General features: G+C 43.3%; 5 protein-coding genes and 1 long non-coding RNA gene across 9 annotated transcripts; 3 read left to right on the forward strand and 3 right to left on the reverse strand.

Moving 5' to 3' along the window:
* The first annotated feature begins 11,695 nt into the window (after positions 1-11,695).
* Positions 11,696-42,686, forward strand: prickle1a (prickle homolog 1a). 2 transcript variants are annotated; one of them, XM_080761607.1, is made up of 8 exons: positions 11,696-12,032; positions 32,251-32,451; positions 35,410-35,523; positions 36,664-36,801; positions 38,625-38,828; positions 39,050-39,236; positions 39,362-40,246; positions 40,448-42,686. In XM_080761607.1, exons 2-8 carry the CDS (start codon positions 32,266-32,268, stop codon positions 41,404-41,406), a joined length of 2,673 nt encoding a protein of 890 aa, XP_080617733.1. In that variant the 5' UTR covers positions 11,696-12,032; positions 32,251-32,265; the 3' UTR covers positions 41,407-42,686. The 2 variants fall into 2 exon arrangements, with proteins under 2 accessions (XP_080617733.1, XP_080617734.1); XM_080761608.1 differs by lacking the exon at positions 11,696-12,032 and adding an exon at positions 26,176-26,369.
* Positions 42,687-42,754: 68 nt separating this feature from the next.
* On the reverse strand, positions 42,755-84,362 carry LOC308314476 (uncharacterized protein; the record flags this gene model as incomplete). The annotated part of the gene is made up of 10 exons (XM_080762107.1): positions 42,755-44,127; positions 59,706-59,846; positions 60,833-60,909; positions 67,772-67,807; positions 69,100-69,275; positions 71,088-71,207; positions 77,451-77,530; positions 78,806-79,027; positions 79,969-80,042; positions 82,064-84,362. 10 exons carry the CDS (start codon positions 84,360-84,362, stop codon positions 43,912-43,914), a joined length of 3,441 nt encoding a protein of 1,146 aa, XP_080618233.1. The 3' UTR covers positions 42,755-43,911.
* On the reverse strand, positions 46,058-51,064 carry LOC308313832 (Golgi-specific brefeldin A-resistance guanine nucleotide exchange factor 1-like; the record flags this gene model as incomplete). Its single annotated transcript, XM_080761161.1, has 1 exon — positions 46,058-51,064. The coding sequence occupies one exon, from the start codon at positions 51,062-51,064 to the stop codon at positions 46,058-46,060; it is 5,007 nt and encodes a 1,668-aa protein (XP_080617287.1).
* Positions 84,363-85,764: 1,402 nt separating the features above from the next.
* LOC308314403 lies at positions 85,765-88,238 on the reverse strand. The gene is made up of 3 exons (XR_013963973.1): positions 88,098-88,238; positions 86,022-86,092; positions 85,765-85,786 (listed from the first exon to the last, which is right to left on the reverse strand). It is a non-coding gene; the product is annotated as an uncharacterized lncRNA (long non-coding RNA).
* A 664-nt stretch (positions 88,239-88,902) lies between these two features.
* LOC308314402 (YY1-associated factor 2-like) lies at positions 88,903-94,859 on the forward strand. Its single transcript, XM_080762030.1, has 4 exons — positions 88,903-89,051; positions 89,767-89,892; positions 93,550-93,702; positions 93,844-94,859. Exons 1-4 carry the CDS (start codon positions 89,026-89,028, stop codon positions 94,121-94,123), a joined length of 585 nt encoding a protein of 194 aa, XP_080618156.1. The 5' UTR covers positions 88,903-89,025; the 3' UTR covers positions 94,124-94,859.
* A 1,226-nt stretch (positions 94,860-96,085) lies between these two features.
* Positions 96,086-107,710, forward strand: gxylt1a (glucoside xylosyltransferase 1a). 3 transcript variants are annotated; one of them, XR_013963934.1, is made up of 9 exons: positions 96,086-96,393; positions 96,822-96,914; positions 98,127-98,310; positions 98,499-98,630; positions 98,942-99,193; positions 100,613-100,736; positions 101,612-101,784; positions 105,390-106,367; positions 107,059-107,710. XR_013963934.1 is itself a non-coding variant. In XM_080761460.1 (8 exons), exons 1-8 carry the CDS (start codon positions 96,170-96,172, stop codon positions 105,546-105,548), a joined length of 1,341 nt encoding a protein of 446 aa, XP_080617586.1. In that variant the 5' UTR covers positions 96,086-96,169; the 3' UTR covers positions 105,549-106,617. The 3 variants fall into 3 exon arrangements, 2 of the variants coding, with proteins under 2 accessions (XP_080617586.1, XP_080617587.1); XM_080761460.1 differs by lacking the exon at positions 107,059-107,710 and having other exon boundaries at positions 105,390-106,617; XM_080761461.1 differs by lacking the exons at positions 96,822-96,914; positions 107,059-107,710 and having other exon boundaries at positions 105,390-106,617.
* Positions 107,711-144,179: the final 36,469 nt, after the last annotated feature.

Raw genomic sequence — 144,179 nt, forward strand, 5'->3', positions numbered from 1 at the left:
AACAATTGGAGAGGGGTGGGGCAGAGAAAGGCCCTTATTATTTGATTCCCTCACTGAAAAACAGCACCACACGTCGTTAAAACCATTAGCTACACACAGACAGCATTATATAGATCACCACTCAATGTAGTTGCCCTTAAATATGTTGAGGAATAACGTTTGGCTTGTTTTATTTGTTTAAACATCAGCGTTTAAGCATTCGTTTATTGGTGTGTGCCAATAAAAAAGTGGAAATAGTATTTGTCTTTATTTATTTTTTATTTTGGATGCGGTACCTTTTCTGGATTTTTTTCAATTCCAACTTTTGATGTACAGTATACTGGATTTCCGGTCAACCATTGTTGATGCGCAACCTCTTTTTCTTATTTAGTTAAAAATCTACTTTTCGGTCTGGAGACTGGGTTGGGTTAACGGCTTGACTCCACTCACTTTTTGGGGTTTTCCTTTGGGCAAAAGTAGTACCTACTACCTTATTCTGGTATCACATCTGTCATAGTTACAACTTCCAAGTGAGCTAAGGCGATACCAAAAGATGATGTGAAACCACTTCAGAATATAGAATGGCCAGAGAGAATCGTCACTAGTGTCATTGCATCGTTCACAACACAACACAATCCATTGAAACTTAACTGCTTGAACCTAAGTGTTCATATTCTGGGGGGGGGGGGGGGCAAGTCTAGAGGTTTTAAGTGGTTAAACTAGGTTGTAAAATGTGAAATTAATGAATAAATATATAGGAGCTGCATGGCCTATTTTCTTGCCTAAAGTGTTATCAGTTTTTGTTGGACGAGGTGAAATTGATTGTTTCCAGACAAGACTCCACTGTTTCTTAGACTTGGCAGAGGGTTGGATGTCGCTATGACAACACAGCTACATTGAAGGGCTACTCTCTGCAGTTTAAAACAAAGTAGATTGAGCCGGTACCATGCAGTGCAAAAGAGCCATAACTTTCTCACAAGTCTTCTCATCACTCCTTCACTTTCCATACCTTGTCTCATTTCCAAGGGCCTGTTTTGCAGTGGTGGACAGTAAGTAGTACATTTGCTTGAGTACTCACAACAGCGCACAACAGCTCACGTTTCACAATTTCAATACAGCGAAGCATTGATATTATATATTTTTTTACTTTTTTCTCTCCAAGTACTATTTTAACTCAAACGTTTAACTGAACAACTTTCCCTTGTAGTTGAGTAATATCTGACCCTGTATCTATACAAGTACTTTGTCCACCACTGCTGTTGTGTCATTTCCAGAGTTTACGTGTGCCTCTCCCTAGACACGACAATCTGTCGACACTGTGCCGCCCTCCGTAGGATGGCAGCGATCCTGTATTATTATCATTCGAGACAAACATGCATGGAGAAAAAATAAATGAAAAAAAAGAGAACACGAGGACCACAGCTACGGTACACCAGGTTCACATTAGGACTGCCATGTCAGACAAATCCCCCGACCCGGCTCAGCGCTTGGTCGGTGAAATAAAACAAAAGGCGAACGGCGAGTCTGAGCACGGATGGGTCCGCTGATAAAGATCTGTTAATGCTGCATTTCCACAGGCCACGAGTTGAAGGAGGGGAGGGGAATGGTGGGGGATGGGGGGGGGGGGGGGCCCGCTGGGGGGTGGAGAGAGAGAGAAATAGAGGGGGGGGGGGGGGGTTTCAAGGTTGCTGGGAGGGGGGGGGGGGGGGGGGTATACAGACCCGGGGCCCCACGTTTTCCAAAATGCACTGGAGCTCACGCTGGGAAGTGACCAACGAGCTCCTCCGATGGAAAACACCCTGCAACGCAGGTCGCCTGGCCAAGAATGCAGGGAATGGGGCAGATTCCTCTAAAGAGCCATTACCTCCTCCAGACTGCCTTGGATCCACCCCCACCCGGCACTCTGCAAACCACCACACACACACACACACACACACACACACACAGAGGTACACACACACACACACACAACCCAGCAGCCTGTATCGCTAAGGTGCAGACGGAGCTTTCCTGGCCAAAGCCAAGGCGGATGATCCCCGGAACACTAATGTACAGAGGACGAGACAAGGCCTTGCATGCACAACATCCCTCCTTGCTGATACAAGAAAACAGTTCGTGCTGGGCCATAAATAGAGTTATTCTGCTTTTCTTTATATTTCCGCCCCAAGTTTTTTTTTATTTCCCTCTAACCCTTTGCAAATCTGTAAAAAGTTAACGCGTGGTGCGTTTCAGTGACGACAAGAAGTGCTGGTGGTGACCTCATTTTGTTAATGTATTTTCTGTGGCGGAACAAAGCTGTTGATGGTATTCTACTGAAGCATTGTGACCGGGCGCTGAATTCTACAGGAGCACATTAAATTACAGCCTAGTGCCGCTGAAAGCTGCATAGAGAATAGAGATCGAGTCTGAAGATGTTCAGCAGACACTATTATGAGGGAAACAGACAGCATGTTGGTCATCTGCCACAAAAGACTCCTATATATATGTGTAAAATAAAGAGAGGATAGAACTGCAGAGGGATTGCAAATCCAAGGATGGAATGTCCTTCAAACGGCTTCCAAAAACAAAACTTGGGAGACTATATTTCTTTCACAGATCCACCAGGGAGAGAGGTGGAGGATGAGACTGTTGTTCTGCCATCTCTCTGGATTTGTGGCTGGCGTAATAACGATTTCCCAGCAGTACACTTATGTGTGACACACGGCACTACAGATGAACGTCAGTCTCCTTCAGGTATAGTCTTTACAAGAGTATGACCACAGTGAGAGAAATCCTTCAAGAGGTGTCGGTTCAAGTTCCTCATCTGGGTAGCATGAGGAATCTTTTAATAGCGGCGTGGGCTGTGTGGTCTGTGCTATCCACGGGCAACAGAAGGCCAGGCAAGGGGAATGCACTGCATGGGTATAAAGGAGCTCCACTCGAGTCACTGTTGGGGGAATTCACGGAATGGGAATGACAGGCAGACACGAAAATGGAAAAATAAAAACTGTAACCAGCAAACGGACTCTGGACGAGTCTGGAGCCTCTGACGGTTTATGCCTGTGCAGGAAAAAAACATTTTGAGGGGTATGAAAAATTCAGCAGGGAAGCCGGTCTATGTGCGAATGAAAGTGACACCACCAGCTAGTGAAGAAGTGAAAACAAGCTGTTGATAAACATCTGTTTGGTGACAAGGGCCAGGTAGATCTACACTGCAGGGGGAGGCTACATATTTATCTTTCCGCCCAGCTCCCTGGATTCCCTGCCCGGGGGCCTTCCAGTCTCCCCCTTTGAGGGTGCCTGACTGGGATATAGGAGAGCATTGTGTGGGAAATGCTCCCTCGGACCCCCAAATATAAACACATATACCCAGCCAGAAATCACCAGCTGAAAGACTCCCAACTTGACAAAAGATCAAAGTTGTGCCAGTTTTTACCACTTTCAACATGGCCTCCCCTATTTTGGTCATGTCAAAAATGTAAAGAAAATTATTTAGTTTTTTATTTCATAGGGGGGAAAAAATAGCAGATCTACAAGTGTGTAGCTAGTAGTTATTAGTATGTTACAGTCAGACTGAAAAAACAGTCAGATTGCAAATGTATGCTTGTTTTCTTCGAGTTCACCTCCCGGTGTCACCTCCATCGGTGAAAACGAGTGCACATTTTTCATTCTGACTGGTTACTTCTTAGGAGGAATCCATCCATCCATCGGAAATGGGATGGATGGTTGACTTATTAACTAAGCTACCTGATTTATCATGCTGTACAGATGACAGGGGAGGAATTACTTGCAAGCTAGTAAATCAAATACACAGTAAATCAAACACACAGTAAGCTCACAGTCACCATACAGATCTGCTATTTTCGCTGAATGTTTGCCCCAGAATAGGGACACTGAGATTGGGTTTATGTTATTTCTCAACTCATATTTCAAGAGTACAGCTCTCGCATTTAAATGTGTGCTGGGAAGTGCTGTTGAAGTGTGACTGCAGGCAGCATTTACAGTAGGATACCAGGAAAAGTCATTACAGTTGAACTGTTGAAAGAAACTACTTAAGCGAACGCATGAGAGACAAGAGGAGAAGACAGGAACCAGCGTGAAATGTACTCGGTAGTATTCAGTAGGTAGAGCGCCAATACAGGCAGGTTTAGGGGTTCAACTTCCATTGGGACTAGTATACCCACTACCCAGACCAACAAAAATAATGATTCCATGCACTCATGCTGCTGTAGCACACTTTAGATAAAAGCCTAATGGAGAGGTAAAGTGCCTAGAAGCTCATTTTGGCGCTCTGATGTGTTCATTATGGCCTTAGATATGATCTGCTGGGAGCCAATCTGTGTTATTTGGAAATGAGCAATTTAACCACTTTAAGCCCAATATAGTTCGTTGTATGAAGAATAACAAAATAGCAGCTCTACAAATTCAAAGCGTGTCACAATAACAGGTTTTTTTTATGTTTTTGAATATATTTACATAGACAAGACTTTTATTTATCCTACATGCAGTTTTCAAGGCAGTACCGTACCGCAGTATGACAAAGAAGAAAAGAGAGGTGGACAACTACGAATTTGTTCAAAAGTAAAACTAAAAGTGTATATTTTGTATAACATACAGGGATTAGTTAAAGTGGTTAAATACATCGAAAAAGAAAGAAAAAAAATGATATTATGCTTTCCAAAAAACAGTGCTTTTGACAACCGTTTTTATCAAACAGATTATGTCAACTGGATCCTGCTGCCTCAGTGCTGGCTCGGATCCAAACCTATAGTACACAATGTCCAGAAGCCATATAAGCAAATGGAAATAACAATTGAAACCCTGCAACAAAAAAAAAGGGGGGGGGGGGGGTGTAATTGGACAGAAATGGAGACAAACCAAACATGACATGACCACTAACAGTTGGACAGAAACCCAAGAACGGACACTATACCTCTGACTTTGATATAGCTAGAATAGTATAGCCGACTAAAATGATCCCATAATTAGCATGCTGTGAGGAAACAAGCCTTCTGTTGTTCTAGTAGCTGTCTGAAGTTATTTTTGGGGGGCGACGCTAGACCAAGGCCCAATTATAGACAACAAAGGCCAAAATGCTACAGTATCAATTATAATGGCCTGGTATTCACAGCATGCTGAACCAACAAGCCAAACAATACCAATAGCTTATTGTTATGGACATTCCTAACCCTGGGGGCCTATGGTCAGACTGGCAGTCCAATAATGCCCATATCCTGTTTTTGGCCCATCCCGATTGGAATCAGATTATGTTGTATCAAGTGTGAAAACAAATAAACTAGAAAGATGCAATCCTGCGAAATTGCGAGTGTAGTTGCTATGGCCACTATTATAGGCAAAAGTGTGACAAGAGTTTCACTGAGTTGGGTATGTCACCAATGCCAAATACTGTCCAATCAGATGAGGGCAAAGTGCACAAAAGCCTTGGGAAGAACTCGCTGGCCAATTGGAGGGGAGAATAGAAAGATTTAAATGTGTTTAAACAGCGATGGAGTGCAACAACAATAATCTGCTTACCACACTAATAAACAAATAAATAAATAAGTGAGTGGCGCTCTCATTATCATACATCATCGGCCTATCACTTTTGGCGTTCTCACTTTTCTGTCCTCACTTTTTATCCTCACTTTTTAAGTCCTCACAGACACAAAGCTGGGCATGGCGCCCCACAAAAACATGGAAAAAGATTTTTGTGAATCAGATTGAACCCCGTTTGAAATGTTGATTCAAATCTGATTTCTATGTGTCTCAGTGTGGACACTTACATAAAAACATTACTCACGCCTACAGTACCCCTTGGAGGGTATGTCGCTAACGCTATGTTGCTGGGATGCCAGAAACGCCACTGGTGAGCAACACCACCAAGCAGTGTCGGATGAAATCACATTTCAAATCACATCGGAATGTGGTTCAAATCTGATTCACACAAACCTGTTTCCATGTGTGTTTGTGCCTGTTCAGACTTAATTAAAATTCAAATTATAGTAATAATTATAAAAACAATGATCTGACTCCAATCTGGATAGGAATCAGATTTGGGCTGCCAGTCAGTCTGAACAAAGCCTATTAACTGCTTTTGCCATGTGCGATTCTACAGAAACAGCGGAGAACCAACAATTGGGGAACTAACTGGCTCACTGTATCTCGCCTGTTGCATTAGCTTGTTTGTTTTAGTAATGCGATCCCATTTGTCATTCTGTCTGTGACGAGAACAAAACGAGTCAACCGGGCTGAATGGCTCAGGCCCTTGTGTGGCTCAAGCACAGTCAGCAGGCTCTAATTGGTGGCCAGTGTTTGAGTATGGAGAACGGAGAGAGGCCCAAATGCCTGGTTGTGATGTGATGTATCCCCGCCTCTGCCTTCAGCTAGCCTGTTGTTTGTTTGTCTTCCTGCCTCTGTTTGGACTAGAGATTTCCTGTGCACACTCAACGCAATGAGATCCTCTGTGCGGCAAACGAATCCCTCTCAATTATGTTTGAATGTGTCTCAACATGGGTTTATTTTCTCTCTTTCTCTCTCTGTGTTTGTTTTGTTTACCAGGTGAGCAGTGTACCATGAACACAGCTGTTTACAGCGTCCCCAAATGTAACTGTTGGCCAGTAGAATTGTCGGTCATTATGCGTTTAAGAACAGGTTGAGGTCTTAATTGCTGAAAAACAATAATTTCCCCAGAGACAAGTACAAATCTAAGCTCCTACCTTCCATATGAACATATCGCAAAGTGGTCCAGACTAGCATATCATATGAACTACAATAATACAAATAGGCTAGAGCATCTGAAAACATGTGTATTGGCTCTGTAACTCGTGTTCATTCATGGACCAAAGCAAATATACAGCCACATGTAAAAAGCATATAGCAAACACAGTACTTCGAGGTAGAGAAGGCTGTGTTGATGAACATGCTAACGTAACGGCTATTATTCTCACACACAATTCTCACTCCATAACTATGTCCATGTTGGCCGAATTAGAGCTTGTCCGATATGCGTTTCTCAAGGTCAACGCCGACTCTGATCATTTCAGACTGCATGGATCTGAGGTTGAGACCCTTCACAATATGTGAAAGGTTCATTTAAGAAATGTGGTCAAGTGGTTTGCGAGATTAGCCCCAGACAGCCAGACAGACACTATGTATTCTAGACAGCTCACTGCATAAAAATGCGAGTCTGCCATATCAGCATCCATAGCCGCCGATTCCAATAAAATTGCAATATCTGCTTGACATATTGGTCAATTCGATGTATAGGACGGCCTCCAGGCCAATGACTATTCACCAAATGGTGAATGACATGTTTACATGTCATGGCAATAAAGTCTTCTGATTCTGATTCTGATTCATACGGTCTGTATGTGTAACGCCAATGTCTTCCCCCTTGGGGTGAGATATTAGGCTGTTGGTCATCAGGCAGCTCCATCCACTTGCATGGAGCTCGTGAAGTCTCGCCATAGACGAGACTTCATGCTTTACGGCTGGAACACAGCAACGGCGTTACTATGGAGTAAAGTGTGTGTAGTACACATATACTGTTGACATTATGAAGAGAGGATAAAAATATTTCGAGCGATGGAAATAAGCGAATTAGCACTAAAACCCAACGCCCCATTGAGGGCTTATGGTGGGGTAGGGAAAATAGCCAATAATGCATTTTTGCCCACAATAACATCTGGACCACTTTGGTGTGGACCTAACAAGTAACTACAACTAAAGTTAAGAAAGCCTTCTAGCACGAAATTCTCCTTTAAGTATGCCTGGTTTTCAGGTGGGTGGTGAATGGTGATCTACCTGAACTGAAGCCTCGCCCACAGCTGTTGTTGTATGAATACGTATGATAAAGGGTTAGGGGTTAGGGATGGGGAGGATATTGTGGTGTATTTTGATTGGGCCTTTTGACTCAAAGGTTTTCAGCTGAAAGAAGAAACCAAAAATACACAGGGAAGACATATTTCAATATTCTAATGACACCTGGGGGTCTATTAGAGTAATGTTAACTCCAGAGAACACACAGAACAGAAAGTACAAAAATCATGGCATCTTTAAACCAATCTCAATGTGCGGTCCAGGACCATCCCCCAGCAGGGGTCCTTGGGGGCCAAATTAAGAGTTGTTTCAATTTTGCTGTAATTCAATTCACTTGACATTATTACTGTGATTATTCTAATACGGTAGGTTTCAATATTGCCACTATGAATCTATTTATGTAAAATGATTTAATTTAAAGCACACACAGTAAGAAAGAATCAGGGTATGATCCAATGAAAGTCAGTTGGGGGATCCATGGCATGAACAAGTTTGTAAAGCCCTGGCTTAAATACAGCTTTATGACACATATGATCCATGCATTCCTTGAAGAAGATGTGTAATTAATGCAATTTCTATTCTTGGGTACAGCTGGCAGAGAAATGGAACGAAAGAGTCAGGACTAATTCTTAATCAGTTTTCATCAAGCATGTACAACAAAGTATAAATTGGGCTTTGGGAAGGTTGAAGACAGACTTGGTTTCAGTGTCATCAGTACCTATCAGCAGGCCTATACGTACAGTACATGGCAGGGTACTATAGTGTGCTGTACAATATGGGCCCATTCAGTCAGACACATTAGGAAAGACAAAAACAAGTCTTACAAATTACAATTTAGGCATTTAGCAGATGGTCTTATCCACAGAGACTTACAAAGTGCAATCTTCCTCCAATAATTAGAGAAGATTTTCTAAAGAGCTTCCACTGCGGGGGTCACCCTAAGCTTCCCAGTCTGGTTTAGAGGGATTAAAGCTTTAACCAACACATTCACCACCGCTCTGCCACAGGAACCGATGAGCACAGCGCAGCACCGTGGGGAACGACGTGAATGAATGCAAATGAGACACATTTACCGACTGACCCATGGCCTCATACCGAGCACCCAGCAGTTTAAATTGATTGAGATTACATTGGATATGTAGTTAGTGGTCAGCATTAAGTCACAGGACTTTTAATCGTGGAAAAATTACACACCACATGGCATGAGGCAAAGATACTCTGGAAAGCTGGAAAGTATGCCGAGCATCTTTATGGTCCAGAGCAATGTAAGTGATGCCGGTGAAAGCTTTTTTACAACGCCGCCATAAATATCCCATTAGATAAGCTAGAGATAAGCATTAGAGAGACGCAAGATAACAGTTTAACATTCTGGTTGAGCCTGCTGTAAAGCATTGTGGTCCCAGTAAATAATCTCTGGTCCAACCCGACATGATATCTATCCGTTTGAGCATTATATCTGACCAAGTTGAAGCCCAGAAAACATACAACTCCATTCAACTGTAAAACACTCCTCTTCTCAGATGTTGTGAGTGAGTGCACTGCGCAAACTAGAGATAACATTGACAGAGTGCCTATTCGGCCCATTTCCTTCTATATACATGTACAGTACTGTATCTCATTTATTTGACATACAAAGCAGGCCCATGTTAAATAAAGTATGGACAGTATTTTAAAGTTACATTATTGTACTATTCTGTGACTTAAATCTATATTGCCCTGGTGTAATAAATGTCACTCATCATCTAATCAAATGGTTCATCAGCCGATTAACCATTTAAGAGCTATATACTTCTTCGTACAACAAATAGCTAAATAGCCGATCTACAAGCTCACAACACGAACACATTGCAAAGCAACACATTTTGAGCTTGTAGATCTGATCTATTTAGTTGGGTTTTTTTATACTGAAATGTTGACAAGTTGCCTCTAATGACATTCCCAAAATAAAAACGGTACGATATTTGCACTACTACTAACACTACTTAGCCGACGACTGATAGAAACAGCAAGTGAGCAAGTTTGATTGAAGTGCGATGCCAAGGAAAGGCTCACGTCCATCTGGTCCATATGAAATGTGCAAGAGGAGCGCGGTCCCCCGCTGAACTCTATATGACTACGCAGACACTGATTGACAGGCCCTCGCCCGTTAAGCCTGGTTCCACTTAAGATCCATTCACATTGACAGATCTATGCGATGGTCACTGGGTCGTAACCCGGGTCAGCCTAGATATGTAGTGTCTGCTCCATCGTGGGGCGAAGTATATGGATCAGAGGTCATGCTATTAAACTGACACATTTGTCATATTCACGTCGCATGCTTTTTTGATTCCATGATGTCGCATTTGAGAAAAGGCTATGGAATTTCAAAGACCCTTTAGTGATTTTAACTTCAAAACTAAAGGTTTCAAGGTAGATTGAGTTGTTTTGGGGCATAGCATCAGACCCACACTTTAAGTCATGATGTCATGAAAGGGTGTCACTGGGTCAAGAGCTCTACGGCTGAAAGATTATCTTGTTTACAAGTTAGAACCCTTACCCAGCTTTGATGCCCATTTCAGAGGTTAATATGCACCCCAAAACAAATTGTAATGAATTCTAGTTGTCACTAGAAGGGCCAGAACAAATATCACATTACTGTAGTTACTAATGCACGGTATTTCCAAACAAAGCTTCATGTCCTACCTGGGATTCAAACCGTCGGTCTCATGCGTGGGAGATCAAATTTCTTCCGCTCTTTCGAGAGATAATCCCAGCGCACCTAGACAGGGGAGATATTGCATATCGTCACTGTCGGGTGAAAAATCCAAAACGGTTCATTTTCAGGATTCAAATTCAAAACAGCAAAATAGCAGATCTTAAGCTTAAAATGTGTCCCTTCGCACTGCATTTCAAGCTTGCAGATCTGCTACTTTTGATACTTTACACTTTATTTAGTATGACAATGTAGTATAATCATGTAGCCTAAGCCTAAAAAAATTAGTTTCTGCCCGACAGCAACGATAACTGAGCTTAGTACTACTTGGCCTACACCAGGATATTATTTCTCGATGGAAGAGTAGGGAGACCACCTCCAAACACTGCAAATCATGTACTAGTTATTGTATTAACACACTCTCTCTTAAAATAAATAATGCTTTATTCATTCAAATAAGTTCCCAAGCAGCTTCAAAGGCTGACTTCTAAAGAGAAATACAGATCAGTTTGACTTCCTTTACCTTTTGTATTATACTGTATGATGTTAAGATACTGATTTGTGGGTTGTTGACATTCTTTCTAAAACAATATATTTGTCTTCACCAATAGATAGCTGAGCAATAGCCTCCTTTCAGTGTGCGTGTATAGTTTCATGGCCCACTGTAAATAGGAGTACTGTTACAGTGCCTGTATGAGGGAACATAAAGCATATTGTCACAATTTCACCTCGGTTGTAAGGGGGACAAATAAGGCTGTGAAAAGACTGATCATGTTTCTATAGCTAGTGACAAATTGCAGCTGGGAGATAAAGGAGGGACAGGGGAAATCAAGCTATGTGCATCAAAATATGTGGTACCATATGCGCTCGTGGATCTGCTATATTAAGAAAGAAAGAAAAAATGAATAATAGTGGAAACTTTTTTGTTTTGACATGCCCAAAATATATGCCAGGTTGAAAGTGGTTAAAATGCACCCTCTTCTTGCTGGGGTTATGTGGGGAGATTTCTGTTGATTCGTGTTTAGGCTTATTATTCACTGACATAAGTGGTGACATTACCCCCTTGTCCTTAAAAAAATCCCCTCTGAAAACAAGAGTTAAGACAGAATTTCTCCAATGTTTTGGAGACTCGACTGTCTCTGTGGGATTGGTGGGGGTTGGTTGTTTAAGCCAATAGGCAGGGAGCTGCACTAATGTCATTTCACTGTGGCGAGGCTTGTGGAGCCTATTGCGCACAGGACGCCGCAGAATTATTCTGAGATGCTGCTGCTGTGACATTAGTTGTAGTATAGGTGAACTCAAAAACTAGTGTGTTCGGGGCTTAGAGTACTCTAAGGTTCGGGGTCGTCCATCTCCAAATGCGGCCAAAACCAACGCTTTTAAAGGCAAGCTGTCTGTATTATTATAACCAGGCACAGCGCAGCGGTGCGCGCACATTCTGTTCTGTGGACTTTTCCTCTCGTATGCCAATGAGACGCAGCGTCAACTGTTCCCCTCAGTTCAGGAATATTGGTTCTGGTCTGGATATCCCGTGCGGCACTACGCCTGAATAGCCTACTTTAGGGTGAGTTTAACTTCGTCAGTTTTATTGTTTTGTTATGTCATTGTGGTTTTCAAGTGCTCTTTTGACAGCTTTATTTTACGGCATTAGGTGACGTCTATGTTGGGAGTTGGGACAGCTTCCAATTAAGTTCCAAGTAAAGTGCTCCCATGATTTTATGTTGGACTTCTATGGCGGAGCTGTTGGGAGTTCGTTTCGACAGCCTGATCATCCTCTGTCGTTTAATTATGTGTATTAATATTCTGTAGTAGTAGCGGAGTGTGTCGCTTCTCGACCAGAACAAATCTATAAAGTTGGGTTGGAGATCTGTCGGTAGAACTGAAGTTACTACGGAGTAGGCAATGAAAGTGGCTTTGGCGTTTAGGCGCTGCACAATCAACTCGGTAACCCGCTATCCAGCGCTCACACTGCGCTTTTACGCAAGGCATTATACGCATACATGTCCAAAAGACAGCCGGAACTTTTACTTTCGTTGCTGAAACAGCAAAAAGGGGAAAAAAGCAACTTTAAAGCAACTGACTAAGACGTGGTGGGACGTGTGCAGCCCCCTGGGGCTCCCAGATGTATGGACTCAGCTGTCGCCTGTCACTTTGGTGACAACTGGTCGGCGCTCTGACTGTCTGTCCGTGTCCGCACACTGGCACACACCACCCCATTCCCGTCTGCTCTCACTCTATCTGGGGGCGAGAGACACGAGTCACGTTGAGTGAGCCAGCAAGAATGTGTGAGAAGTCAGTTCATCCATGCTGAGTTTCACACTTTCCCCATGGTTTATCCGTACTGGATATGAAGCTGTGCGGGGTGGACTGCTGTGTGTGGAGTTCTGTTAGAGTTTTATTAGGGTCCCCATTAGCTGGTGCATTATTGCATTATCAGCAGCTAATCTTCCACACAGAACATAAAATGACATTACAGGACAATGAAATCAAATAAAATACAAAATATTTGATAACAATTTCCTCATCCACTTTCTGATTCCCCATTTTCTTGGAAGAGAAACAAAAAACAAAAAGCATATCTACCTCAGTTACATATTAGCCTTCCATTCTCTTAGAGTAGAAACAAAAGTAGGGATAACAATTCAAAATATAATCCTAATCATGACTGCTGTGTGTTAAAATCATAGACGGTTAAAATGTATGACGCAGCGGAGCTTTGCACTTTTTGACGTAATAAATACTGTACACGTACAGTAGGCTACACTCACTGACTGTTGTAGTAGGCTACACGACAATATTCCCTCCCAGCACAGGACAGCAAAGCAAACTGTAGGCTACATTGGTGCTTTAACGTGTATCAGAGTAGACACTTGGCATTAGCAGCACTGCAGAGAGCAATATGGCACAAAGTTAGCCTGGCTTGAAATCTGTCACTGTAGCCACAGCTGGGGGGCTGATCCCAGTTCAGCCCTGACTCTATCAGTCAGCACGGCAGGGAGGGGTAGGGGCTCTCAGTGGGGTCCAGGCCATGGAACCTCAGGGCTCATTGATTGAGGAGGGGCTTCCAGCAACTCTGACAGATTTAACCAAATGGGCCCTTACGTCTGTAACTCTCTAGACTCTGAGAGTGTACACAAAAGGAATGAAATTGAATACTTTGCGCACACACACTGACGGGACGGGGTTCCTCGTAAGTTATTAGGAGGTTTTTTATCAGGGGTTTACTATCGTCCTAATGAGGGCTTAATTTGTCTAATAATTGCCAGCTGAGTGAATGTGCCACCGTGTGGAAGTCAAAGACATTTTTGCCTAATTAATCCAAATAAAGGCAGTTCGGGAATTGAAATTCTAACAAGATTTCCTAAATTGCATGACTAGCTAAATGCCCGCCCCAAACACATAGTGAGGACATTTACAAACCTGTGGTGAGGAGTTAACGACGGTTTAGCACAGGTTGGCACCGTTGGCTAGCTACAAGCCTATAGAATTTCTGATACTACTTTTTTTAATCAAGTTGTATATTTCCATGCCAGGAGAAATGTGTTGAACTCGGCTTCTGCGTGCGTGCGTGTGTGTTTAGGGAAATAGTGGTCACTGGTTGGGAACTTGGGAGGAAGGGGAGGGTGCAGAAATCAAGGAGTTGGTGTCCCCTAGTGGTTGGAGTGGAGAACTGCTACAGCTGAGGATTCAATGGTGGCATTTGGCTGTAACAATGACTTGACTTGTACTAAATGTTCATCCAAAAACAATGTAAGCTACACCCCAAAGATTCCCTGTGATAGGCTTGGCCAAGGACAGTAATAGCACAGCGTAAGCACTTTTCCTTTCAAAAGGGCTGCTGTATCAACATGAGTAGGTTGAATGAAGTAATTTTTTGGTCTGATCTCTTATCTCATATATTGAATACCGGTAGTAGCAAATATGGCTTTCATTGAACGTGTTATTGTAGGCCTATGTAACATTTCCTCCAAAAACATATTCAACATATGTGCTTATTTAAATGTTTATTAGATGATCTAGAAGGCAGGCATGCTGTGTGTGTGTGTGTGTGTGTGTGTGTGTGTGTGTGTGTGTGTGTGTGTGTGTGTGTGTGTGTGTGTGGGGCGGGGGGGGGGGATCTCGAGCAAGGCTTACATTTAATGCTCTGCTGTGAGAGAGGGTAAATCCCCTGTTGTGAATATTAAGTTATTTATAGCCAAAATGATTTACAACTGGCCCAAAGAAGTCTTCTGGAGGAGCGCCAAATGTCACACAGTGTTTGTGCCTTCTGTCTTGTGTCCAAAGGCATTAAAGCAAATCAAAAGTCACAATGAATTGAATCTAAAGCTTTTCATATATAGGCCTATATTTTGTTACAGTTTCATGAGTCCAAGAAGGAAACAAAACCATTCCCTTGGACAGCACAGGAAATGTATAATGTGCACACATTATACATTTCCCTTTGGCATTGGCCATTGGTAGGGCCTACATAAAGATCTAAAAGAGTGTAAAAGCAGACCCGTAAGGCTTTAACCGGTGCCAGTTCAATAAATAAGAAGAATGTTGATGGTTTAGTTTAGTTTAGTACCAAAGCGCATTGAGATCTGAGTAGGATTTGGAGTGGCAGATGGGTCTGCTTATTCTTATGAGCACCTCATAATGTACTGCTCAGCTCCAGACAGTGACAACCCCCTCATAATATTAGCCACATGATGTCACTGAACATGCATCCACCTCCATGAACGTGCTGCAGTTCCACTTTTGGCCAGTAGGTATAGTGGCAGCTTCAATGTTGGCCAGCCCTTCTGGGGGCCTGAGGAAACCCTGTGCAGTGCGGGTTTAACATTGAGCACTTCCGCATTTTGGGCACCAAATTTTGGTGCGGAGCAGTCCGCCCTCTATCCTTTATAACTCTATGGTCTGGGCACAGCGGGTTCGAGTCTCGATCCCGACGACCTTTGCTGCGTGTCCCCCCCACCCCACCCCTCCATCTCTCCCCATTTCCTGTCAGACTACTGTGTACCTATCAATAAAGGCATAAACCCCACGCCCCACCCCACCCCCCAAAACATTGCAGATCTACAATCTCACGACTCGTGTTGAAAGGCGTTGTGATCACTATTTTCACAATTTGTATATCATTTGACAATTTGGCTGATGTTTTTATATACCGGTATATAGTTTGTTGATGCAGTAAATGGTCACTTCACTGTTATCTGGGGAACGCCCCCCAACATCATGTGAGGACCCACAGGTTGAGAACCACTGCACTACACAGTATGACCTGGATCTGGAGACAAATCACAGACACAAAGCCATGCAGTCTCAGACTGTGCGTGTGCGCGTGTGTGTGTGTGTGTGTGTGTGTGTGTGTGTGTGTGTGTGTGTGTGTGTGTGTGTGTGTGTGTGTGTGTGCGCGAGCGTGTGTGTGTGTTTACCAGAGTGTAAATGAGTACAATATAAGTCCTATAGTGCCAGTGTGTGTATATGTTTCCTGCATACCGTCCCGGTGAAATGTCCACAGAGGCCGTGTTTGTGCAGGGCCCAGAATGAATCACCCTCGCGTCCGCGTAAATCGCCTGCAAGCCAAACACTCTGGCAGCCTTTTATCCCCAGACGTGGTCCAGCTAGCCGCAGTGGGGCTAAAAGCGGCACGGGACAGGGCCCTGTGTTGTGAGGAGCTGTCAGGATAAACCAGTCTTTCATGGCTCTGGACAGGGAGATGTGGCATGGAGTAAGGCCTGCCATAGACAAACTCCAGAGCGCAGAACCCATTTGACTGTAAACTGTTTGTGGTAGGTTGGCAGGCGGTCGTATGAAATGTGGCTTGTTTAAACGCCGGTGGTCCTCGCGTCCGTGGTCATTCTCGGCCTGTGTAAATGGATGGTGGCCTGCCTCGGTCATTTTTAGGTGACTGCTTGCGGTTTGTCAAGGGTGGGAGAAGCGTGGCCACACCACCACTGACGTACTGTAGCCTTGTGTGGTGGAGAGATCATAACTTTATGTCTGCTGTGCAGTAAAGGAATAACCCCCCCACACCATCTTCCTCTGTAAAACTAAACTGCAATGCCTGCAAGTCAGTGGGGCTCTGCCTCGAGCGATGTGCACATTGAATCCACATGCTAAGCATTATTCTAAAGTGATTAAAGGTAGTTAGTGATTTAGCGCTTCCAGGCACAACTCTGTTTATTAGGAGTTGCAGGATGATGTTAGAGGAGGAAAAAACAAGACTTGGCACAAGAGCCCAGAGTTTGAATTCCCCAGCAGATCTTTGCTAACCACACATTACTGCCATCAGACCTCCACGATGATAAAAGTCATATTCATGCAGCGCACATGTTTCATTATCACTCCAATGAGAATCAGCTCTCTCAAGGAATACTGTATAATAACAACCACGGTGCAGAGCTGTGAAACTGGTCATTATCAACATGCTTGCCTTTGATAAAGGGGTATAACAGATAACCAGTAACTGCTTACTAGCGAACGTAGCCGATTTACAAGCTCATAACGCGTCGCACTGCAACACTTTGTGAGCTTGTAGATCTGCTATTTGCCTATTTCCATTTTGTTTTCTACTTTTTGGGGGGGTTCCACCTGAAAAATGTTGAAACACCAACATAGGGACGGACACTAGGGTTAATGTGGTCAAACCTCGGTGATGGAGAGTTCTGGAAAGTTTTTCTGACCCAGCCTGACACAGACAGGCGTGTCGACGACAGGCAGGTCTGTTTTTCACCGCGCCTCCCTCTGCTACACAGGGATCCACCTAAAAGCAATCACAGCATCCACCGGAGCGACATGCAAAAGAAAACACATTACCCCCAGATAGTCATTAAAGAGCGCAGCTCATTTCCCCGGCGCACAACAGGGGATTCGGTTAGAGCTTTCCGGACCCCCGGCTGGAAGTATGCAAAACACCCCTCCTCCACCCCAAACCCACCCCCACCTCCACCCGCACCCAAACCCTTCCTGTGGTTCTTGTTCCCCGAGCCACGGTGGCATTGTCAGAGAGGGGTGGAGTCAGCCAAAATGTGAAAAAAGGGTCAGAGGGATTTAAAAATGGCCTCTGCTGCTGGACACAGGGTTTTGTATTGACAACAAGGTATTTCCTGATTCTCTCAGAGAGGTCACAGGGGCGAGGGCCTGCTGCTGTTGAATGTCTCCTGCTAGAACTTGTAACATACAGTATATATCTTCTTTTATCCAATCACAGTTCAAGTTTTCTCATAATCCCATTTGAGTAGTGAGTGTAGGCTGCTACTCTGTACCTAATAAGGAATCTAAAAGTAACGTAACAAATTAAGCCCTATACAACAAAGAGAGAGGAGAGACTCGGTATGGGTAAACTGAGGTGAACTGGATTTCAGAATATGCTGTAGTGTAGTAGTGTGGGATCTGCATTCTCTCTATCCCTATCTGCACCTCCCTCTGTGATTAAATCTGGAATTCACATGCCTCTGCTAGCTGTCACATCAGGTTTCCTCGGCTCTCCATGCCTAGTTCCAGCCTTCCAATCACTGGAAAAGTTAAGTCAGCTTTTTTTGCCTAAATTAGTTAGAATCACATGGTTAACTTCAGTCAAAGTATTGCGTGTTTTGTCATCAATGAAACAGACCATCTGTCCATGCTGCTTACCTTCCCTGCTTGGGCCTGGGGATGGGAGATAACAGCACGAGATACCGGGCCCGGCAGACTTGTGTTTAGATTTCCCCTACGCTCCCAATGTTTTTCCATCTGGTGCGCCTCCCCATGCACAGGATATATGCTGCGTCATTGATTGGAAGTGACTGTACATGAGAGTGAATGAAGGTATGGTGCAGGTGGGTCAATATTGACAGAGGTTAACTAAGGACAAGCTCTAGTGGAGCAGCCAGCATGGCCACCAGGCCCCGCGATGATGGCACCCCCCGCCGAGCTGACAAAGAGGTCCGTTTGGTCAGAACGACGGTCCGGCTACGGAAGACACAAGGGGGGCACACTTTTTGTTTGCTGTGCTCACGCTCCTCTTCCTGTTAGGAACTGGGTTCTAAAGGAAAACAAGAGAGGCAGGCCCACCAGATGTGTGTGTGTGTATACACTGTATGTATGTGTCTGTGTGCATGTGTGGATCGGTGTTTGTGTTTGTCTGTACACCCGTCCGCAGGCAAACACAACCTCGGCCAATCAGGGAGATCTGCAGATGTTTCATGATGTGGGGAATGAAAAAGGACAGCCGTACCAGATGGAAGGAAATGCAACTATTTTCCATTTAAAAGGAGCAAAGGAAAGGATTAAAACTCTTAAGCACACGCGTGTGTGCTTATACACGCACGCACGCACGTACACACACGAGCGCGCACACACACACACACACACACACACACACAGAGCTTGTATCCCATCTTTTGTCACATGCTCTCTCCCATTCCATGCCAGCTCAGGAAGTCAGATGAAATCATTTAGCTGTCATTAGCACCAACAGAGATGCTGACTGAGGTGGACACATTAGACTAGGTCTGCATGGTCTGCTGGCTGCTGAGAATAAACCTTGTTCTGGACATTTGTTTCCTTAATCTGCGGGGTGATAAGACAACGAGGGGTGTTCTGCTTTCCATTCCACACATACGTGTGCCTACACACACACTGACACACACACACACACACACACACACACACACACACACACACACACACACACACAGATCCCAGGGTACTAATGAGGCAAGCCTGGTCTGTGTACGCCTGGGTCTCGTATCCTGACTGACGCTTCCACGCGCTTCAGTGGAATCTAACCAGGCCCCGACAACCAGACGCGAGCAGCCACACACACACACACACACACACACACACACACACACACACACACACACACACACACACACAAATGGTTGACCTATATGTTCCAGAACTGCTGTTGCTTTACCACTGTATAGATTCTCTCTCTCTCTCTCTCTCTCTCTCTGTCTGTCCGGGGCAACAAGAGCCAAACAACCCCAGCCAAACAAGTGTCCAGCTCTGCTTGTGCTCAGTCAGCCAGCACTAAGTGTCCAGTGAGACGTCTCAGTCAGACTTGGGTTAAATAAAAGGAAGGCAGTGACTGACTGACCTATAGTTGTTCCTCCTGCAGTGTAGTGTTCTCACTGTTCTGTGTCTGCCTTCTAGGAGGAGGTACAAAAAAAGATTAGGGACCGCTTTCTTTGGCCCCTGGTGGGAAACATTTTCTTTAGTATTTTAGAGATATTTGTCAGGGCTCTGCTTGAAACCGGAACAATTCAAGCTGGGATGTGTGGTCAGTGGGCACCGTATCTTTGGTAGCAGCCAGGACCACTGGGCCTCTGTTTCAATTCCTTTCTTTTACAGTTTTGTTTTATTGTCACCTTAATGACCGAGGCTAAATTGTGTCTAATTAAGAAAGGCTGGAAAGAAGCATCCCCACTTCCACGGTCGCCAGAGTTCTCTCTGTGCGGCGGCGCTGGAGCATGTGCTTAATTAGAGCGCTCTAAAGAAGACTGTAACGAAGTGCTTCTCCAGGAATGTTAATCATTAGTGGGATCCTGACTGAGCAGCTCCATAACTGTTCCAGAGTATTGTCAGATTCCACGGTTTGCCTTTTGAAGCCCCTCAACTTGAGGAAAACGCTTCCATGTGTGGGAATTGCCAGTCCCCCCCCCTCTCTCTCTCTCTATCTCTCTCTTCCTCTCTCTCTCTCTCTCTCTGTTTTACTGCATCCTCCTCTTCTTCTGCAACGACTTGCTCCGAGCACTCACGCCCGAGTAGCGCCCGTTGCAAAATGGGGGGCGGTCCCACTCCTGCCTCGTTTTTAGCTCGGGGCTAGAAATGCACAGGAAGATCGTTCTGAGAGGGGGATAAACTGTTGAACTCGAAGGAAACTTTCAGAGGAAGGCGCAGATGTGTGGGGTTGCAAAGGGTTTGCCAAGCAGAGGTCATACGCTGAAGTTCGGCACGGTGTCAAAGGTTATAGTGTTGAGGGTGCTTCACCTTGTGAACTTGGATGCTGTGGCAATGTGGTGTTTCAACAGGAGCGCAACAGGCACATGCAATCCAGTCACACCTTTTTGAGTGCTGCAACCACTCCAAGGAACAGCAATGTCCCTGTGTCCCTATGTCCGTCCCTATGTTTAGGGTACCAACAGGGGGTACTGTTGCACCACTCACTTCAGACTCACTTAAGATTTTCCAATGGGTCGATTTGGTTCCATTTGTACACTTTCAGGCCCCTTTTCCACCGAGATTGAACTGGTTCATTTATTTTTCCCCGCCTAATAGTAAAGCAGTTGAGAGTGTTTCCACTGAAAATGAATTGGTTCAGAACCTTAAAAGTTGGTTCGGAAATCGGAACTGGAACCAAAAAAATGGCAAATAGCAAGATGCAATGTGAAAAAGTAAATAATAAGAAAAAAGAAAATAAAAAGTTCAAAATGCATAACATGTCGTTACAGCATGATGGGTAGGTTGTTTAGTAGGGTTTTACTTTTATACAACTACAATTCAATTTACAATCCAAACATTTTATGTCCTTTATAATAGCAACAATGTCCGAACTGCATCTCGTGTTCAATCTGGTGCACAGTCTGTTTCAAATAACTTTATTGACGTCACAAACCAGTGGGTGTCCTGCCCAACATCAGGGTCTAAATTTCTCAAAGGAAGAGTAGAGAGAAACCACCTCCAATGACTGCACTTCATATGCTATAGTTATATTGTATTAACAAATTCTAAGATACAGACTAAGACTAGTTCAAATATAATTTTAATTACTGAAAGACTTTAGAATGTGTCTATCATCTTGAGCCTTCCCAGTTTGTAGAAAGGAGTCCACACGTTTGTCAGTCCAAACACTTCAGTGCGAGTGTGTAGTGTAATGGGGTATAGCACATTCATCCTGGGTCAGGTCTGTGTGTAGACTGCCACAAGGCTTTTGTGGGAGTTATAGTGTCCTCAAATAAAGGGGCTTCCTCCCTGTAACAGCCCCAGGAGCTGTGTCGCTCCACTTCCCATTGTTCCCCAATGAGGTCCTGCTTTTACAAGTGGGTGAGAGGGTGTCAAATTGAGGGTGAAATACGATGACCTGTCCCCCATCCGACATCATCTCAGCCATGTTTGGGGAAGCAGTGCTCTTGTGTTGTCTGAAGACACATAACATCCAGTGGGATGCTGACACACAGTGATTGTTTAACTGAGATGCGTCATGTATGACTGATTCATGCAATGTGTTAGGGGCCGGGGCTGCTGCTTGGATACTGTGCATGTCTTAAGTTACATTATCCATGCAGGAGGACACAATGGACTCAAATCGAGTCAAATAGAGAAGATTGCATAAGCATAATGGTAGTAGAACAGTAAGTAAAGTAGATTAATTTCATATCTCAATTCTGCGCGATTGGGAATTCCCGTGCTAACATCACCTTCTGAACAAAGTCCTATTTATTTGTATAACATAACACAATTAGAGGTTGTAATCCAATATTAAAGCCCAGAGAATTAGATCATTGTTTGCACTTTGAATGACCGTGGCAAGATACTTTCCAATGACCCTATAATAGTGTGTTTTAAGGTTTGCTTTGGAAATATATTATATTGCTGCCATTGTGTAGGAAGCAAGTATGGATTTCAGTCTCGCTTGAAAAGTTCTGATGATGGAGCCAAAATCCAGTAAACCGTATGATCGCTATAGCGTCCCTGTTCTGGTGGACATTCAGTGAAAACATTCAATGACGAATGATGATGTACAAGCTCACATAACACGTGTTGTGGTGCGACGCGTTCTGAGCTGGTAGATGGGCTATTTTCAGAGATTTGATGTAGTGGGGGAAAAGAGGAGAGCACCAGACCCCTGGGGGTCGATCTCCTGACCAATGAAGTATAATAGAGTTTACGTGGTTAACCATTCAATATGATGAAAATAATTGAATCGGTCCATATACATTTTCAGGGCTTGAAGAGGTCTAGTGCCAAGTGTAAATAACTTCCCCTTAATTTTCATAGTTTCTGACAAAGCACGTTGAATGTGTTTTGTCAGAAACTGGGCATGGGTCTGTGCTCTGCCCTCAGCTGTCTCCGGTGTGTCAGTGTGAAACAGTAAAAGGGGTTATGTGAGGGTTATAGGCTAACAAGCCCCACGGTCTGACCCGTTTCTTTTTTTCTTTTTTTTCTCTCTCTCTCTCAGCTCCAATCTAACTAAGTCAATATCAATGCACTGACTGCTCCACCAGTTGACCTTTTACTCCTTCTTTCAAGGTGTAAAAGGGATTGTTATTACAGTAGAGTGATAGGCCTTTATTGGCCATTATAACTGAGGCTTTTGTTTGGCCTGTGTTCTGCTAATACCCGCTGGCAGGTCATTTAAGCCTTGAGACAGGCCTCCTTTTTATGATAAGGTAGCTCACACACACACCAGTGTGTGCTATTCTCAACAATGGCCCTCAATGACAGTAAATTGCTACAGACTGTTTAGAGCCTGACCTTCCCTGAGCACCCTTTGCTGCCACTATTTACAGCATGTCTTAGGGCCTAGATTCGACTAATGCATGCAAAGGTTCATTAACCATGTGAAAGTTTTTGCACCTCTATTTTTGGGATGTGAATAAAATTGTATTTATTTAATTAGATTTTCAAAAGAAAATCTTTTCAAAATGTCATCTACAAGCTCATATGTTGCAATGCGACGTGTTGTGAGCTTGTATAGAGGGTATGCGTGTGACATCATCATCATGGCAGAAACTACTTTCTGGCTTTGACAGCACATACATCCAAACAGAAAGGTCCTATTTGATTGCATTAAATGACTTTAAACGACATTAAATTACCCTCTATAGGCTATTGTTGGCTACCATCCCAGTAATCTGCACAGTAGAGTATTTCCTGACCGCATGCGATATCATGGCTTGCTTGGTCATGGTTTCGTTTACGCTTTCAAGGACGAGTTTGGACCAGAGAGGAATGCAGCTTGATCGTCTGCTTGTTTGCTTAGATGAGGACCATCCCTGTCCTGTCATTGTCAGGGCATGCTGGCCCACAGAGTACCTAGCGGCTAGTGCTGCTGCTGGGTGTGTTTTTATAGCGGAGAGAAGGTGTAGACCAGGTGTGAGGTGCTGTTCAGGTCGTTGGAGCTATGACAGGGGGAATGGGCCATAAAGCTCTGTAAGGGCCAGATATTTACGGTTCATCTGGTGCTCTCTAAAGCCACTAGGGTCAGGGATGCACGGATTGTCCAACTTTATATTTCTCAACTATCTGAGGCTGAGGCGCACCTTGAACTGTGAAACCAGAGAGGCTCCCGCTACTACTAACAATAGACTGGTACAGTGTCAAAAGAAGAGTTACAGGATGTCATAGTCTTTGTTCTCTCCGTGTGGACATTCATGTGTTCTTTCTGGGTGTAGCAGAGAAAATTATGCCGAGACTAAGTAAATGGTTGGATGCTTGAGTGATGCAAGAAGGTTTTCATTCATGTAGTTGAAGTTTAGCAAACAATAGGCCCTTGCCAAAGGCTGTTTTAGGATGTGGATTGTCTGTCTGTGGGTTTCGCAGATGGAAGTGGAAGTTGTTGATTCCGTTGGAACATGGAACGTTTCCTGTGTGACCGCTGGTTATTCAAACGTTCTTATTCTTAAGTCACAATGCACGTCGTCTCTTTGAACTTACACAACCTGCTAGTCAACTTTTATCCACTCAACTAACTGTGAATGGAGGGTGAATTCAATTTCCCTCCATTCATCCCCAATTCAATTGGGAGCTACAAATGTGTCCTCATTAAGCAGTCCTGAACACAACAAGGAATCATTATGAGTACGGTTGGTTACAGTCATGCTGGCTTTGCCAGGTTGGCTTTCCAACTTTTGATAGTAAGTTAATTTTTCACCATCACATTATATTTGTTGTATGCCCCCCCAGGCAGGATGCCCACAGTTGTCCCACCCCTTTAAGACTTGCTAATAGAGTGGGCCACTGAGTCTTTTGGACCAGCACAAAAGGGTTGTGGTTTGTACTGGGATCTGTTGTGAAGGGGCCTTCCTGCTCTGGCCTTGGTTGCTACTTGCTACAAAGTCTTTGTCCACAGTCTACTCTACACAAACACACGCATGTACCAAAGCACACGCACGTGCGCACGCACAAGCACATGGATCATAGAAGGCTAGAAGCTACTGAGGTCATTTCCACCAAATTAAACATCTGCTGAAGTGTTAATAAAGGAAGCGGTTCTTCTAACCATTTAACAGATTCCCGGTTTCCTAGTAAAATGTTGTACTTTCCTCAACAGACGCGATGTGCATAAACCCTCTATACTACAGCCAAACTTAGAACTGAAAAGGTTAAGCTTGACTTTTCTCCGAGACACATTCTCAGGGACTCTATAAACAGGTCCCTTGGGGATAAGGAGAAAGTAACACTGTGACATTGTAACTATAAGCCCGCCACAAAGCAAGCTAAAGGTGCAACTGTCCAGAGTTTGACCCCTGCACAGAACATATCATAATAAACTAAGTGTTATTTTAATTGTGGTGAAAATCAGTACAGTTTGGCAGTTGAAAACTGGGACATTTTAGTGTTTTACAGACATTTCCGGCCAAAGCCGGGACGTCTGGTCACCGCACTCCATAAACAGGTCCTTGGGGACTAACAGGGAGAAAGTAACACTTTGACATTGTAACTAAGCCCACCACAAAACAAGCAAAAAGGTGCAACTGTCCAGAGTTTGACCCGAATTGGTCGCGTTTTTGTTTTCTGAGGCAACAGGAAGGGCCTCACCTTCTGACATTCCTTGGGAGTTGAAGGAGAGGGGAAGGTCAACTCACTGACCACTGACCACTGGGTGACTACACCGTGAAATCCAGAGTGTTCATTTAACTCGGAGATAAATTTGCACTTGACATGATCCAGGTATTGGTGGTGGAGCTAATCTGGCGTGTCAACGAATATTATGTATTGTATGTTGTTCCATGTTTCCAATAAATGTGCACAGATGTTCAGGCTATTATTTGCAAGTTGTTGGGACGCTACGCTATACATGCACCGTGTCAGAGAGAGGCACTTGAGATCAGCTGAGATCAGAGTTCAAAGCTTTTACCCGTCAGGCAGCTGCCGACACAGTTTCCTAGTGGAAGGAACTGCTTTGCATAGATATTTTGTCTGATTTCCATACGCAAAACAGCCTGTAGATTGCACAGATAGCTGGTGTCTTTGGAACAGACCTGGGGGCTTGTTTGAAACTGTTGATAGCATGATAGGAACAAACAATAATCATATTTAAGTTCGATGGTCACATCGTTGAGCAGTGGATAGAGAGGAATGTCATATGAAGGCTGTTGTGGATACAGAGGTGGTCAATGTGGTAAAAGCAAGATGTGGCATCGCTCATGTGGTCCTTAAAGCACTTAAGCGCAGTTCCTGCATCCTCCAGTCTTACTGATGGTTCTCATTTTGGGACTCTGTTTGAAGTGCGAGGGGAGGATCTCAAGAGAGGAGACGCCTTGCCCTGCCTTGTCCTGCCCTGACTGGCTGGGCTGAGGTTAATGGGCTGGACTGGGAGTTTGGGGTGGGAGGGTGTGAGAGAGAGAGAGAGGGGTGGAATAACCAGCCATCTGGTTGTGGGCTCCTCCACACAGTCCACACAGCACACACACACACTCACACACACACTCACTCACACACCCTCTCAGACACTCTCCCACGCACTTAGACTGACACACACACACACACATCCTTGGTTTGTTACAGTCTGGGCTTTGATATGGGAGGCAGTTGTGCCCAGAGATCTGCTAGAGGAGCCCGTGTTCTGCCATTCTGGACTTAGAGAGAAAAGGATAAGGCAGGCTGAGAGACATGGAGCCAGGAGCCTGGAACACAATCTAGGACTGGCTATCTGGTGGTGATAAGACCCCGTTTTCAGATCGCCTCAGGAGACCCCCCCTGCACGGAGGTAAGACCACCGAGAGAACAGGGGAGCTGGTTAAGGGAAATGTACTGTAGTCTGGTTTCCAGGCAGTGGAATGTCACTTAAGATGTGGATGTGTTGTCAATTAATTGACTGAACTGTCCTTTGATACTAAATTAATGAGCATGCTGCAGATTCGTTTTTTCAGGTTAACTTGTTATTATTTTGTATATGAATCTTTGATAATGTAGAATGTCCCTAGTCTAGAGGTTTCTAACAGGGGTAAGGGTATTCATCAGGAGTTATGCGATTCAAGTAAAGACTGCCATATCATTAGTAAAGCATTAGATGGAACTCTCTGCACTGCAGTTCAGCTTCTGAACCAGACTTGGCTCAAAACCAGTTCTTCAAAAGCTTTTTTCTTGTAGCCCTTTCTGAGATGGACTGAAGTGAAGGGTGCCACTACTAACTACAAAAGAGCTGATTTAAGATCACCTCTACAGCCTGACCACAGATGTGCTGTGCTGTGTGTGTGCGTGCGCGTGTGCGTGTGTGTGTGCTTTCAATGCAGTGGGATACAGACTATACTATTTGATGTCAGCTATGTGACAGCCCGGCAACATGTGTCGGGGTGCAGGTTAGGACAGTGAGTGCAAGGAGGTGGTCTCTCTCTCTCTCTCTCTCTCTCTCTCTCTCTCTCTCTCTATGTAGCTCTCTGTATGTCACTCTCCCATCCATTTGGTGTTGGATAAACACCCTCCCATATAGCACCTCAACACATAAGCATAAGCTCTTGTATGTTTCTGTTGTCAGCAATTAAATTGCACTGGCATTGTTGTCGTCATGCTGTCAAACCATTTGTTCTGGAAAGGAACCATGAATGAATGACGTGGTACTTTAGTTTTAGGATTTCACATTTCGCTAGACTTCTGGATTAAATCAATGAAGTTCAAGGTGTAATAAATACTGATTTACTGTGGTTATTTCACATGAGGCAGTTTAGTCACAAAGTGTCGCTCGGATCTAATCTGCTTTGTCACATGATGACGTATCTAGAATGCACTCTACAATAATTATTTGCACGGGGTATAAACATGCCGTATTGCAAAAGGCTGATAAATTGACTACGAGTTAGAATTTACTGTGTATTTCTTAAGCTGAGAAATATCTTCTTTTTTTGAAGTATACAGAGCTCTGAAAAGTGCAGACTTTGAACAGAATATCTTGTTTTCTCTTCAAGTAGAGCCTATCCTACACGGGCCAGGCTAGTGTGAGCCAAGTAAAACATGTTGGGCTGGTCCGGACTGACAGAGAGCACTGTGTTGGCCTGCGTGCATGTCCATCAACCATTTCCTAGTGGAATAGAGACAGTAATTCAGACCAGGAGCTGCTTATTTTTCCTGTTCGCGTCTCAAGGGCTGTTAATCCATGGCTCCAATGTCTGGATTTGTAAGAGGGCTCTGGTTATAAGTCTGGTCAAATACGCTTTAAAAATGTCACTGTACCAGGCAAGAGGCCTGGTACAGTGTTGAATGACCTCACAAACAGGACAAAATCAGTAAACATCACATTTTCTTTGGACAGTCAACACGAAATGGTTTTGTTAATTTGCTTCAATTCTTTTTCAAGTAAGTATAAAATAGGGCTTGTTATGCACTCTCTTTTTCAAATACAGGACAACAGAAAATAATTTGAGCGTAAGTTAGCCTTAGAGAACTATATGTTTATTATATATTTAGCACATGACCTCTTCATATTGCACATAAGCTGGTGAATCCTTGCGGCTCATCAATTGATATCGGTTCATCTATCCATTAAACCACTTGAAACCTATTCTATAGTATCCCTATTCTGGGCAACAAAAAAAATACATTTGGCCAAAAATAGGTGAACATTCAGCAAAAAGCTGCTGGTCTATTTTTGGTAGAGAAATGTATTGTAGATTGATAAAAGGAGGGGGCTTAGGCTAGTATAGACACAGGGGTGGCTCCAGCCAACAACGTGTAGGTTTTTCTTTGTAAAGCAGATCCACATGCCTTGTTGATCTTTGATCCATCGATACTTGACGTACAATTTCCTTTCTTTTGTAGAGCCATATGAACATTTTCATTGCCACGCCAGTTATCTCATTATTGTGGTCTTCATCTGATATCAACCCCCGTCATCTCTGCTGAGTCGGCTCCTTCATTCCTCTTAACTCTATGCCCCCTCCCCCCCCATCCACCCCCCTGCCCCCCTCCCCCGTCCCTCTGGCTGTCTGTGGGCAGATCAGTCAGATATGCAGGCTACAGAGAGCTCCCAAAGCCATGTTAACAAGCACCTTTACAAAAGAGAGAGGGGTTGTTAAACATTCAGTACCGCAGGGGTTAGGCCAGTGTGTGGGTGGAGGAGGGCGGAGATGGGGGGGGGGGGGGGGGGGGGGGGGGGGTTGTGCGGCAGAGGCAGTTAATACGCTAAAGTAAAACATTGGTCCCTTGTTGCAGAAGCAGAACTTTGAAAAAGCCAGAGAAAAAGAAAAAAAAGTGACGAGTCACAATGTGGCCGGTGGTGAGTCAATATTCATACCGTGGTTAAGTTAGTTGTATATGAATGGTTCTGGCACCCAGGAGGTTAAGGAAGTTGACTTTGAGGAAATGACCCGGTGCACATGTGGAGGGGGAAATTAGCATACTAGCAGATGTGTGTGTGTGAATATATATGTGTGTGTGTGAGTGAGTGAGACAGAGAGAGATTGAGCAGTGGTTTATATCCTGTATTCTACTTTGTAGATTTGGCTCCAAATCGAGCCAGGCATTCCTCTGAGTCAGGTTTGGCGGGTGTGTGACATCATCGAGGAGACTTGGCCGACATGTGAAAGTGAACATCTTTATAGCAAATGTAGCGCACGTGGCCTGCCTGATATATACTGTGAAGTGGAGAAGTCAGTGGTGGAGTCAGTCTCTTGGCTCCTCCTGACTGAACCTGCCTATAGTTATCTATAGCTATCTCTCCCATGTGAAACCGCCCTCAAAACAAGGCCACATTTTTGCTGGGTTATTTCGGTTTCCCATTTGCAAGTCAATGGATGTGAATAGAACGGTGTCTAATTTCTCGCCCCTCTTGCTCATCTGAAGACAGGTTATCTGGCTTTGCGGGCTTTTAAGTGTCATGAATGTGTAGATAACAGACCACATCTTCCAAGAGGAAGAAGACCCAGAGAGAGAGAGATAAACAGGCTCCTGATGGAACAAGCCCTTAGTTGATTCACACACAAAGGTGCCTTTGTTTCGGGCATCACAGGCCTTTTAATGGGAGGTGTCATAAGCCAACGCGCCTGACTTAACGCTTTGTGGGCAACAACGCATTCATGAGTCACTGAGCGGCCCCAGAGAGTTGCCTCCGCCGCTATCCATCACGCCGGTGTCCCGAGGAACTCAACGAGAGAGAGTTGGCAGGCTGTGCTTGAGAGGACACCAGTTGTCATGAGATATGGTGCCGGGCGGGCGTGCAGCCTGCCTTGTCCTTGAGGGATATGAGTAGGTATGAATAGCTGGTGTCTGGCCTGCCATGCCATGTTGTTGTGTGTGGTGCTTGGTAGTTAATCATTCCACAGGGGGGGCTACTCATGCTGCGTGCTATACTACAGTATCTCTGAAAGAGTTGTCGCTTAATGAGAAACAGGGTGCTGAAACGTACAGCTGACACCCCCCGGTCACTGGCCTTGGCCAGGGTGTTTGTGTGTGTGTGTACTCCTTAGTATACGTAGTGGACTGTGTCCCTATTCCGGGCATGTCATGTCATAATAGGCAAACATTCTGCGGAAATAGGCAGACTTTTGACGAAAATAGACTCACAACGCATTGCAATGTGATACAACACTTTGTGAGCTTGTAGATCAGCCCAATCAATTCATTGAGAATGAATGGGAATGCATGGTTTTAGCTATACATCTTTAAATGTATCACCACAGTATCGTGTCGTTCACACAATAGTGTGTGCTTGCATGCATTATGCGCGTCCATGTGTCCTTCGGTGTAAATGAACACATTCCCTCTATGCGAGCATGGGAGCCGTGCATGTATTACATTCCAGGGGATAGCGCAGCTTTTCAGGAGCCTCTACTGTCCTGCGTTCTTCAAAGGCTGCAGTCAAGTGTGGTGGGTTTTCTCAGCTGTCTCCCCACAGCCCTGTGCGCCCTCACTGGCCATTGGGGGGTGGGTGGGGGTAGGGTGAAAAGGCCAGGCTTCTGGTCACTAGCTGGGCTCCCATTTGATCTCAGTCAGAGCCCCTGGTCCATGAGAGATGACCACAACTGGACACGCATTCATCGTGACTTTTTGAACCAAACACTTGCCATCTATTTGAATGAAGAAGCTTAGAAGACACAGTCAGGAGTGTTTTGGATGACTGTCCCTCAGGGACAGAAGTTTATTTTAGATTAGACAGGCCCTGAACACATCCAAAGGGCTCCCTTTTTCTTGCCCAAGCCAGTGATGCCACGTTGCAGACGAGGTGTACGCATACTTAAAATGACATGGTATATGTCCAATCCTACTGTATGTGTCCTAGCTCTTGGACGGTGATCTGATGATGTGACAGGCATGTCACATTGCCTTTTCATTAAACACAGCCTAATTGCTCCCTGTAATCTTTGTCAAGTGTGTGAATGTTGCACAAAAACATGCTGTTTGTGTGTGGGCCCCATCTAACGTACGTAGGTCAGCACTGTGCCAGACCCGCCGGTCTTTGATCTCTCTCTGCCACATTTCCATCCCCCCATTCTGCTGTCAGTGTCCAGCAGAGTGTGAGTCGACCCCATCCGTCCACCCGTTCCGTTCGTGCCTCAATCCATAGCCTCCCTCCCTCCCTCCCTCCTTCACCTGTTTGGCATTGGTCTATCTGTCCAGAAGATGAAAGGATGATCAGACATTCGGCTGCGACAGGTTGGAAAACAAACAGAAAGAGAAGAGAGGGGAGATGAAGGGAGGGAGCAGGCTTGTGGACATTCCCCATATGGCTGTCTTATCCACAGGGTGTATGTTTTCCCTGTGGCCTGGCCCGTGTTTACACAGAGCTCCGGCTCCGATGATCAAGCCGTCATCATTTCCCACGTGTTCCGAGGCCCTCCAGGGAGACCCCTGCGTAGCACCTCGGTGGAATAAAAAATGATTGCTCACCCGGACATGTGCGGTGCAGAAAAGGTGAAACCTTGAAGCGATGACTGGCCAACGTCTGGCGTTGACTCTCTCGCGTGTCGAGAGGGAAACCAAATTACAGCATGCGGAAAGAATGCAGCGTCTATTCCATCATAGCCCGAGACGTTGCACATAAATCTGTGCGTTTCTGCATTTACTGTATAATCATGAGTGGTAAGCTGCTTGTTATTTGTCACTAAAACAAGTCCAGACTTCACCTCGAGAAGCTTCTGGAATTTCCTAATGGCCCTTAAAAACCCTCAGCTAAAGCCACTTGAAGGGGACAGATGGGTGACATCTCGCCACAGTGGCAGGGAAAGGGTTACAGTTCCCATTATGAGTGTCTTTAAATGGGAGAGTGGTCACTGGGGACCCCAGAAAGGCTTGCTCAGATACCGTAACGGGACGGGTGCACAGGAGGGGCTCTGCCCACATGAAATATGTGGGCAGAGCTGGTGGTGTGATTCAGCTGGTGGTGATGGGAAGGCAGCCAGTAGAAATGCATGAGACAGCGTGACGATAGCACCGTGCGGGAGATTAGTCTTGTGTAATCATTCGTTAGCTCTTTTTTCCCCTCCTCCCTGTATGCTGCTAACTATGCCTCCTCGGCTCCTCAGGTCTCTGTCCATTCATTCTCGCCTGCCTTTCCATTCCTATCTGCCCTTCCTCGCGATGATGCATTTTGTTCATTGTCTTTTCCCCCCTGTGTCTCCCTTCCTCTCTCTCTCTCCTCGTCCTTCCCCTCCATCCAGTAAAAGGAGCGTCAGATGAGCCTGGACGGTGTGACCGTGGCAGCAGCAGGTTACCAAGGTGGGGCGCGCCAGCGCGACGCGGCAATGGAGAAAGTCAACAAGCTGACCTTCGGTTTCCAGCGCAGCTCCACCTCCGATGATGACTCGGGCTGCGCCCTGGAGGAGTATGCCTGGGTCCCACCTGGACTCAGACCTGAACAGGTGAGTCAGACCACACGTGACGCGGTTCTATGATCTAGGTCAGTGTTCAGTGTTTCCCCACACATAGGCATGACCCCATTTGGAGTCGCGGGCCAGGTTTCTTTTTATGGGTTACGATGGGTAAATAACCAGTTTTTCGAAACCTTTCCTACAACAAATGTTTAAAAATAATTTTCAGAAAAGTACAAAGAAAATCTAAAAGTGTTTTAAAAAGTTAAAAAAGTTTAGAAAACACTTGATCTAGGTGTTTTCCAGGCAAACTGTGACACCTCTTTGTGTAGCAGCTAGATAATGTTGTGCAGGTCAGCTCAGTTGTATGTTTTTAAATGAATATTAAAAAGTGATACCAATATATAAGAACTTAAAACGTATACTATGTTACATTACAGTATATTGATCCAAGGTGGAACACAATCGATAGAAATGATCTGAAAATTCCCACCCAGCTGACTGTATAACAAGTGATCCACAAAGGGTTGAGAATGAAATTGAGAACCATTAGTATTAGACTGTTCTTTGGTTTTTCTGTGCTTTTACGAATAGTTAAACAAACTACATATTGCTGCAATTAATTGGAGGAGCTACAGTGAAGCTATGGTGGTGTATATACTACTCCTGATTGAGGATAAAAACAGCCATGACCTGATTCTAACTCCCCACTTCCCTGGCCCAGATAAAGGCTATGTAGCACATTCATGAATAACATCCCAACTACAAGCCTCTGTATAGTGGAAGGTATGGAAGAGGTGGCCCACTGGCCAGCGTACTTCGTAAAAGTCTTGATCTTAAAAAGAAAAAAAAAGAAAGAAAGAAAAAAAGTTTTTTTTGTCAGAGGGCAGATTTGTCGGGCTTTCTCCAACAGCCACTTAAAGGCAGGATGTGTGTATCTTTTATTTACACACTGTGGTGTGGTGAAGTCTGTTTGTGATTATCAGAAATCTGCCAGATGCCAGATGAGACCTCAGTGGATGGAGCCTGCTGTTGCGGGCAGTATAGGACTTTTTAACCACAAGTGTGACAAATAGCGACAAAAATAGTCAACCTACAAGCTTTACAACGCAATGACGATGCAAAGAGCTGTGAGCTTGAAGACTAGATATTTTCCCTTAATGATCACCTGCTTTCTCCGAATTGTCACCTATTTTAGCCAAACCTTCGCCTATTATGACATGGCGAAGAGAGGAACGACATGGTTAACATGCCCTCTCACGCAACCCCTACCCCCTTTTATCTGAAAACGAAAAGGAAGGGTTGGCAACATTTTTACTCCTTCTTCAAGATTTTAACAACCCTTGAGACCCTGACGAAGGCCCCGACTGAAACACGAGTCCAATAAAAACGGCATCTGGAACTTTTTGTTTTCATGTTGTTTCTCCTGGGTCTGCACCTCGCAGGGACATATTTGGCATGCATCACTTTTTCCCTCTTTAGTATTCTTCTCTCTCTCTCTAATTCTGCCCTTCAATTTTCACTCCTTATCTCTCTATCCCGGACTCTCTTTCCTCCTTACCACGGTCCAACAACACACATGGAAGCAATGAGTGGCTGATGGGTACAACAAGAAGGGGGTACCCAGCAACAGAGAGCCCTAAAGTCCCCAAATACGCAGTGCCCTTTTGTGTGGGAAGGTGTGGGTAAACTGTAGTGACTTTACTGCAGCCGTTGCCCTGAATGGACTATGCATGATGGGGTGATCATTACAGTGGAGAAACACACAGAGCTGTGGGCGAGAGCTGACTGCTTCCCCAGACAGCCCCCCCCCCCAGGAGGGAGGCTGCATGAGGGGGCAATAGCAACATGGAAATGTGCATAATTTACGGTGGTGACAAAAGTTAGTTTGATTGTCAGGGTAAATTGAGGAGACCCCCGCCCCCCCCCCTTCACACACACACACACACACACACACACACACACACACACACACACACACACACACACACACACACACACACACACACACACACACACACACACACACACACACACACACACACACACACACACACACACACAGAAATCTTCCCATATACAGAAGAAGCCTCTTCATCCAGCCCACCATAATGACCCCCTCCCTCATAAAGTGAGCCCTCGTTTAGCCCTCAGGGGTCAAAGTGCCACAGAGATACTTTGTCTGGTCCATATATAGAATATGACAAGGCCTTCCTTCTCCACTGGCCCACATGGAGCCCATTCGGACCTATAATAAAAGAGTATTCACATACTCATTTTAGATGGATCAATGTAGATTTAATTAAAAAAACACACAGATTTAATTAAAAAATAATAATCACACGGTACCGTATATACCACAGTAGCCTATATACGGGGGACTTTCTGGGGATTTCTGGTAGTAATAATTTCACCGTGAAACAAAGCTCATTGGGGGTTTAAAAGCTCAAAGAGAAGAAAAATGTGATTCCACTAGTCGTAGTCGATCTAGTTCTCACATACGTTGTGGACAGAGCTGATCCAGAACGTGTCTCATCTAGTTCTCACATACGTTGTGGACAGAGCTGATCCAGAACGTGTCTCATCACCCTTCCTCTCCTGGGAAAAGACAGGTTCACAAATCCCGGTTGGATTGTTGCCTATCATAAGAATAATAGCATCGCTGCTGTTACCACAAGCAAACCTTGTTTCTCAAAACAAAACAGTTGAAGTTTAATGGCCTTGTATAGGCGATAAATGGGCCTAGGGCCCATAACAACTGTTTTGACTGTAGACCCTAAGAGGTCATGAAACATACTATAGTACTATAGAAACATACTATAGTATACAAGCGTACAACGTTCAGTTTAAGTAAAACTCCAGTTCGTGTATCAGCAGCAGCAATATGGATTTTGTTGACAGGCTTAAGAAACACACCCAGACTCAACTTTAAAGCTTATGGCCCATTTAGATCTCACTGTTCCAATGCCTAATGATTTCCTTTCCTCCTTCATCTTGTGCTTCCTCCAGGTCCAGTTATATTTCTCCTGTCTGCCTGAGGACAAGGTTCCCTACGTCAACAGTCCAGGAGAGAAGTACAGAATCAAACAGCTTCTTTATCAACTGCCGCCGCATGATAATGAGGTACGTATTCTGCGTTCACATGCACATTATCTAAACATAAATGTGTGTCCAATCCATGCATTCATGATTATAAGTGCATGGCCGTGTGCGCACACGCGTGTCCCTGCGTAATTATATTCATGTTTGTGTGCATAATGCAATGTCTTGAGTATCATAAAATTCCCCCAGCAGGCCCTCTAATTAAAGCCAGCATTAGAACAAAGCATCCCAGCAGTCAGCGCCCATTTTCCCACCACGACCCCTGCTGCTGTTCCCTCCTTCATGTTGTTTGAGTAGCTGTGTCCGTCCTCTGCCTGCTAAAGCCCACAGAGTTGTTAACAACCTTGCCGTACATTTCGCCCGCCGCCACCCATCGCACTCTGTGAGGCACTTGGCATTCACGTTGACGTCACACCCCGGGGGATTTTTTGTTCGGCAATTTTGCAGCCTTGTAGCGCGGGGGCACAATGTGACTTTTGACTTGATGATTTTATGATGTTTGCCGGGAGGGGGGGAAGGGGGGGGCGCCCACCAGCAGGATTCCTGTCATAGTGGTGGGTTTTTTATGGGGACAGCTCCGCGGGAGAGAGGGACGCAGGTTGAATGGGTCTTTATGTGATGCCCACCACCACCGCAGTGGTAGCGACCACCGCATGCCTCAGTGTCCTTTGTGTGCCCGTCCCCTTGATTTCACTCCAAACACAGGGCCTTATTTGTGTAAACGTCTGCTTTCCTCCTTGTTAAGGGTTTTGGGAGACATCAGGCCGCAAAAAAAGGGCCGTTGTAAAAAATTAGGTTCTCAATCTAGAGGCTGTGGGCGGGGGTGTGGAGGCAGGGGGTAGGAAGGCCACACAGGGGTCAACGTGTTACCTTTGTTCCAAAACGTTCTGGTATGCACTCTGCCCTCTCCCATACTTAACTCACTTTATAGCTTCTTTTGATGAGCGACAGTCATGGCTATTAGATCCACTGCCTGATATTTGCATTAGGGTAAAAGTCAAAGGGATATTCCAACCAAAATGTCATCTCAATGGACAACGGCCATAAAAGACTGTGTCAGTGTGAGGCCCCTTTTTAAAACACAAGAAGCTCTCATTTATTGGTGCGTGAATTAAAATGGCCTTTTGGTGACTAACCCTTCTGTACTTCTCCTTACTGTAGGTGCGTTACTGCCAGTCCCTCAGCGAGGAGGAGAAGAAAGAGCTGCACATGTTCAGTGTTCAGAGGAAGAAGGAGGCCCTGGGGAGAGGAACGCTCAAACTTCTGCCCCGCAATCTCCTCCACAGTGTCTGCGAGCATGTAAGACCCGCCGCTCTTTACTCAAAACTTCACAAGCGACACAGAACGTCAAAATGCCTAATAGGAGTATAGGCTTAATTTAGACACCTGAGTAGTACCAGTGGTGAATAAAGTACTCAACCCCTGTACTTGAGTCAAAGTCAAAGTAATAATAAAAAATAAATAAATCACAACCGTGTGAAGTGAGGGTGCTCTTGTCCTCATACATCATCACATTCCAGCCCATCACAATTTGTGTCCTCACTTTTCCATCCTCACTTTTTATCCTCAATACGTACTTTGCTCAGCCAATCAAATCATCGCTATGGGGTACAATTACCACACAAAGCTGGGCCCCTCAAAAAGAAGGAAAGAAAGTACCCAAAAATACAAATACACAAGTTAGATACTCAAAACATTTACCATAGTACAGTCCTCAACTAAATTCAGGGACACGGGAAGGCATTTATAGCAAGGGGGGCTGAGTTGGGAGGGGGGACATGGCATAAAAAAAATTATTTAGCACATAGCACAGCATGAACACACACACATACTACAAAGACAGTTGTTGGATTTTACAGTTGCTTGTATTGGAAATTAAAGAGCCTGTGCAATATGCGAATCACAGCGGCTAGATAGACGCATTCAGTCACACGCACAGGCGCACACACAAACACACACACACACACACACACACACACACACACACACACACACACACACACACACACACACACACACACACACACACACACACACACACACACACACACACACACACCCCATTTCTGCAGCAGGAGCACTGCAGCAATAAAGAATAATGTATGTCTTACCTAAATTTGGGAGAATGTGCCTTCCCTTTCCCCATGAATCCAACCAGGTAATAGTTTATTCAAAGAGTTTTCAACTGCACTCTCCTCTCTAGCTCAAATGTGAACAGAAGTGCAACCATTAACAGGTTCCTGTGTGGACGCAGTACCTGTTACAAAGGTTCCTACTATGGGTCTCTAAGCAGCAGACACCCATATTACTCAAAACAAACACCTATCTGGTTAAATACATTATTGTTGTAATAGAGTGTGTGTGTGTGTGTGTGTGTGTGTGTGTGTGTGTGTGTGTGTGTGTGTGTGTGTGTGTGTGTGTGTGTGTGTGTGTGTGTGCGTGTGTGCGCGTGTGTATATACACTTAAAAAATAAATAAACACACACACACACACACACACACACCGAGTGCTCCTGACTAAATCTGCACACTGACGCTGGGATTTAGACGTGTTCTATATAACCACAGTATGTAAAACATCTACTCTGCTTACAGAGCCCAGTATCAGCCATGCAAATAAAACAGATTTGCCACCAATGCATGCAGGCCTCTCTCTCTCTATTACTGTTGTGCAGTGGCTTGGGACAGTGTCTCTGTTTCCGTTTAATATTATGAATTACAACATCAGTCAGCGTGCCCAGGAGTGAACCTTCTCAAAACATAGCTGCACATCTGCAGCTTTCTGCTACCCCTCCATTCGTCTTGTCCAGCTGTTTTTGTTCCTCTCTAGTCTATACAAATGGACAGCTTTAATAACATAAGCCCTGATTCATACATGATCCTGTCCTACAATGGTATCGATGGTGAACATACAGTAGGCAGTCTACAAGTTCACTATGCATCACGATATTGGAAACTTCAACTTCAATTCAAAACATTTCAGAATTTTGATCACAAATAAGGATATAGGGCTTCTAGAGGACTGAGTCTCATTCTACTTTCATCATGGTGTGTTTTTTGCTGCTAGTATTGTGTGTGCCACATTCTCATAATTCTGCGCCATCTACATTTGCATATTGCAGTGCGGTGAGAACATCAACGGGGGAGAAATGGCGGTGTTTGCGTCCCGGGCCGGCACCAGGCTCTGCTGGCACCCAGCATGCTTTGCCTGCTCCACCTGCAGTGAGCTCCTGGTGGATCTGATTTACTTCTTCCAGGAAGGGAAGATCCACTGTGGAAGACACCACGCCGAGCTCCTCAAACCACGCTGCTCTGCCTGCGATGAGGTGAGACCTGGCAACATCTACTGTACTGCATGGGACTCTTAGTGGTCTGTGACATAATCACATGTGGTCCATGGGAAGATGTTTTAAAATATATTTAACACACGCACGCATTTAATTATTAGTCTTCCTGTTGAATGTTACTCCCTGATAAGTCATTGAACGACCATAATAAAAGATAGATGAAAGCATCTGAACGGGTATGTGTGTGTGATCGTTTGCAGATAATCTTTGCTGACGAGTGCACGGAGGCCGAAGGCCGTCACTGGCACATGAAGCACTTTGCCTGTTTCGAATGCGAGACCATCCTGGGCGGCCAGCGTTACATCATGAAGGACGGCAGGCCGTACTGCTGCGGCTGCTTCGAGTCGCTCTACGCAGAGTACTGCGAGGCCTGTGGAGAACACATAGGTAAGACCAGTGGCTCTCAATCTTTGTTAATTTAACTCTACGAGTGTATAAATGGACACATGGTTGTTTACTAGAAACGTTCATTAAGAATATGTATTTAACACCCTAATGTTGTTTTGCTCCAGGTGTGGACCATGCCCAGATGACCTATGACGGCCTCCACTGGCACGCCACAGAGAGCTGCTTCAGCTGTGCCCAGTGCAAGAGCTCCCTGCTGGGCTGTCCCTTCCTGCCGCGCCAGGGCCGCATCTACTGCTCCAAGACCTGCAGCCTGGGAGAGGACGTCCAGGCCTCCGACTCCTCCGACTCTGCCTTCCAGTCGGCGCGCTCCCGCGAGTCCCGCCGCAGCGTGCGCATGGGCAAGAGCAGCCGCTCGGCCGACCAGTGCCGCCAGTCGCTCCTCTTCTCGCCCTCCGTCAACTACAAGTCCCTCGGCTTCAGCGGGAACGCAGACGACACTCTGACCAACAAGCTGGCCCACATGGGCCTGTCCGACGAGCGCTTCTGGAGGGGTCGCACCGAGGAGACGGAGGCCCCCGAGGACCGGGAGGAGGAGTGGGCCGAGCACGATGACTACATGACCCAGCTTCTGCTCAAGTTCGGCGAGCACGGCGTCTTCCAACAGGCCGACGACACCCGACCCACCGACCTCTGGATATCCGAGACGGACGTCAAGACGAAGCAGGATTCTACCAAGGCTGGGGGTAGTGGGAGTGGAGGAGGGGGAGGGAAGGGCAGCCAGAGTCTGGCCAGTAAGAAGTACCAGGCGGACATGTACTGGGCTCAGTCTCAGGACGGGCTTGGGGACTCGGCCTACGGCAGCCACCCGGGGCCTGCCAGCAGCAGAAAGATCCAGGAGTTGGAGCTGGAGCACGGGGCGGGAGTGGGCTTCCAGGGAGAGGGGCAGCAGTGGTACAGCGACTCCCTGGAGTGCATCGCAGGCGAGCTCAGGAAAACGGATCAGAGCGTCCGAGATTCCATGGATTCCCTGGCTCTCTCCAATATCACTGGTGGGTACTATTAACAAACAATGACATCAGACTAAAGTGATTTCAATAGTAAAAAAAAAAGTGGTAGATGAAAATGGTCTGACAATAAAGCTCCAGACACTTACTTATTTAAATTACAGATCTACAGCAGACCTATGATATAGATTCCATAGAGGTTGTTGTGCAAACTGTACCTCATTGTCACTGTCATTACTTTCTCAGGGGCCTCGGTCGATGGGGACAGTAAAGATGGGCCGTTCATGTACTCCCTGCAAAACCTCCAGGAGCTGGAGACGGAGGACTGTGATAAGACCAGCAACATGGGAACCCTCAACTCTTCCATGCTACACAGAAGTGCCAGCTCCCTGAAGAGCCTCATATCTGAGCAGGAAGAGGAGGTGGAGGAGAATGTCCCAGAGGAAGAGGAGGAGGTTCCTCTCCCTGAGGAGAGATCCAAACCCCCTCATCTCCCATCACTGAGGAGGACCCGTTCGCAGTCCAGGCCACAGCAGGTCAAGTTCTCAGACGACGTGGTGGACAACAGTGGTGGTGGTGGTGGTGGTTACGGCGATCTGCTGGTGCGCCAGCCCCCGATGAGCGAACGGACTCGGCGGAGGGTGTATAATTTCGAAGACCAAGAGCAGGACGTTCACTCTGGACGCCAGCATCACCAGCATCACCACCATCACCACCGGAAGCGCCGAAGCAGCCGCAAGTCTCGCTCAGATAATGCTCTTCACCTCGTGCCCAAAGAGAGGGCGGCCCGCATGTACCACAGGGAGGAGCACAGAGGCCACGGCCACGCCCCTGGTGCCAAGGGACCGCAGCAGCAGCAGCAGCAGCAGCAGCAGCAGGCCTTCTACGGCCAACCGCCCCCCCATGGACACCCCAACTCCCGCACAGCCGCAGGCTACGGCCTCCAGGGCCCGGCCATGGACAGGTTTCTTGAGCTGTGCGATGACGATGACTGGTGCTCCACCTGTTCCTCCTCCTCCTCTGACTCAGAGGAGGAAGGCTTCTTCCTGGGTCAGCCCATACCCCAGCCCAGGTCCCATAGACACTACTACACAGATGACCTGCCCAGCCCCTTGGCAGGAATCCCCTCTGCCTATGGCGGCGGCCCACGGACTAAATCCAAAAAGAAGAAAGGTCACAAGGGGAAGAACTGCATCATTTCATAAGACTCTCCATCCCTTTTTAAAAGCCTTATAATTTATACTCTGTCGTACGACGGTGACACTTACCGGAAAGAACTGGTCGTCAAGCTCGCTAGCTCGGTTATTTTCGGCACGCGAGTATGAATTAAGCTTAAATCCGTTTTGTATAATGCTTTGGGACAGCTTCTCCGGTTCCAGAAGCCACTGTTTGTATTACCAAAACACCCTGCTTGCTAATAAATGCATCAACTCCTGCCAGTTGGAAGTACTGTACATGCCAACACAGCACTCAATTTAACCACATAAACCCTGGCCTCCCTATTTTGGGTGCATCATTATAGACAAACAATTCTAATTGTTTTTTGAACATTGTAGAAATGTTTTCAAAAATGTTCAAAGTTTTCCGAAGTAGCTATATATAAAGTATATAGGGGCTTAAAGGGACACTTCACCCCTTTTGCAACCGGATCTTATTTTAATGATAAGAAATACTTTCCTGGGCTTTTTATGTGGGTAGATATTCTAGTATTTCAAAATGTTCATGATGTCATGGACACTTATTTGGAAATACTAAAATATCTAGACCCCCAGGAAAACCCCCAGGAAAGTGTTTAAACATCATTAAAATAAGGTTGCAAAAGGGGTGAAGTGTCCCTTTAAGTGGTGGTTAACAACCCATTGTCAGGAGAAGCAAAATGCTTTTTTCTGATTCTGCATCATGTGCTTCTCTAATGTTACAAAATACCAATGTACTGTAGTAGCAAATACCATAATTCAGAGTAAAACCTATTTATGAAGCATAATTTAGATAGTTATTTAACATTTGCAGATATTACTGTATATATTGTAGAGTTCAAAAAAACCAAATGGTTATTTTTATACCCCTCCCGAGGAACGCCATGGACATGAAACTGTTGGCAGTTGTTTACATAACCTTTCATTTCACCAGGGTGCTAAATATTAAATGATATATAGTTTGACCTGGGCTTTTTTATTTGTTTCTTGGTTAAAGGTTTCTGCAGTCCTAACAGAAAAGGAACAGTGTATGCATTAAGCCCCATTTATACTACCGTCATACTGCTGTGTCGCAGACTGACAACAGCAAATCTACAAATTCACAGCACATCTGCGCCTGGTTGTGAGCTTATAGATCTGTTTTAGGTTTGCGACGCCATTCGTACGATGGAGAATAAATTAAGCATTATTACAGCACCTGGTTGAGCGGGCTTATTTATAGCTCATGTTTTATTGTAAACTAATCATTGTAATCTGTATAAATGTACAAACTGGAATATAAGGCTCAGATTGATAATTGTAATAAAAAAATATATAATGATGTGCCGTTTGTTTCTTTCTAAAGGAATTTCACTCATTACAATGAATCATTTTTATTTTCAACAACATGTAAGAACATTTAAACAGACAAAATAAAACCAATGCAATTTATATATAAAATAGACGTAAAACATTCAAAATCCCTGTGTTAGACAGTATTACTGGTGCTTATAAGATGCATATAATTATGCAGATACTGCGCTGGACTTCTTTGTACCACCACAATTCTCAAACCATCTCTGATCATATGACTACATGAGATTAACCATCTTTTTGGAATTCTGTGATAACTGTTGAATCTTTCAAATTGATTCTGTGGGTTTCTAATGATAAAAACTAATAAAACACCCACAATATCATGCCACTGTCAAAAATGTAGATTACAGCTTTACATTTGAGCTGTTGAAATGTTTGAGTTTATTTAATACAGTAACTATTGTAATTCTCCTCCCAAAACCCTGTAATATCATTGAATCTTAAACTCAATCAATTAATTCAAGCATAATGGAATAAGACAATATTGAAGGATAGTGGTGAGCGCAGAAATACTATCTTGAAACATGTGAAATGTCTGTTGTTACAAGAGAATTCCTTATACAAGATATTGGAAAAGGAGTGAAATCCTAGAGAGCCGTTAACACCAAGCACAATAACTACAGTATGACGGTGACTATAAATACGGTATGTCATTGTTTGGATGTTTCCCATGTTTGGACATCTGGGATGCAATCAGTCTCACTCGCCCTCGGAATCAGTGACAGTTTTGTTATTATAAACGGAGTGGAGGAGATGAATGGCTAACGCTAGCTGTAGTAGGCTAGCTTAGTAGCTGGCATTACCTCAGGTATGCCTGCAACAATCTCACCCCATTGTAATTAATATCCTATTGCATGTGTAGTTCAAGCACCACAGAGGCAAAGAGCTCTTTCACTCTCTCTTCCTCTGACAGTGTGTGGGTTCTGACTGGCCAGCGCAGCGTGTGTTTGGTGCCACTGTTCAGTGATTACAGAACGTTATCACTCATCAGTTTCCACCACCCAACGGTGTTACTCACCAAAGAGAAGGAGAACAGATCTTTTTCAGCAAGATGGTATTGTAAGCCAAGCTTTTATTCCCAGATGTGTGGCCTGGCCCAGTCTCTGCTTAACACAGAGATGATCTCAGAAGGTTGTGTGGCCTGGTCCAGTCTCTGCTTTATACAGAGATGACCTCAGACGGCTGTATGGCCTGGTCAAGCTCCATAGCCTGGTCCAGCTCCTTGATGAAGTGACTGAGGTCATCTAGACATCGCTGCTTTATCTCCAGAAGGTTCTCTTCCAGCGGGGCCGTCAGCATCTGCTCCAAAGCTGGCTCCTTGTCTGTCAACATCTTCACCACCGTGCCAAACGTCTCGCAGTCCTGCCTGTACAGCTGTACAATGCAAGAGGCAAAATAAATAAATACAAGGTTACCCACATAACGTAACATTAATCAAGATAAATTGAAACTCACGTATCCATGCAAAGAATGAAGGAAATTTTACCCCCATTGGCCTGAATACAATACTACGTTTTAGACTATTGACATTCAATGTTTTTTTTCCCCACAAATGATTCTTGAAAAATGGGTGTTGTCTTATAATCAGAGTCGTCTTATATTCGGGACAATGCGGTATATTACATTTATTTTTACAGCATGGCTTTTGAAAGTGGTAACTGTCTATAAGAGTCTGCCTGGAGCTAATCTCACTGTACACTGTCACTAGGCTAGTCAGTGGGGTTCAGATTTCATTTGGACACATGATGTAATCGGCTGGACTCTACCAAGAATCATTAGAATTAAAATCCAAATATGCAGTATAAAAATCACACCTGTGTCATCCAATAAGAAAATGTATATACTTCATGAATTAATGTATCAACTTGATGTTATATTCTTATTGTGATACAATGTTTAAAAAGCTCATCTTTTCACACACACACACACACACACACACACACACACACACATATATATATATATATATATATACGGTATATATACACACACACATCACATAAATTCTGTTCTGTTCTTACATGATCATGGTGAAGCCCCGAGCTGAATTAAAACAGTTGCACTGTGTTTAGAAAAGCCGATTTGCTCGTCCACATTTGACGTAAATTATCCTTTCATTGTCATTGGCATTTAATGTGACACGAGTTAAGGACAAAAAACTATATGTATATAGGAGGGGCTAGCACCCCTCAAAAATCACACCCCACAAAATCACAATCAGCAGTGTCAATTCCTTGTGCTTATTGTGTTTAATTGTCTAGTCAAAGAAGTTATTAGATTTGCTCGAGTGAGGCTGTGTTGGAGCTACTGGACACAAAACAATACAGCCGCTGTATCAAATATAAATAAGCTATATTTCAAGGCAGCAACGTGTGTCGCTCTGGGCCATAGTGTAAATCACTGGGCATAATGTTGAATGGGTAATGGATCTCTTAAAGGCTGATTGTTTTAATAATTGTAACGCCAAACCACACCTATGCATAATGTAAGGGGTAATGGAGGTGTTTTAGGGACTTAGGCTGTGGCACAAGATAACAAGTTTTACAGGGCCACACCTCTCACACAATACTAAATCCCCAAATTAAGGAAAAAGGGCCCCTGCCGCAAGATGGAGCGTGTTGTATATGGCACAGATTTCTTTTATTGGCATTAAAATGACGAATTAAACGTATGAATAGTGCAGGTAGAAGGCACAATCCACTGTTAATTAGGGTGGCCATAAGAGGGTTAATGTTTGTTTAAAGTAGTAGTAATGGCCTATTCAAAAGCTTTCTAAAAACTTGAATTTTTTCCAAAACAAAACTAAAAAAGGAAAGTACAGTAGTTTTCAGGGAACAGATTTCCTCAACTTGTATCCTGTCAATTTCACATAGTGTGTGTGTGGTGTGGGACAATTTTGACAAAACAGATGAAAATATTTTAAGAAAAAAAAACGCCTAGTGGCAAGTGGCAACGCTTCTAATATGATGACACCAATTATGAGGACATCACCCCAGTGTGTCTGATGTCAGTGCCAAGAAGAGAGTCCGATAGGAAAGAACACATCCTTCCCCCGGCAGCAGTAAAAACAAAGTCTCCATTCAGATTCAGAGTTCAGACTGGACAAACTCCATAACTAAAGTACTGAGGGGTTTACAGTTACACATACTACAGCTACACAGACAATATATAGCCCTTATGCAGTTGTGAATGGTGTAGGATTTCAGCACATTATTGAATGAATATGAACTAATTATAATAACTACCTTTGTAGTAGTGACCTTACAGAAAAACCAAGCCCAAAGTTGCGTATCATAAGTGGCAACTATGAGAGTGGTGCGCTGGGGAATATCCCTGCCGTGTCCATTACCAGCAACATGTTCTTCAATGACTCTGGAATGGACTCTAACAGTAGGTCGCTGGAACTAGGATGCATGTACTTGACCATGAAGTCCAGGATGGTGAGCCACAGGTTAGCAAAGTTGGGCCGGGACAACAAGGGTGACAGATGCCGCAGGAACACCTTTGACAGGAGGGTACACGCTCTCATTCTGGTCTCCTCCATTCCGCCAACGTCAGCTGGACTAATGTTGTCAAGGAGCTTAGTCAGCAGGGGGAACAGCACCTCGTTGAAGCAGGATTCCCATTGGGTAGCGTCTAGCATCTGCAGATCATGCAGCAGGGCTCTCTCAAGGTAGTTGAGAGCCTGCATACGGACCTGACATCTAGAATCACAGCACAGCCAGACGATGCCTTGCAGCAGTGGACACCAGCAGCTGGTCCATAAGGTTTGGGAGTCTGGCTCGATCTTTTGGATTTCAGATCTGCCTGCAGATTCATGGTGGCCATGTTCCTCTGCCCGGGAGCTGTAGATACTAGCGGCACGAGTGTGCAGCGTCTGCATCAGGTCTAACAGTTGTAATGACACCGTGTGGTAGCCGGCTGGTTCCTCATCGTCACTGTGGGAGTGCGAAGAACACTGGCTAGGTGCACGGCTGCCACCCCACAGCGTGCCTCCACAATCCTTCTCCCACCAACCAGCTTTTTTCTTGAGCGCTTCGGAAGAGTTCTGTCTCTTCTTGTCATTGTAACCTCCAATACTGCTGGCTTCCACAAACATGCGGACAGCCTTGACACAAAGCTCGAAGTTATCAGGGGTGATGTGGGCAGCGTCGTGGACAATAAAGGACAGTGTCTCCACACACTTCATGAAGGATTTTATGTCGTGCTGACCCAGCTCCTGATCTAGTGTTAGACTGTACTGATTGACCAGTGGGTGGTTCATGAGAGCCTTGGTGCTCGCTGCTTGGCCTTGGCCCGTAGCGACGTCAAGGACATCTTTAGAAACAACCAGACACCCACTGCTCTCAACATCCATGTCAGTAGTAGAGTGAGAAATTCTGGAATGGCTGTGCTCGGTGTATACTTCAGAATCAGAGGAACAGCCACGGTCCGGAGACTTCAGACAGGAGTGGTGGGATGACAACTCACCATCGTCTGTAGTGGTGGAGGTCAGCTGGGAGGAGGCTAGAGGTTTGACCCCAACTCCAATACACTCCAGCAAGGAGAACAGAGTGTACCAGTCATCTGTACAGTGAATGCTGGCAGCATTGGTCTTGAGAAGTTCGTGAAGGCCATAGGCCACCTCCCGTCTCACCCGTGACAGGACATGGGGCTTCATCCTCAGCAGGAGACGCAGTGAAAGGAGCACCTGAGACCTGATGTCTTCTTGTCGTAGCAGACAAGTGGCCAGTCTGAGCAGTCCCACCACAGCCCTCTCTACCAGGAAACAGCTCTCGTTAGCACAGACGCAGAGGTGGCAGAGGTGATCCTGCACGGTCTTCCATACACACAACACGCGGTCCCTGTTCTCCAGAACGATGCGTAGCAGCATCTCCAGGCAGAAGGAAGCATCCTCTTCATCATAGTTCTCATCAGGGCTGACTGAGATCAGAGCCTTCACCAGTTCCTGTAGTGACTCCACCTGTAGGCCTTTACTTTCTGTGATCAACGTCTCTGGGTCACATTGCCTGATGCAGAGGATGGCGGCTTGCGTGGCTTCCAGATCCTCTGTGGAGGGTGCTGCCTGACCAGACTGCTCCGCTCCACTCAGAGTCAGCCAGTTGACAAAACTCAGCACTGCGGATTGACTGTGGTGAAAGGGCATTTCCTCTCTCTTCAGAGAAACCTTTCCATTTGGCGCCACAAAATCTTCTGCCTCAACCATGGCTTTGGGCAGCAGCTCAGCTCTGAAGAGCTGCAGCATGCAGTCAATGATGTTTTTCCATCCGTGCCTGAGAACCCCACCATGGCAACGGACCAGGTGGAACACAGTCTTTGCTGCTACCTGGGCCTTTCCATTACTTCCAAACACTGACAGTGGGTTCTCCACAGACCACTCACTGCAGAAAGTAGTGAACTTGCAGAGGGCGATGATCAGACTGTCAAACACATCGCTGAAGCCATAGTGAGCAGATATCACGGCACATTTCTTGAAACCATCAACAGACTTCTGGATAATGGTGTCATCCAAGCTCTTGTCGAAGACATGGTAGAGGGCAGCGATGGTGGGTCCCCAGGTCACAGTGAACAGGTCATGGTCATAGCTGCTGACTGGGACATGAAGGAAAATGCCCTCCGGTGTGGCACTGCGGTGGAGGAGCACGCGCCACACATAGTTGTCCTTCACCAGGCCAGTCTGCTCATCCGGCATCACAATCTCTTCATTCTTGATAGCATAGTAGATGTCCTCCAACATGTCTTGGTCAAAATCCTTGTTCCCATTCACTCCTTTCAGATTGTTCTTAAATTGCTCTACCGTCATGGGAATGTGCTGCTTGCGGACGTTGTGGTTGTGCTGATCAGTGTTCAGCATGATAACACCATATGCCAGGGTGAAACCAGCATCGTTTGTCATGAAGAGAGAACCATTCACTTTATGCCAGTTGTCAGTGAAGGTTTCCAGAAGCCCGTGGATTAATGGAGCCTCTCCCGGCAGCCTGAAGGCTTCCAAGTAGAGACGCAGAGCCTCATCAATACGCAGCCCTTGGAAGGCAAATGTGCTGACAAAGCTGACCAGAAGGTCCTTATTCTCACGATCACTGATGAACTCCCCGATCATCTTCTTGTCGAGTCGTAGGTTCTCTCGAAGCCACAGGGCCACCTGGTTATTGTCCATGGGATTATGGAGGAGGCCTTTCTCCTGCAGGAACTGGATACCCATTTTAGGTTTCTGGTTAAACTGCTCTGTCCCAGAGATCAGCAAATTCTTCTTGCTTTTAATGTTGTTCAACTCTTGTGAATCTGGGAGACATGAAGAGAATCTTTGAGGTTTTGTCGGTGCTCTCTTTCCAGCAGTATCAGTCTCTTCCTGGTCATGTCTGCCCAGTCTCATCTTCTCATCATCCATCAAGTGTCTACTGGTTGGCGGACACAATACAGCACTCCCAGCTTCTGGAGCATTCTGCCAGTTGGCATTGTACCCCAATACAGTAGTGTCTGTTGCTGTATATTTGGTGTTATGAGTTAAACCCTCCCATTCTGCGAGTGCTACTTCTGATTGGTCCTGCAGAATGGTACTGTTGAGCACCTTGGTTTGGCAGTGGGCTTCAAGGCTGTCAATCACAATCAGCAGAGCCTCTAGAGAGAGGAGCTGTGTGGTATAGAGCTGACCAGACACTGGAAAGGCATTCTTAGATAGCATATTGATGAGGTCCTCAAACAGGTTGGAACAGTAGAAGTCACAGTCATAGTTAATGTAGAGCTCTGTCACAAAGTTGGGGATCCTCCACAGCTGCAACAGGGCCTCCAGTGCCATCTCCTTCATCTCATAAGGCGTCTTTATGTCCTCTGACATTATGATGTCCATCAGCTTCTTCAGGTACATCTCAAGCTGAAATTTGAGATGTACTCTCATGCCCTCAAAAAGCAGGAAGCAAACACGCAATGAGGCAGGATACAGGTTAATGCGCTCCACGCTCAGCATCTGGAAGAGGTGTCTGCAGAGCTCATCTTTGATCAGTCCTAGGAATGACTGGTAGTTGGCCATGTCTGCAGACTCCAAGGCCACAGTCAGCAGCTGTAGGCCTATGTCTATCATGGTGGGGGTGTTGTGGCGGTCGTGGGGGTTAGTCAGTGAAATTAGGAAGCTGAAGACCTCCCACAGGCACGGTAAGCCGTATGGCACGAGGGATGCTCCATCCCTGGGATTCATGTAGTCCATGTCATGTACAGAACTGCTGTCCGACTGCTCTGTGTCCTCCCGGACTTCAGGGATTGATTCTACTGATGCTGAACTGACAAGTTCCACCTGCTTGCCCTTAGACTGTGCCTTCAGCCTGGTGGTCGAGCTGCTCTGTTCTAGGTCCATCAGGTCTTCCCTGGATGTGTCCCTGGAGCATGTGTCCAGGTCACTCTCTGTAGTGGAGGGACAGGAGATAGAGGAGCCAACGCTGTCTGAGCGCCGCCTCCAGGTGGGAGATGGCGTGGAGGAGCCTTGGTATATTAATGGGACCCCATCAGAGAGTTGAGAGTTGTTGTTGTGGAGAAATGTGGGTTGAGTTTGCTCCATCTGACATGCGGTGTATTTGACCGTGTGATGAGGAACCCGCAGTAAGCGTCTGTACTTCCTCCCCTTGGAGGACTCACTCATCCAAGCGGAACGGAACTTCATGTTGGCACCCACAAAACTCTTGGTCTCCTCTTTGAACTGGGGTAGTCTGGAGAACAGTAGTTGGACCATGTCCACCAGTGTGTGCTCTGCAGACTTCCTCAAGAGCCGGCTGAGACGCATCTCAAAACAGATGCGTAAACAAGACCGCATGATCCCACAAACTGACTCATTGGTCAGGTGGACTCCAACTGGCGTCAGCAGTAATGTCCCGAGGACCTGTAAGATTTTCATAAGGACTACTTCATCGCTGGCTGAATCTGTTCCATGAAACCTGGCACGTGTGACAGCGTCCGCCATGTTCTCAATGGCCTCTGCCGCTGCCTCATGGTTGACGTCTATAAGGCCATAGGACATAAACTTGTTGACAGAGGTGAGGGCGAGGCCTGCGATGGGTCCAGTGGTATCCGCCAACCGCAACACTTCCAGGAAGGGTCTCAGGAACACGTTGGGCTCCACATCAGACAACCCCTTTATGTTGTTGAGTATCTCTTGGAGTTGCCTGAAACTATTAAGTAATGGGTCCTGTTCTTCACCCGATGGAGTGTGGGTATTCCATCTAGAGGTTCTCTTGATGGCACCAACTACTGCACTAATCTCACCTTTGACAACATAGATGTTCTTTTCCACACTCCTGCTTCCTGTGCATGTTGTGAGCACCATTTCCAAGATGGCGGCAGATAATGCTAAGCTAGCGTGACAGCTAGAAAATAGCAGATCAGTGAATGTTCAATGTTCAATTCACAATGATAGATTAGTTCTCAGACATCCCGGTTCATGGAATCCACTGGCTTCAAACACTACTGATTCAATAACTCACAAAATGATCCAAAAATGTGAGAGCAAATTCATCGAATACATGAACCAGCTGTGCTGTGAATCTGGGATTGGTAAGCAAACTGACTTGGAAAAGCTCAAAGTACTTGGAGGCCACTCATTGATGTCAGTCATCTGTGACGTCAGTATTATCTCAGTGCTTATCTCCTTATTTGGGCAAATCTGTTCAAACAACAAAACTTTAACACACAGACTAGGCTGATGCCCATTAGAAGGGAAGGGGTTTTTGAAGCAAAAGGTGTCAAGTGTGAGTTGTGGATGAAAAATAATCGCTATCCTGTAACGAAAGTCCAGACTCCACTCGCATGAATGGAAATGCAATTTCAAGGGGAGTGGTTACCCCGATACCCCGGCCAAAAAAAACTTTTACGTTGCTATTTTGATGACCGAAAAAGTCGATAAGAGCAAATCATAAAATCCCCATTGGAGATCAAAAGGTCAGAGGTCTTTTGACGAATGAAGCTCTGATTTCTAGCATATTCCCTAATTTCGTGGAAAACTGCTAAAAATAAGGGGTCTACAACCTTTGGGCTTGACCGCTGATAATTTAAGCATTTTTCAATAATTTTAATATTATTCCAAATATGAATTAAATGTATCATAATTATGCTGAATATGATTAGCTGTAAAACGGGTTATGGCTTTGAAAATTAAATGCCAAACAGGTTTTCCATTTCAATATGATCATAAAATGGAGCATTTTAATCTTTAATGTGGGAAATGATAATGCTATATGTGGTGGAGTGACATTTTCATTTTCAAGTTCACATAGGCTAATTTTAGTCCCCAAAATACGGCACTGCAACTACAGTACATATTGCAGCCTTTGCAATACACATATGCCTCTCTCATATAACGCAATATGACTATAGTGCTCAGTCCTAGAAAATGCATACATCAAGAGCCCAAAGAGGTCAAAGTGATCACTTTCCAAACGCCCTTCAAGACTCGCTCTCATTCCAACACTTAAATGTGAACTTTGCGAACTCACTCCTGGCAAGTAGGTGTATTTCCATTAAACAGGTGTGAGTGTGTGTGCGAGCCCATGCAAGTGTGCGTTTGTCTGAAAAGAAAAGGGGAGAGAAAAGGGAGCCAAGGTGTCAGAGTATGTTAGCAGGGACTGCAAAGTTCTTTCACACCATAATGTAACAAGCTCTGAGGTCCCGCTTAGGTTTTACTGCTTGGCAGAAACGGCTGTTAACCCCTTTATTAGTGTCCCAGGTGCACGCTCACTAGGCCTTTATCACCTGGGGCCAGCAAGGCCCCTATGTGGGACCGTGATCTGATCCCTCCCCCCTAGAGGGCACGGTCGTCTGGCCCGGCTTTCACACCACCCTATCAAATGGCCCTATAGTCAAAGAGCAGTCTGGGACAGCAGGGTTCTCCATTCATTTGATCCTGACACTATTGGGGCTGTTGATTGTTGTCTTAGCAATGATTCTAGTGATTACTTTTTCAATAAATTGAATAATCAGGAAGTGTTTATTTATTACATTTTTTAATACATCAACAAATCAACGTGAAACCACGCTCTATTTTATACTTTGTTCATAAAATGGTTAAATGTGTAGATGGCTCAAATAGCCGATTTACAAACTCACCACACGTCATAAAAAGTTTTTTAAAGAAAGAAAGGAAAAAACAATGTAAACGTTTCCCTCGGGTAGCAAAGACTACTACTTACTACAGTAGAGAGAGGTCTGACTTACTTCTGCAATGGTGTGATTTAAACAATTTGTACTGGGATTCTTTAGAGGCTAGAATAGTGTCATGTTGTGATGACCCCATAGCTACTTTAGGAATGTGGGATGGAGATGCTCTTTTCCTCTACAATCAAGAGAAGTGGCACATGATCCTATTTCATTCTGTCGGACATTAACAAGAAGAGTTAGCAGCTTTGCTATGTTTGAAGACCTTTAAGAACCCTGCTGCCTGTCGGCCCACATCAGTGTCTGGGCTGGGGCAGGATGTGAGGTTAACCATACCACTAAAACAGGCTAAATTCCAGCAGCCTGTCAGTGTAATGGGCAACTTTAAAAACCACAAAATTTGTTACCTCGACATCATGTGTATTCAGGCTAACACACGACCGTGTACCCATGGTTATTTGTACTAATCGCAGGACAAATCAAAAGCCTGTTAATTTACGGTTATAACAAAAATGCATAAATCGACGACTTATGCATATGGTTTTCATAAATGGTGTTTCTTTATAATGTAATGAATTATATTTGTTAAGTGTGCAAGTGTTGAGCATGTGGAAACAGAAAAGGACAGAGGAGGGCAGAGGAACAACACAAGACTAGTACAATATGTACGTAGCTGTAATTTTAGTTTAACACAGGACACAACCCAGAAGCTATTCTCCAGTATATGAAACAGGAAAATAGCCAGGACAACTATGAAGGTATTAAGGTCAATGGGAAAAGGTCAGTGTTAGAGGGACAATCACTTGACATTCAACTTGGAATAATAAGGGTGGAAACAGATCGCGATATGGGAACATGCTCCACCTCAGCTATCCATCTCCCAGGAGTCTAGCACATTACGCATGCACGCACGCACGGACGCACGCACACACACCAGATTCAGAGACTGTCCTGAAAGTTTGACACCACTTGGAGTGTGTGTGTGCATGCATGCGCGTCCAGCTTTAAACTTGGTGTGCACGTCGCTGATGACCCGAGGGGGAGCCGTGACCAGCGTCAGTTTAACAGACTTCAGACACTGCACGAGTAGAAGGTTGGTCCGATCAGCGGATCTCCCAAAAAAATCAATAAAACCACAACTAAAACCACACCCATATGGATGGGTATGGAGTATGCTGGCCTCCATATTTGGGCATGTGAACTGGGCACGGAACTCCATAGATGGGCATAAAAGGGACACAGACAGCCACAGAATCTCCATATATGGGCTTAAATCAGACACAGAAAAAGGCGCCATTGAGGGGGCACAAAACAGCACCCGAGCGCTGTTCATGGAGCACTGGAATGCTGCATGAATAGCACTCTGAAATACATTGTTTTCAACGAGGGCCGGCGCAAATATCAGCAATTGTATGTGTGCATGACAGCTGTTTTAAAGTATTGTACAGTGACAAGTGACAACTAAAGTCTCTGTAATGTTTATGTTGTACCATTACCAAAAACAATCAAGGGATTTAAGATCATTAAAGCTTTGCTGTTGCCTGAGTCCAGTGCATTGTGCCAACGTCCGGTCCAGGACTTGTCACACTTCGCCTAGCACTTTGGCAATTTAAAAATAGTCCTCCTGGTGGTGCTATAACAGGCCGTTTGGGACAGAGGTTCATCGTTTGCATCCAGGGAGTGCGTGTGCAAAATTTGGCATCAACCGGGTTAACGGTGCCAGAGATTAGCTGGTAACAGACAGACGGACGGACGGACGGACACACACACGGACGGAGTGCAAAACATAATTTCTCCCCATGCCTTCGGCCTGGTGGAGACAATGAGGGTGGTAGGCCTGCCATGTTACAATTTAGCACCTTTCAATGTGGGAGTCAATCGATTTCTGCATTGATTTGAAGGTAAATGCAGAGATGCATGTTTGCACATAAATGTGTCTGTAAGAGTAGCAGTAGGGGTGATGGGTGGGTGGTTGTATTGGGTCGTTCTTGTGCGTACTATCTGATAAAATCCTAACAGGCACCGTGACATGAGCGTGTGTGACTGGGACCGGTAAGGTGAAGTGAAACTCCACGCTCCACTATACTGCCCCGGGAGAGAAGATGAGGGGGTCTCCATTTTCTGCCCTACCTGCTACTTAAAAGTAAATTAAAATAACTGTAGTGCCTCACTGCCTCTAGTCCTCAGATGTCTCAAGACTTCTTTCTAAATGAAAATAAAAGGCTTTACAAAAAACTATAACTGAAACTAACTCAAATCTATTTAGTCTGTAGGCTGATCCCTCTACGCTCCCACACAGAGGTGCAGAGTCTACCGAAGGCAGCGCTTCCATGGGGTATCCTGTGCAGGACCTCCTCATCAATGGTGGCCGCGCGTGACAGGGTGCTACCTAGGTACAGTAGGTACGCAAACTTTGCCAGCCTTGAGATGTTCAACATTTACAGTAATGAGGGGCTCAGTGTACTGGGCACCAGGAGCAGGTTGGTGCATCACCTCTGTCTTCTTGGTACTGTCTGTGCATGCTGCGGCAAAGTTATCCATGCTCTGTTGCATTTACAGCTGGTTTGAGGCATTCCATGCACAATAATGGTGGTTATAATGAAATAGCCACTCTATTGTTAAGTTAATGTGTGAATTACTTCGAAACTCAACCTCAAGACAATAGCCTCCCCATAACATGAAAAGGGCTATTTTAACTGGTCTACATTCTTGCATAACTTCTTTCTCATGGACGGCATACACCACTGGATTGTATACGATATTCATGCCTGGACAAAGCGCACCGCATCAAAATAATGCAAAACCCTCACTGTACAACACAGGGGAGGAAAGTGAGAAGACGAAAAACATGATCGCGAGAACCTTGACAGAAATATCTCCGACTGTGGGAGATGTTTGGACTCAGCCTGATGCTTTAATGTCTGCAGATGTCATGTCAAGCAAATCCACTGCCCCACATAATCATAGTGTTCAACACGGACCGCAAGGAAGCTCCAGACTCATGACTCGTGTGTGTGTGTGTGAGTGAGCCCAGGGTCAGTTTCTTCCAACAACACAGACTGCCTTTTGTGCTCATACAAAAACAAGTAATCTCTCTTCCCCCTCCCCAAGAGTGTAAAGATGGACACAAAATGGTCCATCTTTTACACCGTCAAGAGTTAAATTAACCACTTTCAACCTGGCATCCCTAAAATATAGGGCTTATGTTGATAACGTTTGGGCAACAGATAATGGACGTTTTATATTTCACATTCTAGTCATATCTAAACTTTTCTTTTCATACAATTACCTGGAAATGACTGAAACTTCAGACTAAAGGTAGCACAACAGACACACTGTTGTACTTGGTACAATATTGATCTGTACTATAATAAATGAACATTGTTAAATGTAAATCAGACATATTTGCAATGCTCCGACTGGAAGCCTCTCTACTGTAAAAGAAAATGTGTATTGTTGTTTTGTTTCTTTATAGGAGTTGAGTTTACCACGTTGCACTTCCTCCACTCCTGACATCACAAAACCACTCAACTGAATGTTGGGGGAGGGGCAGATGTAGCTGTTTTTCAAACATTTATGAAACAAATTTCTCGTTTCTGACAAATTAGAACATAATACCGTCTCCTCACATTCTTTGAATATCCCCGCCTATTGCCCCACCTTTAACCCATTTTGGGCGGGAACCCCTTTTAGTATTAGCATTGTGTTATGCTTTAGCTATTGAAAAATAGCAGATCTACAAGCCACCGAGTGGCGCGCTACGAGCTTGTAGGTCCGCTTTTTCAGAAAACTGTTTTTAGAAACTGATCTCAGGTCAGAATGGGTTAACACTCAACATGTTGTACATGCAACATGTCAGGTGTTTTTTTTAGGCTATATTGGATGTGTTTCTCGCCTCCGTTTAACATTGAGCTGTGGGTGACTCTCCATGCCTTCTTCTGAGTGTAAACTTGTCCCGTCGGAAAACATTTCGCCCAACTCTGAGCATAATTGTGGCGGAAGGAAAATTGGTTCCAGGTTTGAAGATGTGAGAGGAAACATGGGCTAAACGAGACAAAAAGTATGCGGTGTATGTCCCATAACCCAAGCACCACTCCAATCACTTACAATTGATTATGTTTGCCATCTTTCAAAACAAAACCTTGTCTAAGCTTTTTCCAGGCTACAGGCTGCGCTGACACTGATTACATTTTCACCTCATTATGTCCTATATACACTGGTTTATACACTTTGAAGCTTCAAAGAGAAAGAGGAAAAAGGGACTTGGTAACAAACAATGAACTCAAATTAAGTGATTTCCCTCGACTGTAGTGGAAAGACTGCATGCAAGCCATCATGAGTGCACAAATACTGTATATCCACAGGAGTATTTGCTCCACATTTATTATAATACCAAGGAATCTAGGAAGGAGTGTGTCCTAACACTGCTATTCTTAGAGAACTCCTCCCTTGTTACTTAAACAGGAAGGGTGCATTTGACCTGAGCGAGCTCTGTATGTTGTGAGGAAAGGTTGTGGGAAGGTTCTGCCTAAGTTCACCTCCCAGCAGCAGGAGGGTCTGATCCAAAAGCCTGATACTAAAGGGCCACACATGACGGGACCGGGCCCTGGAGAGACATCATCACCGAGGGCCTGAAAGAGTCGGCCGCTGCCCAGATCGGATGTTTGTGGAGGTCTAGGTTATAAGGGTCGATACAGGGAGTGTGCTTTGTGTGTTGGGATATGGTCTGGGAGCTGGGGGGGATTATACATACGACTCTAACATGATCATTTAGTGGGGCTCTGTTCAAATGAGCACTGATGCAGGCAGGGGTCCTGCGTAATAAGGGAAGTGCGGTAATGACTTGAGGGCTGGTACACATTAGAGGATATTAAAAGAGCCATTTTAATCACTCAGGCTGCAAAGCGGAGCTCTCTGTGAGAGGGGGTCTAATAGCTGAAATGGATATGTTTCATTTGCACTGATTGAGATGATGAATGGACTTATCTGAAATCACTCCCAGGCATTAGCCATGTTCAATAGCTTGTTTTAGGTTATAAAATATTGTACATTGTAGTTTTTTTTTTTTTTTTATAAAGACAATAGCACACAATGAAGGGAGAGGAAAAGAGGGCAGAGAGAGGGAATAACATGCAACACAAATCTTGAGTTGGAATCAAACCCATGACATTGCAATTATATGGCGTGCAACTGGTTCGAATTTTCTATATTTTTCCCCCTACATAAACATTTATAACAAATCAGATGTTAAAATGGTAACACGTGGCACCAAACAAACGAAGGAAGTGGGATTTTGATGAAAAAGAAGCAATATAAACCAACTAGTTTGTAATCAGTTGTGCAATTACGGCAATATTTCAAGTAATCCAAATTTACTGTGTCAAAGCATAATTTCTGTTTGGGTTCTTATTCTCCTTTATAACACTGAAAAAACAGACGGAAATTATGTATTACGCCAAGCCTCGTGTCTGCCCACTGACACAGTGAACTCAGTTGGTGAAGAAAAGCACACTCCCAACATACGCTCAAAGAAGAGTCCAAATCCTAACTAAGAAGGAGTCGTGTGTATCTGGCCTTTGACGCACCGTGTTAGCGGTAAAGCACTCATTTAACCCATTCTGGGCATAGGAACCCCTGTTGGTGTTTTAAGCATTTTGTTATACTTTAGCTATTTTTGAAAAATCGTGAAAATGCGGCACAAATCTTTGAATATATATTCTTTCAGAGCGAACGTTTTTAACTCAAATATTTGCTTCTGCGGGGTCCTTGAAACAATATATTTTGAGATGGGGGGGTCGGCGGCCAATTATTATCATTTTCGGGATCCTTGACATGAAATATGGAGCACCACTGATACAGAAACATGAGGTATTTCAGAAAACTGTACCCAACTAAATGGGTACAGATCCAAGCAGTCCCTCAGCAGTGGACCGGAGCCATGGCTCTACAGCCTTGGTGGATTGCAGACCCTGTGCCATTGGTGGATTGCAGACCCTGTGCCAGCTCCTGCCCAACGTCAACCCTACTGCTCGGCCCCGTCAGCCTGACCCTCCACGACAGTGATGGATCAGTGCGCATGTAGCCGAGCCTTGGGGAAGATGTTACAGTAAAGGCACACTACAGGCTGGTGCCTCCAACCGCGTCTGTAATCTGGTTAGGAATGGCAGGGTAAGCATGTGTGTGTGTGTGTGTGTGTGTGTGCTAATGCCAAGAGTTGTACGTATACCACACTGTGGGTGGGCCGCATGCATCCTGCAGGGCAATTCCTGCCCTGCTTTAACGGGAACAGATAAGTGGTACTGTGGCATACTACAGTGAAGGGGAGGGAAGGGAAGAGCAGACCCAAATGCTAGGCCGTGTGGCTCAGTACGACCTGAGGTGCAGCGGTGCTTAGGGCTTTTTCTGCAGACTCATCCTCCTTCTCACCACCCAATAAAGAAACTAGACTAAGTCAAAAACTAGAAATACAGTATATGGCTTGCTGGACCATGTGTGAAATGGTGGTGGGCTTTTAAATATGCACGTTCGAGACTGCAAAATAATATGTGCCTTTGTGTGCTCTCTCACATTGGCTGAATCTCTTTGCCTATCTCTCAGGCTCCTCTACAGAGGCTTTATGATATTGCAGTTTTCCAAAACTATATGACAATAATTGTTTTGCGATTATGAAAAAAAAAAAAAAAAAAAATCTAATTATAAAATTATTTGAATGATTGAGATAAACAGTAGGAAAGCCAAACGAGACCAGTTGCAATATGGCACAGTCAAAAACACTCACTGCAAAAAGAGTACAGTCAGACGGTTGCAAAACCAATTACCTTCTCAATTTCAAACGCTTTAGCTGTTATGGCCTTGGCTCTACGGGCCTTTAAGTCTTCCTTGGGTGTCAGCTTCGGCTCCGTGCTGCCCACCACCATCACGTCCTTCTCCGATTCTTTTACACATGCGGGGAGTTCCTCCTGACAGGCCAAAGGTTAAAGTGTAAGGGTCAGAGAGCTTCAAACGTCTTTACTGTCACTAGTGTTGTGTTAAATGCTTCATCATGCATGCAGCAGGTCAACAGTAAACATTAGAGCTCTGATTATATATACAAAGGACAAAAAAAGGAAAAACGGCGGCAGTGAATGACACCTCCTTTCGATGGGAATTTACATTTACCTCCCCTTGTGTTTTTTTGGCCAAACAATACCTTTTATAGGTGTGGTGGGGGGCTCAGAGTGTTCCCACTAAGGAAAGTAGGCTTTCTAACACAACCCACTTTTGTATTGGTGAGTAGCAAAAAAGTTATTTTTATTTACGCTAAAGACGAGAGGCTGGTCTGCATTTATGCGAGCCCCGGAAGTCATCGGTAATGCAACGGCATTAGAGCTATGGACCAGAGCTGGGTTGAACCAGATAATGCCCCTCCCCCTTTCTTTGTTTGTTTGTGAATTAGGTAGGCCGGTAGGGTAAGTGATATTTGTTTTGGTCAAAACAAGTTTTGTTTTTTTGTTAAAAGGTTAAAGCACTGTATTCTGATCATATTCATTGCTATAGACTGGTGTGTTTGTTCAGTTAGTTCGAGTCGCCCTGTCTCTCCAGCTTTTTAATAAACAGAAAATACATTTCCAGGTGGGTTGCACATTTGAGAGTACATTTATCTGCTTCAATTTGAGATCTTTCCAGTTCCAATATTGTCTGCTCATTTCTCAGTGTCATCACTTCCAACTTCACTTATCCTGTACGAGTTCTCTCTCCTGATTGGATAAAATCGGTATCAGATATACAAGCTGCAAGCGAGTTTGTGCATCTGCTATTTTTGAGGGAGGAGGAGGGGGGGGGGGTCAATGACAAAAAGAAAAGTTCAGTTGGGGGTCCCCAGACAAATAGCATAACTGCTGTAATGAAGCATGAAGCATTGATGCTGGTGAAGAACAATGCGTTCAGAAAGAGAGCCTGGTCTCACCTGAACGGGCATGGAGCTGTGTGGAGACCCGGCAGCTGAACCACTGGGAGTATGACTAGCTGGCACTCTGGGGTTTTCTGTAGAGAGAGTCACAAACACAGACAGTCACCCACAGATGTTTATGGTGAACAGAGGCATTTTGAACAAGGGGGAAACATTTTTGTTTGTGTGCAATCCTAATAAGGAACACATCAGTGCCGCCCGCCCACGGCATTGTTTTATTTTAGTGTGTCCTATAGGAAAAACACATTAAGGAACAATCATTTATTATCTGCTGGGAGCCACCAAGCAATTATTTACTCGCCGCTTGTACAGTGAACAATGGAGAGGACAAGATGCTATGAGGCTGTTTAAGTTTACTCGTTCACTGGAGTCTACCGCACAATGGTGGTAGACGTTCAGCTGCTACTAAATTGAAGTACTGTACTCTGTTGGCTCCGATATGTCTATAAAAAAAAAAAAAAATATATATATATATATATATATATATATATATATATATATATTGCAAGGCTGCAGATGTTTGTTTTTATTTCAGGGATCTCCCATGGTGATTAGCCTGACTGAGCCTTGGTGAAATTAAAAACACTTGCCGAGTTGTGATTTTGTTTTTAACCAATAACAGTGCTGTCAGGTTGTGAGACACTCCAGTGAAACTTTCCACAGCCAAAATGTGTGCAGTACAATTGTATACAATCTAGATTAAAAAGGTAATTCAAATCTAGGCCAAATGAAAACATCACACACACACTTGGCACCTCACACATGGCCTACTCATTGGCAGGCCTTGAGTCAAGAGCGCAAACTTTTCAAGCCGTTTGTTTGCCTGGTAGTGAATCTGATCAAATATACATGTAAATGTAGCCTAGGGTATATTCACTACTATGCTTGCCAGGCTGCCACACACCTTATCTGTGGCAAAAGATCAAGATGCGTAATCCAAATGATTAATGGAAAATTGACTGCAGCAGATGGTCATGAATTGCAAATCAATGATGAGCAGAGAACCGTGAAACCCATGAAAGATTATAGGAACAGACATTTATAGCTTATGCAATACAGGGCCCATATTAAGACCCAATGTGTAATGAAGCTAGAAAATGGAGATCTGCCTGACTGCTGATAGCTAAAGAAGACGATTGTCAATTTAGTTTATGGCTTTGTTCTATTAAACAAATATTTTATCATTCAAGTACTTAACACATAATACAGCATGTGACAAGTTGGCATTTGCCTGCCCCCCTCCCCCCCCCCCCCCCACACACACACACACAAATACACACAAACACCTGAGGCTAGTCAATCTGAGGTAGCACCACAAACAGACAGCTGTTCAATAGGGCAAACACTGCAGTCTGCATGCATTTCTTATCGGACACACAGGGCATGCCGTGCTGCCAGTCTGCTTGCACTGAGCCATGACGGATGACTGCTCCAAATGCCTCGTGTACTTCCACAATTGTCAGGTTTCTTAGCAGAGGTTGTAAAAAGGACATACATATGGCAGTCATGAACGAGAATGTCAAGGTTGACGTATGCATTGGATAACATTTCATCCTGTCGAAAAAATGTACAGTATTATCCAAACCCTATTATATGTTGTTCAGTGGAGATATGTCCTCCTTTTTTCCTTACTCCTTATGCCTAAACTGTATTGGCATTTTTTACTATTTTAATGCCAAATGTACAAGCTTGTGTCGATGCAGATCGGCTATTTTCACTAACTTAAAATGTTTTTCAAAATCGTAAAAGAGTAAGGGCATGAGATAGGGTCCCACATCTCTTTGCAGAAACGGCCAATCTACAAGCTCACAATGTGTCACAATCACAAGCCAGTTTCTATTCTTTTTTTCACCCATTATGACATGCACAGAATGGAGAATAGGGAGGGTTAGGTTCATGCTGTTAATAGTACATCTAGGTTTATATTAGATAGGATATTGTACATGTATTGTTATGAACATTCAGTCACTCTCATGTAAAATGTATTCTTTATCATCATTACCAAGTGTAGTTTGTGTTGGACAAATTTTGTGTCCCAGATGGAGTGGGGGGGGGGGGGGACTCCACTTTCTCAACATTGAATTGCGTCTTCACAGGGAGGTAGTTTACAACTATAAAGCACTTTACCATAGAAACATGTCACCATGTACAATTCAACATATTTACACATTCAGACCGTACGATGTGTGGGAACGTCATAACTAATCCAACCAACGTATCCAAAGGACACGTCCTAGCTCATTTTCATTGATATCAAACGAGAGATTTTTTTTTATTTTTTTTTGCTTCGCACATCCGCGGTCCCGTTCACTTCCCCGTTTACCTCTGCAGAAAGAATCCCTCGTATCTCCTAATCTAGGGAGCTCTCCGTTGTTATGATCAGATGGATACTAATATACTGATCTACTTCATTTCTGACTTCTGCCTGCCTCTCGTTCAAAATATGAACGCGAGGGATTATTCAGCGATTTTTATCGCAAATATGTGCCAGTTTTTACAGAGCTTTACAGAGTAAAAGCGGTTTTGAAAGAAATCTCGGTGCTGATTGCGTTAACAGTGATTCATCCCTGATCAGACCCCACTAATGCGGAGATGCAGGCATGCAAGTCACCAATTTGACTTTTACCAGCAGTCTAGAACAGAGGTTTTCAACCAGTGGTCCGGGGACCACCTGTGGTCCTAGAGGGGGTTCCAGGTGGTCCCCAGCTAAATGATGGAGAGTTGGTAACCAAATGGACCCTTATTAGATATTTAACTCTTGAGAGCGTAAAAGCTCTCAACAGTTAAATTATTGTTAAACATCTTACTTAATTTCCAAGTCTACACAATTAGAGAATGTAATTGTTATTTTGATCAATGTTTCCCCGTTATCTCTCCTATGGTACCACCTCAAATACAGCATGCATGGAATTGTGAACAAAATATTATCCAACGACAATAAAGTATTTTCGTTTTGGGTCTGAGAGACTAAATGTCATCAAATGGTGGTCCGTGGCTCAAATGGGTCTGAGAGACTAAATGTCATCAAATGGTGGTCCATGGCTCAAATGGGTCTGAGAGACTAAATGTCATCAAATGGTGGTCCGTGGCTCAAATGGAGAATAAAGAATAGACCTTGATATGAAAAAGGTCTAGAACAGTGGTCCTTTTAGGATGAGGTTAATGGTTTCAATTCAAATGTAATGAATAACATTACTGTGCTTCTTTTAGGTTTTGCACAGTTGACAGTTTCATATATTTAGGGGGGGATTGACTCTCTCCATTCAGGAAATGCAGTGAGTTGTGGAATGAAATTAAGCATTTTTTGGGGTCTTGTTTTTTTTTAACTCCATTTTGCAATCGGTGGGTAGTAGCCAGAGGCTATGGCTATTGGGGGTCCTTGACATGGAAACTTGCGAAGCCCTGCTCTAGATAGAACATGTGAAAGACTTACAGAACAGAAAAAAGCTTACAAACTGACTGATTGTGGAGACATCTGTTCCGTCAGTGAGCACGCTACTTTCACACCAAGGAAAGGTCAGACCTTGAATCCGAAGCCAAAGCACCATAATAAAAACCAAGGCTATCCTTTTCCCAGCAAGTGTGCTGCTTGAGTGTAATTAGCATCTTAACATGTTCCAGCACATCCTGGGCTCTCGCAGTGCACGAGTCTCACAGCAGATGCTTTGTTTAGGATGTTGGATTCTTTGAAACTTTGCTGACATTGTCTTTCAAGCTCCAAGGCATACTTACAGCATAATGCATAGCTCACAAGTTCACAACGTGTCACAGCGTTATTTTCAGTGTGCTACTAATGCAGCGTTCACACCAAAGGAAGCTAGAAAAAAAAAGCAAGCTAAAGATTTTTCAGAAAGTGGGCGTGTACAAGGTACCTGTCAGTCAAATGGCCTGGACTGGTCTTGAGACGAGAAAGAAAATAGGCAGTCCGAGCAGGCGCACATTTTAAAGTCTAAAATGTAAAATAGCGGCTGTAGAGGAGAAATAATTATATATTTAGTTATATCACAACACAACCTATTGATGGATAAATAAATAATATAATCTTGGTAAACATGCTTGTAAATAACCGAACGAGACGACGGACCGGTCTCGATCCTCCCTCGTCTACCCCGTCTCATGTGCTCATCTTGGCCTCTGCTCCACTCCGCTGTCCTCTCCCCCGCGACCGAAACCCTCCGAGCGCAGTTGAAGCACCGAGATCGATTAAATGATATCTTTTTTAAATAGCGGCTCTTTATGTAATGTTAATGTTGATTTAGCAAGAGCATACCATATTTAGGGAAAGAAATACAATTGTATATATCCAGCACGTCGTGGAAGCAAGAGAGAGAGAGAGAGATTGAGATATTGTTTAGGCTATTTAACATTAACAATAATAGTTAATAGGGCTATTAACACACACACACACACACACACACACACACTCGTAACGGGATTGTTGTCCATCTATCCATAAATCTAGTCATCTACTGTCTTTCAACTTTTGCTATGAGATAAAGTTTTGTTTCATCGATACATGAACGCAATAAACCAATTGAAATGATTCCCTCAAAAAAATATTATCCATCTATGCGATATCGATACAGTCTACAGAACGCAGCAAACCAATCACCAAACAGTGACATTTCCGCGGGCAACATATTGCATAAATAGAGGGGGTTTAAACCCTCATGTCATAGCGACACCATGGATCTTCGGATGAGACGTTGGAGGCTCCTGATAATAATTGCCGCCTTGGAGGAGGAAGAAGTGCGGGAACATCACCCCTGGTGTGCCTCAGTGTCCTCAGTTTAGGTCGGATCAGGGATGTTCACATATAATCATACAACTGATATAAAGGCTATTAATTATTTTTTAAAGGTATGATTGACGGTGCCAAAGTTTCAACATGTACAGCTAGCTACCAGCCTACCACTGACTGATCGCACACGCATACACACACGTGCATGCATGCGACGTGCATACGACCGACAGAGCGAGCTGCTCATCCCCTCCCCTCTTTCTGGGGAGAGTTTGGGGGAAAAGCCAGGGGGTCAGACAGGAAAAAAAAAACGGTTTTAACTATATAGTTTAGTTCTTTGTCTATCTATCTATATCTGCTAATTTATAAACCGTGTGTGTGTGTTTAGTCCACGGTCAGTGATGGCGTTTAGTGGTCAGTCCATGTTTAGCTCTGGTGAGAACCGGGGGGGTCCAACTGTAGGGCACTTCTCCCCAGCTACTATGCCATTCCACTGGGAGAGAACTGGGTCGCAAGTGACTGAACACAACCAGGTTTCACCACTTCGACAACTTGTTGCTCATATAAACTTTTCTTTCTTTCCATAAGCTAAACTCCGCCTCCTCAAACCACGCTGTGCTCTGATTGGCTAGAAGCAGCTTCTAGAAGCTCGAAGCCAGAACGCAGCTTTTAAAAGCTGCGTAAAAGTTTTCAGCACGCAAAAAGAAATCACTAAGTGGTGCAACTCCCCTCTCCACCCTCCTATCTCTCTCTCTCTCTGTTTCTGGCACAGTAGCCAACAGCGCCCCTACTGGTACTCATACCACTGGTGCTCATTAACGTCACATACATAGGTGAACGTCACATACAACGTCACGGACATTGCTGTTCCTTGGAGTGGTTGCACCACTCAAAAATAAGCTATTCATTCCAAGCTTCAAAACGAAAACGCTGGTATGCATAGAGATAACATGGGAGCACGAAGCAAGAAGCTGCTTCTAGCTTCCTTGGTGTGAACGCGGCTTAAGTCATCCTTTAATACGAAAACTGATGACTGTCTGTAATTGTTTGGCATAGGCTCTGACAGTTGAGGACATGAATTGGGCTCGATGCACAGCCAGAAAGAAATTGGGCCTCTTCCTTTTACTCCCTTCACAGGTATACTAATTAAGGCTCTGTTCCATTTAGTGTAGTCAAACTTTTTTATTATCAAGGACCCCCATAACTCTGAGAGTGTACAAAGGGAAAGGAACCAGTACTCTCAGAGTTACACAACCGTAAGGGGGCATTTGTAACCCATTCAACGAACCATGAGGGTCCCTGGACCACAATTGAGACCCACTGGTCTGGTGTAGCAGTGTCTTTCCAGTGAGCCAAGCAAACATGCACAATATCAGCACCCTGAATCTGTTTGGTCAGAATGCAAACAGAGCCTTAATTAGCATCATCGGTAACACCTGTGAAGGAAGTGAGGAAGAGGCCACATTTCTTTCCAATATCGCTGCAGTGCACAGAGCCTGATTGTCTGATATCCCCTTTTCACTGATGCCATTTTCTGCTTAGACCAGAAGAAATGCATAGTGCTACTGTAGCAATTCCACACTTAAGACATGCTTCCTCAGCTTTCTCAGGTCGCAGCCAATCACAGCGAGTCAGAGTTCAGGAACACACTATCTACTGTGGAAGTAGACCAAATGGCCGGGAACATTACCAGTATTGTTAAAAATTGAGAAAGGGTGGAATTGCAGCATAAAGAAAATGGAACTGGAAATCCATTTGGCCAATGACGTCATTTCAAATACAACGTTTCACCACCATTGACGTCTAGATGTAATTTGTCGTTTTCAGTGTTTACGAGGGCGCTCTTCCGCAACCTGTGAGTTAATCTACGGTTCCGGATCAGAGGACAACAGGAAAAAGTAGTATATAATATATTCTTTTGAGACATTCTGTGATTACACAGTTATAGAACAAAATATTCTGTGGGTCTTGAAAGATTAGTCAAAAAAGAAATAAATAAAACGCTGGCAGTGGTTGCAGACTCCAGTTGGTGAGTTAATATGTTAAAAGGGCATGCATGAGTATGTTTCTACTGGAAAATAGGAGCACAGTAATTATGTTATACTTCAATAATTCAATATCTATTTATACAAGGAGAAAGGGACAAATTGGCTAACCCGAAAGCCAAGGGATAGTTCCTGAGTTTATAAACTTACCCCGGTCTATTTTATGGCCTAAAGAATCTTCAAAACCTGGAAGATAAAATCAATAGTCAAGACACTGACAGCTAGTACATACACTATATATATAGTGATGCACCGAATATTCAGCCGCAGAAAATATTCTGCAGAAAATCCATTTTCGGTCTATTCGGTTTCGGCCCGAATAGGCAGAAAATATATCACCGAATAGTGTATGCAATTAATGCATTCAAAAAAGCTGAATAAATGTTGTATGGACCCATAATAGTGATTATTATTTAAGTTTTGCCATAACTATTTATTTTGCCATAAATCAGTTCAGGTACGGTCATGACAGCAATGGTAGGAAAATATATATATAATATTAATCATATTCGGTATTCTGTTTTAGGCCAACTGTTTCCTATATTCGGTCAAGATTTTCCCTTTCGGTGCGTCCCAAAAATAAATAAATAAATATATATATATAAAATGCATTTTTAGCCATTTTCGGCAGAATATTTTCTGCGGCTGAATATTCGGTGCATCACTATATATATATATATATGACCTCATAAAGCCTAATTTATACACCATTTATTCGCACGACAGGAACAGATCATCAGACTACATGAGATGAAACTCTCTCTGAAAATCTCTTAGTGTTGAGCAAGATGCTAAACGCCTAATTGCTTCCGATGTGCAGGTTGGTGCCTTGCATGATTTCCTCCACCATCGGTGTATGAATGTGTGTGAATGGGTGAATGTAATGAAATCTATGTAAAGCACGTTGGACAAAAAGCACTATATAAATGCACCATTTACCATTTTAACAAATTAATTTAAATCGATTATAAAAAGATTTAAAAAAAATTAAATAAATAAAAACACCATTTTCAAAGTAAATAAAAAATGAAAATAGCAAAGATGTGTGATTACATCACATCACAATGCATTGTGCATTGTTTGCATGAACTGTGGGGACCCCCCACCCTGACAAGCACTTGGAATTGTAGGCATTCAATTGAGTTTAACTCGGTTCCACAGATTTTGTGAAAATTGCCAAACTACAAGGTCACAACTCCTCGCTCTGCGAGACACTGTGAGCTTGTAGCTATTGTCACAATATTTGCCCCGTTAAGTAATATTTGACAATTTGCTATTAAAGTCATTCAATTGTCACTTTCGAAATGTGCCCTGTATAGACTTATTCCGTATCACCGTTTGGTGAGTAAATAATGTTTCACATTATTAGGCTAATAATCTGGGGACGCCCCAAAACTATTTGGAGACCCCCAGTTTGAGAAGCACTTATCTACAGGTTAAGAGCTACAGGCGCTACTTGCTAGATGAAGAGCTCTTACGCCTTTGCTGGAGCTGCTGGTAGGTGTAGCCTGTGTCCCTTTCAGGGGTGTAACTCCTACTGCTAGACCCTGAATGGGCAGGTGGAACAGACGTCTGGACTTCCCTCCTGGGAGGAGAGCGCTCGCGAGACGGATTTAAGGACTCTCTCCATTGGTAGTCGTCATCATAGTCGTCCCTGGGGATACAAACACACAACAATTCATTCAAATCTAGGCGATTATGAAATTACTCTACGATTAATTGTCCCCCTGTTTCTGTCACAGAACATTGGAACGTTATGAATAAAAAAATACTTTTCTGTTTGGCTTTTAGGCTGTGTAAACTAAAGTTAAAGTTAAACTAAAGTTAATTTTTTGAAATAAATTAAAAAAATATTATCAGATTTACAAGCTCAAAACAGGTCGCAGGTTTTGAAATTATATCTGCCATTTTATCTTTTGCCATTATATCTGCAAAAGATTATTGTGATTATGTCAAATAATTGAGATTAGGCGATTATGTAATGTGTGACAGCCAGGCCTATAATCAAATCCAGTCCTGGCCACAGAATTTAGTTCCAGCTCCCTACGCTCCATTTGTGATGAAAGCTTGTAAACAATGAGAACATAAAAGTGACTGTAAAATTGTCTTGTCTTGCTGATGGAATTGAATTGACATACTGGTCAAATTGCAAGCTGAGAATATTCTAGCAACAAAACAATTTGTACTATAGTATAGCTTGTATCTTACATTGCCCATGAAATATAATGCCTGTGGTTCTCAGTATCACTGGTGTCACTGAAAAATGTATTCGGGTGATGCATAATTTGTCAAAAAGTGTGCGCACCGTTTACCGTCTGCCTACCTAACTCCTACAGATATCCAGTTCCAATGTTTCCTTTTCTTTTTACACTTGCATTACACGGATATTTATTCATATACTGTATTATATACACTAGACCTGTACGTGCCCGTCGCAGTCGGCCACCGGCCTACTTGGGAACGATGCAACTTGGGAACCTAATATACGTCGTCATAGGACCCGTCAGCCGGTGTCCCACATGGAGATCTGGATATGTGCCTGTGTGTGAAGACTACAAACTGAAAAGTGTATTTGGCAATCAATTCGGCCCACTGGCAGAGCCACACGCATGCACACACGTACGCACAGAGACGTGGCACATTGTGGACCTGTGGTGGGTCAAACGGTACGTGCATTACAACCGTACACGCACACAGAGATGTGGCGCATCATATAGTAGATTCCATTGCAACAACAACATATATATTCAGGTGACAATTAAATTGGTTGTGGTTGGTAACAAAAAAGAAAAAGACAGACTCACTCTCCCTCTCTCTCCAAAGAGAGAGGGAGAGTACAAAAGTATTTTCAGCAATGGAACATACGTTGGTAGATGTTGTTGAGCCGGTCATTTTAAAAGTACTTCTAACATAAAAAATCAGACCCGTCTGAACTGAGTGGTGCTGTTGGGGTGTCAGGTTGTTGTTGCTAGTCAGACTATTGGTTGTCGGACAATTTGCTGCCGGACTATTGGTTGTCGGACTATTGGTTTTCGGACTACTGGCTGTCGGACTATTGGTTGTCGGACTATTGAATGTCTGACTATGTAGTATGTACTGCCTCTCATCATGCACCTGTGCATGTGCTACAACGTAGTCTGTACTGCACTGTGCTCTGTGCTGGTGTTCAGCTTCCCATCATGCACCTGTGCACAGTGTGAAGATCAACAGCGCCACTTTGTCACCTGTTGGTACCCTACCTAAACAGACATACATACATAGAGACATAGGGACAGACACACATTGCTGTTCCTTGGAGTGGCTGCACCACTCAAAAAGGTGTGGGCACCCACCCCTCTGGGCACTGGGCACCCCTGCTCTATACCAATGACTACTCAGAATATAAAGCAATTGAACGGTTTATTTTTAACAAAAACATGTCACCTAATCAAACAATAGAGAAGCGTAACAGAAAGGCATACTGTACCCCTGGGCTGTGTGTGAATGTGATGACGCCAGCAGCTTGTTGTCTCCTCGGTCCGTCCTCAGCGTCATGAGAGGGCTTAACCCTTGACTTCTGCTGTTGACATACGGAGCAGCTCTGTCCCTGCCGAACATCATGGAAAAAGAACATTCTGTTGGGTCCATGATTTTCATTAAACAATTCTCAACAATTTCTCAACATTTAAGAAAAAGAAAAACGCCACTAAATGGCGGCGCCGTGGTTCAGTGTGAAAGTGAGAACGGAGATCAACGGACTTATCGAAATAAAGGATGTATGGAACTCACTATTAATGTTAAATTTCCAATCATTTTAATGGATTCCATACTGTGGTGGTGGTGACTGCAGGTGAGTAAACACGAATAGCAGCTGCAGCTTCCTCCGTTTAGTTTTCTCTGAAGTGAAGTTGCTTGTTACGTGTAGCGTTTAAGTTATATCACCATGGATCGTTTGGTGACTTTGATTAATGATTAACCAGCGGTATCAAGCAAGTCTCACACAGACACCTTTCACTGTTCCCTCTACTGTACTGCCTGCGCGCGGTGCGGGACTACAGCTACGGGCCCGACTAATGAGCATACATTTTGGGCCTGGCTCGGGACCCCAGGTCGGGTTCGGGCAGAGTTTGAGAACTTTAATTTTCATTACCTTTTCCATTTCTTCTGGTATATAAATAAATATATAACTTTGTATTATTATTATTATTATCTGTTCCCCGTCAATTCTAAAATGGTTTCTGAATGGGTTTTTGTTCTGCAGACATAAGGCAACAAAAAGCGTTCATTTTGAGGAGGAAGTCAAAGAAAAGCAACGATATTGTTTTTAATCAGACAGCAGCAGCAAACTGTATAATATATATTCTGAGCTTTCTCGTTGTCGTCCAAAAGCTACTCAACTAAATTTAAGTCATATTCATGAAAGCCACATATATTTCCTAGTGACTTGTACCCTTGGCATCATGTAATGCTATTTTTGTGAAAGGCCTATAAATATTAAACGTTGTGATGTATGGGGGAACAAAAAAGGTAACTGCACTCTGCATGGACCGCACCATCATTCATTTCACTTAGCTTTTCTGTCAAAGAGTTGGACTCGCTTAGTGTATTCAGTCTTGTTCTGAGAATACTTCATCTGGGTCCTAGGCTAAAGCTTAGTGTTCACAAAGCCAGGGCATATAACACTCACTTATTGTGTCAACCAATAGGCATATATTGTCACTGTCTGTCTGAACCATTGTATCTCAAAACGTACTTACTTTTCAGGAAAGAAATTGTTCCAATGGATTCTAAGGTACTGTACTGTATTTCGTTGTTAATACTTTTCATTGGAAGTATTTAAAAAAAATCACACCTGTGTGAACCGAGTGGTGCAACTCCCCTCTCTCTCCCCCCCCCCCCCTCCTCCCCTCCTCCTCCCCTCTCTCTCTCTCTCTCTCTCATTAGCAGGCAGAAGGCACAGCACTACCCCTCTCTCTGTTTTTGGCGCCCCTACTGGTATTAATAAGTGACATACTCGTGCTCATGACCACACTGAAAATGTTTTTTTTGCAAATCTGCACTGATATCATTAAATGGACTGAAATCAGTCCCCAGGACTGAGAACTTTAAGCCCTGGGACCACTGATACATACATAGGTGTACACAGACATTGCTGGTTGTAGGAGTGGTTGCACCACTCAAAAAGACTTATGTATATCTGCTATAAATAGCAGATATACAATCTCCCAGTGCGTCACTTGTTTTATTTTTTACTTATATTTTTATCCCACGATTTTGCAACACAGTTCTTTCACTCTGTGCCAATTATCTAATGTAATCCTGGGCGCTACACTTCCTCTGACAGCCTGGGGGGGCAGCGGACTGACCTCATGCCTCCTTCTATGCATGAGGAGTCCAAGCTGCTTCTTTTCACCTGACAGGGGGGAATTTCCCTGGCCGGACGTAGCGCGTGGAATGAACACGTTATTCCGACCAGTTCCTTTCCCCTCCATCAGGCGCCCCAGCTGGAGGTAGTTTTTTTAGAGACCAGGATTACTGCATGTTTTTGTGAGGGTAACTACCCTAGGGGACACGGGGAGAACATGCAAACTCCACACAGAAAGGGTATGGGCACTGATGATGCCGAGGAGGGAACACGCCACCAGCGCCCACAGTGTCCCCAGCGGGAATCGAACCCAGGACCCAGTGGGTCACTTGTGAGCATATACTGTACATCTGCTATTTTTTAAATGTTTTGAAAAATCTTGAAAGAGTGAGAACTACTGATTTAGAAGGCATTTGTAGAATCGGCCTCTAGTTTGGACATAGCGTTATAGCAAAAGCTTTCAAATGTACTACACAAATTATAAAATGGGGCTTAAGAAATGAAAAGATAACGATTAGCATTCATCTATGAAAGTTTAAAAAAAGAAAGAAAAAGAAAACATGGATAATGGAAACATGGATACAAGGTTTCTGCCTGATCGTGATGATGTGCTGTTTAACTTTTAATTGTAATCTCAGTACAGTATTTAAGGCAATTGTTTGTTTCTTGACTGAATGCCTGAGTCTGAACAACACGCTTTAGTGCCAAGCAGAGGTATAAATGAATGAATAGACACCTGGTTGTCATGAACTCTTCCTGAACTTAAGCCACATCCAAAACAAAGAGCAGGCCTAACAAGGCCTACAGCTTTTACGACGCATGGCCTGTTTGAAGTAGCCATGGCTCAGCTTGCCTTTTGCCAAATAAACTTAACTGCCATCGTAATACTTCAGTGGCCCTGCTAAACTAACATCACACGGCTACGGAAAGAAAAGGAGTTGCTATACATTGTACATACAGGCGGTTGGTTGACATGATGGAGCACAAATCAAGCACTGTACAGGTTAAATACAGACACAAAACACCACAAGACAAAAGGATAGTTTCTAAATACAGCACAGATTTGGGCAGTATCTACCATCTTCTGAGCACTAAAAACAAAATGGCACATAAACTTTAAGCCCCAAGCAATTACTTGGAAAATCACCTGAAGCTCAAAATTACCCCTGAGCCCCAGATGGAGCGAAAGTAAAGCAAACCCTGCAGTAAGGTTGTCAATACATACATACTTCCTTGCTTGTGTTGTTAAAAGACCCAATAACAAAATACTGTGACCAATGCTTCAAGCAGCCTGGGGTCATTTGAGCGTAAAAGATGGTTTACAAAAGAAACGTTCAACCGATAAAAGGCTTAGATCAGCAAAGAAGCTTTTGAGGGACTTCTAAGTGACTATCTTGTACAATAGTAGCACTAACTTATTAGGGCTCCCATTTTACATCTTGGTGTCAACAGTTGCACCACGTGTCGTACACGCACACCAAAATCAAGGCATATGTCCTCAGTCACGATACAACAAGCATGTCATGTGACCCAGCATGTAGGCATCCTAAGTTCGAAACCCCCTCCAACAACCAGTCCGCGGGTATGTCCCAGTCTGGACCACCAGAGAAACCCCCTCCAACAACCAGTCCGCGGGTATGTCCCAGGCTGGACCACCAGAGAAACCCCCTCCAACAACCAGTCCGCAGGTATGTCCCAGGCTGGACCACCAGAGAAACCCCCTCCAACAACCAGTCCGCAGGTATGTCCCAGGCTGGACCACCAGAGAAACCCCTTCCAACAACCAGTCCGCAGGTATGTCCCAGGCTGGACCACCAGAGAAACCCCCACCAACAACCAGTCCACTGGCGGGTATGTCCCAGGCTGGACCACCAGAGAAACCCCCTCCAACAACCAGTCCACGGGCGGGTATGTCCCAGGCTGGACCACCAAAGGAAAACTATTTCCCAGTCCACTCCCGCATTGCCACCCGGTGTCATATCGTTCTCCGTAGTGTGACTGAACCCATGGGCCTAGAATCCACCCACTGTTGTTCCGACAGCGGACGGACACACCGCTAGAAGGCCAGGTCCAACGCCTGTCTTCCTGGTAGCTGCTCATGGAAAGGGCCACCAAGCAGCACCAGCTGTCATTATACTCCATCGGTGAGCAGTGCCTTGTTGTATGCAAGCAAGCTTGTGATTGTGTTGAAGCACACAGTGTCCACAGAGGTTTGCAAATGCATCTTAAATCTGCACCCACTACATTAACGGTGGTAGTTACAACGGAGCTGTTTAACGTCATGCTCAGGATCCCAATATTATACAAAGATAGCTGATGTACAAGCTCACATGGTAGACTGAAAAAGGAGGGTACCCAGGAAACACCAGTCAACACACCAACGGTTAACTACTGTACCAATGTATCTCCCTTAGATTAGAGTAACAGTAGCCTGGGATGAACTCCTTTTTTGTTTTTCTGATCCGGGCTAGAACGGATATAACACACGTCGGACGCAAGCGCTGTGCAAAGTGCAAAGCAGTGACTGTACACAGGAAAACGTCAGAAGGGTAGACACAAGAAAGCTTACTAAACCCATGAGGGGTTCTAACTTCTAGCCCCTCCAATGTCTGGTTTTTGAAATTACATCATAGGGAAGCTAAGTCTATTGACTTTTAATGTTTTTTAGGGCACTAAGCGTGACATCATGTGGCAGCCAAGTCTATGGAGTTTTAATGTTTGTTTACAGCAGTTATACAAACATTACCAGGCGCCCCTCACTTCACACGAGTGTGATTCTTTCCAAAACGGATCACACAGCTTAGTTTTAGAAACTGAAACGGAGCTATTTCCTCTGTGGTGGAAAGCCTGTTGACACGAGGTTAGAGTAGGAGGGAAAGATGTTGGGACTCCTTTGCACATAGTTTACAAGACACCTTGTGCAAGAGGACACCCACTCCAAAGACATGCTGCCCATGATTCCTGTCAAGGAAGGCAAAGGTGAGGCCGTCTGTGGCGTCTTGACCATAAGCACTGAGACCCGAGTATAAGATTTCCCCAAACTAAAGCATGGGGCTCCTTTGGACTCTGGCGTCTTAACAAGTTGCTATTCTTGATGCAAAGATACAGTACAGTGTTATATTCACACACACACACACACACACACACACACACACACACACACACACACACACACACACACACACACACACACACACACACACACACACACACACACACACACACACACACACACACACACACACACACACACACACACACACACACACACACACACACACACACACACACACACACACACACACACACACACACACGTATCACCTGTCCAACAGCAATGTTGACATTCGGATACAAAGTTCTCTACAATGCCTTCTCTTAGCCAGAGTTAAGACTTTGATGCCAAGAAACCCTGCATTGCAGTACAATGCTCAAGTTCAGCAATGATCGTCATAGGATAAATTTCACACCATGATATAAACAGAAAATGGTAAATAAATGGTAAATGATGCATTTATATAGCACCTTTATCCAAGGCGGTTTACATAGATTGTGTATTACATTTACCCATTCACACACACACACACACACAAACTCTGGGGGAGCCCGGGCTCGAACTGAGCCACCGCCGCCAGATAGACGGAGGCATAGATAGTTCAGAGTGTCTAAGAGGTGTGTGTAGGTATTTGAGAGGGAGTAGCCCAGCTGGTATTGGTGCGGGGGTTTGGCTCCTTGGCTCAGTGAGTAGACACTGGTGCCCTTTGTCCCCCTGTCTCTAGCCTTGTGTGACTCCTGGCCTGGGGAGGGGGGCCTTGGCCCAGGAGCTGTTGGCATGCTGTAATGGCTAGGGCAAGACAGCTTTCTTGGCATTTTATGAGACAGACCCCTGGATTTAGCAGTGTTGTGTGGTGCCGAACTTCCTGCGGCAAACCTCTAGTAGAGCAATGCAAAAGCACATAAATGAACCTCAGAACATTTCCGAAGGCATCAACCTTTTCTAATACATTTACAGTAGGGCTCTGCAATATTATAGAGATCGTGTTATGAGACTAGATTGGATATCATATCATAATATTGTGATATGTTTTTTTATTTTGAAAAGTTTAGAAATGTTTTGAAGGAGGTATCTGATCAAAAGTATTGTCATAATTGATTTTGTCCATATTGTCCAGACCTACTACTTGACCAAAGTCTTTATAATATGGTTGCCTTGAACTACTGAGTGTATACAGTACTAGAGAAACCAATTTCAAGTCCAACTCATTATATTGTTTTTAAAATAGAGCATATGCTGCCACCAAGTGGTCTTTTCAAACATTGCATTTGCATTGCACTTTTGTTGCAACCACACAGAAATAAGGCAACACTTGACAAAAGCCCTCAATTCAGCATCCTCACTATGACCCCAAAAATAAGCTGATAAGACACACATCAGTACCGGTTTACCAAGTTGGTAAACTGTGGGAAATCACAGGAAGATCTTACCTCCCAGTCCGGCTTATCTCCACTTGTCGCCGTATAAGAACATCATCTCTGGTTGAACCATATGGGCCAGATGGGTCCTCCTGAAAAGAATATTACAATTGTTTAAATTACATTAACCTGACAAAAGTTTGTTGGATGGAAACAGCAAAGTTATGAGGGTTGTTCAGTTGTGTGGTACATTTTACCAATAGTGTTTCCAATTTTAAGTCATTCATGATTCATGAATTGCATTTTATAGCGCGTTTCCAAGTGCTCAAAGCACTTCACAATGGTTCATTCATTCATACTTGGGAGGTGAAGCGGCGAACAGTCGACACCAGCGTCCTCACTTCCCACATTCACACACCAGTGGTGGCAAGCTCACACCGACCAACTCATTAGAGGCAATGTAGGGTTCAGTGTCTTGCCCAAGGACACTTCGACATGTGGACAGGAGGAGCCGGGATTCGAACCGCCGACCCAGGGATCATTGGACGACCTGCTTTACCTCCTGAGCCACAGCCGCCCTATAAATTTAACTCATTTAACAACTAAACCTACTTTATATTCTTTGCCGACAGTCGTCCCCCAGGGGTACTTGGTCCCCTCCATTTTTCCCTCTTCACCAAATCTCTCGCAAGCTTGATCTCCAAGTTGTGAGCTTAATAAACAGAATGTTCGTCCATTTTCTCTGAATGTTTGCCTATTATGTCATGCTCAGAGCTGGGACGCTAGGGTTCATGTGCTTGTAGGTCTGCTATTTTTGAGAAATCGTGAAAATGCATCACAAATCTTTGAATATATATTCTTTCAGAGCGAATGTTTTTAACTAAAATCTTTGCTTCCGAGGAGTTCCTGGAACAACATTTTCAGATGGGGGTCGGTGGCCAATTACATATCATTCTGGGGGTCCTTGACATGAAATAGTTTGAGAACTACTGACATAGAAAGTCATAGAAAATCATGATTCTGTAATTATGTGTTTTGAATGATGATGTTTGCATTTTGTAGAATCGAGCTCAGGTCTAAATGAGTAAATCACGGCTACAGTCCCAAAGGGCTTTATAGGCCTACATTTAACAAAAGGAACACAAAACCAGCTTGGGCACTCAATCAGGCAAGGAAAAACACCAAAGAACAGGAAAACAAATGGAAGGAACCTAGGAAGGATCTTAAAATAACAAGTATGGGCATAAAAGAGACACACACAGGTAGACCGGTACAATGGGTATGTTGACAATGGGTACAAACGGGTATTGCATGAATTCCCAACTTGCATCGTTCCCGAATTGTCCTAAAATAAATAACTGTGCTGAAATGACACCACTGTAGAGAGTAGTTAGTTAGCAAGGGCACCACTGAACAGCTCATCTTACCAACTGTGGTATGGGGCGTGCAATGGGGTATTGCTTGAGGTCTGTGTAGCCATGGACATCAGGTGGGTACGTGTTTTCTCCACGGTAGCCTCTTTGGTCTGGTACATTCCGAGAGTTGTAGTACCGTTGGTCGTCATCATCGTATGGTCTATCGTATGACACTTCTAAGCGATTTGTGGTTGTCCTCCGCTCAACAACATTGACAACTCGCTGGTAAGTCACCTGAAAGGAAAGCATTAGCATTAGTGACAGCACTGAAACAAGCATAAATGCATAAATGTCAAATAGAGTGTCAAATCGAGTGGCAAAGTGAATGACAAAGTGAGTTTAATGTTGTTTAACGTTGTTTAATGCAATGAAATAAGCCTACAACTTTTCTGTTTGGATATATGTACAGTATCTCCTAATCCTTGTCCAAGATGGCATTTTTGGTCATAACAAGGTTTATTCCACGGCCAGAACAGACGATGTGATCCTCCTCAATCATGTTTTAGCAGCCCGGACGGTAAACAGGGAGTCACACACACAAGATAAGATCATAGATTCATAACATCCGGTCTGGGTTTTTGGCTCTTCAAAATAAGAGTTGAACGGGGGAAAATGCTGGCATGAATTATATCAAAGTTATTAATAAATGCTGGCAGACTAGGTGTTGAAACATTCTATATCGCCAAATCGATTAACCACTTAAGCGTTATTTTATACTTTAGTGCACAACAGGGTCAGGCAAAAATAGTTAATAGCAAATCTGCTATTTCTTCTATTTTTTAGTTTTGGAAATGTTTCGAAGCCTTTCACATACGACATGCCCAAAATAGGGATAGATTACAATTAGATCATTTTAATAAATCTATTGATTTAACCTGGATATTGGCAGCCATCTTTGTATATATTGTATTGCAATGACAATTAAATGTAATGTATACTATATTACAGTGAAGAGTGACAAAAATAGCCGATCTACAAGCTCACAAAACATTGTGGACGTCACGTAACATATTGCGACACCGACCATAACCATAACCATAACCGTGTGTCGAACTGAGAATACATAGTGCTTACAGGGTCTAGTTTGGACACTGCCATTACAAAACAAATGCCTCGGCTCAAAGACAGGTGAACAATGTGAACCTCTAGCCATTGAAGAACATGTTCTTTCTTACTTCTCTTTGTGAGGAAGAAATGGATTGTTCATCATACGCCTCCCGGATTGGTCTTCGGTCTCGTCGATACGCCACTGCAAAGCAATCAAGAAAGAGGCCAATCATATGAAATGATTTCAAAAACACGAATGAATGAAGTATAACAATAGTTCAGGCAGTCGGAAGTCAGACATGTGAGAATGGTTACGTCAATCCATATACCAACCAATCAAACAGTGCAGCCAATGACCTCATCTGAACAACTGCTCAGATGAGGTCAAGGTGCCATTTAAAGCGAAAAGCATCTGTGGCGTTTTATACTTTATACTATTCAAAAATAGCAGATATACAACTCATATCCCGTCACTTTGGGCTTTTTAAAAACTCAAATAAACAGCCGTAAATTAATTTGTATTGTTCAGTCTTATGTCTCACACCTTCCTCTTGACAATACAACCTAGATTCTCTGTGGGGTTCAGGTCAGGCCAGTTGGCTGGTCAGTTAAGCACAGTAATACCATGGTCAGTACACCATTTACTAGTAGTTTTGGCTCTGAAGCATACTGTATTCTAAAAGATGGCTGTGTTGAAACCATTGTTAAGTTTTCAACACCATAGCAGATAACATGGCCTAAATCATCACTGTGTTTTGTTTTGATTGATTGAAATATGTATTAACAGATTGCAGAATTACAGTACAATTCAAGCACAACTCAATACAAAGACTGTGAGTGGACGACCCAATAAAGCATTACACTTGTTTACAAGAGAAGAGGGTCCACCTTGTTCAATTCATCAAAACATTTAGAGACGTACAAATATACACTTCCATTGTCTCAACACATGCTGCTGGAAAAGGAATATCAGCATCAACATAAAGCTTGTCAATGTACGGAGGCACACAGTGATGTAAAATATCATAATAGATGGTTGTGTTGAGACTCTGGACATGACAAAACAGTGATGAATGATGATTTAGACCGTGTTATCTGCTGGTGTTGATCCACTGACAATACAAATTAATTTACGGCTGTTATCAAAGCAAAGCTGGGCTTCGATAATACCTCAACAGTGCCACAGGCTGATCACCTCCATGCCACGCCCAATTGATAAAATTATTTGTTCAAAAGTAGATTAATAAAACAAAAAAAGGTTTTAAATACTTCACTTTATGGACAATGAATTGAGAATATATGAAAGTTTCACTTTTTGAATTATATTACGGAAGAAAATTAACTTTTACAAAATATTCTAATTTATTGAGATGGACCTGTATATATTAACCCATTTTGGGCGGGAACCCATTTTCGTGTTAGCATCATGTCATGCTTTAGCTATTGAAAAATAGCAGATCTACAACCTCGTAGCGCGCCACATAATAAATAGAGGTGTTTTTGGGACTGATACCGATCACTGATTGTTCTTCTCACGATCGCCCGATACCGATCTTGTGCGTAAAGGGGAAATTTGAACATTTCCAAAATGAGTATGTCAAACACCACGTTAAAACTGTTCCTGTGTGTGGGGAGGAAGGGGAGAATGTTTAAGTCACAGAATGGTTTCTCCAGATCGGGTAAACAACAAATCAGATCAGATCACAGATCGAGTCATTTGTAGTGAATATCAGAGCACCTCTAATAATAAACAATGTTTTGCTGCTCCCACCATAGCCAGTTAATCAATGAGCAGTCAAGACGAATAACAGTCTAAGTCCATCATTTATTCTGACCCCTTCCCGAAAAGGTCTAGCTGTCCTGACCACTTATCTATGATTTATACATTATGGATAATTAGTGTAGACTTAAGACTGATTGATTTAACAAAATGAGCAGCTGAGACTAAACTCCTTCCACTTCTCCAGCCTCTTCACAGTTAACTTAGTTTAGACAGTTTTTGGTTTAGACTAGTCATTGGTTAGACCAGTCATTAGTCCTACAACTACAACCCATCTCAAACCCTTACCCTAAACCTAACCTCCCACGGGGCAGCACACCTAAACCTAACCTTAACCCATGTCTAACTCAGTACTGCTTCCGTAAGATTACATTGGGAAAATATGCTACTGTCTGTTGTATGACAGACAGTCAGTCATAGAAGCTAAACCGAATACTACTTACACAGCTTCAGAGCGTCATCTGCTGCACCAAAGAGGCCTGATTGAACTATAGGAATGTCAAGTAGTTCCTCCTTCTCCTTGGGCATCAAGTTGGTGAGGTTTAGCCAACGTGCTCTCTCCTGGAGTACTGCAAGACCCATGGCTCTACCTGCGGCCTGGATGGCCACCTTGTGGAGACGCCTGACGTGGTCCGAAATGAGGCAAATATCTGCCCACTGCAAGTTGTCTGGTTTGATCGTCATATCCTTCTCCAGCTCCGCTTGATATGCCATCAGGATGGAGGCAGCATTAAGCGCTCTGACCGTAAGTGCAGCCGTCTTGTAGCACTCATCATTGAGACTGGCCTGTAAACAGTCAGTCTTCGAGGGCAGTGTAGAAGTAGAGGACGAGAGAGAGATCTTGGGGTGGAGATGGGCTTCCACCAATGGCTCCACGGCGGGCATTTGAAGCAAACCATGGGACTCCATTCCCTCACAATGTAGCAGGGAACTCTCCATGAATGGTTGTTTCTTGCTATAAGGCTTGTCCTGCCAGGTAACTGTGAGCTCTTCCAATAACTCGGGAAAGAAAGGCAGCCGTTGCTTTCCTGTCTCCTTACTGTCAATGGGAGCCTTCCCAGCCTCTGCTTGAACAGTGGGCCACTGCATATTGAGTCGTATAGCAGCACGTTTACATATGTCCTGCATGTCCACATCCAGGGTGGACAAGTGAGAGTTGTCTCCCACTGTTGCCAGGTTTGGATAAGAAGGCATTTTTCTCTCTTCTTGTTGCATTTGAACATGGTGTGTGGGAGTTTTTCCTCTACACTTATTTTCCTTTAGTGCTCTGTTGCGCATCAGTCGCCTTTTACATGTGGAAAAGTCCTGCACCTTTGGGATCGGATACTTTTTTGCCGGGATGCAAGCAAATTTTCTTTTTTGCATTTGAGGGTGGTGTGTGGGAGTTTTTCTTCTACATTGATTGTCCTTTGGTCTTATCTTATGCACCTGTCCTCTTGCAGGTGTGCAAAGGTCCTGCTCCTTTGGGTTGGAAGACTTAGCATGTGCGCTGTCCACAGTGTCCAGCAGCCACAGTTCGTCCTGCAGCTCACCGGCCATCCCAAGTAGATTGTCCATGGACACTTTGGACAGGTTAGTCTGACGAGTTAGCCGACGCTTAAGAAACCTTTTGGGAATGGCTGCACAGTGGATACATTCAACAACGGTGGATGCAAGTGCATCCTGGGCATGTTCCAGACCGAGACAACGTGGACACTCCGGGTGAGTGTCCCCACATGGCATTATATTGCCACAGGGGCAGTGTTTCCGCAGGGGTTTATTCTCAGCAGGTTCATGGGACATCACTGGGAGTGGCGGAGCCACGTCGAGGTAGGATGGAGCAGGTTTATGGGACCTGACTGGGGGTCGGGGCTGTGCTGGGGGTGGTGGAGCCACGTCAAGGTAGGATGGAGCAGGTTTATGGGACCTGACTGGGGGTCGGGGCTGTGCTGGGAGTGGTGGAGCCACGTCAAGGTAGGATGCAGCAGGTTTATGGGACCTGACTGTGGGTCGGGGCTGTGCTGGGGGTGGTGGAGCCACGTCGAGGTAGGATGGAGCAGGTTTATGGGACCTGACTGGGGGTCGGGGCTGTGCTGGGAGTGGTGGAGCCACGTCAAGGTAGGATGGAGCAGGTTTATGGGACCTGACTGGGGGTCGGCGCTGTGCTGGGAGTGGTGGAGCCACGTCGAGGTAGGATGGAGCAGGTTTGCGGGACCTGACTGGGGGTCGGCGCTGTGCTGGGAGTGGCGGAGTCACATCAAGGTAGGATGCAGCAGGTTTGTGGGACCTGACTGGGGGTCGGCGCTGTGCTGGGAGTGGCGGAGCCATGTCGAGGTAGGATGCAGGTTTGCGGGAACTCACTGGGGGTCGGTGACGGCGCTGTGATGGGAGTGGCGGAGCCATGTCAAGGAAGTCGTCGTAGGTGGCTATGGCCAGTCTTTTGGTGGGCAGAGGCACGTCACTGTCACTGCCGCTGTAGTCGTCGTAACGAGCGACTGGCGCCACATCGTAGGCCAGTGGGGTCCTAGTGGTGGTGGCCTTGGGTCTAGGGAATGGTATGCCACTGGAGAGGTCATAGATGGCTGGGGCCTGTCTTTCGGCAGGCCGTCGTAGGCCGTCGTAGGTGGCTATGGCTGTGGCTATGGCCCGTCTTTTGGCGGGCAGAGACACGTCACTGTCACTGCCGCTGTAGTCGTCGTAACGAGTGACTGGCGCCACGTCATAGGTGGCTGGGGCCTGACTTTCGGCAGGCCACGGTATCATGTCAAGGCGGCCGTCGTAGGTGGCTATGGCCCGTCTTTTGCCGGGCAGAGACACGTCACTGTCACTGCCGCTGTAGTCGTCGTAACGAGTGACTGGCACCATGTCGTAGGTGGCTGGGGCCTGTCTTTCGGCAGGCCACGGTATCATATCAAGGCGGCCGTCGTTGGTGGCTATGGCCGGTCTTTTGGTGGGCAGAGGCACGTCACTGTCACTGCCACTGTAGTCGTCGTAACGAGCGACTGGCGCCACGTCGTAGGCCAGTGGGGTCCTAGTGGTGGTGGCCTTGGGTCTAGGGAATGGTATGCCAATGGAGCGGCGATAGAGGCTCAAGTCATCCTCGCTTTCATCTTCTTCTCTGTTCGTGTTGCTTGATAGCTGAAAAGCTCTAACTTGGTTCAGGCGATGCCACTTATGGCGGTGGGAGAAGTGGAGACAGTATGGGCAGAGGCCTGGCCTGCTAAAAGCCTGTTTAGCATGTTCGATTCCCAAGCATACGGGACACCTCACGTGTGGGTCGTTTTGGGTCAGGCCGCGGGAGCAGAACTGGTTGGAGCATACCTTCCGCGGTGTAGTACTAGGTAACACCGCTCGTCTGCTAGCTGTCGCGGGAGCGAACTTCTCTCTCCTAGTAGACATGGTAGCTCCGAGTGAGGTTTCACAACACTCTTTGTGTAAGCAGTAGGGGCTAGAGGTTTTACAATACTCTTTGTGTAAGCAGTAGGGGCTACAGGTTTTACAACACTCTTATCGCCCTATCACTTCGGGGGAGGGATGAGCCGTCACGCTATGACTCGCAATGTCAGGCCAATATGATTGTCTGTGAGGTTTATGGATTACTTCTGTGTTCACGGCACGCCAGGAGATCGCGCTCCAATACGGCGATTCAAGAAGTGAAGATGAACTTAAACCAAATATAAGATAGGACGAAGTGAAGATGAACTTAAACCAACTGTATAATAGGGACTGAGCACCCAGCTACTGTGCATGTGCTTGATTCTATGGGCAAGTTAAATGTTGCTTCTTTATTCAGGTATTTCAGGCTTCTGTGCGAAGCGAGAAGACGTTTTGGAATGAGTCAGCAGGGTTAGCTCAATATATTGGAAGGAGTTGTTGCTCCCTAACAGCCACTTATGGCTTGTGTAATGTAACTGAAGCACGTATAAGCGATTCCCAAGCCAATGTGTTTTTTGGGGAGGGAACGCTTGTTTTGGTTCACAAAACGCCTTGAATATGTGAATATGGCTGCGCAAATCATGACTTTGATTACTTTTTAAATAAATACTTGCACGTTGACGTCAAAGGTTGGTTTATCACATGAACCAAAATAAGCACTCCCTCTGTGTCAATCACGTTGTGGTGTTTGGTTTTTTGTGGTTTTGGCTTGGGAATAGCATACATGCAACTGGAGCTTCTGTTGAGGTCCCCTATGAAAGAGAACAAAAGAAAATGAGGACAATTTGTCTTTTTGCTCACTGCCAATCTCAATTAATGTCAATTAACTTCAGCACATTTGGTGAGCTGTGAAATGACAACATGTTTTAATTATTCGACACAAAATATTGTCTCTCCTCTGTGACAGTTAATAAGATAGTGGCAGATGGGTGTTAGAATAAAACATGAATCATGGGTCAAAATTAGAGCATTTGGCATTACACTTACTGTTTGAGGGGAATTGGTTCTCTTTCCCTTCTTTTGTACGTCCCAAGATGTTTCAGACAGGGTTGATGTACCTACAAAGAGGAGGAATAAATATCAGCCTTGTGTAATATTATCTTCATCATCATGAGTGGGATCACCACTTTGACGGGCAAGTCAGCGGCATACCGGAACTTCGACCTGAGCCCATTGAAGTATGGATCTTTTCATTTAGACATCAGTGGCATGGATTGGCATTGCTACTATAGACTACAGGAGTCCTGGCGTCACTCTTTCATCCCCTGGGTCATGGAAGAAACGTAGAATAAGATTGGGTCATCTTAGAATCGTCTGATATAAGAATTGTGGTTCAAAAATAAATAAACTGTGCTAGCGATATGGTCAGGGACATGGCTCTGTATAGTTTGCGATAGTCACTCATATTTTGATCATTTTGATTTAATTCATTTGGCGACTGTAATTTTAGTGATGCTTCATATCCATACGAGTCAAACCGCCATGCTTATTTGTTTATTTTCGGAACAAAGTTTTATGTCTATGGGAATTCTGAACAGGGAAAAAAAACATGACCCATGCGTGCATTACTGATAAAGCATTACACTTATTTTCAATTCATCAGAACATTTAGAGACGTACAAATAAACACTTCTATATAAAACACAGGAAATCAGGTATGTAAAAAGGGAAAATAAACATATACACATTACACAAGAGGGGGAAAGGGGATGGGGGGGATTCAGATTTTACGGGGGGCTGTTTCGAATTGCAGCCGTCCGTAGGTGCCCTTTGAGAATGGCTCTTATGAGTACTCGTTGCTAGTGTTTGTTCAATAACAGGAGTCTCCAATGTCTCTCTCTTTGGAAAATTCATTTTCCGGTCAGGAGAACACAGTCAGGACTCAGGATACAGATTAAACTAGAAGTAAAATTAGAAGCGATGATGACACACATAAAAGGAGCAGACAAAATTGGAACTGGAACGGGTACCGTACAGGCTGAGACTCCTGTTATTGAACAAACACTATAGCAACGAGTACTACTATACTATCAGAATACTTTTTAAGTAGCCAACGAAAATCTGCACTTAAACTGGTAAGTGTACTGCACTGCACTTACACTGGTACCTTTACGCTAGCCCTGAAACATGACTGTCGTGAAGTACGAGCGTCATGTGAACCATGGCTACGCCATCATGTAAACAAGATCGGCACTTTTTTTGCACACAAGGCTCTTAAGGTTCAAACTGCATACGCTTAGATAGTGGAATACATGTTATATGAATGTTGTGAATTAACGGTTAACGGACGTAGAACGAGCGCCTGTGGTACCACCTAGCCCCATATGTGCCCTCTCCCTACGCTCATTCTGTAGCTCCGAGATGAGGTCACACACTAGCCCCCTCCCACGCGTTTCAGGAACGGCCTTCAACGGCGCAAGCTTCCGCAGTGTACATTTCTTATCCTTACCACACCATTAATCCAAAAAGTGTATGGACAATGCACCTTTACACTAATTCATACATAGGAGCGGCGCAGAAAATCCCGCCGCTCCTATGTATGAAAGCCTTTACGTCCCGTCTTTTGTCAGTCGCTTCCATGTTTATCAAGGAAGTTGAAAAGCTTTAGCGCCTCCCCGGCGCCTCCCCTGGTCGAAATTTCCAACTGACTTCAGTTCACTCGACATGCACGCGCACACGCACACTTCCTTGATAAACATGGAAGCGACTGACAAAAGACGGGACGTAAAGGCTTTCATACATAGGAGCGGCGGGATTTTCTGCGCCGCTCCTATGTATGAATTAGTGTAAAGGTGCATTGTCCATACACTTTTTGGATTAATGGTGTGGTAAGGATAAGAAATGTACACTGCGGAAGCTTGCGCCGTTGAAGGCCGTTCCTGAAACGCGTGGGAGGGGGCTAGTGTGTGACCTCATCTCGGAGCTACAGAATGAGCGTAGGGAGAGGGCACATATGGGGCTAGGTACCACCACGAGGTTGTAACAACACTGTCACTAATATTAACATTGTAGATACTATAAGTAATACAACTTCAATCAGATTTGAAAAGAAACGTACCAAACGCAACGGTGCCCTGGGTGTTCTTCCTCCACCTTACACTATGTCACAAAAATGCTGATACCTGATAGTCGCGTGAATCATGTAAACAAGCAATAAAAACAAACCACCATTATTATTATCCTCCATTCCTCCCTCGCTGCTTTACTTCCTCCTCAAATCCTCCTCCTCCTCAACGGAAAAGGCAGGTTACCTCCGAAACGTGCTGCTGCCACCCTGTGGTGGCAGAGCCAGTCACCAAACGTCTGGGTTTCCGAGGCTACCTTAGCTTTGATCCATAGCTCAGCCTCTATGCCGTTGCAATTTTGCAACAGCATTAGAGCTATGGATCAGAGCTAAGGCTACCTAAGAGTAGACGACATGAAATGGTATATGAAACTATTGATTAAATCATTAATCCGATTATGTGTATATTAATGCACAGCATGATCTTGAAGATTCTTTGACCTCACAATGATTCTTTTACATTTAAGTACAAACCGACAGTTTTATTTAAATAGCAGCACATTCATAATATTTTAAATTAAATTAAATATATTTCCCCCACTTTTTAACAACATATACATCTAGAGCTCTCCTCAGTCCTCAGCTACCACAATATAAATAATACAACGTTGTTAAATCTATACGAATACTGAAGCTTGTCAAATTCATATCAATGCCGCTTTCATCATATAAAAAAGTACTGCTTTTCTTTAATAAATATGGTTTGTTTTAATTCATTTCTTAGTTCTGGCGTTTTGTCGGTTGGCGGTTGTGATTGGATAAACCCGACCCACGTGACTCGAGCTTCGCAGTAGTGGTGGAGTTTCCACGACAGCTGAGAGAGAGAGCGGCTCGTCTTCTCTTTTTTTCTCCTCCTCCTCGTAATATTAATCCGTTAAAAATAAAAACACCCAACCCAACGACATATGAGGAGGGCTTTATGAAAAAATGGGAGACAAGAAGAGTCCCACGAGGTAATAAATAAACATTTAATTTCTTTCTATTTCACAAAGGACGTGCTCTTTGGGGGTCGTTTACACAGAACTCATTCTCTTTCCAGTGAAGTGTTCATTCATGGCGGCTAGGCTACGGTTTGGCTGCTTTAAAAGCCCCCATACTGTGTGTCATGTCAAATACCGGTAGCAAAACATAGCCGATCTGCAAGCGCGACGCGTTGTTGAGCTTGTGGGTCTGCTATTTTCGCAGTTTATGAACATTTGCAGACGTTTCTGGACATTTTTGAGCATTTTCGGCCCCCTGTAAATGGACATGCTCAACGCCAGGTTGAAAGTGGTGGTTTAATGGGGTCTGTCTGTGTCAACCTCTCCCCTCACCCCCTTAATCCCCACGACACGAAGTGACTCTTTTAAGTTGATGCTCCTTTCTTTATGCATGCTTTTAGACGTTTTTAAACGTGCATGTTTGAGTGTTGGTCTCGTTTAAAAAAAGAGTTGCACCCTGTGTGTGTGTGTGTGTGTGTGTGTGTGTGTGTGTGCTGATGTTTTAATAGTTAATATACATTTTCTATTTTTATGAATGAACTGCAAGTCTGAGGAGCTCTAGCAAATGAATTTTACCCTAATTTTACTGTAAAGTATTGTTTAAGGTGACAACTGTGTGTGTGTGTGTGTGTGTGTGTGTGTGTGTGTGTGCGTGTGTGTGCGCGTGTGCGTGTGTGTGTGCGTGCAGGCCAAAGCGACAGCCGAAGCCGTCCTCTGATGATGGGTACTGGGACTGCAGTGTGTGCACCTTCAGAAACAGCGCAGAGGCCTTCAAGTGCATGATGTGCGACGTCAGGAAGGGGACCTCCACCCGGTAAGGAAGGACTCAGACGAGCCCTCCATCGTCGTTGGTGCTTTGGTAGCCTGGCGCGGCCAGACTCATAGCGAGGGACTATGCGTCTGGCCGCGCCAGGCTAGTGCTTTGGCGCTCCCGCATCGTTCCTGAGTAAATCCACATTAATGTTAATTTGGGACGTCCTCATGACCGGTGCCCGTGTGTTGGTTCCCACAGCACTAGTTTGCTGGCTGTCCTGCTAGTCTCATTCTCCTGGCTGCTATTTTCTGTCTCACCCTTGGCGTCCCATCATACAGATTCTTGTTGGTAACATGTGTACTCTTGCTGATGTTAAGTACTGCAAGCAGCATTCTGGTGTAGCACCCATCTAGAGACTTCTGAAGGGTTGGCTTCAGGGTGCAGCATTCACTGTAGGAGAACTGACTATCGTTGCATAGAAGAATCTGAGTTTGGTTTGACGGGGGAGGTTGGAGTTTCATGCCGTTCAGGGCCCTCCATGCAAGCGCCTTCCTCACTTTAAGATCTTGCTCCGTTGAGCCCAGGTACTTTAAGTCATTGACTTCCTTCAGAGCAGTGCCTTCTGTTGTCGTCAGTGGTGGATGCTCTGATGGAATGTTATAGGTGATAACTTCTGTTTTCTTGGCGTTGAGCCGGAGGCCAACCTTGGCACACTCTGATTCCACTCTGGTCAGGAGCTCCTGAGCTTGTTCCACGTGGTCGGAGAGCAGGCTGATGTCATCCGCGTAGTCCAGGTCTGTCAGGACTACTGCGGGATGCCGTCTCGAGTCTCGACCTCCTTGGTGTTATGGTGAACAGTGGTGTCATGGTGGGTTTTTTTTACTGGTACCACAGCGTTTAATGATGCCACGTGCATGTGCGCATTGCAGAACACAGAACAGCTGAAACAGCCTATTGTTAAATAGTGTATGAGAGTTTTAGACACAAACACAAAAGTAGAATTCGAATAGTCAGACAAACATCTTTACTGCACTAGAAAAACTAAAAAGTTTGCTTTGGACGAATGAATCTGTTCTGGAGGAGGCATTCTTCTTGTGTACACTGTACAGAACAGCAGCAGCAGCCTACTGGAGCCATAGCCTACTATACTGCTGTAAGTGTGCAATGTGCAGGGGGGGGGGTAAACCTAGACCACTGGGTATTTTGTGCGTCTTGGAAAGTCTGGTGACAAGAGGTTGATCAAGTGCGTCTCTTGAATCTAGCATTCTAGCGTGCACGCACACGCAACGCTTCGTTCCTTCCCTGCGTGTGCGCCTCAAAACATTACTGGTACCACGGCGTGGTACTGCGTTCTACGAGCATGACACCACTGATGTTGAAGCCTGCTCTTGTCCACTGATAACGTGTAGTCCAGGACTGACGAAGAGGAAGGACTCTTATATCCTAAATTCCTAATATCCATTAAACTCGTTAAACTCACAGACATTGCAGCTGTATGGAACGCTTGAATTATCCTCTTTCTATCTGCAAAGTCTTTGTTTCAGAAAAATCCCCCGTAGGCAATGTTATGAGCTACTTTGTGTCAATAAATTCTGTGCTGCAGATGCTTCTTTTTCAGAGTTTGGAAGTGTTGGAGTTTGGAAGTGCTTGTTTTCAATGACAAAACATCCTGCTGCCTCATGCGTCGAGGGGGTGTTTATTTGTGCGCAATTCCGAAGCTGTTCATGACTCATGTGTCAAGTGGTCAACCTCCGATCTAGCGTCAGATCACAGACCAAATATATTGCAGTGTGTAAGACACTTACTTTTATTAACAGTGAGTGCAACATTTCGACCATTAAAGGTCTTCATCAGGCAAATATATTGGTAATATATGTAATAATGTATTTGCCTGATCAAGACCTACGTTGGGCCATTATGTTGTTTTTGGAGCTATAAAACAGTGCAGATGTTTTTATCCTCGCCTAAATACAGAGCATATATGTGCACACAATCTTCTCTGCAATTTGTACATTCCCAGAGTTAAATGAACCCTGGGATGTTCTGTGGCTGTCAGCAAAGTAGTGGTTCTCAAGCCAACCTTTCTCTCTTTAACTGCCTTTACCTAGTTTCACGGATAACTAACTTCCTCAGTCAGTGTGAATATTGTAAACACTTATTACTTTCTGTGCCAGGCCAAAGACCTTCTTTAATATGCTGTGTTTAACCCTTAAACCTAATAACGTCATGATGACATTAGTACATTTACCGGTGCAGACCCAAGTGGATAAAAGGGCACTGCTGGGCTTGTGGGAAGACGCTCCCATGGGAAGCATTTTATTTTCAACCGCTTTGGAATAGTTATGAATCTGCCTGAGGGAGGGGCGATTCTTTCAGCATCACAATTGTCCCACGAAAACTAGATGAAACATCTCAAGACAAACAAATGTACTACAGGACATGCAGAAGATCATGTCTTCTCACTGCATCCATAAACCTCTTCTTAAAGGAGAATTCCATGCTAGAAGGCTTTCTTACTTTATTTGTAGTTGTTTCGTCCCCACCAATGCCCCATTCAATGAATTGAATGGGGGATATATTGGGGGAAATACGCAATAATGCACTTTTGCACAAAATAACACCTGGACCTCTTTGGTGGGGACGTAACAACTACAAATAAAGGTAAGAAAGCCTTCTAGCATGGAATTCTCCTTTAAGCCTTCCTCTTCTCTTGCCTGGCAGTTCCATCTCCAGCTTTCTTCGACCAAAACGAGCATTTACTTATGAAGTCGCTCTGATGTCGCCCTTGCCGCTCTCGTGGTCTGTAACTGTCTAGTCGTGGCTTGCTGAGCTTGTTGTGTTTAGCATAACAATAGACAGCAATTACCTCGCTGTCCCGCTGTCTACCTGTCTCCCAACACCGTGCTCAACCGTGCTTGTTGTGTAAACAACATAACAAGAGGGCAGTTACCTCAACACTCAATGCTTTCACTTTATACATACGTCATCGTCAGACACCGGTATACATGCACAGAGTAGTAAGTATCTTATCACCTGCAGCGAAGCTGCAAAATGCTGTCCAAGAAAAGTTAATTTGACATTAAAGGTCGGATATGCAAAGATATTTAGAAAGATCACTTCATCGTTCAACGGCAACAAGTTGTGCAATGTGCACATTGGCGGACTGGGGTTTTTTCCAAATCACCCAAATCACTGAATGCTCTTTTAAAATAACTTTTCAGAAACTAGTTTCTGATGTTGGTAAACATTAGTTAGCAAGAATGTTAATTTACATCATCTAAAAATAGACTTCCCTACAAATGTATATGAAAGATGTACTTGGTACAGAATATAGACATAAAATACCACAGGAAATGCTTTTAATTTCTCTTCTCAAAGATGGATGCATGAAGATTGATCCCCTCTGGGGAAATTCAGCTATTGTCTGCAGCACCAGCAGTAAGTAATACTAGAAACGCATGATAGGTACAGGACAGATGAGTAATTCAAATGTCAATGAAATATCCATCTCCATAACTGGGACAGTAGGTCAGGATTCATAAATATTGTTCATAGACAAAGGAAAACGGAAAGGGCTCTCACACTTTGTCTTCCTACAGAGTTTTTACCTCATGGCACTTTGTGGGCGCTCAGTTCAACCCACATGGGCATTTTAATGACACTGGCATGAATGCAAATTTTCCCATGAATCCACTGATGTCTATTGCTCTCTTTCAGAAAACCTCGGCCTGTTTCACAGCTGGTGGCACAGCAAGTAAATCAGCAGTTCGCACCTCCCACACTACCCAAAAAAGAGAAGAGAGAAAAGCCAGAGAAAGACAAGAGTGACAAAGACCCAACACTTAAGAAGAACAGCCATAAAAAGACGAGGTAATAGTTAATCCAGTAACAGTCATGCTTACAATAATCCACCGTCTGATTTCATTGTTATGTTTTGCCTCAAAATCTACAATGTATGTATTATTTTGTTATTATAATGCTTCCCCTGTTTCTGCCCACCTCTTTCATTAGGCCCAGATTAAAAAATGTGGACAGGAGCAGTGCCCAGCATCTAGAAGTCACCGTTGGTGACTTAACTGTTATAATAACAGACTTTAAGGAGAAAGTCAAGCAGCCCACACCCACGCCAGCAAACGCCGCCTCCGTGGACCAGCACAGTCAAAGTGGCTCAAGTTCTGACAACACCGAACGAGTGGTCTCCAGGTCTTCATCGCCACGTGGAGAAGGTTCTCTGGTCAACGGAGAGACTCAACTAACAAACCGCCAAACCCCCTCGACGACTCAGCTATAGGCTTGTCTACCCTCGACACCCCAAAGTGATTAATTTCAACATCCTATGCCTCCTGATGTAATAACATTCAGATCTAACGGGGACGGATTCTAATCTGCCTTCCCCATGATGAGCGAGGATTCAGGAGTTGGGACTGTTGAGAGAACACTCCATTCAGTCGACAAACTTTTGCAGCCAGTCAGAGCTGTCACAATGAGTGAATTGAAAAAAGTCACAATAGCAGTGAATCGTGGACGACTTGCAGCGGGAAAGGTCCATATGTTGTGGTGGCATGTGTCATAACACCTCAGTGTCATTTTTTATGTCACAGTCACACTCATAGCTCTTGTTTTCAGTCTTTCCCACTGTGGACTTTTTGAGGTCATTCACAAATGTTGTCTACAAAGAATGAATTTCAGTTAAAGCATTATATGAAAGAAAATGTGAAGCACCCATCTTAGAAATTGTATAGTTTTCTTTTGGGTTTTGTTTGTTGTTAACATTTGCACTTGTTGGATCTTACGTCGTCCTAATGAATTATTGAATAATTATTATATGCATTATTTCCACTCTTGCAATCCTTTTACTGACTTATGGCTCATATCCAGCATCATGAGTAAAATTATGGAAGAATTATTGTATGCTTCTCCACTTTGTAGAGTTAAGCATGACTTGATCAATAGTGGTTTATAATGTAAGATGTAGATGATATGAAATAAAACCAAGAGATGGATACGGATATGATTTCATCTTGCAGTTCATTATAAATAGTCTTGCAATTGTATTGCAAAATAGTACCAATTTGCTTATCCACATGATGTAAATTCTCCTATCATTGTCTGGTTATTTAGGACAAAAATAGATAATTTGCTTGTCTACAGATGTAAATTCTCCATTCATTGTCATTGGGAATTGAATGTTTGTGTAAGACGAATATCTACACTAATAGCTGAATATAGGAGGGGCTAGCACCCCTCAAAAAAGCACCCCTCAAAGCAACAGATCTGAAAACGTTGCGATATCAACAATGTGTTGTGAGCTTGTACATCAGCTATTTTTGAGGGGTGCTAGCCCCTCCTATATATATATATATATACAGGTTTAATGTTTGTTTTAAAAATGCCATTGACAATGAAGGGAACATTTACGTCATATTGTCTCTATTGTTAATGGCATTTAATGTTTGTTGGCACCGTTTGTTTACGTCACCTAATCACCATGAGTTAGGGCGCAGATCTATCAGGGACCTCCGAAATTGAGGATTTTTGTTGTTTGATTTTAGGTAGGCTACAGAATTATTATATAGATGGTACAACTGAACTGAAAACGGATCTGAATATTCATTATTACAATATTACATATGTTCATTCTTGTTGGGCTAACTTCTAGCCTGACAGTATGAATTTATGAATTTTCATTTCGTTTCACTTCATTAGTCTGAATTAATTAATTATGACTTTTTTAATGATAGCGATTCAGGGCTGGAGCTAGCCCTGGTCCAGTGTACTCGCTGTAAGCACTGGACCAGGGCTAGGCTGGAGCCAGGCTAGCTAATTTAGAGATGGTGAGAAATAGGGAAAATAATCTGTTCCTCATTTTGCTGGGACCCCACTTTCAAGAACCACTGCTGCATTAAATTAGGGGCGCTCCGGTGCGGTATTTCCGAACGCACCATAGGTTTAGAGTTAGTTTGAGGCATGCATAGTTGCAAAAACAAGAACTGTCAATCACAGGCGGGGCTTTCCTAGAACTGCGGTGGGATTCATAATCACGGTCCTGGCGACGGGTTGTTGCAGTTGAAAAAGTGCACATAAAAGATAATACCAAAGATTATGGCCCTTTAGAGTATACTCTTAAAGTTATGACCTCATGTGCTCTCAGCTCTGCCGGGTGCGCGACACACCGCGCCGGCGCGCAACTATAGCACGCTGGCTGACCACAAAGTGGGTGGGGCTGGGTGGGGATTTGTAAACAGCAGCTGGGGGAAGCTACTACTAGAGTGTGACAGCAGGCAGCTATTAGTGTCAAAACATGTTAAAGTTAGCTCCATAAGCGTTTTAACGCAAAATGCGATGCTACCTTCATGCTTTTCTGCTGTGCATGGTCCTCGCGTTCTTCTCACTGCTTTATGTTTTCAGTCAGCTAGCCTCCACATTGGATTCAACAGACGAATGGACACCCAGGAGGACAGCACTGAGGACAGCCGACAGGAACGGTCCTGACACCGGCCACGTTTTAAGGAAACATGCCGGTGGAGTGGCAGGCCTTGCCCTTGGGGTCCAACAGCCAGGGTAACATGATTATAGGTCTTATGTTCGTTCGTTTTTCAGTTATTACTACTCTAGTACACTTGTGCAAATGTGCACCCCTGCTGTTAGGTCTAATACACGACAGGGCTAAGAATCAGTTACTTTATAATGCCATCTATGTTGTTAGCTAACAGCCTAACACACATTCATGTATTTGTTCAGACTGTCACTTACAAACTGCTCACTATTTCGGTTAATAGTAGTCAATAGTAGTCAATTTAAAATAGCGATAATCGGTTGTTAACTATTTGGTAAATCATACTAATGTATCGGCTAGATTAGCCTCATGCCTGCCCTGGATTAAGAAGCACTACCATCTGTTAACTGTGAACCGTTTATTAACATCAAGACAGATCAAAGAAGTTTCTGATGCATGGCTACACGCAGATCATATGCTCTCATCCTGTTAGGTGTAAGTCAGTGTCAGTATCTTACTGGAATCCCTATTGGAGACTGCCTGCTGATGTTTGTGGAGTGAACTGCTTATTGGAGTCATCGCTTAGGTATGGTTGATTAATGATTCCAATGGCCATTGGCCATAACGATTTTACAACAACCTTACAACCCTAAACACCTCTCACTTACTTCCTACTTCAGTCCAGATAATAGCCCAGATAATAGCGTAGTTAGACCAGTCATTAGTCCTACAACTACAACCTATCTCAAACCCTCACCCGTCCCTAACCCTAACCTCCCACGGGGCAGCACACCTAAACCTAACCTTAACCCATGTCTAACCAATGACTAGTCTAAACTAAGTATTAGTTATATTACATCATTATAGAATGCCTAATGCAACTTGCCATGCAAGGGCTGGGCGAAATGACTTCTAATCAATATCTACAAGTTGAATCAAATAAAGATCTACAAGCTCACGTGTTGTGAGCTTTTAGATTGGCAATTTTGATATGTTGTCCAAACACCATTGAACGACTAAGTATTAAGTATAATACAGTAAGTGACATTATGGGGTTAGGCTTATTGCCAGTGTCAGCCGAGAACGTGGTAGTCTATCCCTGTTACAATGTGCTACACCGCTGGGAGATGGATTGCAGAGGTGGAGCGCAACACCTCCCATCAGCTCCCACTAGTTATTGTATGACTCGCCGCACGGCCTGCACCCACGCTGTGGTACTGTAACTCATATACGTATTATACGCTGAGTTGGCAGTGTACCGGATCAAACCCATGACCTTGGGGCGAGTGCTCTACTGCAGTGGTTCCCAAAGTGGGGTCCTGGGACCCCCAGGAGTCCTTGAGGGAGTTCCAGGGGGTCCCCAGCTATATGATAGGAACCAAATGGACCAGTTAGGGTCTCAGAGTGAAATTAACATTGATTTTACAATATAAATTGGGGGTCTCAGAGATAGAAATGCCATTAAATGGGGCGTCTGTAGACTAATGCACGTCAAACTGGGGGTCCTTGAAATTAAGTGGGTTGAGAATCACTGCTAAAACCGTAAAAATCTTCTCTTATGGGGGTCTTCTTGACTCGTCATTCATCTTTTGACAGAATCTAGACATTGGGTTGCTTTATTCAATTAATCTCTTGACAGAATCTAGACATTGAGTTGCTTAATTAATCTCTTGACAGAATCTAGGTTTTTGGCTGCTTCATTCATCTCTTGACAGAATCTAGGAATTGGGTTACTGAGACAAGTGAGACATTCTAATCTCTAATGAACAACACTGTGTCTCTCGCTGTCTCTCTTTAGGGAGAGCCTCAGCTCTGCTGTCGAGGCCAGTAGAGATAAGACCATGCACCTGGCTGTGGTTGCCTGTGGCTCCAGGCTGGATGAGACCCTCACCATGCTGAAGTCTGCAGTTCTTTTCAGTGTAAAGCCACTGCACTTCCATATCTTTGCAGAGGACCATCTGCATGCCAGCTTCAGGGATGCTGTGAGTGTGTGGACGCAATGTTATGTGTGGTGATTTGTTTTCCAGAATTGCAGGCATTTGTCACAGTGATTTATGATTGCCTGTTGGGGGCACCCACAGGCAAAGAAACAAAAAAAATGAAATTATATATACAGCACACACACTTACTTTGTTACTAAAACCTGACCATTTTCTGTCATTTCTTTAAGCTCGTCTCCTGGCCCACATTTGTCCATCCCAGGTTTAACTTCACAACTTATCCCATCACTTTCCCCAGTGACAATGCCAAGGAGTGGAAGAGGCTCTTCAAACCATGTGCCTCACAGAGACTCTTCTTACCGGTAAGTGTGTGCTTGCATCATCCATGCTTTCACCAGGGCTGGATTTACCATTGGGCTGTCTGTCTGTGTGTGTGTCTCTCTCTCTCTCTCTCTGCTGGGTACCCCAAAATTAAACCACAATATCCCTATTTTTTTTTCCGCACACCGCAACCCGGGGGCCCCCTTAAAGTGTCACCACAATAATCATTATTTTCAAGCGACCTTGTCGCACTAAACTTGACTTATACCGCCAAAGCATAAATTAGGCTTTAGTCTCATACACGTGATAAACTACTTCTTTAAGTAATCTTTAATGTATCTCTGATTCCCAGCTGATCCTGAAGGATGTGGATTCTTTGCTGTATGTGGACACAGACATTCTTTTCCTGCAGCCTGTGGACAACATGTGGGCCTTCCTTGAACATTTCAATTCCACCCACTTAGCCGCCATGGCTCCTGAACACGAGGAGCCACGCATTGCCTGGTACAACCGTTTCGCCCGCCACCCCTACTACGGCAAGACGGGCATCAACTCAGGGGTTATGCTGATGAACATGACGCGTATCAGGGACAAATATTTTAAGGTAAGAGTCATGAAGTGTAGTGAGAGGATTTTGTGTGTGTTGAAAATAGGGTCCATTGACTTCCATTGTAGTGGGGAAACAGCTCTCAAAGTCACTCTTTTAGCACGAACGCAACAAAAGCTGATTCTGACAGTTTATGACATCAGGAAAACTCATGCGGTTTTATTTTTTATAAAAAATGTCAACTTTGTCTTGTTTTGACTAATTTGTCAGCTCCGGTAGGTATGCCTACGCTGACCGAATCTGTTTGGTCCGATCTGATTGGACCAAAACTGTACACCACTTCCTTATTGGAAACGACGGGGATGTAAACAAATGGATTTGATCTCGTCCGCTTGACACTAAAAACATACACAATGGACGTGTTTGAGGGAGACACTTTAGAAGACGCTTTAGAAGAAGTGTGTAAAGTGTCTGTGTCTGGGCTTGCTCATATGCGACGGTGCATCTCAAACAGCGTGGAGACTTCTGTTTACAAACGAAACCTCGCAAGACTGCCCGCGAGAGTTTGGAACGCCGTAGCACTGCTTCAGTCTATCTCCGACTAGAATAGTAACTTTATAAAACGAAAATAAAACCGCATGAGTTTTCCTGATGTCATAAACTGTCAGAATCAGCTTTTGTTGCGTTGGTTTATGTGCTAAGAGTGACTTTGAGAGCTGACTTTGAGAGCTGTTTCCCCGTTACAATGGAAGTCAATAAGCGACTATTTTTATTTCTTAAATTGCTAATAAACAATACAACGGAGCGAAATAACTCATGGAATGGAATAGTTTGCCCATAATAAGGTAAGAAAACAACCCAAACCTCTCAAAAAGTGGTCTTACCCTTTAATACACACATATAGACAATAATAGTATCTCAAATATTCTGGTCATGTAATATAAATGACATGACCAGAAGATATGAGACAAGAACAGATTGAATAGGAATAGAACATGCATCTCTTATCATTGTGCACAGACGTCAGTCTATCTGTAGTTTATGTTCATTGTATCAAGGGTATCGATTATGGTCACTCAGATGAGTGATTCACCACATGTGTCAAGCAGATAAAAAAATAATTTATGACTGTGCAATAAAATAAAATAACTGAGTTTGTGCACAGGTTAATGTAGCACTAGATGTGAATGTTTTCTTATATTGTAGTGTTTCATGCTGGCTAACCTACAATTCAATATGAGTACTGAACAGTTAAAGATCAGTTCAATACCTGCACCACCAGCATTGACCAATGGAGGACACTGTTGTCATTCCTTTATGAATACTGTGAATGGCTGGCTGTTTTGACAGCACAAAGCCAATTGATGTAATGGGTTAAAAGTGCCTGTCCTCTGATTGTGGCTGCTTCAAGCTCTGGCTGAACATTTACAAAACAAACAAAAAAACCCAATGCTCTCTCATTACTGTTCTTCTCAGAATGACATGACATCAGTTCCACTACGGTGGGAGGAAATGCTGATGCCTCTGCTCCAGAAGTATAAACTCAACATCACCTGGGGTGACCAGGACCTGCTCAACATCATATTCCACCATAACCCCGGTATGGATTTTGCCTAGACAGTGGACACCCATATTGTTGTGATCACTGATTCACTGATGTGCATTTTAAGTTGAATCCCACATTTATTTTGTGAGTTGGACATTTGACAGTGTGACATGAATCTTCCCATGAATGTGTTCAGTGCTTTAAGAAAAACAAAAAACCCTACATTATGTGAAACGTGTTTAGTTTAGTTTATTAGGGATCCCCATTAGTCTACTCTACACCGTAGTGTAGACTATTCTTTTCCTGGGGTCCAGGCAAAAACATCACAGTACAAATCATAAAATGCAGTACAGCATGATTCATGTTTGTCTGTCCGAAAATACAATGTGTTAAATGTGTGGGGAGCACACACCAGTATGCAATGGCTCTGTCCATGACTGTTTTCTTAAGTGCATAAGCATTGGTTTTGGGCAGAGGAAAAGTAAAGTGACCATTTACTTTAGTGCATGTCTAGTATTATAATCAAGTCTTTCATTTGCAGGTAATAGCTGTAGAAACAAACTGAAGGGTGTCTGCCGGATAACATTTTAAAGAATGTGCACAGAGAGTCATACTCTTTTATATAGGCTAGCGGAGCTTTTGTCTTTGGAGACACAGAATCCATTGGTGAAGTTTTGTCACATTTTCAAATGTCCGCCTCACTATAGAATACTATGATTCACGTTAGGCCGTCTAAGCTCCTTCAGTGTTTGCAGCCGTTTAATGAGGTTTATTTCAATCGTTTAGAATCCAGCACTGCTTTGCACTGTTTTTTTGTGTGCACTCACTCGTCAAAATGTCCCAGTCTATAATGGTTTGTGTTGGCTGACATATTCTTTGTTTTTTCAAAATAAATATTCAACCCTCCTTGTCTTGGCATTGTCATGCAGAAAGCCTATATGTGTTCCCCTGTCAGTGGAACTACCGTCCTGACCACTGCATCTATGGCAGCAACTGTCACCAAGCGGAGGAACAAGGCGTGTTCATTCTGCACGGCAACAGAGGTGTTTATCATGACGACAAGCAGCCAGCATTCCGAGCCGTCTACGAGGCCATTCAAAAGGTATAGGTTGTGCAACAGTTAATTGAACTAATCAATTTAATCAATTCTAAAAGATAATCAATCCCTATTTTGGACAGGCGAAAAGTAAAGAGCTAATTCAGATGTATGTTAACGCTTTGAAGATATGCAAAGTGCAAGAAACTTTTATTAAAAAAAATCTATTATTATGCATAATTATGCAGCTGTGAACATGACCAGTTATTTTGGTTGGAGTGTCCGGCCAAGCCAGATGCACCAATTCAAACCCCAGTGGCGGGCATGAACTCCTTTTTTCTTTTTACCAGCTGCTATGCAATAGTCTATTCAGTATTTTAGCTGTGACGTGAGCGCCCCCCTCCTGAGATACTTCCGGGTCCTACTTTTGTGTCGCTTTTGTGTCCCCATGAAGTTATACTGTGACGCTCCGTCGGACTAAATCTGAGACGAAAACAACCAAACCACGAAAGTCTAATTTTACCGCTTTCCTTGCAACAACAAAGCTGCGCTGCTCTCCCAAATCTGGCTGTGACAGGCCGTCTGCCCCACATGGAATACTATCGCCATTTTTTATTTTATTTTGTCAACTAAATCCTCATTAATGCAAACTAGATTCAACATACTTGATACTAAAGCCTGCACGCATTCTAAATATGCCCCCGAAATATTTTACCGAGCAAATGGTCTGTTGCCACCTTCAATAATAATGATAATAATAGTTTTTATTGTCTCCACATCATATATTTTTGTTATCATGGACACTTGTACAAAACATTAATAATTCTACTCGAGTTGGAAGCATTAAGACCCATTTTAACCCTCAATGGCTTCCTTTCTGAAAAATAACGTAATTGTAAAAAGATTCACGCTTTTAGATATTCTATTTACAATGGGATGCGGACAGGAGCTGGTGCCACTTGGACCCGGACGTAACGTAGCACTACAAAATGACGTCGGACTTAAATACTGAATAATCGATGTGCAAGCTAGTCCAGTAGTCCTGTAGTCCAGCTGGTTTTCTCATTGGCTGATGTATGTGCGCACCGCAAATATGTACAGGCGGAAACTAACGACCCGGAACACAATAGTTCCGCCTTAGAGAATTTTGGTTCCTACCTAAACTGCTGCGCTGAAACTGACACAGAGGCAGTTATAGCGGACCCCCGCAGCTAAAAATAATGCTTTGTTTACACATTTTTCTCCCCAATTGAATCGTTATATTATGCCAATTGTTTCCTCCCCAGTCCCCACACATTTCTGTGTATTGCCACTGCTCACCTACCATTGAGGAGCCCCCACTGGGAGGACGTCGTAGAGCCTTGGTTCTGCTCCTGCCCAACACTCGCTACCCAGTCTGTAGGGTTATATTCAGTGACAGTTATCACCCTCCCCACTCGACAAAGCCGCATGCACCACTGTGGATTTGAAAACCACCTCCGTGGTGGTGGACAGACACATTTACCACTGTGCCCCCCCAAGCACTCAGGAACTCCTTTTACCCCAGTTCTATGATGTATTTTCACGGGTATGCTTCAAAAAGGCATTAATCAAACAAACAAACAAAAACAAAAAGGAGAGCGAGTGGATCTACCTCTTCTGTGTCACAGACAGTCCTCTTGTAGATTCATGTTGTTTAGATAAGTGTGCATTTTATATTTTCGGTAGTTTATATTTTAATGATCAATGAATTGATTGTGTTCCGACTTGGCTCAATATAAGTTCTTAAAGGTTTTAGATTAATGCTTTTTTAAAAACATCTTTCTATATAACGTTATTAATGCTGTATCGTCATTTAACTGTTTTTTATTTGGGGGCCCACTTGCAATGTCATCACGGCATTAGGCCAAACGTGGACTCAATTACATCATCAGGGGCACTCCAGGCCTCCAGTTATGGAACTCACCTGACTGAAAATGCGTAATCGATAGTCCTGTTAACTTGTCCTGTCGCTCTGCCTCTGCTCGCCCTTAAGTCGATGTACTGGCTCTCCTCTGGCCAGTGTACTGAGTCCAGACAGTGTGAGATGTTTGAAGCATTACTCTTCTCTCCCCACGCCTCCTATCCATCAATGTGAGGCTAGGAGAGGGCGGCATGTGGGGAAACCCCCACTGCAGTGCTGGACTGGCAGCCAACCTTCGATCCGCTGCTGTTGATTTCAGGTCTCTGGTTGGAGAGAGAGGGAGAGAGAGAGAAAGCGAGTGAGTGAGGTTCATTAGCTGATCTCCATCCATTACTGCCACAGGGCTCCAGACTGGCCACTAACAGCGCAGGCAATGTTCTCTGCCATTAAGTAAAGGAGCAGGCTTCATTATGGGGTTCTGGGCCCACCACCATTCGTCTCTCAGACAGGATAAACAGTCCACGTACGATGTCCAAAGCGGTGCATACATAACAGTCCATTCTCAGAATCTTTCATCAAGAGTCATGGCTAATCAAGGTGAAAGCGTCGTTTGCTGCTTTAATAAACCAAATCATTGGTTCTCAATCATGTTTCATGTATCTGGCCACAGACCCCCATCTGAAAAGGTTTTGTGCTGGGGACCCCCGACCCATAAGAGATTTGTGCCGTTCAAAGTTTAACTTTTAAGAAATGGCATCGCAACGCGTTCATGAGCTTATAGATCGTGTGTAAAACCCGCATTAATAAACAGATATTTTTTTTACACATACAGCTTTGAAAAAGGTCCACAACCAGTAGCTTACTGGAAATTCACCATATTCACACGGCATCCATTTGCCCTAGCTTCATTCTCGGTGGGCCTGCTGTATGAAGTATGAGTGAATCCCATATCCTATCAGTCCTTTGAGGACAGCACATCGGTCATGAAACCTCGAGCAATATTACGAGAAACTCTAATTTCTCGGCTACTAAGAGCTCCTTAGTCGGTCGGTCTCTCTGGACCGGCTATCCCAGCAAGCAGAGGAGCTCGCAATAAAGGCTCCCACCATCATTACCCAGCCAAGCCCACAGCAGAGTTGTAAAATGTTTAGTGCTGATGCTATGTTGAGACGCCATGGCGTTGTGGACAACGCACCACCAGCATCCACATAAAAATCGATGGGAGACGGTTAATGGTGCTTTATTGCCCCGCTGTTGTGTATGGAACATAATAAAGAAAGTGTGCTTTGGGTGACCTAATGCCCGACCAAACTGGAATTAAAGGAGACGTCGTAAAATAGTGATTTGCTCCTATTTACCATGAGGGGCAGTAAAAGTAGGGGTGCAGCCTCCGAAAGTAAAAATAATAATAAAAGCTTGCTGCTTTATTCATGAACTTGTCTAAAGTGCCTCTGTCTGTAACATTACGCATCAGTGTTGGCTTTCATCCTTGCCATTGACTTGGGTGACATTTACATAACAAATCATGCCATCATCAGGCATGTCTCCGACGCTTCAGCTGTAGTTTTTTCCAGCAAAGCCGTCACGCCGTATTAAGCCCATTCTCCTCTTTTGATGAGTAATTGATATTCATTATCCGAACACGCCCAAACCCGACTGATCCGAATCAAACATAGCACAATGATATTGTTCTGAGCTGACAATGACAAATGTCGCTGTGGTAACGGTTTGTGGTTTTTGTGTGATTTTTCTTTTCTTTTCTCCCCTCTATTTTCTTTTCTTATCACAGCACCCATTTGGCGAAGATATGATGAATTCCCTGCTTCTGCCTCTGGAAGAAAGTCTACAGGACACTGCCCATACCTACTGTGGGAGAGCCAGCCACCTCTTTACCAAGAGGTTAGAGCACAGCATCAGGTCTATTGGGCAGGATGCTACACAGAGATGATATGCCTCTAACATAGTGGTTCTGAATCTTTTTTTTTAATTCAAGGACCCCCATATCTCTAACGGTGTACACATCATTTGTACACTCTCAGAGTAACAGACTTTGTAAGGGTCCATTTGGAACCACCTCAAGGAACCCAGAGGGTCCGTAGACCCACTGCTCCAATAGATCATTAACCCATTTTGGGCGGGAAGTGGGAACCCCTTTTGGTGTTTTAAACATTGTTATAATTTAGCTATTGAAAAATAGCAGATCTACAAGCTCATAGCGCACCACCGAGTGGTGCACTACAAGCTTGTAGGTCTGCTATTTATTTCAGAAAACTGGAGGATTTAGAAGATTTTTTTTTTAAATTTTCGACGTCAGACCTAAATGGATTAAAACACACAATTTCCAATGACTGATCTATCACTCCAGAAGGAAAGGAAGACGTGGGTGTAAGACGACAACATAGAGAAGATACGCTTGGTGACATTCAGTGCAGTATAGCTGGTGTCACCGAGGAGGACAGCTGAGCATTACGTTGTTCTGTATTTGATCTGGATTTGTTTACAAAGACATTGTAACTTGCAACATGTTCTCTGGTGACAGAACAATCCGTCTAACGATAATCACAGTTCTATTTGGTACGTATACTGTATGTCCATGAACTGAAAATCAGGTGACAAATCCCCGCCCCCATAATGGGGGGGTAAAGCACTGAAAACACTTTGTCCTGCAGAGAATCTGAACTTCCTGTCCTACAACAAGGGTACTTGGTCCTGACAGAGAATCTGAACTTCCTGTCCTACAACAAGGGTACTTGGTCCTGACAGTCAGGTTCCTGTCCTACAACAAGGGTACTTGGTCCTGACAGTCAGGTTCCTGTCCTACAACAAGGGTACTTGGTCCTGACAGTCAGGTTCCTGTCCTACAACAAGGGTACTTGGTCCTGACAGTCAGGTTCCTGTCCTACAACAAGGGTACTTGGTCCTGACAGTCAGGTTCCTGTCCTACAACAAGGGTACTGACTGACAGTCAGGTTCCTGTCCTACAACAAGGGTTCTTGGTCCTGACAGTCAGGTTCCTGTCCTACAACAAGGGTACTTGGTCCTGACAGTCAGGTTCCTGTCCTACAACAAGGGTACTTGGTCCTGACAGTCAGGTTCCTGTCCTACAACAAGGGTACTTGGTCCTGACAGTCAGGTTCCTGTCCTACAACAAGGGTACTTGGTCCTGACAGTCAGGTTCCTGTCCTACAACAAGGGTACTTGGTCCTGACAGTCAGGTTCCTGTCCTACAACAAGGGTACTTGGTCCTGACAGTCAGGTTCCTGTCCTACAACAAGGGTACTTGGTCCTGACAGTCAGGTTCCTGTCCTACAACAAGGGTACTTGGTCCTGACAGTCAGGTTCCTGTCCTACAACAAGGGTACTTGGTCCTGACAGTCAGGTTCCTGTCCTACAACAAGGGTACTTGGTCCTGACAGTCAGGTTCCTGTCCTACAACAAGGGTACTGACTGACAGTCAGGTTGCATTTTTTTGTGTAGAAGAACCGACAAGCACTTGTTGTCTTAAAGAAATATGAATATATTAGGGTTCTTTAGTGCATTATTCTTTATTGTTATATTCAAAGATTTACTATTTTATTAGTTATATTAATATAAGTATTTCATACAAGGTGTCTTACAGTGTGTTGGTCACTGTAGTACTGTATGTTTCATATCACTTGACAGCGATGTACAAATGCTGTTTTTTTTTAAATGCTGGGATGAATGAATGCGCTTGTGGAAAATGTAGAATGTAGAATCTGAACATATCAGTACCGGTATATATTTATTGATGAGTATCTCTTGCAGGCAAGCATTTCTGATATTAGTGGTAAGATTGTTTTCACGTTAATCATGGAGAGCCTTAGCGATGCCATGTTGATCCAGATTTTGGAGAGACCCACTGATTAGTGATATTTAATAAAAGAAAAGTGCAACATTTTCTAATCAATTTTAAAAACCTTTATCACTTTTAACTTAAGCAAACAAATAAAATAAAAAAACACATAACGTTGTTAATGTTTTCTTAATTAGTAAATATACTTTTCACCTATAATTAGAACCTTAGCCGGTTCTAAGGGGGAGGCAAGGGGGGCATAGCCCACCCAAACGTATGTCCTGCCCATCCAATCAAAGGTTATGGTGTGTGTGTGTGTGTGTGTGTGTGTGTGTGTGTGTGTGTGTGTGTGTGTGTGTGTGTATATATATATATATATATATATAATATATATATATATATATATAGACAAACTACTGTAATTAAGTCATTTTATTAACTGTCTTACGTCAAACTGAATATCAGTGGTCAAAGGGCGGCAGTGAAGCAAAACCTGTATTGCAGTGAATGGAATGAAGTTGGCAGACGATCATCTTTTAGGGAACTGTGTTGCTGTTGGACAGATTAATATATACTGCATAAACAATATAAAAGCATACTTATCAAAAGGACAAAGGACACTGTACTTTAATCATCTGCAATAAAAGCCCTTTGACTGCCGATATTCACCGTTTGACGTGGATAGTCAATAAAAATGAACAATTACTTGATTACAGTATTCCTTAATAAGTTTGTTTTGGCATTGCATGAACTTTATGCACCTCACTGAGGCGCTGGACAGATTCTTACACGGTATATTCTTTCCTTCTTCTTTTTTCTCCATTCATTTATGATTTCTTACTTTTAATCAATGCTAAACATCTCTATTCCAATATTCCGGTAATCATTGCCATAGTGTGTTTATTTCAGTAGCAGGGGCCTCCCAGTCTCTCCACCTCCACCAGGGCTGGTTCTAGGCCGGGGACAGAGGTGTGCAGACCCCACCGAAATGTGTGTGACAGTGTGTCCTGCCCACCCAATCAAAGGTTATGGAGAATATTTATTTGTAGCCAATATAAAACATACCACAAAATATCAGTACCATTTATCAGTTCTGATTGGGTGGGCAGCATTTTTAGAGAAATTGAAAGTGAAATCCATTTGAACACTGTTTGCCATAAGTGCTGTTAACCGACAGGCAGTGGCGTGCACACTGCACAGACACACCTGCCCTTTTGCCCTCTGGACAGCAATGTGCCCTTTTGAATGTTCGTTTTTTGTTAAGTTTATTTTTGTTTTGTACAGTATGTGGCCCACAGTGCCATTGATCAATTCTGGATTAAAAGCTTCTAATATATTATTTATGCCCCAAAATCTATAAATCTCACACACTATTAAAGCTGCAATAATGTACAAATTGTAATGACCTTTTTATTTATTTTTAGGTATTCATACAGCCAGCAATGGGTAAAACACTCCCCCAAAAATGTAGTCTCTGTGACACATCTAGGGGCCACAATCTGAATTCAAAGATTTTCCTAGAAGCTTTGTCATTGGTCGACTTGCCTGTCTACTTCCTGATTGGTTACTAATTTCGACCAATGACAAAGCTTCTAGGAACATCTTTGAATGCAGATTGTGGCCCCTAGATGTGTCAGAGACTAAATGTTTTTGGAGAGCGTTCTACTCATTGCTGGCTGTCTGAATACCAAAAAATACCGGTTCCACACGCTGCACAAGGTGCCCTTTTTTTTCTTCACTTGAGCACCTGCCCCTCTAAATGTCTGTGCACGCCACTGCCAACACACCCAATCTAGTGGGCCAGGCTACAGCTGGCCCTGCAGGCTCTACAATCAAGGCAAGATTTGTATTCTTTATTCGGCTGAATGAACACTTGGTGGATGTAATATCGGATCACAAAGTCTTCAGAGCATTGTTTGCATACAGTACGTTGCATTGACAAGTCCATTAATGATTCTTTTACCATAATATAACTGGAATGTTGTTTCATTGTAAATGCATTTAATTGTTTTCCTGTTAAGTCAATTAGCACCGTAACTGGTTTGAGCCAAGTTAATTAAACCCATACATAATACGTGATGCCAAAATATGGCTGCTATTGATTTGTCAAATCTGAGACGAGACATAAAATACCGGTGTATATTTAAAAGGTGAAATAATTGACGAGGTGTATGCCTGACAGCGACAATAGAATTGCAGGCACTTTACCCAAAGTGATGCTGGAGAGGGCATCAGCTACCTAAAAAACAAAACAATGCTTAATTTGTACACTGACAAAGTATAAAATGCAGCTTAAGAATTAAAATAGTCCATGTGTGTGTGAAGACTGCAGGCCAAAAAGGAGCTGACATGTTGGGGCTAGTAGCCACCAGGGCTTCACCTCACAAGAAGATTGAAAGACATGCCTGGAAGTTCCATTTGAATTACTGTTACTTTGAATTTGAAGTACCGGTACTGAATTTCATAGGTTCTCTATGCCAGGAAGCTGTTAAAAATACTATAATCACATTTCAACACTTCTCCTGTGTAGGGACCGATTGACGGTGCAGTCTCCATTGAGTAAGAAAAGCATTTCAGCATTCATACATTGTTACTTCTTATGTTCTTCTATAATGGCAATGCTATGGCTTTTCAGTGAAATAGATGGCAATACTATGGCTTTTCAGTGAAACGGTAATGTACTATTGAGCAACATTTTTGCAAGTACAGCCCCAGGATGTGAAAGTAAATCCAATGGATTTGAATAATGGGTACTATATAGTTCTCTCTCATTATAAGCTAATGAGAAAACTTTCTAATAACATGGTTTGGGATTCAGTGTTTTATTTCATGGGCTGTGTGTGCCAAAAGGCACAATGGAATAAGAAGAGCCCTCCTTTGATAATGCCAAACCTTAGGGCTTGTTGCTCGTCTGTGGTGGGGTGAAATGCCACGGGCTATTAGGAAGGGTTACAAATGAGCTATGGCTCATATTATTGGAGGATCTCTGTGTTTCAGGACAGGGTGTAATGCCTATACTTTCTCCCTCCCACTAACCAAGAGCCTCCTACGGCTATACACAAGCGTACGGTATAATGTGGTTTGCTTTGCACACAAAAATGCCAGCGGTCAATTCATTTCTCCCATGATGTGATTATACATTTGCAGACAGAAGCTAGATCATTCTGAACACCTAAGAGCACAACCCATAGCTAAATAGTTTCTTACAACAACTTTTCCCGAGTAAAGGCTGCCTGGTGCCTGGTTCCAGTGAACCAGGCACTGACGGTGATGGAAGCCTCATTCTGACAGGAACTGCCAATGGATTATTCATGTTATTGCTTGCACCACTTGCTCCCTTATGTTCAATAGCACTTAAAAACCCAGAGATAAATTGCATTACTTAGAGGCAAATGGCCCAACACAAACTGAGAAAGGGTGACTAAAGGTAACATTGCAACCAGACTGTCTGGTTTAATAATGCATAGACAATTATAATTTAATTTCTTGGCCCCCTAAAAAGTCTCAAGTTCATCTATAGAGCTTCATCCTCATTTAGTGGTTAGGAGAGATCATAAGTACAACTTAATTAAAGGACTGTATAAACTATGACTGATGATAATCATTATTTATTGACACAGGAAAATGGCTTAGTCGTCATCATCAAGTGCACTTTCCTTGGGAGGATGAGTCTTGTTAACAGTGACAATTAGTTGACAGCGAGTCGTGTATCTCTTCAGACTGCTAAACCAAACTAAGTGACAAACTAGAGAGGGAATGAAGGCACAGTAGGATGCTTAATTGTCAGTGCCAAGCAGACCAGGGGAAATAAATCTGTTTTCTCCTCAAGTACATCCCACTCTGTTCCTTTCATTTTCCTGCTACAGGCGAGGTAGGATATCATTTGAAGAGTGAGCGTTTTGATCAATAATACATTTGCCTGTGCTGCTGAGACAGGTATAATTGTGCTGATATGCCAGGGCTTATGACAATTAATGTAATTTACTGTTGCACATTAGCTATGCATGATATCCTTCTGTATCGTCTTGAGCAGTGAGTTTGCGAGTGTAAGCACACTAGCACAGGAGGAAATTAGAAATATGTAGAGGAAATTAAATGAAATGGCCAGTTCACGGCCTAGGAGAGAAGAAACATGGGTCTCATCTGGTCATGAGGTGAAGTTCAATTAAGAGCATAGATTAATGTTTTCTTTTTTTTTCTTCTCTTTTTTAAGTTGGCGCTGTTGATTTGAAATGTCTCATGCCCATGGCCTGTAATAGTATATTTTCTCAACTATTAATGACATGCTGTAATGAATATAGTACATCCATACATTTCCTGCTTTTCAGTTTATCGGCACACTGCAAGATTCATCAAACATCTCCATTCTCACCCTGGAGACTCCCACTCTGTTTACAGAAGTTGCGAGAAATGAATCACTTAAATCCTATATACTTTGTTGCCCGGGGTCCCCCAGGGATGTACAGTATAGTTGGATCGACCCCTCTTTTTTGCCCTCAAAACCAAAACTCCTGGCCCAAAAAAAAGCTGGTCTACAAGCTCACAACGGACCGCAACGCGATGTGCGCGTGTAGATCTGCTAGCTCAGATGGATGTGATTGAACATACAGAGAGGGATCTGTTAGGTCTTGCTAAGGGACGATCCGGTCGAACAGCTACACCCTCCGATTCCAAGGCGGCCTCGCTACAGACTCATCTAGGGTCGCCCTACTGCTTGCATTCAATTATTTATATCAATGAGAAAAATCTGTAAATGTATTTGTCAAAGAACAAGATAATTTAAATGACACATTGTCTAAGCACTACACTTTGAGAATCAATGCTTCAACAAATAATCCATAATGCTACCTGGGGGCAGTGGAGCCTCATAGTCTCCTCACACTGCAACGGATAGCAGTGGTTCTCTCAACCAGTGCTCCGGGGTTGAACAGGGAATCCAGGTGGTCCCCAGCTAAATGATGGAGAGTTGTTAACCAACCAAATACCAACCCTTACAGGATTTGGTTTCATGTTAGGCTTTAACAATATTTTTACTCTTGAGACTAAGCTTGTTATCTCTTCTATACCACATCAATACAGCATGGAATTGTGGACAAAATCGTATCCAACGTGAACAAAATATTCTACGTTTTGTGGCTGAGACGTTACATCTCTCATCAAATGGTGGTCCGTGGCTCAAATGCCGAATAAATAATTGTCCCTTGATGTGAAAATAGTTGAAAACCACTGCTCTATAGCATTGACCCCTAAAGGGCCCCACCGTCACCACAAAGACAGAAAGGAATGTTTTATAGTGGCATAACATTCACACACAAAAATGAGGATGTTATTACTCACGCACTCTCACATTGGCTTTTTATGGTTCAATCGTAGCAAATGTCAGTCTGATTCATCATACAAAAAAGCACATGTAAAGCTCTCTGTATTACCACTCATAAAAGAGAGTATCAATCACTGCAATTGACCTTTTTTCCTTGATAAAGTGCCTCGCCAATGAGCCACATCCCAGTGCCCAGGGGCTAAGGACTATTGGTTGGAATCAATGGCATGCCAAGTGTTGTTAGTGAACAATATGCAGCATAATTCAATACCCCTCTCTTTTCTTGATTGCATTGTAGGCAGGCAGTGCTTGAGAAACAACATTAATAGAAGCTCCATGTGATTCATGACACGTGATTCATTGTGTGCACTATTATAAAGATTCATTTTCATATGCACAACAGCACAAGCATGACTGCAGCATCAGAAATTGTAAATTGACATTGACTTGGCTAAATGCCAAGACAAGCTTTTATGGGATATGGAGGTCCGTCTGTGTATGTGTTGTGCAAACATGGGTTATATGTCTGTTGAAGAGCTGGGATAATGTTGTCCAAGCCTTATTGGCCCTAGCTGTGGCCCATATGTCTGCTGTGTTTGCTAAAGAGAGGAAGGCGAATCATGGCAGCTGGGATCTTAGGCTAATGGTTGCCAGAGTTAGAGCCTGAATTAGTGATAGTGGGAGACCCTCCCTTTTGGTCTGGCAAACGACTTAACTCGCATGAGGACGTCAGCACTTTCTTGCAGCTTGCTTGTGTGTGCAGTGGGCACTGGGGGTGTGTGTGTGTGTGGGGGGATGTGTGTCTGTCTGTCTGTCTGTCTGTCTGTACGTACAGTATGTATGTATGTATGTATGTGCGCCCTTTTAACTTTTTATCCCCTAGTTGTCCTCCTTTTGTCTTTTTATCCCCTTGAGTCCTCAACCTAATAATACCATAGGTCGTTTAATTGTCTTCCACACTCCCTGCACCTACCATGGCATTTTGTAATGAATCTATTGTTCCTAGTCCTGCATACAGAGGTTGCTTCATTGACTATTGGTGCAGCTCGACCTGTGTGGGAAACCTTTAATTGTTTTTCCCTAAGCCTGACAGCTGACGACACATGATGGATTGGCCACGGTGCTCATCTCCGCAACGGATAAAGGACGGTTTCTGAATACCTTGACAAATATTCACGGTCAAAAGAGACTTGCAGCAATGCATGCATGGCTACAGTGTGTAGACACTAAGGCACTTTATGGGCCATTGGGAGCCAGCCATGTGGATTTTTATGCTTGGGTGTACATTGAAGAAGTGTCACTCAATTGGATTGGAGAATCCATTTAGAGTAGGAAGAGGAAAGCCCTGGGGTCATACTGCATGTGTGTTGCACAAAGCCCACCTCACCTGTGCACTTCATGAACTGTTGTTGTGATATGGTACGGATATGATTTTATTTTTATTATAATAACACAATCTTACGTCTTGGCACAGGTAGGGTATGCTGCTTAAAATGTAACCTGACGTTCCTGGCAAAGATTGTGTTAAGTTCCATATTCCGACGTTTTTAGTGAAGGTACTTCCAGCTTCCCTGAGTTGGCTGATTTGACAGGACTGATGTCTGGATAAGGAGCTGGGCTGACTCCTGGGTGAGGAAGGGTCTAATTCATAGAATGTTATAGAGTGTAAACCTACAGGATCGAATGATAGCTGTAATGTGTGCTTTGAACGAGAGCTGACTGTCCAGGACAACACCAAGGTTTTTTGCTGTTGGGGCCGAGGTTTGGGATGTTGGGGTTATAGACAGGACTACCTTTACATTTTTGAGGAGCCGGTCGCCCCTCAGCACTATTTTAACGACAACAGGGAATCCGGACCATTTTTCTCAAAAGCTACAGGCTACGAGCCTACGAGAGCTTTTATTGAGAGGGAAAAGGAAGTTGCCGCCACCTGTTGTTTCTGCCTGTCAACTACAAAACAATACTACAACATAACGATATCATCCACTCCCAACAGGATCATACAGACTTTTGAAACAGAGACTAGGCTTTCCTCCGAGGTGGTGGAAAGCCTGGTGAGGCGAGGTTACCACCTGGCTATGTGGGAGACCCAGGTTTGAAACCCAGGTTTTACAGTTACAATTTACGACATATAAAAACTGACGGATTGCAGCTTTAAGTCCTTGAAATCTAGCAGCATGTAGAACTTAAATAGATTAATCAGACAAATGACACCCACATCCAATTTAAAAGCTACACATTTTACAATGAGCCTGTTATGCTTTAACCTGGGTATTAAAATTAAACACAGATTGTTTCATGAAAGCTATTTCCAGACATCCTTGTTATTTTCAAGGGCACTTTCACCACGAAACATTGAGACGGTTCCTCATCAGAACTCTAGGTCATTATCATTATTTATGCATGCTTGGAAGAACTCTAAATCTAATTTCTCAGTAAAATGACTGATGGGAGGTATGTAAGTGTGAATTACATGAGGATTTGATAGCATATTTCTCAAAATGGAGCCGTGTTCTGACTCAAGTGTCATTTTTTACACCAAGCCACTTCAAGTTGAAAGGCTATTCATCTCTTTCAGGGAGCCTATTCTTATAGCAGAAGATGAAAACATTAGACATTTCACAGCAACTCAATTTTTTTTCGAAAATAGTGAAAATAACAGATCTAAGCAAGTAGGTAATTATTTTCACCGCACAACACCAAGATTAATTATTAAATAGGGTAAGTGGAAAAAGTAAAAATGAAAACATTTTTTTCCATTCACTGCAGAGGCTCCACTGCTACTACTTATTTCAATATTAAATATGACCGATTATATTTAATTGTATTTAAGAGAGGCTAGCTCTTTCTAAAAAAGCAAGATTCCATAGACACATTTTATGAACAGCAACAAATTCATGGCTGAATGTTTTACTTACTGCTGGAGTAGCTACTATACCATAGCAACTGCAATACTATTACTTCCTATATGAGATAAGATTTAATAGCAACTCCTGTCGTGCTCCGTAGCCGACCTCTTGAACTTGTAGCATAATCAGCATGCTGTAATTACATGTGTGTGCCGGCCGGGTAGCATCTTGTACAATAATAGATGCATTAGGTATTGAGTTACTTCCGGAAAACAGGCAAAGTGTGGCATGACCTCTTTACCGTTTCCCCACAGCCTAAAGTTTAGGCCGTGGGGAAATGTGCTTGTCTAGGCCCTAAACAACCAATCTCAGACAGGCACATGGCGTACCTCAGCCAATCCCATTATCTCTGAACCGCCACAGTCCAATCATCTGCACGGATTCAATGCCAACTTGGCTCACTTAAAGGACCCACAGTCACTCTGGCACCAAACGGACTGTGAATTAGTCGATCCAACACATTCTGTTTCTGAGAGGCACATTTTGCACAAAGCCATTGTGCTCCCAGTGTAGCCATGAACAAAGACAACTGAGACACCACCTCTTATAAATCAGAGCTAGACAATTAGTGATCATTCACATAAACCCATGCAGCGTCCCTTTTCTGAGGGCGAACATTTGGCAAAAAGAATAAGCTCACGACGTATTGCGACTTGCAACGTGTTGTGACTTGCAGATGGCCTATTTTCTGCTTAGTGATTTGGTGTAGGACAGTGGGGTCCATGCAGGGATCTTCAGGGTATAGGCTGTTCCAAATGGACGGTCTATAACTCAGAGTGTACAATCTGTGTACAAATAGTAGCCAAATTGGACAGTTTCCTCAAAACTAAAACGTCTGAGAACCACAGGAGCAGAAGTAGGGAAAAACGAAGCAGACCAAGTATTGCAGGGTTTAAGTGGTAAAAATCTATCACAGAAATGTGTCCACGGATCATACCTCATGGATCTACACAGACAATTATAGTCTGCTTTGTTCTTACTGAATTCTCATGGATCTCGCTTACAGCTCCTTGGAGGGAAATTTCACCTGTTTTCATTCATTCTAAATCTTGCATTATTAATAAAGCATCCATGCACCACCAGATTTGAACTTAAGTTCAATTATCTTTGAGCTGTGCGATTAGGATTTGACACAACACATGTCTTTCTTATATGCTCCAAAAGAATGACATTTTGTTTCAGTTAATTGAATTGCCAGCTAGGACTACATTCTGACTAAACCCGAGGAAGGAAATGGTCAATTTCACAACCTAAGTCCTAAATGATCATTGACCCAAAGAAAAAAACGTAATAAAATGTCACTACAACATTGCAAAGCGACAAAGGTGAAAGCACGCTTTTCTCAGACAAACTAATCGAAAAGGTGTTTCCTCAAAGGAAGGAATCTATCTGTAAGAACTTAGACCACCAAGCGTAAATGTTTCACTCAATGTGTCAATTTACACCCGAGTCCACATCATTCTGTTAGATTGATTTCCTTTGACCATGTCTATAGGCAGAGCATTGAGTGAATCGAATGCAAAATGGCTGCTAGGCACATGTAAAAGAAAATCCATGATGCATGGTGGAGACAGATAATGAAATGGAGTGTCAGGACCCTCTAGGCAACCAGTGGTTTGTTTTTGGTCCCGTGAGAATAGAAAGCCTTCCCTTTAATTGAAATCTGGTTGTTCCTCCTCGGCCATGATGATAGGCAGTGTATTAACTACTTTCAACCTGCCGTCCCTATTCTGGGAATGTCATTGTAGGCTAAAAGGTTATTTATTTATTTTTTTGTATTTTTTTGAGGGGCGCAAGCCCCTCCTACATTGGCTTGTGATTGGCTGATCACCCTATAGAAATGATTTGATTGGCTGAGGAAAGTACATATTGAAGATAAAAGTGAGGGCAGAAAAGTGAAGACGCCAAAAGTGATTGGCCAGAATGATGATATGATAAGAGCGCCCCTCGCTTCACACGAGTGTGATTTTTTATATATATAGCCCAGCTACATGCTGCGCAGCGTCGAGAATGCATAAATCGGCTATTTTCACCGCATGACACCATCGTACAATGAATTATGAATAGGCTTAAAACGAAAATACATATGCCAGCATTCTTCCGTTATGGGTGCTTTGCTTTGGGGTGGGGGCTTGTTCGCCCTTTGGGTATGGGGGGATGGGCGATATTCAATTATTTCAATTATTTCCTTAATGAGAGTCTATCAATAGCCATTTATTGTCGTTATGGTTCATTGTTCTTGTCATGTCTTTGTATACTTCATATTTTTTATTTACAATAGTGTTGTGCCTGAACTGTTTTTCTTTGCTTGTTTGTTATTATGTTCTTGTTGTGTTGTGTATTGTCTTTAATTTAGTTAAAACCAATAAATATACTTTATATATATTAAAAAAAAATGGGGCCATGGTGGTGCTGCAAGCTCCACCGGGGCCATGGTGGTGCTGCAGGCTCCACCGGGGCCATGGTGGTGCTGCAGGCTCCACCGGGGCCATGGTGGTGCTGCAGGCTCCACCGGGGCCATGGTGGTGCTGCAGGCTCCACCGGGGCCATGGTGGTGCTGCAGGCTCCACCGGGGCCATGGTGGTGCTGCAGGCTCCACCGGGGCCATGGTGGAGCTGCAGGCTCCACCGGGGCCATGGTGGTGCTGCAGGCTCCACCGGGGCCATGGTGGTGCTGCAGGCTCCACCGGGGCCATGGTGGTGCTGCAGGCTCCACTTGCGGCTTGAATGGCCCTCCTAAGGGCCTCACCGTGGGATTGTTAGGCTTCCTCCTCACGGAAGACACAGGCTGGGGCGCCAACCCAAACTGCTCCCGGGTGCCATGTGGTTAAACTAAAAGGAGGCTATATTTTTTCATATATTATACTAATATTGGTTTCAATAGTTTCATTAGAGCAGTACATACATATATATATATATATATATATATATATATATATATATATATATATATATATATATATATATATATATCCACATTTTATGAATAGCAACACATTCATGGCTGAACATGCTATCAGTTAGTTAGATCAACCGCAATACCTTTGCCAATATGCGATAGTGATATACTCATGCATGATTCAATGGCTATATAAATAGCTTCCTAACCTGCAATCAGGGCACCATGGCATGAATTGTTAGGGAGATTCCATGTGAACATATAGGTCTGCAATATATTCAGGATGCAGTGTGAGGCTGTCAGGACCAGAATTACAAGTACTGGTATTTTCTAACTGAAAGGGAGAATAAACACTAAAACTCAATTTACAGTTGATCTTGGACAGTTAATAAAGCAGTTAGTGAAACATTAGTTTACACACACACACACACACACACACACACACACACACACACACACACACACACACACACACACACACACACACACACACACACACACACACACACACACACACACACACACACACACACACACACACACTTAAGATGCCAGAGGGTGTGAAAATCTCCACGATACACAATAATCATACAATTATTGTCAGTGCTTTTTCTTATCACGACAAACGATAGTAACGAATATCGTCCCACCCTATAGACATAATTTGGTATTTGCCATTTGAGACCAATCATTCATAACATATACAGTAATCATCAGTGAATGTCAGCTGGAGGTGACAGCGACACACTCATTTATCACTATTCAATGTTTCTATGAATAGTGTTCTTGTGACAGCTAAAGTTTGAATCCCATGTTTCAGCTACAAAAGTTTGAATCTCCACCAACTTGCAGTGAGAAATGATGTTATCTCAGCTACAGGTGATGAAAATTAACTGCAAGGACATACTCAGGATATAGAGTACACTGTAGCTGCTGTGAGCAGTGCAAAAAATGACAAACAGTAAAACTAGTTCAGTTCAGCAACAAAAGTCAGAGAATTGAAAAATAAATATTGGACAGAATCATGAGGAGAGGCTGGATGGTCCGTGTACCTTCTGGCAGTTGGTTTTCCCTTTTGAAACCACACATGGAAATCTCTTCTAGCACTCCTTTTCCTTTTAACACAAGTTTCACTCGTACCAAAATTGACAGAACCCGCCGCAACAGTAAAGCCGCCACGCCCGTGGCGACGGAACAGTCGCGCGCACTGTCTCTACTCCATGGACGGCATCAGATCATAGATAGAGTCTATAGTCTATAATGTGTCCGATATCATATGCCATAAACGGTTGTAATGTTTACAAAGGACTGCATAGCCAGGCTGCAGGCATGATGACAGAATTGTTGACATTAAACTAAGGCATACCAATGATGTGTAACCCACGTTTGAATTTTATTCCTCTGTTCAGTCTGTGTTTTACAAAGAATCCTGTGTGAAACCAGAAACATTTCAATGTAATGTCCCAGTCCCACATGTATTTCCAAATATACTGGCAAATATACCTGATGATGACTTGTCATTGTGATTGACAAATGGTTACAAGACATGTGGGCACCAGAGACATCTGGGCACCATAATTCTTTGATAACTGGGTACTTGGACATGTGGGCACAAGTTGGACAACTGGCCACCTTGGACGAGAGGGCACTTTGACAACTGGGCACTAGGGACATGTGGGCACTTGGACGACTTGGGCACCTTGGATGGGTGGGCACTTGGACAACTTGGCACTAGGGATATGTGGGCACTTGTTAATATATGTTTCAACACGCACAAACGCACGCGTGCACACACGCACATACACACACAAAGGGAAAACCAATTGCCAGAAGTTACACCGACCCTGAATACACTAATGAAGTGAAATCAGTAGTGCCATATATAATGGAGTGAAGACAGAATGATGATTGCAAGGAGCGCTAATGAGGGATAAGTGAGAGGAAAGTCTCAGCTAAGGGGAAAGGAAAGTAGGTCTAATTAAAGCAACGGAGGACAGGTGTGAGTATACGCTAGAGGTGTGATGGGTCTAGAATCAGTATATGCTGCTAGTTGATATGTAATGTGAGACACCGAATTCCCACTTCTTACAGAGTTAGTAAGTCTTGAGCGTCAACAGCAATCCTCAGAGGACACTATAGTATCTGTGAGTCACCTCCGACCAAGAAAGAAGAAAGAAAAGCGACCACAGGATCATTTGAAGAGTCTTAATAAGACACCGGTTGCCAGGTGTTGTAATAGTGATGTGGCAGTGATGGCTCATGGCTCTGAGAGGGAACCGATTATATTTTAAACATTCAGTGCAGAGTGGGTACTGTGCTTATGTTAATTGTTAAATGCATTCTAATGTAGTGGTTATGCCAATTAATTCCTCCCACGAGTCCCACAACTTGCCACGGCTGTTGTACCCTACTGGCCTGCCCTATACCACATTGGCCACTGCTCTTCATTGGAGTGATATGCATCATCGCGGCCGCCATATTCTGTGGGAAAAGCTGTGCCTCCTAAATTCTTATATGCCTCATGTACGTACAGGTATGTCTACTAAAGCAGGAGGTCTCTCCACGATTATAACTAGAAATGCACTCTGTCGAGCTGCCAACTTGCGTTTCACACACAAGTTGGCCATGAATACTTGTGTGCGAGCAGAGCGCGCAACTTATCTCTCACCACTACAATGGGTTCAATGGGTTACAATTGGTTACGTCATCCACATATGTCGGTGTTGTCCCCCGGAACCACAGTTTTTACGTAAACATACATAGTTACGTCATCAGCCAATCCCTGATTAGCCGAGCGACGCCACCAACATACGGAGCCAATCCAATTGGCTGAGGGGGCCACCGACGTACGCACAATACTTGTGCTCTGATTGGCCGAGCGACGCCACCAAAGATACACAATCCCTGATTGCGCGCTCTGCTCACGCAAGCAATAATCAAACCTCACTTAATAATCTCAACATGTATCTTATAATAGTAACACTAACAGTAATGTTGTGCTCTTATAGACACTACACAGATGCACCGCAGGTTGGAACCTGACCACCTGTGGTGGTCAGATACTTTACCCACCCAAGTGCACCCAGCTCCTGTAAACCCCATTATACATTTTGAATTAGGCCTACATTAGTGCAAAATATAATGTTTATCCTGCAATATTACTGAAATCACTGAACAGACAAAGACAATGATACCTGTGATTGTCGTAATTAAATTGAAAGTGAAACATTTTGTACATTTCTTCTTCTTAATTATGTCCTGGCATGTGTTGGTTCCTCATTGGCTGATTACAGGGTACAATGTCAGCAGCTAGCCGTAATGAAAATATTAATCATTACAAGGCAGCAGATGCTGTTTTTATAGTGTTGGTGAGTAAACAACTGATCTAATCTGCCCGACTGTGAACGCTATAACATAGGCCTACCACCATAATAAATTCTTATTTAGCCACGCGATCATTCACATAATGAAGCAATCAAGGAAAAGATCAAGCGTGCACGTGAGTCAGTGGTCAATTATGTGGCAGACGTGACTGGAAGTTTACACATTAATTAAATTCGAGATTAAACATACACACACAACAAGTGGGATTTCAGGTATAGGCCAGGATTGGCTAATGATGTATTGCAATATGGTGCTGTAGATTCAATGTTTATATACAGAGACATTATATTGTGCATTTTATAACTACTTAATTCAAAACTTCCCATTCAGCCAGAGGCCTCACTTAATGAACAGAACATTGTGAGAATCAGAGCAGAAAGTCATAAAAGCACAATTTGGCTTTATGCTTCCAGTTCGAACAACTTCTCATGTCACTGCTCTTTCCCTTCATTTCATTAGAAAATGTGCAAATGCAAGGAACACAAGGAATGCCAGGAAGCTCAACGGGACTATCTACTTAATGTCCCCATGCGTTTGATCAAATTAAACTTATCACACAGGCCTAAATCATCATGCATTCATCACGCACCATTCAGGATTACATCCAAATTTCTAATTCAATTAACATTTATATGGCCTGGCATTTATATGAGTGTGCTAGAAAGAGCAATGCCCCATATAATCTTCCACTGCACATGATAGGTCCCTTACTCTGAGTGATAACAGTGATACAAGTTAAGAGTAATGATGTATCTCAAATGTATTTTTGAGGGGCGCTAGCCCCTCCTATACAGCTATAAAGATTTTGTTTATTTTGTCAAATTCCCATAGACAATGAATGGAGAATTTCCGTCATGTGTCTGAGCAAATCTACATGTTACATCATGATGATGTACAATTATAAGAGTGAGCAAATCGGCTGTTTGTCCACAAAGATTACATTCCCATTGACAATGAATGGAGAATTTACGTCATATGTGTTGTACGATGATAAAAGGACCCCTCACATGGGTGTGATTTTTATTTCTTTATGGGCTTGGCAGAAGGCAAAGCCCAGGGTGTGTATGTGAACAACAGGGGTGCAAAAAGGTTAATCAAGGAAATTGATTTAATTGCTTATAAAATAATTTAATTTAATAAAAGAATAATACATTTTCTAAAATAGCAGATCACAACTTTGCAACTAATTGTGAGCCCACACACACACACACACACACACACACACACACACACACACACACCCTCTGCCTCCCAACCTGGTGGCGATTAACCACTTACACCCTCTAGTCTAGACTTGTGTGATAGACGCTTTTTTCCGTCTACACCAAATCTCTTGGCCCAATGCTCTACTCAGAATAGTGTTGGGGTTAAGTGGTTAAAAATCAAACATGTGATTCTTGATTATTCTGTTAATTGAAAAATAAATTGATAGAACGATTGAAAGTTGCAGCGCACGCAACGTCACAAACAACCAGAATCGTATATGTTATAATAACCTATGAATATGGAATAATATCTTTTCAGCAAGTCTCTTAGTTACACCAGAATTGTTCTTGTGAAGCAGTTTAGCAATTAAGTATTAATAAAAAGTCAGATACATTCCTACATGTATTGGGCCGAAATGATTCAAATACATGCATTTGATATCTAATGAATGTTGAAAGTATCAGAGGTGAATTGGATTATTTTGAATGGCACATATTTCATAATGCAGCGGTGTCCTACTTTATATTCCTGTCTGGGTTTTTGAAGACGGTATGTTTCATGGGAATTTAAATCTTGTCTATCACCTCTCCATACCATCGTTTTCTTCAATGTCATGTTGTTATTTGACCAAAACTACTCCTCTGTCAATTTCTCTCACTGCTATTGGAGCAATCCCCAAGAGAAATCCATCTGTAACTGCTTTAACATCTCCTGTTCTTTGCCACCCACTCCTCAATTATCCCATTCTTGACAGGAACCCCTTTAGGTGTTTTAAGCATTATGTTATACTTTAGCTATTGAAAAATAGCAGATCTGCAAGCTCATAGCACGGCACCGAGTGCCGGCTATGAGCTTGTAGAACTGCTATTTTTGAAAGATTGTGAAAATATGCAGCAAATCTTTAAATATCTTTCAGAGCGAACGTTTTTAACTCAAATCTTTGCTTCTGGCGGGGTCCCTGGAACAACATATTTTCAGATGGCGATCCGCGGCCAAATACAGATAATTCTGGGGGTCCTTGACATGAAAAAGGTTGAGCACCACTGACATATAGAAACATAGGTTTTTGTGAAAACTGTCAGGATTTAGAAGATTCTTTTTAGAATTGTCCTCAAGTCTAAATGGGTTATACAGTGACTATAGAACACTGTGCTCAAACAACTCTGTGGGCTTTCATCCTCTGGCTTTCTTCCCTCCATCCAGCAGAAACCTGTAGGGACATATTGGATTTGGATCCAAATCAAAGGAGCTGTTCTCTGCACCGTCACTGGGGTGGGGGCCAACCAGGAGCTCACTTTGCTGTGCCCGTGTCATTAGTGTTAGTACTGTATACGGTTTTAAATATCTAAACTCGCAAAAAGCCACAGGCACGTGCGTTGTCAAGAAAGTTATGCTATTGGACTCAGCTTGAGTATATTTTATTTTTGAGTGGTGCTCCTATAGACAGTTATGCGCGCGCGCGCGTGTGTGTGTGTGTGTGTGTGTGTGTGTGTGTGTGTGTAATATAATATAGTATAGTATGTATAGTTGACATAGATACTCCACTGTTAAGTTCTTAGCTTATACACGATTCATGATAACTACTTTTTATATTATGTGATGTATGACATGCCTTGTTTTTTGCTTAAATGTAGGTCGCTCTGGATCAAGAGCGTCTGCTAAATGCCTAAATTGTGTGTGTGTGTGTGTGTGTGTGTGTGTGTGTGTGTGTGTGTGTGTGTGTGTGTCTGAGCACGAAAATAGCTAGCGTTTGTTCACCACGAAGTGTCACTGTTGCACAGCCTAACACACAGGCCAAACTTATAATCACTATAATGGGTCCATTTAAGACCGGGAGGAGGGCTTGTACAGTACAGTAGGCCTACAGTAATATAAATATTGTGCAACACACACACACACACACACACACACACACACACACACACACACACGAGAAGTGGGGCAGCAATGTAAGCACCTTAGATTTTGCATTTGTACATGTTAAGAGCAATTCTAGGTCCGCGGCCATGGAATTGAACGCCCATGGGTAATGAAGCCTTAGACTCTCGTAGATTGAACATGTCAGAATCGATAAATACATCTACGAGAGTCTAAATCTTATAGGCAAGTATGTATGTTGTATGTATGTATGTATGTATGTAGTACCAACAGGGGGGCACAGGTCTGATTTTTTTCTTGATTAATTCTTACTCAAATTTTGTAATTCACTTTGTCACACGTATAGGCTATATAGGCTATACACATATTGCTTGTGGCAACTTTATAGTCAGGCCTATTCTTTTAACCCATTAAAACTGGGAAAGTAGGCCTATCTGTGTCATTTTATAATTTGACTATTCATAAATAGCCGATCTACAAGGACATAACATGTCACTTTTTTTTAAACAATATATTTAACTCAAATATTTGCTTCTGGGGGTCCCAGGAACAAAATATTTTGAGATGGGGGTCGGTGGTAGCCTGGTAGAACCACTCCCCCTGCTGGACAACATTTGCATTCTGCCAGCTGGGTGAGTCTGGGATCTCTCAGACAGAGACGATGCCGGTCGAATTCTGGCCGGAGAGATACACGGCTGTATGGGGCCGCTAGAGGCGGGATCAACGTGAGACGTATGACATATTGGAGCTGTGCCACAGCGCAATGTAAACACAACCTCACAAGACTACAACTCAAAATTATTATGGAGATATCAGATTTTTGTCCCGCTGCTTCTGGGTTCATCGTCTCTGCCTGAGAGATCCCAGATCCAGGCAGGAGGAGGAAACTGGTGAACTCAGTACTGCCGCAATCTGGCGGAGTCAGGTTAGGTCGGTGGCCAAATACAAATAATTTTGACGATTTAGAAGGCATTTTGTAGAATCAGCCTCGGGTCATAATGGGTTAATACGTTAACAGCATTTGAACCTACCCGTAGGAGAGATCAGGGGTCCCCCAGGGGTCTATACTTGGCCCCCATGCTTTTTTACCCGCTCTACACAAAATCTGTTAGTCGATGCATTCATGTGGTTAATCAATCGATGGAATCCCTTGCAGGCTTAGCATTTTGACTTATTCCTCAAAAATCCCCCCCTCTCTCACAACTTAACCAGCAAGTGCTCCAAACATTTCAAATAAGAGATTGTGAATCGTTATCTTTGTTCAAATGCCCCCCGGCGAGAAAATCGTTTGTACTTTGATGCTCCAGTGGGGATAGGAACGTGGTGAAGGAATTTAAAGTCTTACCAGGAGAGAAAAATCAACATTTTGAAGACAGAAACACGCACTGCACTGGTTATGTATGCAGTTAAAACTGGGGAGATTGTCCGTAAAAAACTGTAAAATATTCATCCAGAATGCATGTTACAGCACATATTTTGTTTTGATGCTGGATTCTTATCCTCATAAGCCAATATGAGAACACATATATACATGTATACTATTTGGATATTTGCAATTAGAAAAGAATGCCCAATTCATGCTCCGTCATACAATGTTGTTGCACACCGTCAATTGCAGATCTACAAGCTCACTACGTATCTCGGATTCCATCACATTGTGAGCTTGTAGATCAGCACTTTTGGTGCCCGCATGCACTGCCCAAAATCATTGTACAATGAAGTATAAATCATGCTTCACATGCACAAATGAGGCATTCTCGTGCCCTGGTTTTTTGACTATGACTTCTGAAAGCTTGTTAGTGCCATCCTCTTCTCAGAATAGTTTAATGTTCATCATAAACATGTTGTAGCCGTGAAGCATTTACCAGTCCTAGTCAGGTTTCATGAGTGGGGCACTGGAGGCTAATTAAGAGTAAAGTGCTGCATAAACCAGGCACATTTTAGATTGATTACCCCCAAGTTCAGCCAGTGGAACGCAGGCCAGCCTCAGTGTATTACAAACACACAAGAAGTAAAGTAAAAGTACCAATACCACTCGATTACACTAATGCTAGTTAAGGAAAAGGCCTGTATTAAAACATTCACTTGTGTAAAAGTACAAAAGTAAATATACTCACTATGCACAGCGTCCATAATAAATAGTTCAAAATGGCCAAAGTATAAAATAGGTCTTGAGTGGTTTAATGTATGTATTGTAATCTAACTTTCAAATAATTATAGTGGAGTAAGAAGTATATTACTTTTTTTTGCCTCTTAAAGATGTAACACAGTCATAGAAGTATTAAAACAATGGTAATACTCAAGTAAGCAACTAACTTAAAATTGTAGGCCTACTTAAAGCTGCACTTTGCTCTTCTACCCCAGATTTGAACCCGTGCACTTGCCAAGTGCTGAAATGTTTTAAGTTATACCAATTTGGCCTGCCTGCTTGCTCAGGGTGATTGAGGAGCAAGCAATAATAAATGACTCAATCGAAGAGCAGGGAGACAAAATACAACCACCCCAATTGTATAAGTTATATTGTATCAACATACTCTACATCATACAGATTGGACAAATTACATTTTATTAAAAAAAAGTACAGTACTTGAGCAAAAGTAACTAGTTACTTTCCACCTGTGGACAATAGGAACCCTACCTTAGCAATGCCAGGATAATTCACATAAAAGCAAAGCTGGTTGAAAATGCATCGTACGTCAACTGCTTTTGTTGCAGTCACAGAGCAGAATAAATTACTGTATGTTCTGTGTTTGACATGTTTTGAGGATGTCATGATTTCAATTACTCACTTAATTGTCACTTCTGAATAGATAATAGAATTATATCCTTGCCATCAGGCAAGAACCTCGTATCTCCATATTACATTTTTTATTTTTGTAAATGGATGGGTAAAGGGATAAATAATGAATTGCATTCATACATTGGGAGGTAAAGCGGCGAACAGTCGACGCCAGCGTCCTCACTTCCCACATTCACACACCAATAGTGGCAAACTCACACCGACCAACTCATTGGAAGCAATGTAGGGTTCAGTGTCTTGCCCAAGGACACTTCGACATGTGGACAGGAGGAGCCGGAATTCGAACCGCCGACCCAGGGATCATTGGACGACCTGCTCTACCTCCTGAGCCCTAGATTAAATACTTATGTATGGCATCTATAAAAAGGAAGTTTAAGGAACGCTTTTGGACAAGCAAGGTTTCCACCCGACAGTAACGATATGCAATTGACTCAAATCATTATTGAAGGGGGTAGGCAATGGAGCAGTAATCAGAGAAGATATGTTCAAGTCAAGCTTTTAAAAACTAGGTCATCCAAAATAATCCACTTTATTTTCTCTGCAGAGATTGCTAACTAGGATCCTCACTAATTTGCCCCCTGGCTTTCAATCTAAATAGAATTAACCACACTTTATAGATAAACCATCAGAAAAATAAATATCAAAAGACTCTTTTAATCTGTTTTTATGTAACAATGTAATTAGTTGTGAAGCTCATGAAAATGATTCTACATGCTGCGTATTTATGAGCAATTTATTTAACAACCTTTGGCTAGAAGCATACCACATTTAAAGTATATTATAGCCTTTTGTCTAGGATGTTGATTAATACATCAAAATAGAGACCAGAAATCAATTTACTCCTTCCTTATTAACAGCATAATAGGCTAATGCTATTTTCTTAGACTTCACAATAATATAGGAGTCAATAGAGGTTAAATTATCACAATTTACTTGCAAAGAAAGTTTTAATTGGTAAGAGACATGTTCATAAGTTTCTATTTTGTACAATTTACATAGACTGATCAGGTGGAGGCTCATGCCTAATTTATGCTCCGTCGCACCGTGGTGGAAAAAATAATCACATTTCTTATTTAAGTAAATGCATCAATACTGCAATGTTACTTCTTCTAACAGATATACTCTGTTAGTATCTCTGTAACAGAGATACTCTGTTACAAGTGAATGTCTACAAATGTAGAACGAAAGTAGTACAGGCAGGCAGGAAGTCTGTTTCTTTCATCCAACATATAACACATTTCCTGACCTCAGCAGCTCCTACAAAGCAACTTTTCCAATTCCCCTGGACGGCTACAATTTCTGCTGTGATGCATTTCCCAGGGTAGTCATCTTATACCAGGCACTCCCAGGTTATCTCCCAGACACTTTCCTCCACATCCACATTCTGTTGTTGTGTTAAACAACATTTTTGATCATCGACTTATCTCTATATCACCAACTCACCAGGGAGGTGTGTGTGTGTGTCTTCTTTCTGTGGACCTAACTTTGTTGAAATGAGCTAATAGGCCACTGTTCATCTCTCAACACATAAACCTGCAGACACAATCAAATGGAATGAAAGTACACGGGGAGATGTTAGATAAAGTTGTTACTTTTTGTAACAATTCCCCCAATCCCAGCACTCTGCAGTTTAAAAAAATAGTTATAATAGAGAATAGAGAAAGAAAAAAGGAAATCGATAAGAAGACTGAATACCTCTTTGGATTACAATGAATGAGGCTAAGTAAATTCATGCAGTTCCTCTTGAAAAATTAAGTCGAAATGATCCCCCAGAACTTCTCACTTCACAATGAATTATTCTCTCTCAAGATAACTGTCATTTAATTTCCACACAGGTGGCTTTGCCATTGAAATGGAATTGAGTTTATTTTTGAGGGATCCTGATTGTCACAGTATTAAAAAAGTTTTTCACCCAGCATCTGTTTGTTAACACGACAACTCAAGCATTTATTAACCACTTTCAACCATGGTATCCCTATTTTGGGCAGCATATTTCTCCAATTTTGTTTCCCCCATAAATAGCAAAACAAAACTACAATATTTTCTGTTCCGTTTGTTTCACTATTCACTACTCAAATACGGAGCATGTCAAACAAGAGCAGTGTGCACACAGTGGCATCTCAAATATGTATATATAGTTTGGGGATAAAGTTTGCGCCGCACGTTTCTATCTGTTACTTCTCTGACACAGCACAGTTCAACTGCAGTCAATAGTGGGACACCGCTGAGAGCCATACACAGCTGCAGTTAGGTTCTTAAGGACGTGTTCTGAATGCAATGCAAACTAATAGGCGAGTGCGCTCTGGTGCGGTATGCAAAGGGAAAGAATTACTTCTGTCCGTGACAATAACCAATCCTAAAGTGAATTCTGTACACACGCAAGAGCAAAAAATATGATATGGGGAAAACGATTTTTATTTATTTTTTACTTTCGACTTCTCCTAATTTTAATCGACTTTTAATGTTAATGAAATGCATCGATGCATCGATTTTTTAATTAATTCCCTAGTAGTGCTTAAATGGTGAACAGATCTACACATAACTTGGTGGTTAGGATGGCCTGCAGACCCTCCGTTGCTGGGCTTGGTGTCTGAGCATGTGAGACTGTGTGTGGGATAATGCATCACAAGTTTCTATTGGCCAAAAGCAGACGTGTCACCAGTTCAGAAGCACTTGAATCCATCACCATGGATTCTATTGACACATGAACGAGCATGAGCGGTTGCAACGAACTCACGAGCTTGCTCACAAGGTGACACTACTGCGCATGCAAGACGACGGCGGATGAGCCCCGCCAGAGCCTTCTATTAGAGAGTTGTGTCATCTCCGTTCACTTCATCGGGTCACGTCTCCTACATAGACTTCTATTGGTCAATCGTGACAATTAAGGCCTGAGTCGCCTGACACGAAGTTTCTGGAATGCACTGGAGTCTACGATCGTTTGTCACTATTTCGAGTTACAGCATGACTGGTGCTGTTTTGCCACCTCATTGACGCAACTCTGCCACGCCACGCCACAGTCAACAAACACAGAAGAAGGGGTAAAAAGTGGTAAAAGGGAGTATGCGCTGGGCGAGCAACTCCATACAAGTGAATAGGCTGGGATTTCCACTTTACCAGATATAATAATTATTATTATAATTCTATGCTGCAAACCCACTGTGGTTCATCTGGCTTGGCCGAGCATCTATACAAAGATAATTGGTCGTGTTCAGGGGTAGGAAATTCAGGCACGCTACAGACTCCTATGGCCTGGGGCAGTGCCTGCATGGGATCTGTCAAGGGCCCTACGTCCTCCTGGTCAGGGCATGTGTTCCAGTAGGGTACAATAGTAGTGGCAACACAGAAGAGGGTGTGTGTGTGTGTGTGTGTGTGTGTGTGTGTGTGTGTGTGTGTGTGTGTGTGTGTGTGTGTGTGATACTGTAGATATCTTTTTTTTTAAAGGGGTAAAAATAGAAGCACGTTCTGTCTAGACAAATTAACTGACAGTGTGGTGAAAAGGCCATTTTCTAGGTTACATTCTGTAATGCTATGCAGGGATAATAATTTGAGTTACTTCTCAGCTATAATGTCAACTCTTTACCTGGTAAGTTCATTCCAATTTGATAGGCAAAATGTGAATGTCACTATATTCATAAATGAAATGCAATACAAAATAAGACTCCTTTGAACATGTTGGCTTGTCACAGTCTAATTATGACTTGTGAGCTTTGGTGCATTAATTGTACCCTGTCTATTAGCTTGTCCAACACACAAATGCTCAGTCAGTTCTCAGAAACACAGAACTGGTTAGTCGTTCCCAAACTTTTTAGCTCAAGACCGAAAAGAGTCTCCAAGTCTCCAAAGTCTCCAAGCTCACAATGTGGCACAAGGCTATTTCCAATACTTGAATTAGTTTTCTAATTTATTTGAATTTGTTTTAAACTCATGATTTTATTTATTTATTCACTTGTGGAGGGGGAAGTTTTATATAATATATTTTTATAAATAATATTAATTAAAAACAAAATGTAGGAAACAAAAAATGAAGGCACCCATGCATAAAAATGTGTCCGTGACCCACAAAGGGGTCCAGAGTCCCGACCCAGTGTTTGGGAACCAGTATTCTAGCGGGCCTGGAACTTAATTGCATCCACCAACTCCTCCCTGTAAGTACAGGTCAGTACTGTATGGTCTCAGTGTCCAGCCTTGGCCTTGTCAGAATCACACACCAGGAAGGATCACTCACACCCAAACGGTGTTTAAGTGGTGGACACAGGAGTTATATTTGTAATGCCGTTTACACTATTTGACTCATCATCATAATCTCATTCCAAAAGCCTAATAACACCTTTCAACCTATTATGTTCAACTCAGTGCCCAAGGACAGAGGTATGATGCGCTCTCTGCAAATAATGTACCATTAGCATTTAGATTGTGATTCCATCCAAAGCCATGTGGATTCATGCCATGGAAACAGAAAGTGCTCTGGGAAACATATCCACTTCGTAAAAGATTCCTTTATACTCCATCGCACAACTGAGCTGTCTGTGAAGTGACATGTCATAGAGTATAGAGTATAAAGTATGAATTAAGTTTTAGATGTAGTTTAGGATTTGACAGTGGGTTTCTTTATTACCAGACTTAAGTTCAATGTTAGGAAAAGGATTGGGATGTGAGTTTTCTCCTTTTTTTGTGTTATAATAATTCTATACTAAAATCCCACCTAATAAATGCTGGAGGGGGTTGAAATGTAAACAGTGAGTGCTAAATTCCCAGTGATGATATCTAGGTCAAGGTCACGTCCTTGACCTGATAATGTTTAAAGATAGTTAGGCGACATGCAAAGGTAGTCAGTCCACTAAACTCCTTCTCTTCCACAGTATATTGCAGCACAGTATCATGGCCCACCGGGAGGTGTGGCTCCTTTATTTAAAAGTATTGATGAGAGAAGCTTTGGCAATCATGCCGAGGGGACCTGGCCATTAATTTCCCTTAGCCGCTTGTGTTTGTCCCGGCGTCACAGAGAGGAGCAGGCCATCTGTGGGGATCTCTGTGGAATCACCAGCGCTCCTTGAGCCAGGCTTACCACTGAGCTTATAAGATAAAGCTCATCAGGCGCAATACAAAAAGAAAATGGTGAACAGATCTGACATGCTGATTTCAAATAATTGGTTATTACCATAATATTTACCAACAGCACTCATAGCTGCGTGTTCTAATAATAAATACATAATAAATGTGTACCCTTTTGGTTTTCTTGTTGGGGTATTAGCAAAGTACATTTGCACATAAATTAGAAAAAGGGAGGGCTACGGCAGGGCATTCAAGTCTGACTGGTGGTCTTTGGTCCAAAGGAAAAATCTTCCATTATCAAAAGAAAATGAGTCCAAGGCTCAAGGTTAAACTTTAATAAAATGGCTTTATAATTGAACAGGTAAAAATCATGCCTGCACGGTTTGGCCTTTAAGTGGCCGTCATTAGAGCATTGTTTGCCATTGCTAGCCCTTTTATTAAGTCTTATAACCTGTGCCATGCCATGCACAGAGTGCCATGCACTAATGTTTTAATTATACATTAGCACATACCTGGATTTGTCTTCAGCATTTAACCCATTCAAATTAGCTGTGGGCTATTGAACAGCACCCAGTGAGCAATGAGGAGTTAATTGTTTTGATCAAGGACACTCAGGGCTGGACTGGGTCGGCCCTGACATTTTAACATAGACCGGCCCACCACAACTTAACACAAAGCCAGGAGGAGCTGGGGATCGAACCGTTTGCAATACCACTGCCTCCAAGAAGTGACATATCAAAACTTCATTGAACTGCCAATGTGGCAAACACTAAGAATGAATGATAACATAAAAATCACACTTGTGTGAAATGAGGGGCTCCCACTGTGACATGACGTCTCGCGTCAAAGTCAGCAACACCCATAGCCACAATACTAGAGGGAGCGAGAACAACAATCTGGTACCACCCATTTTCAAAACAAATATGGGTAAATTCTCCTTTTGTTGAGTGTTTGACTGTACTCTGTTGCTGTTTATACATTCTGTCTGATAAACTAATCAATCAATCAAATGTAAGTCTTAACTGCTACCCAAAACAAACATTACAAGTCCATAGACTTGGCTGCCATATGACATAATTTTCAAAAGCCTTGAATGCATTGGAGGGGATAATACCAATGGAATAGTCCATTGAATTTAAATTAAAGGTGATTTATTTTTGATTAAAGTTATAGGCTACATTAGTTGATTGAACACAACACTTGATTGCATGGTTCCTCACAAATGCAACAGGCTTTACACGTAAATTCTTTGCCTACGTTATGTGATTTTTAAGTTTTCATATTTGGATTGCCTTGCACGCGGACACTCAGCATTGAATGTGCAAGGCAGAGGCTCTCATTTCCTTCCAGCAGAATTTGAATCCACCCCCTGTGGTAATACCACCTTTTTCAATAGATGGATAGATATACCTTTATTATCCCACGCGGGGAAAATCAGTTATCAATAGATCTCTCTAGTTAGATTTAGCTGGTCTTTTGTCCTGACAACAAATGATAGAGCACCCACCCCAACCATTCCACTCCTGTTCATTCATTATTCCACACAAATTCAATACACTCATTATTTTCAGGTTTTCTTCGTCCCTCTGCTTATTATTTATGTAGAATGTGTCTTCTCTTTCTTCTTCTGGCTGTCTGAAAGTCACTTAAAATAGTGTCACGTCTATTCACGGGGGCTTTAATGTTTCCCTTTTCATTTGCAGTGTGCAAGTCCAGTTCAGTGGCTTTTTAATGGGATAATGGCATTGTAATAGGGCTTTACACACACACACACACACACACACACACACACACACACACACACACGCAATGAGAATGCTGAACAACGTGAGATGGCCACCGGGATGAGATCACAACAAAAGGCTCCATACCAGTAGATCGTGTTTACAGTAATAGTTAGAGACTCAGAATAAGCCCAAAGTAGACGCTTTTATGGAACTGTGATAATAGAATGAACAATTGAGAATTGGGCATTTAGCACTCTTTTCAGTAGCTCAGTAATCATGAACCCTAGTCAACAAACAGGGTAAATCGTTATATGAACAATACACTGAGAGTGCAAAGAGAAGCCTCAGAGAAACTAGGAAGAGAGCTAAACCTCAGACCTACACGTTCTGTCTCAATGCTATCTAAAAGAAAATCACACTCATGATAATGTATGATGATGAGAACGTCATACATCAGCCATTCAAAGTCATGCACATTCCGTGCTCAAATGGACAGACAGACACACAAAGTCATCACATTCCGTGCTCAAATGGACAGACAGACACACAAAGTCATCACATTCCGTGCTCAAATGGACAGACAGACACACAAAGTCATCACATTCCGTGCTTACACAGACAGACACAGACACACCAGACAGACACACACACACACACACACACACAAAGCTGTGCACTGGAGTGGCTGCACCGCTCAATAGTGTTCATTGTGGTCAATAAAAAACACCACCTCTACAGATATGACAATAATGTGAGTTTTATGGTCTTCTATCTTCTGTCTGTTGTACAGTATTGTCCTTGTACCACCATGTGCCAGTAGTACTCTGATGGCTGTGTATTAGGGGTGTAACGATATAGTAACTACATTTTAATTTCAAGAATAATAGTATATCGAAATGTAAACAGCAACATTGACTATATGTATCGTTTTGCAATGCAAATAATTGGTATTGAATCGTTTTGCTATGCAAACAATCGATTGTATCAATACCACATTTTTGTGCGTGGTATTAGCAATTTTTTGAAGAATTTTTTTAAATAGGGGTTTAATTTCTTAGTTTAAAATAATGTCAATGTATTTTAAATAGTTACTGTATCGATTTCAAATCATTGAATCGTATCGGATCGCAATAATGAACCAATATCGTCCATTTATCGTATCGTCAACCATATTGTATCGCTGTTCAAATGTATCGTTACGTTACACCCCTACTGTGTATACATAAATATCCAGATTCTCTCTTTTGATACTTTTTAGTGAACTACTGTAACAGGTTTACATACTGTAAATGTACATGATGTAGGGGTACCCTCGCCTGAAGACCAAGGGGGACCCCCCTTTGGATGCGTACTTTAGATGTTTGGAATTATTCAATTAACCATGTGAGAGAGATCAGTGTGCTTAGGGTTTGTTTGGTTGCAAGTGGGAACAAGGTCAAAGCCTCAAAACTGCCTGACAACAAATAGACAAACGGAAAGGTGTTGCTTATTCTGCTCAATAATCCATCTTCATAGACCGTTAACATGTTTCTATCATTTACCAATCCTGAATGATGTAGGTAGGACTCATCAAGTCATCATATATAGGCTATAAAGTAAAACACACAGCCCATGTATTCCAGCTGGGCCTATCTGTTGTGTGGTTGTTTGCAGAGCTGCTGAGACATCCCCCCTGTGTTATTCTGACAGGTGTCATTCACTGTCCCACGCACAGCTGCTGAGGAGCCTATCAGCAAACACAGGAGGAGGCAGTTAAGAGAATAGGACAGCTGCCCCCTTTTTGAAACTAGCTCCTCGTCACTCGCCCTATAGACCAATTATTTGTTTACAAACATTGGGACTGGGCGCACTGTTTCATGTAATCAATTCCCAACAGATCTCCAAACCTGCAACAAATATGGCCCAATGTCTGCAGTGTGGAATTATGTAAAAGTCTCTGAATGTGTCAACAAAATGAATGTGTGATTTGCAATGACGGTTCAGCATCTGGCATCAGTCATGCTAGGAGGGAACAAGACACAACCGTTTAATACCTACATTTATAAGCACCTGAATATCTTACATTGTGAAATATGCTCCTCGGAACATCTGTTATGATCCGTAGTGTGGAGGCGCGGAAGAGCAGCACTATATTTCGGAGAGAATAGTAGCAAAGCATATTGCAAAAATTTGGGAGATATTGCCATTCTGTATCTCACAGGTGGGTCGAAAATGGAGTGCAGTGTTCAGCCACCTAACAAATCAAATCACGTCATAACAAAGCAGTATTTAAAAAAACTAATCTGCATCTGCACAGATGCAGACAGGTGTAGAGTAAGCCCTACTAGTGGAAATTGCTATTGCAATAATATTATCAGTATTGCTATCGGTTGAGATGACCATGGAAATAATCGGATATTAGCCTAAATGTATTTTGTGCATCCTAGCATACAGCATAGAGGCAGGAGGAGTGAGGGATATGCATAATCACACACTCAGATTTGTAGACACATTTCTGGTCTTCCTGACATCCATATAAGGGTTGCCATCCCAGCCAAATCTGCTGGGTGGGTATGGTATGAAATCTCTCTCTCTCTGAAAGTTTGCACGGCGCTGCTGAATGGAGGCGAACCTTTGAGAAAATCTTGACAGGTGAAATCTTGGAATGCCCTACATCTTTTTTTTTGTTTGTAATATTTTATAATTTTTTGCACCTCTTGGTTGTCAATGCCGCCTCAATTTCAATGTAACTTGCACTGAAACATCCTGAATCTTTCCTTTAGCCAGCAGTAGTAGGCCTAGTTGTAGCTTCCACTTCAGTTGCACCGATCACATTCTGCAGTAGCCAGCCTATGCTCGACAGTCTGACACACACACACACACACACACACACACACACACACACACACACACACAATCTCTATTCACTCCAAAGATGGTCCCTAGCCAGGTACACTGCAACCCTATGATGTTGCACTAAAGCAGCATGCCATGCAGCATCTGGGGATCGGTTAAAAAGATAGCTGGGGGGTAGAAAGTGGGCCACACAGCAGAAATGCTAAAATCAGCTTGTGGGAGCTTTCCTCAAGGTATGTCTCTGGCTCTGCACAGAATGAGGTGCCACATAAACAGATGCAGGCATGCATGCATGCATACACGCGCACAGCCATGCACGTGTGCACACAATGGCTATTGTCATCCGTCACAGAGGAATGATATCTCTGTGGCAGAGCGTAGACAGTACAGTTATGTAGATTTTCAATGCAAATTCACTGCCTGCTGAAAGAATGAATAGACCGTTCTTCAGGGGAATCCCGACTGCCTTGGCAATGGCAGGTGGCTTAACCAGGGCGAGAGAGAGAGAGAGAGAGAGAGAGAGAGAGATGGAGAGAGAGAGAGAGGTAAACAAGAAATAAATGATGCCGAGAGTGTGCAGCACCAAGGCTGCCGGCATGACATTTCTGCCCGGCAAGATTAATCATGAAAGAGATTAAGGACACCTGCATGGGGACACACCACAAATGAGACAAAAACCCTAGGTAGATTATTAGAAGGCCAACAGCCTACATCAAATGAACAGAGTAACCCCAGACAGCTGTTTATCAAAGCGTGCGAGGAGAGATCTTACAACTCATAGAGCCTGGTTGACCTTATTGTGTATTAATTATTTTGCCGTTTTTATACAATGCGGCTAACCCCTACAAATGTGTTATTTAGAGCACCACCACCACCACACACACACACACACACACACACACACACACACACACACACACACACACACACACACACACACACACACACACACACACACACACACACACACACACACACACACACACACACACACACACACACAGCGAGTCATCATGTCATGATAAGAGAGATGATTACAAACTACAGTCAGAAGCACACCACAAGTTACAACAACAACTGGCATTGACAGGACACTGCAATCCTGCAAGTTTGTTTATTTACCCGATTGCTGGCAGTGTTGCCATATAGTTCACTTTAGAAAACCGCTAAAATAAGTAGGCTAGTTCATTGCAGAGGGGCGGGCTGGCGGGGGCATCTTTGTAATATGTCTCGAATGTGCTACAACTACAACAACATGACGTCACGCTGCAGTGACTCACCGCTTACTCCAAAACATCTGTTTTTACTAATCACTGCAAAGGTGAGTAGCTTATCACCTAAAACTGGAGCCTTAAGAGACGAGGCAGTGTTCCCCTCTGACACTGAAGCGGTGTGTATCAAACTTTAAAGAAAATAAGACACGGGACAATGCAAAAAACACATACTCCACTCCAAGAAATAATGAATCTTTTCATATATTATCTCACTAAATGGTATCTGTGTCTGTCTTGCATAAGAATCCCAGTCTGTGCATTTTTCCATTCGTATAAGTAAAATGGAACCTTATCTTTTCCATTATGTATATTTCTGCACATATGTGACCAAATTTGACTGAGAGACTGCCAGCGCGCAAATTACAGCTTTTCACCAGAGGAGAAAAACCTTTTATTTATTTTATTTTTTATGAGTTAATAGCACAGGCAGACTCTTCACATACTGGAGCATGTCAATGTCAGAGCTGAAATCGACATGTAAAATAAAGCCTCTTTTCTCAACTCGCTGTTTCTCTGCATTACTCTATAAGCCATATCTCCAGAACTGGTGGGTCAAACTGAACAACCAATATATCAATGTGAAGCTATGATTCCCTGCTTTCATATGACAAGACATATCACATATATCCGCCCAATCCTCTATAGTGAGAGATTTGTCTTCATTTCCCCCCCCCCCCCTTCTTTTTTTATATGCAGATATCAATGTCACACATATCGGTTGAATGGCCAACACTTCACATCCTCTCCTGCAAAGTGTGATTTCTGTTTTAGGTTAATAAGAATTCTAAAAAGATATTTCCATCCAAATTATCTCTGTGAATTTGAGTTGGTACTCTACTGAAAGTTAGCTGTGACATTAAAGTACTTTCATTTGAGATTCCTTGCCCAATACAACTTTGGTAGCATTTCAGAGACACACAATGATTCATTAGCCCAACAACAAATTATATTGATGAGATGATGAGAATGGTCTTAAGACCCACCTTTTTAAGAAAGGTACACATAGACAAGAGTTACATTATTTAGTTTTGTTTCCTCAACATTGTAGCCACAAACAAAATTAGAAATATTAAAGGGTAGTAGAGAAGAATAAGGATAATAAAGATCATGGCAGGAATCCAAAGGATATATGACTATATCTGACGAAGACCCACAAGGGGGTCGAAACCTTCTCCTGTAGTCATCATGGCAGACCTTGAGGTGCTTGACCTACTTCTAAATAGTATGGACATATTTGTATGTGTGCCAGTGCTGATTTCTCCGACGCATTGTGAGCTTGTGGATTGGCTATTTTCAGCGTCTAACCAAGTGTAAAATCTACCATTGCCACGATATCAAGGCCCGCCAAAAAAAAAAAATTGTCGACAAAACCAACTCCAGATTTAGTAGGCTTTTAGGCTAAAATCGAGATTTTGTAGACAAAAACTAGACTAGCACTAAAACATTTCAGATGACTCAAGTTTTATGACTAAAACTAAATGAAATTATATTCAAAAGACTGACTAAAACTAAATAAAAATATGCTGTCAAAATTTGCTGTACAGAATGTTGTAAGTACTGTAGATACTGTATGTGTTGCTCTTCCTGGTTTTCTCGTTCAAAAGCCTGATTGTCTGAGGGAAGTATCTATTGAACAGCCTACGTTCTGCCAGTGATCTTGTGGCTGCAGTGTTCATTTTGACGAAAAATGTTTGACTACCTTTTTTCACTGATGAAAACTAAACAAAATCTAAATAAAAGCTAAGCAATGATGACCAGAACTATTATGACTAAATGTACTGACATTGTCGTCAACTAATAAAAACTACTGTAGACTCAAATGTTAGGGAGGAACTAGTGGAGAAGAGATTCAGTAGAACTGTTATGTCATGTTATGTTCTCCGAAAATAGCAGATGTACAAGCTCACAGCGCGTCGCTTAGTCTGCAGCACGTTGTGAGCTTGTAGTTTGGCTATTTCTGGCACACAGCCAAGTATAAATCAGGCATTATGATGCCCATTAAGGCCTCCCAACAAAGACACAACATCTTATGATATTTAGTTGACTAATATTTCAGATGCTAAAATATGACTAAAACTAAATGGAATTTTATTTTAAAGACTGTCTATGACTAAAGTACATTTTTAAAAAATCTGTCAAAATCAACACTTGGCTGCAGATGCACTTGCAAGTTGTTGCAACGTTGTAGCATCTGAAACAGTTCAAACGTTGGTCATAATATGTGGCACATGGTTGTCTTAGAAGATACACGTCAACACATTTCAAACACACTGTTGCTGTTGCCATGTAATGTAAATGAAGGTGGACCTAAAAAACGCAGCTGAGCACAATATTAACCAAAGTCCCTTGGTTAATGTGATATGGTCTTGACGGAACAAGAACCAATATGCTCTGATGCTGATTCAGTTTGACAGTGAAATTGGATCGAAGAAATGCAGATTGACAGGTGAATTTCATTTGCAAGTTTGCCAGGCTCATTTGGTTTGGAATGAGTTTTGAATTCTATGCCTGACACAACAGCAGCCCACATCTCATCCTCCCCACTCCCAGAAGTCATTGTTCTGACAGGTATTTCATTGCAAAAAGAAAAGAAAGTCTCTGCTAGTCAATGAGGCCAAAGTTTGCTTGCATCCCTGTTCTACCCCTGTTCTAGCTTCCCTGTTCTAGCTTATATATCGGCAAATTTCTACGAAAGGATTATGTGTAGGAGGGAAATAAAGAGCGGAACAAATACAGAGCCGACCCCGGTCAGCGATTAGTTTACTGAGAATTGAGGGTTTAAGTGTTTAAACTCTCACTGAACCCCATTTACATTAGGAGTGTCCCATCACACCACTTTCCTCTAATTTGCCAAACAGCAGCTGCATGCTATCAGTAATTAGAGCCCGACCGATATCTCGGTTTGGCCTATCTATTATTTGACTTTCTTGACGACATTGGTACTGGCTGATATTTTTGCCACTTTCATGGTGTCCCTTTTGCAGCCAGCACTTTTGCAGCTGTCATTATTTCATGTGACAGGAACTGGGGGACGCACGCGTCAGCCATTCCAGCAGCAGAGTGTCACTTGGCTGCTGCTTAGGAGCCACCGCAAGGCCGCATGTAAATAGCCGCTGATGTGTCTTGATGCATGGCCATGTCGGGCTGTGTTTCGGGTGTAGTGGAAGGTCATCGAGCTGGGGCCCGAGTGTTCATCATCGACCCCCTCTCTCTCCCCACATGTTCACATTGTCACACTGGGAAATAGGATTCATCTCTCAAAGTTTATTTCCCATGTGCATTTCATTACACCAAACTATGAGGCCCCATAACGCGTGTCAAGAGAGCAACGAAGTAGCCTAGATGGGATATATGGCAGAGAGTTTAAAGTATTATTGCGTGCCAAAAAGGGAGCGTGGATGTTTAATGGGGAATGTCTCTTATGATATGAGCTTTTCCCTTGGATATTTTCACCAGTAGACCCAGACTTCATTATCGCCACTGACTTCGCAGATGTGAAGAAACCCTAGTCGTCATCGCACGGCGGTGGCATGCGCCAAAAATAGACGATCTAAAAGATCGCAAAAGGTGTAGTTTTGCATGAAACACAGAACATGCCCATTTCTAATTTATCTTCTGCAGATGTCATTATATTTCAGGTCACAAGAGACGTGTGACCCGTTTGAGATTAATATCAAGCATACAGAAATAGTGACTGAACATCAATGGCCATCTCTTAAAGGGCACAGGTGGGAATCAAGTTGTCTTCTTATAATTACGCTTGTCTTGTCTTGTCTTGTCTTGTCTTCTTAACACTGACTGTATGTCTATCTAGGTCTTATCACACCGGTTTCATTACCAGGTCACACTTTATTACAATCACTCACATCGGGAATTGCCTGAGGTGTTTACACACAGTAGATTTATTTTTATATTTGATCATAACAAGGATTGCATTTCCCCAATAGTGATTAAACCTTTGTTGCAGTGTACTTTTGACAGTTTGCATATTTGGTCTATTCGTTTGTGACAGTACTCATGTCACACCGGTGTTACAAAATGCACAGAGCATGGTGAAATAATGGTTATCAGATAAATACTGAGATGAATATTGCATGAATATGAAATGCAAATATGTAACAAGATTGCTAGTCCTGCATGATCAAAGATGTCCGGCCGGACATTTCCCTACACTCTAAATCTAAATTCAATGAATTGGCGAAAAGTGAGTGGAAACAATTCTGAACAAAACAAAACAAAAAGACTTTCATTGGATGGTGTCAGAATTTCCCAGCCGTATACTATACTAGGGGGAGATCTCCGATTGTCAGGCTATGCAAGACTAAAAGATTGCTGTAAAACAAACAAATAATAAATAGTTTTACTTTTTTCACAAGATTATATTATTTGAGGTTTCAATGGTAGTGTGGAACAGAAGCACTGATTTGAGTTCCCCTACAAAGGCCCTGTCCATGGTGCTGAAGAAAAGCAACACCTGAGACAGTCACATGGCGAAGTATACTAGCTTAGGCATTATGCTGCTATCCTCACCAGCATGTTACCAGTGTTTCCTGCTAGATCTCACAAAGTGTTCTCTTTGTACTCGTTTGTTAAATGTTGTACGCAGCGGCAGCATGGAGTGCACCTCTGTGGAAATCAAAGCAGCACTATACCCCCCCCCCCCCCCCCCTGCAAAACTCATCCTCAACCTCCACTAAATGACCTGCAGGGTCAAGACAAGCTGTCAGCTTTAATGAGGCAACAAAGGGGCTGAGGCTGGTGATCTGTCAAGGTTCTTGCGGACAAATTGTGTTGAAAGAAAGTGCTCTGAGGACTTGAGTCAGAGTTTGAGCAGATTGACTGGCATCAAAGGGGTCAGGAGCAGAGGACATGCATGGTGAGGAGCTGGCAAATTCCCACATTAACAGCCCAAGGATGATTAAAGATCCCTGGAGATGCAGATGAGCTCTCTCTCTCCTAGCAAGGAATGAGGCAGAATGAGTCCAGTTTTGTAGGTGGTGGCTTGATTGGGGAAGTAGGCACAGGTGTGTAATGAGAAAGGAACTGTTGGGCTGATGAGGCAGTGGGAGACAGGTGTATGGGTCTGCAGTGTGGTGGAATAGAATGTGGGAGTGGCCAGCATAGAGACACGGTCTGTGGAGAGACAGACCGTGACAGAATTAGTAACCCTTTAGTTTCTCTTTAATTTAACTAATGAGAATGTACCAATTAAAACCGAATGGATATGGATCATTTGGTTTCATTTGTACAAGATTATATTACTCAGAGTATCTCAGAGTAATACATTATATTTGTTATAAATTAACACTTACAGTAGGATTGTCCGGGTAGTATGTATTCTAACTATTCTATGGGCCCCAAGGCTCGGCAAGGCTACTTATGTATTCTAACCATATGAACCCTAGCAAGGCTAGCATCCCTGTGGTGGGCAATTATAATAGGCGAACATTCAGTGAGAATAAGTGAACATGTGATGTAA

The sequence above is a fragment of the Protomyctophum bolini genome (genome assembly GCF_963924005.1).
Source record: "Protomyctophum bolini genome assembly, chromosome: 4".
NCBI classification, from domain to species: Eukaryota; Metazoa; Chordata; class Actinopteri; order Myctophiformes; family Myctophidae; genus Protomyctophum; species Protomyctophum bolini.

Bases quoted from the DNA above. Each gene is read 5' to 3' on its own strand.
- prickle1a (XM_080761607.1), top strand. From the start codon at position 32,266: ATGAGCCTGGACGGTGTGACCGTGGCAGCAGCAGGTTACCAAGGTGGG. The intron at 35,524-36,663 runs GTACGTATTCTG...TCCTTACTGTAG, and splicing joins TGCCGCCGCATGATAATGAG to GTGCGTTACTGCCAGTCCCT. The intron at 40,247-40,447 runs GTGGGTACTATT...TTACTTTCTCAG, and splicing joins GGCTCTCTCCAATATCACTG to GGGCCTCGGTCGATGGGGAC.
- LOC308314402 (XM_080762030.1), top strand. From the start codon at position 89,026: ATGGGAGACAAGAAGAGTCCCACGAG. The intron at 89,052-89,766 runs GTAATAAATAAA...GTGTGCGTGCAG, and splicing joins GACAAGAAGAGTCCCACGAG to GCCAAAGCGACAGCCGAAGC. The intron at 89,893-93,549 runs GTAAGGAAGGAC...GCTCTCTTTCAG, and splicing joins AGGAAGGGGACCTCCACCCG to AAAACCTCGGCCTGTTTCAC.
- gxylt1a (XM_080761460.1), top strand. From the start codon at position 96,170: ATGCGATGCTACCTTCATGCTTTTCTGCTGTGCATGGTCCTCGCGTTC. The intron at 96,915-98,126 runs GTATGGTTGATT...GTCTCTCTTTAG, and splicing joins TTATTGGAGTCATCGCTTAG to GGAGAGCCTCAGCTCTGCTG. The intron at 101,785-105,389 runs GTATAGGTTGTG...TTCTTATCACAG, and splicing joins TCTACGAGGCCATTCAAAAG to CACCCATTTGGCGAAGATAT.